Source organism: Rhinoraja longicauda, chromosome 23, assembly GCF_053455715.1.
Source record: "Rhinoraja longicauda isolate Sanriku21f chromosome 23, sRhiLon1.1, whole genome shotgun sequence".
Lineage (NCBI taxonomy): Eukaryota > Metazoa > Chordata > Chondrichthyes > Rajiformes > Arhynchobatidae > Rhinoraja > Rhinoraja longicauda.
In genome coordinates this window covers 23,843,868-23,988,046 of record NC_135975.1, presented here as the reverse complement: position 1 = coordinate 23,988,046, position 144,179 = coordinate 23,843,868, and the positions used below count along the sequence as shown (strand labels likewise).

Sequence of the window (144,179 nt, the reverse complement as noted above, 5' to 3'; positions counted from 1 at the left end):
ATCCTATTGGCATAGTAACTGCTCTATCCAAGACCACAAGAAATTGCAGAGTTGTGAGCTCAGCCCAGTTCATCACACAAATCCTTCTCCCTCTGCCACCCCCACCCCCATCCCATCGATCCATTTACATTTCACACTATCAAAAGCAGCCAACACAATCAAGGATACTCACACCATAGTCATTTTCCTCCCCTTTCTCATTGGGCAGAAGATACAAAGCGTGGAAGCGCGTACCACCAGATTCAAGAACAGCTCCTTCCCTGCTGTTATCAGATTTTTGAATGGACTTCTCATATGCTAAAGATGTAATCATGATCTTCCAATCTCCCCTTGCAGTCTGTACTTTAGTTTGTATCCGCTCTTCCCCTGTAGCTCCAACATGATATTCTGCCCTCTCTTTCCCTTCTCTTGTTGCACATTCCCTAGTTGCACTCATATGTGGTGTGATGGTAATCAGGTGTGGATGACCTACCTGCATAGCACACAAAGCATTTTTTGCACTGTATCTCAGTGCAAGTGACAATAATAAACCAACAATATTATAAATAATAATACCATCAGAAAGAAGGCACAGAAACCCAAGAATCATTACCTACTGTTCTTCCCATCACCCATCAGGTTCTCAAGCCACTCTCCACAGCCCCTACAATACAATACAATACAATATATCTTTATTGTCATTGTACAGGGGACAACGAGATTGGGAATGCGCCTCCCATACGATGCAATAAATTAATTAGCTAGTCAGTATTAATTTAAACAACCCAATGGAACAAATTAGAACAGTTTTAAAACAGAGTAAAGTGCAAGTAGATCTGTGCCGGTTCACTGTGCGATGTGACCATCCGGTTCATAGCAGCTATGGCCCTGGGGATGAAGCTGTTCCTGAGTCTGGAGGTGCGGGTGTAGAAGGCCTTTATATCGTCTGCCCGATGGTAGAAGTTCGAACAGACTGTTGCAGGGGTGTGGAGAGTCTTTGTGGATGCTGGTGGCTTTTCTGAGGCATCGTGTGTACCTCAGCATAAATACCACAACTGTACCTCAGCACCAGCCTACCCCTGACCTTGCACTACGATAGCTGCACGTGCCCTTGTTTACACTCTCAGAGTCTGGTTTATCTGGAATAACAGATAAGTCATTGTGTATTTATTTGTTGTGTTATTGCATTTAAATTGTCCGTAAAGCTGCAGCAAGTAAGAATTTCATTGTTGCTTTCTCAGAGCAGGTGCTAATTAAATAGTCTGACGTTAACGACTTGCAATCCAATGCACATGCTCAGCATGCTAGAGTTTTTAAAAGGGGAATATGGTCGGACATAATTACATAACAACACCTTACAGCAACATTCACCCCCACTCACAAGCTAGCTCTATAACCTCATGTACAAATTCTATTTTATATAAGTTAATATTCTGATGGGAAGTGGCCTACTCTTGACCTCATGGTTAGTCTATCAAATACTTTCACCACAGTATTTGCACATTGTGTCATCCTATCTTTAGTAGCGTTCAATCATATCCATAAAACTGAACTGAGAAAGTCTTATTTTATTTACAAAATATTGTCTTGTTGCCGTTTAGGAAAAACTACAACCGAGTCACCAACAAGTCTCCCGACAACAACCAAAGAGTCAACATCAATGAGTCTCCCTACAACAACAACTCTCCCTTCAACAACAACTCTCCCTACAACAACAACTCTCCCTACAAGTCTCCCTTCAATAATAACTCACCCCACAACAACCCACCCTATAACACCTCTCCCTACAACAACTCTCCCTTCAACAATAACTCACCCCACAACAACTCACTCTATAACAACTCTCCCAACAACAACTCTCCCTACAACAACTCCCCCTACAACAACAACTCTCCCTACAACAACTCTCCCAACAACAACAACTCTCCCTACAACAACAACTCTCCCTACAACTCTCCCAACAACAACAACTCTCCCAACAACAACTCTCCCAACAACAACAACTCTCCCTACAACAACAACTCTCCCTACAACTCTCCCAACAACAACAACTCTCCCAACAACAACTCTCCCAACAACAACAACTCTCCCTACAACAACTCTCCCTACAACAACAACTCTCCCTACAACAACTCTCTCTACAACAACAACTCTCCCTACAACAACTCTCTCTACAACAACAACTCTCCCTAAAACAACAACTCTCCCTACAACTCTCCCTACAACTCTCCCAACAACAACAACTCTCCCTACAGCAACTCTCCCGACAACAACAACTCTCTCTACAACAACTCTCCCAACAACAATCACTCTCCCTACAACAACTCTCTCTCCAACAACAACTCTCTCTACAACAACTCTCCCTACAACAACTCTCCCTACAACAACAACTCTCCCTACAACAACTCTCCCTACAACAACTCTCCCTACAACAACTCTCCCTACAACAATAACTCTCCCTACAACAACTCTCTCTACAACAACTCTCCCTAAAACAACAACTCTCTCTACAACAACTCTCCCTACAACAACACCCCCTTCAACAACAACTCTCCCTACAACAACTCTCTCTACAACAACTCTCCCTACAACAACAACTCTCCCTACAACAACTCTCCCGACAACAACAACTCTCTCTACAACAACAACTCTCCCAACAACAATCACTCTCCCTACAACAACTCTCTTTCCAACAACACTCTCTACAACAACTCTCCCTACAACAACTCTCCCTACAACAACAACTCTCCCTACAACAACTCTCCCTACAACAACAACTCTCCCAACAACAACAACTCTCCCAACAACAACAACTCTCCCAACAACAACAACTCTCCCTACAACAGCTCTCCCTACAACAATAACTCTCCCTACAACAACTCTCTCTACAACAACTCTCCCTACAACAACTCTCCCTTCAACAATAACTCACCCCACAACAACCCACCCTATAACAACTCTCCCTGCAACAACTCTCCCAGCAACAACTCCCCCTACAACAACAACTCTCCCTACAACAACTCTCCCAACAACAATAACTCTCCCTACAACAACTCTCCCAACAACAACAACTCTCCCTACAACAACTCTCCCTACAACAATAACTCTCCCTACAACAACTCTCTCTACAGCAACTCTCCCTACAACAACAACTCTCTCTACAACAACTCTCCCTACAACAACGCCCCCTACAACAACAACTCTCCCTACAACAACTCTCTCTACAACAACTCTCCCAACAACAACAACTCTCCCTACAACAACTCTCCCTACTACAACAACTCTCCCTACAACAACAACTCTCCCTACAACAACTCTCCCTACAACAACAACTCTCCCTACAACAACAACTCTCCCTACAACAACAACTCTCCCTACAACTCTCCCAACAACAACAACTCTCTCTACAACAACTCTCCCTACAACAATAACTCTCCCTACAACAACTCTCCCTACAACAACAACTCTCCCTACAACAACAACTCTCCCTACAACTCTCCCAACAACAACAACTCTCCCAACAACAACTCTCTCTACAACAACTCTCCCAACAACAACAACTCTCTCTACAACAACTCTCCCAACAACAACAACTCTCTCTACAACAACTCTCCCAACAACAACAACTCTCTCTACAACAACTCTCCCTACAACAACAACTCTCTCTACAACAACTCTCCCTACAACAACAACTCTCTCTACAACAACTCTCCCTCCAACAACTCTCCCTACAACAATAACTCTCCCTACAACAACTCTCTCTACAACAACAACTCTCCCTACAACAACTCTCTCTACAACAACAACTCTCCCTAAAACAACAACTCTCCCTACAACTCTCCCTACAACTCTCCCAACAACAACTCTCCCTACAACAACTCTCCCTACAACAACAACTCTCTCTACAACAACTCTCTCTACAACAACTCTCCCAACAACAATCACTCTCCCTACAACAACTCTCCCTACAACAACAACTCTCTCTACAACAACTCTCTCTACAACAACTCTCCCTACAACAACAACAACTCTCCCTACAACAACTCTCCCTTCAACAATAACTCACCCCACAACAACCCACCCTACAACAACTCTCCCTACAACAACTCTCCCTACAACAACAACTCTCCCTACAACAACAACTCTCCCTATAACTCTCCCAACAACAACAACTCTCCCAACAACAACAACTCTCTCTACAACAACTCTCCCTACAACAACTCTCCCTACAACAACAACTCTCCCTACAACAACTCTCTCTACAACAACAACTCTCCCTACAACAACTCTCTCTACAACATCAACTCTCCCTAAAACAACAACTCTCCCTACAACTCTCCCTACAACTCTCCCAACAACAACAACTCTCCCTACAACAACTCTCCCGACAACAACAACTCTCTCTACGACAACTCTCCCAACAACAATCACTCTCCCTACAACAACTCTCTCTCCAACAACAACTCTCTCTACAACAACTTTCCCTACAACAACTCTCCCTACAACAACAACTCTCCCTACAACAACTCTCCCTACAACAACAACTCTCCCTACATCCACCACATCCCTCCAGACTACATCCATCATCTCACACCTGACCACAGAAACCACCTCCCTCCCAACTACGTCCCTCCCAACCATACCGACCACATCCCACCCTACATCCAACACCTTGCACACTTCATCCACCACCTCCCACCCAACCACACTGACCACCTCCCATCCAACCACCTCCCTCCCGACCACCTCCCATCCGACCACCTCCCTCCCGACCACCTCCCATCCGACCACCTCCCATCCGACCACCTCCCTCCCGACCACCTCCCATCCGACCACCTCCCATCCGACCACCTCCCTCCCGACCACCTCCCATCCGACCACCTCCCTCCCGACCATCTCCCATCCGACCACCTCCCAACCGACCATCTCCCATCCGACCACCTCCCAACCGACCATCTCCCATCCGACCACCTCCCATCCGACTATCTCCCATTCAACCACCTCCCAACCGACCATCTCCCATCCGACCACCTCCCATCCGACCATCTCCCAACCGACCATCTCCCATCCGACCACCTCCCATCCGACCATCTCCCAACCGACCATCTCCCATCCGACCACCTACCTCCCGACCACCTCCCATCCGACCACCTCCCTCCCGACCACCTCACACCCGACCACCTCCCATCCATCCACAACCACCACCTCCCTCCCGACCACAACCACCAACTCCCTCCCATCCACAACCATCATCCCCCCGACATGTACACCAGATCCAAAACCTAAATGTCAGAAATCTTCACGCATTTACAATGCAGAAGGCTGTGGGAAGTGGAATTGTTTTTGTGAGTAACTTTTACCTTTTGGATTAATTACTTTTGAATTAAAATATTTTTTTTAATCATTAACTCGTCTTGTCAATAAAAATTATTTTGTTTTGCTTCCAGGTCAATGCCTAATTTGGGGAGATCCTCACTATCTCACATTTGGTGGTACACAGTACGATTTCTTTGAGAACTGTACTTATACTCTTGTAGAAGAACGGGTTCCAAAATACAATTTTACTGTACTAATTGATAATTACTATTGTTTTCCTGGCATTGCCCTGTCTTGTGCAAAGGGGTTAATCATCCTTTATAATGGAAGTACTGTAACCATCTCTACCAGTGTGGATAAGCATGTAAGTGAACTACAACCAAACAACAAATCAATGTTTTGCTCAACTGGTTAAATAAAATTGGTTCATGCTCATTGCAAATAGGCTAGTGATGAACCAGGAAAAAGTTGAAGATCAGAGGCTTGGTCAATGAGATAGATTTTCAGGAGACTTTTTAATAGACAAAGTATTAAGCGTTGGAAATAGTTAACAGGGAGATTATGCGAGATTCAGGCATGATGTTTAGGCTGAGCTACCAAATGGGGTGGTACACAAACAACATGAAGGTGTTGCAAGTGCATCATTTTCGTGAGGGGTGCTATTATTGGGACTTGCAGATGGTTGTGGAATGTAGAGATGAAACAAGCGACGTCAGTCTTTAAAGAAAATGTCCAATATTTTAGAGGCTAGAATCTTGAGTGTAGCACGAAGTGCTGGAAGAACTCAGCAAGTCAGGCAGCATCTGTGGAAGAAATGGACATCTTTGATGCAGTAGGAGAGAGAAAGCTTGAAGATTGGAGCAAAGGCCAGCAGGTAATAGGTGGATATAAGTGATGGGGGTTTGATTGGTGGATGTGAGGAATGTGACATCAAAAGGCTGGAGGTGAAAACGAGATAAAAATGTCAGATTAGGTGAGGAGAGTAGGAGTGAAATGCGAAGCCAGAGAGAGGGGTATGGGTGGACAGGGATAGGGGGGAGGGAAAAGAAGGGATATAAAAGGGAAAAAGGTGACAGGATGAGAGATGAGTGAACCAAGGAGGAGAACGCAGTGGGGTGACTGAGCTGGTGAGAGGTGGTGGGAAAAATCCCTGTGCATCATGGTTTGGGTGAGCAGAGGAAAGAGAGGAGGGGGAGGGAGAATTACTTGAAATTGGAGAATTCAATGTGCATACCATTGGGTTGTTAGCTACCCAAACAGAATACATCAGGATAGGCAAAAGAGAATCAGTGGATGGTGTTTACTTGGATTTTCAGAAGGCCTTTGATAAGGTGTTGCACGGGAGGCTGCTAAACAGGGTGGTAGCCCTTGGTATTAGAGGGAAGGTACTAGCATGGATAGAAGGCTGGCTGAATGGCCGAAGGCCAGGAGTGGCAATAAAGGGTTCTTTTTCTGTTGGCTGCCGGTGACTAGTGGTGTTCCGCAGGGATCAGTGTTGGGTTAGTTACTTTTCACGTTAAATATTGATGATTTGGCTGATGGAATTGATGGCTTTCTGGCAGGTTTGTGGAAGATACGAAGATAGGTAGAGGGGAAGGTAGTGTAGTGGAAGCAGGGAACCTGCATAAGCACTTGGACAGGTAGGGAAAATGGGCAAAAAATTGGCAGATGGAATATAGCGTAGAAAAAGTGTGCAGTCATGCACTTTGGTAGTAAGAACAAAGCCATGGACTATTTTTTAAATGGGGAGAGGATTCAGAAATCAGAGGTGCAAAGCGACTGGGGAGTGCTGGTGCAGGATACTTGCAGGTCGAATTGGTAATAAGCAAGGCAAATGCAATGTTAGCATTCATTTTGAGAGGACGAGAATATAAAGGCAGGGATGCAATGTTGAGGCTTTATAAGGCTCTGGTCAAACCATATTTGGAGTATTGTGAGCAATGTTGGGCCCCATATCTGAGGAAGGATGGGCTGCCGCTGGAGAGAGTCCAGAGAAAGTTTATGAGAATGATCCCAGGGATGATTGGATTAACATATGATGAGGATTTCACGGCTTTGGAGTTCAAAAGGTTGAGGGGAACTCATTGAAACTTACCGAATAGTGAAAGGCCTAGATAGAATGGATGTGGAGAGGATGTTTCCACTAGCAGGAGAGTCTAGGACCAGAGAGTACAGCTTCAGAATGAAAGGATGTACCTTTAGGAAGGAGATGAGGAGGAATTTCTTTAGCCAAGGAAATTCAGATCCACAAACAGCTGTGGAGGCCAAGTCCTTGACTTTTTTTAAAGCAAAGATTGATAGGTTCTTGATTAGTATGGGTGTCAAAGTTGATGCGGAGAAGGCAGAAGAATGAGGTTGAGAGACAAAGATATATCAGCCATGATTGAATAGCAGGGCAGACTTAATGGGCCAAATAGTCTAATTTTGTTCCTATGTCTTATGACCTTATGAGGTCCTGTTCCTCCAGCTTGTGGGTGGGCTCGCTCTGGCAATGGGGGAAGCCATAGACTGGAAAGTCAGTAAGGAAACGGGAACGGGAGTTAAAATAGTTAGCAAGTGTTTGCCAAAACAGTCGCCATGCTTGGGCTCGCCAATGTAAAGAAGGTCACATCGGGAGCACTGAATACAGTAGACAAGGTTTAAAGAGACAAGGTCAAATATTTAATATTGTAAAGATATACAATGAAGAGTGGGAAAGTAGAATCTGTAGAATCAAGTTAGCACCCATTCAACTGTTTAAGTACCAAAAGACATTACATACAATACATTGTGAAATTCATCAGATATTTAAGGATTCTTTTTAACACTGTTCATCTTTACAGATTTCTTTTGATGGCGAATTTGTGACTGCTCCCTACAGTTTGAATGGAATTGACATACATTCAGAGAACGAAAGAACATATATTTCTATTCCGGACATCCTTGCAAACATAATGACCTCTGGAGATACCTTTCAAATTACACTATCACATCAATACTTTCTGAATAATACCCAAGGACAATGTGGTAGGTCTAATTTACATTTTCAATCCTATTTACATAATAAACGCTAAATGCGATTTGAGTTTGTGAGAATGCTCATTATTAGTAAGGTGGTTCATACCATGCAATTCCTCTCAGTGATAAAACCATATCTTGTTGCCCAAAGGCTCCTGCGTAGAAAATGCAGTTGATGAATGCAGGCGAAGGGACGGGGAAGTAATGCCGGCAGACTGCTGCCATGCTACTGCAAATCACTGGAAGGTTTCTGATCCAAATAAACCCAATTGTGAATCTGCACCTAAAAATGTGCCTTGTACCAGCCCTCCAACGACCCCTCCACGCTGTCGAACTGAATCCACAATTTGCGACATACTTTTAAAAGAGTAAGTGAACTGCTTCCATCAGTTTTTATTTAATGGAAATCAGTAAAATGCATTGTACCTTTAGTGAATTTATCCACTAAAGGTTAATTTACAGATTATTCTTACAGCTGCTGTTATAGCAACTATCATATGTCTAATATCTCATGAATGGTTGCATTAAAGCAGAGAACTACTTCCAAACCACTGCTAGAAATGTTATATGGCAAAACGAAGACTGTTTTATGTTTGTGTAAAACGCAATGTACTGTAGGAACTCAGCAGGTCACATGGCATCTGGGGAGAGAATGGACAGGTGATGTATTAGGTCAGGACCCTTCTTCAGACCCTAATATTCATGTAACTTGATATTCTACTTATTTCAAGGGGATAATTGATTCTAATGCTGGACAATTAAGGTGCTTCAGTTTAAACTGATACTGCAAATGATCCTGGTTGCAGATTTCAGTTTGCATTAAACTCTCTTCTGCAGCTTCTAATAAATGTGGTGGAGCTCAGCTGAACCGTTCATGGTTCTAGATCATGTATCGTGTACCACAGCAAACGTGAGCACATATCAGCTGTAGATAACATCTGGCAGTAGGATCTCGACTGAACTGTTTCTGAATATTATTTTCCAATTCATTGACTTAATGTTTCCACTGTTTATTAGATGTGCCCTCTTTTAAGCTTTAGGGTACCTAATCTTTAGGGTACCTAAACTCCTAATCATATCAAGTTTGCCTATTTTAGTGAAAGCTTCCTTTATTTTAATATCTGGTACATTGTCAGATTTAAATAAATTAATGAACTGTTAACAATAGTTCAAAATATTTTGTAATTAGAGACATACATGATTTTAATTAACATAAATATATGAATTACATACCTCATTATCAAAGACTTTTTTAATAAGGTTTAGATAGGTTTGTAGCTTTCTAAGGCTTGGCCATTGAAGTACGTGTCTAGATGCTGCTGAAACATTGCGTGAGTATCCAACTCTGCCATCTCTTCAAGAAGCACAATCCAACCACCCTGTGCAACTAAAACAATGTATTCTAATCCCCTTGAAACTCTTACCACAAATCTTCAACCCATGCCGTCTTGATTTTGACACCTCACCATGGATACGAGTTTTTTACTCTTCCCCTCATTATTTCACATATCTCGGTCAGGTCACCCCTCAGTCTCCCTCACTCCACTCATATTCTGCTTGTCTCCCTTCATCACTGTAATGCTCCAGACTGAATAGCAATCTGGTGTATCTCCTCTGCATCCTTTACAGTACAACGTCATTCTTCCTAATAGCATGATGACCAGAAGATGACCAGAAGATGACCATAACACTCCACTTGTGGCCGAGCCAATATTTCATAAAGTTGTAACATGACATGCCAGCTCATATATTCTATGCCACCGACAATGAAGGCAAGCACTCTTCAACACCAGATCCACCTGTGCTGCCATTTTCGGGAATCTATGGACTTGGATTCCAAGGTCCCTCTATTCATCAACACTCCCTTGAGCCCAACCATTTAAGATATACCTCCTACCCTTGTTTTCCTTCCTTCTAATGGGCTGTCAGTAAAGCTCTTTTGTTTACCTACTGATTCCTTAATCACAAGGCCAGTCTAACTGGGGATCATGTCCTCTGTTAAATCAGAAGTGATCCCTTCACTATACCATGCAAGCACAAGGCGGAATTGCACTTTGCTGCGATGTGCCCACGTGTATCTGATTGTTCTTCAACCAGCCCATTAATTGAACTTTCTGTTCTTGAACCAGCCCATTAATTGAACTTTTTGTCCACACAATACCTATGGACATACTTTTGATAAACAAATGCTTGAATTAGGCCTCTCAACCATCAAGGCTGCTCTGCTATTTAATAAAGTCAATAGCCTTTTGTAATCTCAACTTCAAATCCCACAGCCAACGATGAGCACTTGATGGAGGCATTCTTGAATGCAGGACAAAAACTAGAAAAGTGAAATTGTGACTGGAGTCTTGTTTTTAGCAAAAAAAACTCCATATATCCAAACAGTATTTAACATTAGCACAAGATATACTCAGCAGTGTTTGAATCTCATCCCCATTCAATTGGCAGGAAGCTATTTTCTCCTTTATTATAAAATGTGTGATGATTTTATGCAGCAAAGCCTACCTGTTAGTTAAAGAAGTGCGCAGACAGTAGGTACCAGCATCCACATCAGATGGGCCATACAATTGCTAATTATATTTACCAATGACCACGTTAGGCATTTAAAATGATCACTCTAAGGAACAATTACTCTTATACCTCTTTTGTTTTCACATTATAGACCATTTGAAAAATGCAGAGATCATTTTCCCCTGGAGATTTACCGGTATTACAACGCTTGTATCTTTGACCTATGCCACACAAATGTCACTGCAATTGCCTGTTCCAGTTTGCAAACTTATGCCACACTTTGTGGAAGCATCGGCACATGTGTTGATTGGAGAAAGTTTACAAATGGCCACTGCAGTAAGTATGAAGTAACTGTAGTTCATAACCAGATAATAATTATCAGGAAAGTCAAATGTCCGGGGCATTTTACCCAGATGGGTTGATATGGGGGATATTTACCTGTGATGATATTAAAATGAAGCTTCAAAAGTAGCAAGGCCAGCAGCATAAGCAAGCACGAGTCGCACCATGGCCACTCCCTCTTCTCCCCCTGCCCCTTCAGGCAAAAGGTATAGAAGTGTGAAACGCAGAACCTCCAAATTCAGGAACAGTTTCATCCCAGCTTTTGTCAGGCAACTGAATCATCCTACCGCAATCAGAGAACTGTCCTGAACTACTATCTATCTCAATAGTGACCCTCGAACTATCCTTGATCGGACTTTGCTGACTTTACCTTGTATTAAACGTTATTCCCTTATCATGTATCTATACACGGCTGCAAATGGCTCGATTGTAATCATGTATAGTCTTTCCGCTGACTAGTTAGCAGGCAACAAAAACGTTTCACTGTTCTTCGGTACACATGACAGTAAATTAAACTGAACTAAACTAAGGACTCCCAGTGTTCATTAAACTGTAGAACATTAAGCAATTCCAATTTTCTTATATCTACTTTGCAAGTGAATCTGATGGCCTAATTTTGGAAAGGTAATTTTGTAAATTTGCCATCCACCATGAATCACTGCATCGTGGTGGCCGAGTGATGAACACTTCTAATTTGTATTTCAAGAGTTTGTTATTCCTGATAGCCTTCCTTAACGTTTGAGTGTGAGACACAGCAGATATGCTCACCTGCACGTTTAATACCATAGGACTGCACAATGAAATGCGAATCATTCAAATTGCAGTTATTCATTTCAATATGGGATTAATGTCAGGTCCTCATGCCCAAATTTGTGACATACATAGAACTGTGTGCCTCAACCATGGTTCCCCACTAAAGGTTGCAGACCTTAAAAATGTTGATGCACAGTAGAAGTTGCCTAGAATTATTTTTTTTATGATACATCACTGTTAAGTGTTTTAAAATAAAATCAAATGACAATGTAGGCACCAAGTGCTGGAGTGACTCAGCAGGTCAGTAACGGAATTAGAGACGCTTAATGCTCTACAGTGTCATGAACACTGGGAGTCCTTAGTTTAGTTTAGTCTAGTTTAATTTAGTTTATTGTCACGTGTACCAAGGCACAGTGAAAAGCTTTTGTTGCGTCAGGTCAGGTAGTATCTCTGGCGAACATGGATAGGTGACATTTCGGGTCAAACCTGTCTTCAGACTGACACCGTTCAGTTACTCCAGCATTTTGGTCTGTCTTTTTTGTCAACAAACATCTGCATTTTCTTGTATTCACATGACAAGAAAGGATGTTTTATGATTTATTACCATTCATACACTATTTAAAACCTTCAATTATAATTTAGAATTTATTTGCCTGAATTTTTAAATTATCACACATAGAAGAAAACCAATCAGCACATTGGGTTTTTGCTGGCTCCCAGCAGAACAAACCTATCAGTCATATTCCCTTTTCCTTTTCCTTGTTGCCTGTAGTCTTGCAACTTATTTTCTCTCATACCTACCCATCAACTCTCCTTTTTTTTTGCCTCTTATTTACAGCAGGGCACTTTTTAGTTAGTCAATTAACCTATCTTAAATACTTGAGTTGTAGGAGGAAGCCTTAGCAGCAGGTAGAAACCCACATAGTTACAGGGAAACTCCACACAGAGAGTATCCAGAGTCAGGATTAAAACCACATGCATGGAACTGTGAACCAGCACTATTAACGACACCATCTGCCGCATTACCATGTCATAACTGGCATTTATTTCTGAATTGCTTGTTAATATTTATTTGTTTGTTTAATGTTAACCATTTCACATCTCTATTTGCTTTTCAAGATTATCGCTGTCCCAAAGGGTTCGTTTACCACCCTTGTGTAAGTCAGGACTTTAATCAAAGGTAAGTTGTGTACATTATCAGATATGCATTGGGAACTGTATGATAAAGCCCAAATCAATATTTGTTGGCAGTCAGACATTATACAGATTCATTTTTTAATGAATTTTGATTGAGAAATGTTTTCTGAGCTACGTTGAACATATAACTAAATGTACTTTACACGACACCTCTGTTACCATGGTTATCAGTCTAGGATCCTCTAATAAGGAATTTAGAAACAAAACTATTTATCTGAAAAACCATTTACAAAACATTTTTCTATTTTTAACCTAGTATAACCAACTCCTGGAGAATAGTATAACCAACTCCTGGAGAATAGTCCAGATATAACCAACTCCTGGAGAATAGTCCAGATTTAGCTCACCAATCATTAAAAAAATCAATAGTGTGCAAAATTAAATTGTGACTTCACCGAAGTATGTTGAAGACAAGAAAATAAAACAGCCTGCTAGAACAAGCTAGCCAGAAATACAAAAGTCTGGAAACAATCAGCAGTCTGAAGGCAGAGAAACAGAATTATCATTTCATGTCAAAGAACCTTTGTCACCGCTGGGAAAATAGCAAAGACCAGTGGCTTTAGGCACCAAAAAAATGGAGAAATGCATATCTGCAGCGTGGAAACAGGCTCTTTAACATTGTTTCTGCCAATCAAGTTGGCATTCTGGGCGAGTCCCATTTGCTTGCATTTGGCCCATAGGCACCCTATATTTGGCCCACAGCCAAATATAGCGACTCTATACCTGTCCAAATGTATTTTAAAAGTTGTAACTGTGTCTGCTTCGGTAGCGTCTGCTGGCAGTTCATTTCAGATATGGATTACCCTCTGAATGAAAAAAATATCCCTGAGGTCCCTCTTAAATATCTCCCCTCTCACCTTAAGCTTATGCCCTCTACCCTAGGAAAAAACTATGAGCATTCATTTTATCCATACCCCTCATGAATTTGTACACCACGATAAGGTCACCCACTCAGCCTCCTTTGCTCCAAAGGAACAAGTCCCAACCTATCCAGCCTCTCCTTATAACTCAAGCCTGCAAACCCAAGTCACATTCCGGCGAATCTCTTCTGCACCTGTTCCAACTTAATGACATCTTTTCTATAGCTGGATGAACAGTATTGCACACAGTACCCCAAATGTGGTCTCACCAACGAATTATGTAGCAGCACCATGATGCACTTTTGAACTTAATACTCTTCCTAATGAAGGCAAGTGTACCTACGGCCAAACACCCTCTTTGACGCAGTGGAATGTAAGTGAGTGGCAATGGAGGGAAAGAATGGGATGTCACCTTAAAGTATGACAATTTTGTTAGGGCTTATTTAGGTTTATCCATGAGTTGCAGAGAAAAAGAATTACCCACTCAACCCGTTCTCAGGTTGGATAAATACATATTTATTTGATCAGTCTATCACCTTGAGGAAGAAGGAAGTGGTTTATTACCAGTGCTGTGTGCAGTCCTTCTCTGATTGCACAAAATATGGTGTTTTAATGCACATTTAGAACTCAGGTATAGCTTCTCCATAAACGCACAGATTTTCAGCATCACTGCTTGGCCAACTCAAGAGGAGAAGGTGACCAGTCAGCCACTTCTGACATCAACTTGCTTACACAATCATCTTGTATTTCCCGATCTCTGGTCAGGTAACCTCGGGCCTAAAACATGCTTTTAAGGTCTTGGGTTACCATGATGATGGTACTAGAGGCTGGTCTGTTACCTCCATGTACCACATTCTACTCTGGGCCCTTCTTAGCGCTGTGTAAGTGTGTCTGCTTCCGTAGAACACACAGTTCTCATCTCATGTTGCCAGTCAAGATCAGGTCAGATTTATTTGGTGGGTCACAACTAAATGTTTGACTCACTGAGCTTCTATAATATAATATGTAAGTTAACCCCACAGTCTATTATCCTCTGCCCATGTTATATATCACATCATATGACAGACACAATTATGTTATTTAAAACCATGGGACCACAAAGGCCTCACTGATCAGTTAGGACACTCAGCGAGCATCTTGTGTTGAACCAAGAAAGGCAAGGCAGTGGAGAATCTGTGTAATGAGTGCAGCAGCAGGTCCTACTGAACATATTCTGGACCATATCTTCCTTCAGAAGGTAAGGAGAATATACATTTTTCCTTGCCAGCAATCCAATGAGCATAAAACTTGACCTCAATGAGCCAGCATTGCCACCTCTCTCACCAATACATTACCCTGGGTGAAGCACATTGTCCTTAGAAACATAGAAAAATACGTGCAGGAGTAGGCCGTTCGGCCCTTTGAGCCAGCACCGCCATTCAATAAGATCATAGCTGATCATCTAAAATCAGTACCCCGTTCCTGCTTCTTCCCCATATCCCTTGATTCCTTTAGCCCTAAGAGCTAAATCTAACTCTCTCTTGAAAATTTCCAGTGAATTGGCCTCCACTGCCTTCTGTGACAGAGAGTTCCACAGATTCACAACTCTCTTCGTGAAGAAGTTTTTCCTCATCTCAGTCCTAAATGGCCTACCCCTTATTCTTATTCTGACCCATGGTTCTGGACTCCCCCAACATCGGGAATATGTTTCCTGCATCTAGCCTGTCCAATCCTTTAAGAATTTAATATGTTTCTATAAGATCCCCTCTCATGCTTCTAAATTCTAGTGAATACAAGTCCAGTCAACCCATTCTTTCATCATATGTCAGTCCCACCATCCCTTGACCCCAACTCAACAGCCCCCAATGTTAAATCAGTTGGTTTAATGGATATACTCTTTTCAATTCTTTCAAATAAACTTGTTTCTCAGCATGATTCACCGCCGCCGAGATGTAGACACAACATCCTCTCTGACAGAGGGCTGCATATGTCCACCAGGAACGATTCGTTCTGAAAACAGGACAAAATGCGAAAACACAAGTGAGTTGTTTAATTTTTTAAGTGAAATATGGTACAAACTACCTCGAGTCATAGAGCCATACAGCATGGAAACAGGCCCTTCAGCCCAACTTGCCCATGCCGACCAAGATGGCCCATTCACACTAGTCCCACCTGCCTGCATTTGGCCCATAACCCTCTAAACCTTTCCTATTCATGTACCTGTCCAAATGCCTTTTAAATCTTTTTATAGTACCAGCCTCGACTACCTCCTCTGGCTGCTAATTCCATTTACTCACCACCCTATGTGGAAAAAGTTGTCCCTCATGTTCCTATTAAATTTTGCCCTCTCACCTTAAACCTATGACCTCTGATTCTTGATTCCCCTACTCTGGGTAAAAGACTCTGTCCATTGTGCATTTACCCAATCTATTCCTCTCATGATCTTATACACCTCTATAAGTTCACCCCACATCCTTCTACATTCCAAGAAATAAATTCCAAGCCTGCCCATATAGCTCAGTCCCTTAAGTCCTGGCAACATCTCTGTAAATCTTTGCTGCACTCGTTTCAGCATGACAACATCCTTCCTATATCAGGGTGACCAAAATTGAACACAATACTCCAAATATGGCCTCGCCAACCTCTTGTACAACTGTAACATAACATCCCAACTTCTATACTCAATACCTTCACTGATGAAGGCAAACATACTGAAGCCCTTCTTGACCACCCTATCTAGGGAAGTGGTGTCACAGGTATATCAAGTGGTGCCACTACTTGATCATTAGTAAAACTTAATTAAATGTGTACTTAAAATTGTTCTCTACTTTATAGGTTGCACAGACAGTTCAGGAAATCTAAAATATGTAAGTGTTCATTCATTATATCAACACACAACTACAATACCTTTTTTTATAGTATTGCACTGAATTTAGGAGAATTGACTTTGCATCCAAAAGGCCTGTAAATTGGATTATGAGTAACATGTTATAATTGTTGCTATATCTGCTGTTCATATCCATGTGTCAGGCTATGAATCTCCATAATAACCTAACTTACCTTGCCTTGCATAATTTTTTTAAAAACATAACAAAAAATAACTTCTTCCATCTATGAATACATATATATTGAATTCTACAAATATAGTGAACAAATTTGTTATTTTACAAAGTGCATCATGTTTCAGCTTCAAAAACAACATTCTACCATGCACAATATCCAGAAGAAGTGTGGGGAGCAGATCATAATTTGAGAAATAATGTTAGTGGGAGGGAGTGGCTTGAAATAGTTTCGAGACCTGGGAGGAAAGTGGAGGCAGAATCAAATAGGGATGGAATTACAAGGAACTGCTGAAGCTGGAATCTTGAGCAAACAACAAAGTGCTGGAAGAACTTTGTTCAGGTCAGGTATCATCTGTGGAGGTTAATGGACAAATGGATACTTTGGGTTGGGACCCTTCTTCATTCAGAAATACCATATTTCCATTTCCCTGCACCGATGCTGCCTGACCTATTGAATTCCTCCAGCACTTTGTGTATTGCGCTAGGATCAAGTGCTGGGGGAAAAAAGTATTAAGTGTTGGGGGCAGAAGGGCTGCTGGGAAGGAGACCTGGAAGATGAGAAGAGTTGCAGAGAGAGAAATTACGACCTCAGGTGTGAATGGTGGAAATGAAAGAGGATTGCTACAAAAAGACAGAGCGAGATGTCAGAATGAGCACAGAGGCTTCAATGGTGCAGAAGTTTGAGGAGAAAGAGAAAGAAATGAGACATAGAGAGTGAATTCAGATCTAAGGTGGGGAAAGTTGTGTGAGGCCCACCGCAAATTGGAGGAACGGCATCTCATATTTCGCATGGGCAACTTACATCCCAGCGGTATGAACATTGATTTCTCTAACTTCAGATAGTTCCTCTGTCCCTCTCTTTCCCCTCCCCTTCCCAGTTCTCCCACTGTCTTCCTGTCTCCAACTACATCCTATCTTTGTCCCGCCCCCTCCCATGACATCAGTCTGAAGAAGGGTCTCGACCCGAAACGTCACCTATTCCTTCTCTCCTGAGATGCTGCCTGACCCGCTGAGTTACTCCAGCATCTTGTGATAACTTCTAAGGTGGGGGAAGTGACTCAGCGAAGGGATTAAGTGCAGTCAAGCAATGGGAGCATCAATGGGAAATTTGATACCTGGGGTTTTGGGAGAGGTATTGGTAAGAGAAAAGGCTTCGATCTGGTTATGGGGGCATGGCATACAAGAGTTCTGAGAGAGCATCAAAACCTGAGGATTGTAGATTCTAGATGGGTTCAAATAAACCATTCTCAGAAAACCTCCCATTTTTGGAAGGGTATATTTAAGCAATAAATGCAGGCCTATGTATAATCCAATTGTTAGAGTAAAAGTTAGTTGAGAAGCTTTCCATTTGAGTTCCTGTCATGGTTCAGATCCTATTCTTTAGGGTGTTATACTGGTCAAATACAAAAACAGCTACTCATGATCAAGAGTTTTTATTGAGGTCAGACAGGAAAGTTAGCACATCTTTATTCTATGACATGTTGCCACGGGGTTTTCTGGTGATGCAACCAGAAATCCTGGAGAACCTAGATATGGTGAATACATCAATCTAGCAGTTGCTTGTGAAGGAAGGTATTGATTTTTCATTATTCCCTACATCCAGGATATTTCTCAGTGCAGCCCAGTGATTTTTTTTCTGTGGCATTAACTTAACTGTATTTTGTTTGGGAAACAGCCCAATGACAGAGTTATATGACATAATTTTCTGCACATTTCATTCCCAGGATGGGGAAACATGGAGTGATTCTACTGATCAATGCATCTTGAACAAATGCATTAAATCTCAAGTTGGTATCACATTTTATTTAAACAAGTCTTATGTGTCATACGAGAATAATGAAAGGCATAGATAGAGTGGATGTTTCCACTCGTGGGAGAGTCTAGAACCAGAGGTCATAGCCTCAGAATTAAAGGGTGCTCGTTTAGAAAGGAGGTGAAGAGGAACTTCTTTAGTCTGAGGGTAGTTAATCTTTGGAATTCATTGCCACAGAGGGCTGTGGAGGCCAAGTCAGTGGATATTTTTAAGACAGAGATAGACAAATTGATTAAAACGGGTGTCAAGGATTATGGGGAGAAGGCAGGAAAATGGGATTAGGAGGCAACTATCAGCCATGATTGAATGGCATAGACTCGAAGGGCTGAGTGGCCTAATTCTCCTCCTATAACTTGTGAACTTGTGTGAAGACTGTCAACAACTGCACATCAATGGATTGATAAATCTATTTAAAATGAAATTATCAGGAATTATCAGGAATATTTTAATGAAATATCATTACTTGATGAATAAATGAGGCAGTACAGTGGCGGAGTGGTAGAATTGCTGCCTTACAGAGTCGTAGACCCTGGTTCGATCATGACTATGGGTGCTATCCGTATGGAGATTGCGTGTTCTCCCTGTGACTGCGTGGGATGTCTCAGAGTGCTTTGGTCTCCTCCCACATTCCAAGGACGTGCAAGTTTGCAGGTCAATTGGTTTCTGTAAATTGCCCCACGTGTGTAGAATGCGAAACTGGGATAATGGGTGATTGTTAGTCAGCGCAGACTCGGTGGGCTTTAGGGCCTATTTCCACGATGTATCTCTAAATTAAACTAAACTAAACATAATAATTTCAAGCATATAAATTGCAAAGGTGACCTAAGAATTATGGTGGCACAATTGTTCAGTAACCGACAATAAATGGGATCAAGACACAAGGAACTGCAGTGGCTGGTTTACAACAAAAAAAAACACGATGTACTGGAGCAACTCAGCGGGTCAGGCAGCATCGCTGGAATATATAAATAGGTAAAGTTTCTGGTCGGGACCTTTCTTCAGAGTAGCGGGGGGAGAAAGCTGAGAAAAGAGGTGGGAGCGGGACAAGGTCTGGCAATTGAGGGGTGAATACAGGTGATGCATTGCGGTTCAACTGTTGTGAGAAGCGGTAGATGGTGTAACCATGGAATCATCCCTGGTTCAATGAGTGTAAAAATGTATGCTAGATGCAACCAAGCACATCTAAAGATGACGAAGGTGCATCCTAGTGTAGTTGGAATACAGGACTACATGCCGGTCAAACAGCAAAATAAGCACACAATGGGTCCAGGTAGCTGAAGCTGACGCAGTTAAACTGAGACAAGATGATGTAGGGAGTTGCAATGGAACTGATTCTCAAAGTCACATGGTTTTGGTGGTGGGAGTTATGGGTGGGGTGGGGTGAAGTTCTGGACCATGTGACCATTTATAGTTTAAGGACAAGGATGATGATCTATAAAATTGTAGTTTATCTGAAAATTACATAACTGCACCTGATTGATGAGTGTTCTTGCAATTCGGTGTGGTTTTAGTGCTAATACTATTTCAATGGAATTTAAATCATCAACTAATCATAAGATTTTTGTGTGCTTAGATCAAAACTTTTCAGAATGAGGATCACTGCTGTACGTGTTCCTTGAAAACAGGTATGCATGTGACTTCTTTATTCCCATTCATATTTACTAAAAGTACAGGGCAGGTCTCACTTGTTTCAACTGGTCTAAGAGCAGAGGAGTGCCGTGAAGCACGAAGAAAATAATCGCCACCAACAGTCCAATGTTAGTAGTCTCCAGGATGAGTCTTTTTACATTTGGTTGCATTTGTCTTCATTTCTTCCACTGTTATTTTTCATAAGTTCTGCAGATTTCAACATCTGGCTTTTCGAACTCTAACAGAAATTTGCACTTTAAGGCCAAATCATTTATTTTGAATTAATGATAGAATGTTCCTTAATTTCACTTCAGAAAACAATCCAACGTTATCCCAATCACAGGTCATTTGACATAAGTAGGGTGGGCACAACATACAAGCCAATACAATGTTTCGATTGAACCAGCTAGCAACTAAGATTAAACCACTGGGATATCTCTCTGGTGACCCAGATACTGAGAACCCAACTAAAATCCTTAAAATCTTAATTTATCATACATTATTTTTTGTTCAGGGAATATAGTCCTTTGGTTGGTTATACAGTCATTCTTTCCTGATGAGCTTGCCAAGATCAAGGCTAACTAATTCAATCCCCCTTCTCCTCCATCCTCCCTCCACCTTCTAAATAGCCCCTGCTGGGATGCCAAATTATGCAAGTTTTCTGTTGCAAACAAAACATGTTGTATGTGTTGTTCCTAATATCTTCAGTGCCGAGTTGTCTTCATAGATGTTAGTGAGGGTCTAACTTTGTGGACACCCCATGAACTCCCTCAATCATACCCTTGGTGCAGTCGGGCGGCCTACTCAAATTCCTTCCATGTTCAAAAATAGCTCAGTGGAAATTAATAGTTCTGATGTGAATGCTCTGAGAGCCAGCATAGTGATTGACCCAAAGATCTCCTTCTATGTGTGAGAAATATAAAACAAAAACATAAAATATGAGATGAAAATTAGCTGTAAACCAAACCCCACCACTAGGTGAGCAATCCTCAGCATCTCCCGGTGCCAGACTGGAATCTTAGTGTTAACATGTCCAATGTACCTGAATAGGTTAATTGTGTAAAGCATTAACCAAATGTATCTGGTTGGCTCAATTACTGTACTCCATATCATAAACAGTTGTTTCCTTGGTGATTTATTTGGTTTTCGTTATTTGGACTTCCAGCTCAAAATATCCTCATCTGACCAAGACACTGATTGGTAGCACCACTGGGCTGAATTGGCACTCCAAACCTGGGGTCTTTCTATTCAGTAAAGCACGGTTTCAAATTATGCAAGGTTCAATTGTTTGGGGTATCTGAGGGTCTTAGTAGGAGATAAATTATTCATCGTTTAATTTAATTGTCCTTCCTCCTCTGTGAAATGACTGCAGCAATTACAAGACTTCATTTTAGTCATCCAATTCTGCTGTTCATTATCCTCCATCATATTTATCATTCCATAACATTTTATGGAGGATAATATGATATTTTATGTTTTCCCACCAAGTCCATGCTGACCATCAGTCACCCATTCCATGTTATCCCATTTTCCTATCCATCCCTATACACCAGGGACAATTTCACAGAGACCAATTAACCTATAAACCTGTGCATATTTGAGATTTGGGAGGAAACTGGAGCACCCGATAGAAACCCACATTCACAGGGAGAATGTGCAAACTCTACATCGACAGCATTGGTCAGGATCAACCTGGGTCCCTGGTGTTGTGAGGCAGCAGCTCTACCAGCTGCACAATTGTTCCACTCTCAAACAGTTTTGGTCAACTTTCCATGGTAATCACCCATGGCCATAATTAACCAACTAAATTGTTTCCACTCCCTCCCCCCACCTTCTAGTTAAGCTCTGCAGGGGACGATTCATGAGAATTCTATAATAGTGAATGGTCTGTGGCAAGTAGAAATTCTTTGTTTGTGTTTTCCTATGAATTTTAACACTTGTTTTCAATTATCTTTTCGTAGATGGTTGTCAGATATTGGCTTATTCCAAAACTGTCACACATGCAAATTCACGTTGTTCAGCAGAAATTAATATGACAAAGTGTCAAGGTAGCTGTCCTGGAAAGGTTGAGTAAGTATTTTGTTTGGATTTTTGTAGAACAAGGCTAAAGATTGTTGAGAGGAAATGCATGGGAGGATGTAATGGAGAGGCACACAAGATTGCCCAGCACTAAATCCTTCAACATGGAAGAACTGGAAGGGTAGAAAGATGGACCATTGATATTTTCCCCAAATTGCCCTTCTGACAATGTAATAGTCTGAGTAGAGGGCATAATGCAACATGAAACTAGATGGAGAACCTTAAAGGCCAGGGGTCATCAGTGGAGAACTAATTCAATCAGGCCAAGGATGTCAACCACAACTTCCAGCACTATTTGAAGTTAATTTGCAGAGAGACCAGACCATCTAGAGTTAAATTATTCTTCTGACATTTTTAGAGTTTTCTAGCCAAAAGAAAGAACATAACAAGTAAGAGTAGACTATGTGGCACTTGAGTCTGCCCTGTCACTGATTTGATCTTAACTTTAGTTTCACTTTTCTTCTTGTACCACATGAACTATAACTACCCTGTAAATTAAAAATCTATCTCAGTCTGGATTAAATGATTCACCATACAGGAGAGCAGGTTGAGTTAGATGCCTCTATCTGAATATAGGAAGGATAATTCCCTATGGTTCCCTATCAAATCCCAATTCCTGATCAAAATCTCTCACTCTTAAAGGCACATAGGATCCACAGTGACTTGGTAGATTTGATTCAAAATTAGCTTGGCCATGGAAGGTAGTGTTAGAGGAATGTTATTTTGACTGGAGGTCTGTGATCAATGGCATTGCACGGGTATCAGTGCCAGACCTCGTTTTTTTTGTGATATATGTAAACGATTTGGATGAAAATGTAGATGGGTTGATGAGCAGAGTTCTCAAGAAAGTTGACAAGGAAAGTTGTCAAAAGGTATATCAGTATAGACAATAGACGATAGGTGCAGGAAGAGGCCATTCGGCCCTTCGAGCCAGCACCGCCATTCAATGTGATCATGGCTGATCATTCTCAATCAGTACCCCGTTCCTGCCTTCTCCCCATACCCCCTGACTCCGCTATCATTAAGAGCTCTATCTAGCTCTCTCTTGAATGCATTCAGAGAATTGGCCTCCACTGCCCTCTGAGGCAGAGAATTCCACAGATTCACAACTCTCTGACTGAAAAAGGTTTTTCCTCATCGCAGTTCTAAATGGCCTACCCCTTATTCTTAAACTGTGGCCCCTTGTTCTGGACTCCCCCAACATTGGGAACATGTTTCCTGCCTCTAACGTGTCCAACCCCTTAATAATCTTATACGTTTCGATAAGATCTCCTCTCATCCTTCTAAATTCCAGTGTATATAGATCAATTAGAAGTATGGGTGAGGCAATGAGTGATGGTGTTTAATCCAGACAAGTGAGAAATGCTGCACTTTGGGAGGTCTAATAAAAGAGGTAAGTATACGATAAAATGCAGGACATAAAATACATAAAATGTGCAGAGGGAACTTGCCAATCAAGTCTGTAGCTCCCTATGTGGCAACACAAGAAGATAGGGTAAAAAGGTTTCGGGCAGACTTGCCTTTATCATTTGGAAATTTGATTATAAGGGTTGGCAGTTCATGTTGTAGCTGTATAAAACTTTAGTTCAGGCATATTGAGAGTATTGTGTGCAGTTCTAGTCACTACATTACAGGAAAGGTGTGGATACGTTGCTGAGGGTGCAGCTGAGGTTCCCCGGGATGTATCCTGGAGTAGAGCTGATTAGCTATAAGAATAAATTTGGATTGTTTTCTCTGGAGTATTGAAGGCTGGGTGGAGGATGTGGGTAGCTGATGAAGGTTTATAAACTCTGCCAGGACTGTGGGTCAAGTTAAGACTCTAACATATTGTAAAGGAAATTTGGACTTGAAGGGTACAGGATGTCGCCTAAAACGTGATGATTCTTGCGTCCAGATCAGTGCCTAATGAATAGTAGGATTGTCACTGAACTGTATGCAAAAAAAGAATTTCACTGCACTTAAGTACATGTGACAATAATAATAATAATAATAATAATAATAATAATAAACATTTATTTTTTATAGCGCTTTTCCAAATGCTCAAAGACGCTTTACAAAAACAGTCAAGACATAAAAACAAACAAACGAACTGTCCTGACGGAGAAGCGGCGAACAAATAGCGCCAGCATCCTCTCACGTCAGGGTCCGGCAGTAGACAATGAAGAACACAAGACACACAATTATAATTTTTAACACAAACAGCCATCACAGTGAAGTACCAAAACTTTATTGTAGAGGCATTCAGATAGGCACATGAACAGGCAGGAATGGAGGATATAGATCAAGTGTAGGCAGATGCGATTAGTTTAAATTAGCATTGTGGTCAGCACAGATATTGCAGGCTGAAGGGCCTGTTCCTGTGATAAACCATAAATGTTCTATGTTCAAAACAAAATACCCCATGTGATTTTACACAGCAATTACTAAAGTTATGTAAACTCATGTCAAACCTAAATCGGATTTCTGATATGCAGGTTGAGAGATGAAAGGAGGTATACAAATCCCAGTTATTTAGTCTCATTGTTTAATTATTCTGATTTCTCTGTGTATTGTTAAGATGTTTTTTGAGGTTCATCTGACATTCAATCAAAAATGAGATTCTTACCAATAATATGCGATCGCTGTTGATGTTTTTAATTTGAAATGATACAGTTTAACACTCTCTTATTTTCCAGATTTGACACTGTTACGAACAGCATGGTAAAAGAGTGTACCTGCTGCCAACCTACTAAGACTGAAAACATAACAGTGAATTTCGATTGTGGAAATGGAGACAGTGTGCCTTACAGCTATACGTACATAACATCCTGTCAATGCAATAGTAACAACTGTTACAATAATCAAGCACAATTCCTATTATCTGCTGATCCTGAATTATAAAATTATAACCAATTTTCAGATATCTTTTAATGATTTTCTTTATGAAGCATTCAGCTGGTTGGTCTCTTTAAAAATAAGGTTTTTTCATCTGATTTTTATAAATTGTGGGATCATTTGAGTTATTAAAATTAATAAATGCAATAAAAGACATATCCTGTGAATTTTATTATTCTTCAATTCAATAGACTTTCAGTTTATTTAGGCTTAGTCCTCGAAGACAGCAATGGCTGAAAATACTCAGCGGGTCAGGAGACATTTTTGGGAAGAGAAACTGGCCTGAAACAGTAGTTAGTTTCCATTGTTTTCCCACAGATAATATCAGTTTTTAAAATGTTGGCAGATTCCTGAGTCATAGCAGGTTAGAAGGATTTGGTTTATTGGCTGCACACAACTTTTCAAGACAAACTCTTCATGACTCACCACTGGTTTGCGATTATTACTGTCATGTGTACCAGGGTAGATTGAAAATCTTTGTTTTGCATGCTACATAATGGGATCAGATAATACTATACATAAATACAATCAACACAAGTACAACAGGGGAAGATAGAGAGTGCAGAATGTAATTCTCAGCATTGTAGCACATCAGTTCCACAGACAAAGTCTAATGCCCACAGTGGGGTAGAGGTGATCCTGTTTTATGGTACAAAGCGCATGGTACAAAAAAAGGTGCCATTAACTGCATAGATTCAAGTTGTTCAGGCAACAATCCAATAAATCCTCAGCTGGTGGAACTCAATACGGTAAAGCAGCATCAGTGGAGGGAGAGACTGTCGACATTTCAGGTCAAGATCCTGGATCAGAACTGAAATATATATGTAAAAGGATGGACCTCACAGTAAACATCCAGAAAATCAATATCTTTCATCTGCCCCTAAAACATAACTCTGCATCCAGACATCAAGAAGCCGTGGTCAATATTGCCTACTGCCCATGTCTCAGGAGCCATCACTTCACAAGTGCAGATATCAATGATGAAACCTTCCAATATGTCAGCAAGGCCAGTGAAGAGAATTCAATGAACAAAGTTCCCAATCCAGCACAAGGCAGCGGTGATTCCTGCCCACTTGTCGGTGTAACTACTGGTAGGAATCTTTAAAGCATTGGAGAAGATCACCTGAACCCCTCTGTCAGTGGATCATCAACTTCCTGACAGACAGGAAACAGCATGTGAGGCTGGGACAGCACATCCCGGACCCGCAGACCCTCAGCATAGGAGCACCGCAAGGCTGCGTACTCTCCCCTCTCCTTTACTCTCTCTACACCAATGACTGCACCTCCACAGACCCCTCTGTCAAGCTTCTCAAGTTTGCGGATGACACAACCCTGATTGGACTGATCCAGGATGGGGAGGAATCTGCCTACAGACAGGAAGTGGCACAGCTTGCATCCTGGTGCCATCGCAACAACCTGGAGCTCAATGCTCCTTAAGACAGTGGAATTGATTGTAGACTTTAGGAGAGCACCCCCTCCCCTCCCCCCACTCACCAACAACACCACAGTCACATCTGTGGAGTCATTTAAGTTCCTTGGAACCATCATCTCCAGGGACCTTAAATGGGGGCCACCATCGACTCCACAGTCAAAAAGGCTCTACAAGAGGATGTACTTCCTGCGGCAGCTGAGAAAACACAACATGCAACACAGGCAAAGATGGTCCAGTTTTATACTGCCATCATAAGAATCTGTCCTCACCTTCTCCATCATGGTCTGGTTTGGCTCAGCCACCAAGCATGACATCCGGAGGCTGCAGCGCATTGTTCGATCAGCCGAGAAGGTTTTGGCTGCAACCTTCCCTCCATCGACGAACTGTACACTGCAAGGCCCAGGAAGAAGGGTAAGATCATCTCTGACCCCTCTCACCCTTGCCACAAACTCTTTGAAGCACTTCCCTCTGGAAGGTGACTCCAGACTGTCAAAGCCACCACAGCCAGACATAAAAACCGCTTTTTTCCACAAGCAGTTGCTCTACTCAACAACCAAAAGTCTGTAGCCTCCTTTTGCTCTGGTATTTTATTTCATTCATCACATGTTTAAATTATAATGTTTTATTCTTAATTGTTTACTGCATATCGTGTTGTTACTTGCGAGCAAAGCACCAAGGCAAATTCCTTGTATGTATACATACTTGGCTAATAAAATTTATTCAATTCAATTCAATCCCAGTCCTGGCAATAAGACTCTAATCATCAACCATCTTCAAATAAAAGGCAGCACCACCTGTCATTAAACTCTCAAACCAAAAACTGCATTTTGATCTCAATCACAACAAACAATTATTGGGAGAACTTGTAAAATATCCTGAAATTGCCTTGATAAAATGAAACGTCCTCAACAATTTATACAAATTCCTTGCCCCGGCACTGTTCAGATTGGAGGAGAAGCATCCTGGATGGCATTTGGTACCTCATGTCTCTGACAATAGCATGAAGGCCAAGACGTGTCTGCGGAAATAGCATGCAACACCCGCTCCGAGCCCGATGAACTCAATCATGGCAAAGTCTGTACATCGGACTCAGTCACCTCTGAACCAACAGAACTATAGTGACAGCAAGTCATACTCAATCCAAAGATAAACACAAGATGCTGAAGTAACTCAGCGGGACAGGCAGCATCTCTGGAGAGAAGGAATGGGTGACGTTCCGGGTCGAGACTTCTTCAGACTGATGTCAGGGGAGAGGGAGATACATAGACAAGGAAGTGTACAGTGTGAAATAGGACATGGGGAATGGAGATCAATGAAAATGTAGAATAGATCATTGTTAGCTGGGAGAAGCTAACAACAAAGCAAACAGATAAAATGTAGACAGAGACAGTAAGACTGGGCGGAGAACCGGGAAGGGGGATAGATGGCGAGAGAGGGAAAGCAAGGGTTACTTGAAGTTAGAGAAGTACTCAATCCGAATGGACTATGTTATGCAAACATACTGGAGAATTGAAGTGAGCATATTTTGCCATATACTCAATGTGATTGAATATTGGTAACTTTTCAATTCTTTCAAAAATCGATTCATAATATAGGTCAGTTCCTTAGTTAGTGTAACATGTGGGATATTACATTTTTTCAATGTTGCCATTTCTGCAGAGCGAGTTAGATGTAGCTCTCCTTTTATATTATCTGCTGGCCTTACATTAAGAGAACTTTCTGTTTCCGGTGTTTCCTAATATTTTTGTATTCCAGTTTGCAGTAGATAGCTATTTTAAATGTATTAATTTTCAGGATCTGGGATCACTAATTCCTACTGAATTTAGCAACTTGCTCAACAATTTTAGTCAACCACATTGGCAGGTTCAGAGTCACGTAGATGGCACACCAAGTGTGGATGACAGATTTGCTCCCGTAAAGAACATTAATGAACTGAGAAGGATTTTACAACAATCAAATTTTTTTTTGGTCATCATTATGTTAATTCTGGATTATTAACATAATTTAGATCCCACAATCGGATTACTATTCCAGGATCTATATTATTTGCCTGGCATTTTAACTGCTGTGTCACCATTGCACCCTGGGTACAAATATAACCCAAGGTAGATTATTTTGGATAATTAAATATTTGTGGTGCATTAAAGATGTCAAGGTTGAGTAAATATCTAAGAGCACAGAAGCATACAGCAGTTACAGAGAATAATCACTGAAAATTTGAGGGGAAAAAGTACACTTTGAAAAGACTTTGAAACGAAAAGTTTCAGAGCAGTTCAGACAATAGGACTGTATCCAAAACCTTCAGCACAATTGTATTTAGCATAAGGGGCAGAGCTGAGAAACCAGAGCCTAAGACCAATATTCCAGAAAGATGGTGAGGTGAGGGTAGTGGGAATGGACCATGAGGAAGCCTGCTGAAAGATAAGATTTTAAATTTAATAATTCAGAAAGCCTTCGACAAGGTCCCACATAGGAGATTAGTGGGCAAAATTAGGGCACATGGTATTGGGGGTAGGGTACTGACATGGATAGAAAATTGGTTGACAGACAGAAAGCAAAGAGTGGGGATAAATGGGTCCCTTTCGGAATGGCAGGCAGTGACCAGTGGGGTACCGCAAGGTTCGGTGCTGGGACCCCAGCTATTTACGATATACATTAATGACTTAGACGAAGGGATTAAAAGTACCATTAGCAAATTTGCAGATGATACTAAGTTGGGGGGTAGTGTGAATGGTGAGGAAGATGCAATAAGGCTGCAGGGTGACTTGGACAGGTTGTGTGAGTGGGCGGATACATGGCAGATGCAGTTTAATGTAGATAAGTGTGAGGTTATTCACTTTGGAAGTAAGAATAGAAAGGCAGATTATTATCTGAATGGTGTCAAGTTAGGAGGAGGGGTAGTTCAACGAGATCTGGGTGTCCTAGTGCATCAGTCAATGAAAGGAAGCATGCAGGTACAGCAGGCAGTGAAGAAAGCCAATGGAATGTTGGCCTTCGTAACAAGAGGAGTTGAGTATAGGAGCAAAGAGGTCCTTCTACAGTTGTACCAGGCCCTGGTGAGACCGCACCTGGAGTACTGTGTGCAGTTTTGCTCTCCAAATTTGAGGAAGGATATTCTTGCTATGGAGGGCGTGCAGCGTAGGTTCACTAGGTTAATTCCCGGAATGGCGGGACTGTCGTATGTTGAAAGGCTGGAGCGATTGGGCTTGTATACACTGGAATTTAGAAGGATGAGGGGGGATCTTATTGAAACATATAAGATAATTAGGGGATTGGACACATTAGAGGCAGATAACATGTTCCCAATGTTGGGGGAGTCCAGAACAAGGGGCCACAGTTTAAGAATAAGGGGTAGGCCATTTAGAATGGAGATGAGGAAGAACCTTTTCAGTCAGAGGGTGGTGAAGGTGTGGAATTCTCTGCCTCAGAAGGCAGTGGAGGCCAGTTCGTTGGATGCTTTCAAGAGAGAGCTGGATAGAGCTCTTAAGGATAGCGGAGTGAGGGGGTATGGGGAGAAGGCAGGAACGGGGTACTGATTGAGAGTGATCAGCCATGATCGCATTGAATGGCGGTGCTGGCTCGAAGGGCTGAATGGCCTACTCCTGCACCTATTGTCTATTGTCTATTGTCTATAAGATGATGGACAAGAATCCATGACAGACTTGATGATGCCAATGAAAAGGTAGTTCAACTTCACATCTCGGCAACTGCACCATAGACCAGTTGGATTCTGCATCATATAGAGAATGAAGGTTCAATAGGAAAACATTCAACTGACTGAGTCTATGAAGGTGATAACAGTAAAGAGGGGGTGGGCATGGCTAATGGGGTTGAAAAAAAAGTAGAAAAACCAAGTCTTGATCATTATAAAAGTAATGTGCTTTAAGCATAGTTCACGATTTCAGAAGAAGGGTCTCGACCCGAAACGTCACCCATTCCTTCTCTCCAGAGTTGCTGCCTGTCCCACTAAGTTACTCCAGCATTTTGTGTCTACCTCAGGATTTCAATGTTTCACGCAGTTTTACTACATCCATGATAATGGACAGGGTGCGACGCTGAGCAAATAAACTAGTTATCTATCTGCAATAGTCTGTCTGGAATTATGACCTCGGAGAGGAAGCCAACTTGCACAAAAAATATTTGACCTCAGTGATGATGTTGACACAAAATGGAAAAGACAATATTTAATTACAGAAGTAAACAGGAGGACATTTTTGTGTTGTCTGCTCTTTACTGACAATCAGTAGGTGATCCTTAATGTAGATAATGTTGATGTGGGGGTTGCTGCTTAAATCTATTTTAATTCACTAGCCTGCCTCGGTACTGATTTGACCAGGCAAATACCAACAACGTGGTATTTCTGCAATTCAGTTGAGCCAGAGATATAATGTGGAAACACAGCTCTTTTAGTTCACCGAATCCATCACCACTCATTTACACTCATCCTATATTCATCACACATACCGATCAACTCTTCTCAGGTTCTACTGCTCACTTAGGCACAATCTACAGTGGGCAATTAACTTACCAGCCCGCACGTCTTCATGTTGTGGGATGAAACCAAACCATGTGGAGGAAACCCATGCAGTCATGTGAGAACTCCACAGAGACGGTACCCAAGGTCATGAGAGAATCCAGATCTCTGGTGCTGTGAGGAAGTGGCTCCACTAGTTTAGTTCAGTTTAATTTAGTTTAGTATAGTTTAATTAGTTTAGTTTAGTTTAAAGATACAGCTTGGAAACAGGCCCACTGAGAACGCTTCTCTCAACAATCATCCGTACACTGGTTCTATCTTACACACTAGGGACAATTTACAGAAATCAATTAACCTACAAACCTGCACATCTTTGGAATGTGGCAGGAAACCAGAGCACGGCGGCATGGTGGCGCAGCGGTAGAGTTGCTGCTTTACAGTGAATGCAGCGCCGGAGACTCAGGTTCAATCCTGACTAGGGGCGCCGTCTGTACGGAGTTTGTACGTTCTCCCCGTGACCTGCGTGGGTTTTCTCCGAGATCTTCGGTTTCTTCCCACACTCCAAAGACGTACAGGTATGTAGGTTAATTGACTGGGCAAATGTAAAAATTGTCCCTAGTGTGTAGGATAGTGTTAATGTGCGGGGATCACTGGGCAGCGCGGACTCGGTGGGCCGAAGTGCCTGTTTCCGCGCTGTATCTCTAAATCTAAAAATCTAAAAAAATCACCCCACCTCAGAGCACATTGGACATCCTCGGACTACAGGTGCTCCTCAACCTACGATGAGGTTACGTTCCGAGAAACCCATCGGAAACCGAAAATATCGTAAGTTAAAATACATTTAATACACCTGATCACGTGGCCGGAAGCGAGCTGCGGCTCGCTATGGGTCACTGCCGTTTGCACCATCGCAAAGTCGAAACATCGTAAGTCGAAGCATCGTAAGGCGGGGAGCATCTGTATCGTTAATTGGACTTTACTGGACTTTATCTTGCATTAAACGTTATTCACCTTAGCCTACATCTGTACACTGTGGATGGCTCGACTGTGATCATGTAGACTTTTTGCTGACTGGATAGCACTCAACAAAAAAGTTTTTCGTTGTCCCTTGGTACATGTAACAATAATAAACTAAAATAAGCTAAACTAAACAAGTCCATAGCTTTGTGAAAGTGGCAAAACAAGAAGTTAGAGAGGTAAAGAAGACATATTGTCTGTTTGCCCAAGATCATTCTGTACTTGCCAACAGTCTGTCTGTACCTTCCTTCTTTGTTGTTTTAAAAGTATGTGTTAAATGTATGTTTTCAATCTGTTTTATGTGGGGGGGGGGGGGGGGGAGGGTTGGGGGAAACTTTTTTTAAATCTCTTACCTTGACGGAGATGCGATTTTTTTCCGTATTGTATCTCCATCCACACTGCGGCCTAACATCGAGGAGTTGGTGGCCTTTGATTTGGCTGGAGATTGATTTGGGAGCTCCAACGACAGGAGGCTGCGGACTTACCATCGCGGAGCTCGCGATCCCTTTGCCGGGGATTGACCTTTGAATTCCAACCGCGGTAGTCTGCAGATTTTAACATTGTGGAGCTCGTGGTCTCTGGTTAGAGACCGACTTCGGGAGCTCCAAGCTGCAGGAGCTTTGACCGCCTCGACGTGGGAGCTTTGACCGCCCCGACGCGGGAACTTCGACCGCCCCGATGCGGGAGCTTCGACTGCCCCGACGCAGGAGCTTCAATCGCCCCGACGTGGGGGGTTCAACCACCGGCTGCAGGAGCTTCGATCGTCCCTATGGATCGTTCGACTGCCCTGGGAGAATAAAGAAGAAGAAGGTTGGGCTCTATTGCCTTCCATCACAGTGAAGAATGTGGAGAATCTGCTGTGGTGGATGTTGATGTTAACTTTTATGTAGTTGTGTGTCTTGTTATTTTTTTTAGTATGGCTGTATGGTAATTCGCATATCACTGTACCTGAATTGGTACACGTGACAATAAAAGACCTTTGCAACCTTAATATTCCTGCCATTAACTCTATTCTTTCCCCTTACATTCAACATTCTTGATATTTGCCTGGCCATATCATTACTGATAATGCCTATATAGCTCAATTAGATTCAATATATTTAATCTATGAAGTTATGAAGTTATTTACATTAAGGATTACCTAAAACCACAGTTCCATAGTGCTTATTTCTCTCAACGCTATTTAAATATTGTTTTTTAATTCTCGTGTCAATATCTTCACTGAGGTTAAACATTGTTTTTAAAGTTGGCTTGCTCTGTGAGGTCATAATTCCAGACTATTGCTGATGGGTAAACAGATTATTTGCTGAGCCACTATCTTGGGTTCAATAGATGTGCGTGCAACATGGTCATTCTGAACTATACCTGCTGAGTTACTCCAGCATTTTGGGTCTATACTTTAAGCACTTTACTTTAAAGGCTGTCAAGTAGGGTCATGTTTATTGTCATATGCATAAGTAGGTAGGGTAGAGGTACAATGAACATCGAGCATTCACTTGGAAAAACTATGCCAGGAGCTAGGAAAATGTGGTGTTCACATTAGCAATAAATTTTGTGACATTATAGCAGTTATTTTGTAACATTTGACAGAAATTGTTTTTTGGAGAAATGCCTAATCACACAAAAGTTGATTTAATTTTTAAAAAAATACTGATTAAACCAAAAATAACCATGTTGATAATTAGGGCAAAGACCATTGATAAAAGATGTTCAAAAACGTATCTCAAAGGAAGGACAGGCAGGGATCGGGAAGGATTATGATGAAAATGATGGGGTGCAGTGTGTTTATTTCAAGATAAGGAGTACCATGGGTCAAGCAAATGAATTTAGAGCTTGGATCAATGATGTTGTAGACATTACAAAGACTGACTTGCAAGAGGACTGGCAGCTCAACGTTACAAATATCAACATTTGGATATTTCAGATGTAATCGAGAGGGGAATAGATGTGGAGGAGTCGCTTTATTAATCAGGAGAATATCACAGCAGGTCAGAGAGGACCTACTGGATAGTTCGTTCATTGGGACCATATGGGAAGAGACCACAACTAAGAATGGGATTGTACTATAGACCTACCAAAACCAGCAGGAGAGAGAGAAATAGAGATGTGGACAGAAAACAGAAAGATGCAAAAGCAACAGGATTGTTGTAGGCGACTAACTTTCCCAATAGTGACTGGGACTTACTGGGACTGGGCAGAATTTATTAAAAGTATCCAAGGGAGATTCCCAAAACAGTATTGGATAGTCCAACTTCAGAAGGGACCATACTGGACCTTGTACTGAGATATCATATCATCATATCATATATATACAGCCGGAAACAGGCCTTTTCGGCCCTCCAAGTCCGTGCCGCCCAGTGATCCCCGTACATTAACACTATCCTACACCCACTAGGGACAATTTTTACATTTACCCAGCCAATTAACCTACATACCTGTACGTCTTTGGAGTGTGGGAGGAAACCGAAGATCTCGGCACGGCACGGTAGCGCAGCGGTAGAGTTGCTGCTTTACAGCGAATGCAGCGCCGGAGACTCAGGTTCGATCCTGACTACGGGTGCTGCACTGTAAGGAGTTTGTACGTTCTCCCCGTGACCTGCGTGGGTTTACTCCGAGATCTTCGGTTTCCTCCCACACTCCAAAGACGTACAGGTATATGTAGGTTAATTGGCTGGGTAAATGTAAAAATTGTCCCTAGTGGGTGTAGGATAGTGTTAATGTACGGGGATCACTGGGCGGCACGGACTTGGAGGGCCGAAAAGGCCTGTTTCCGGCTGTATGTATATGATATGATATGATGATATGATCTCGGAGAAAACCCACGCAGGTCACGGGGAGAACGTACAAACTCCTTACAGTGCAGCACCCGTAGTCAGGATCGAACCTGAGTCTCCAGCGCTGCATTCGCTGTAAAGCAGCAACTCTACCGCTGCGCTACCGTGCCGCCATGAGCCTGGCCTGGTGACTGATGTTTCAATTGAAGAGTATTTTGAGAACAATGATCACAACTCCATAGTTTTTAGATCGTTATGAAGAAGGATAAGTCTGGACCTTGGGAAATTATACTAAATTGGGGCAATAGAGATTACCACATTATTAATCAGAAGCTCGGGAGAGAAAATTGAGAGCAGTTGTTTTTGGGTAAGTACGCATCTGACACGTGGGAGTCAAGTTCATCAGAGTGCTAGAAGGGTATGTTCCAATAAGGATGGCAGGGCAATGAATCCTTAGATGACCAAAGAGGTTATAAATTTGGTGAAAAAGAAAGAGAAAGCTTATGTAATGTTTAGAAAGATGAAATCAGACAGGGCCTTTGTGGAATATACAGCAAGCAGGAAAGAACTCAAGCAGACAATTACAAGAGCCATGAAATGTCATTGGGAGTTCCAAATCACTTGGAATTTATATATGTATATTAAAGACACTATGGTAACTAGGGAGAATGTAGGACCGCTCAAGGACAAAGGAGGGAACTTATGCATGGAGTCAGACGAGGCAAGGTACTAAACAATCATTGTGCATCTGCATTCACCAAGAAGAAGGGCATGGAGATCAGCGTGGGGTTTATTAATATGCTAGGGCAGTTCGAAAACAAGGTGGTAGTGGTGGTAAGGCTCTTGAAGAGCATTAAGGTGAATAAATCCCACATTATTAAGAGAGGCAAGGGAAGAGATTGCATGGGCCTTGACGAAGACCTATGTATCTTCTCGAGCTACAGGCAAGGTTGTGGAGGAGAGAATTTTGTGGGAGACGATAGGCATTTGGAAGAGAATGGGCTAATTAGGGACAGTCGGCGTGGCTTTAATTCTATTTAAAAAGATGTGCCTGGAATTAGAGATTATTGGCTGGAAGGAGAGGAGTGACCTAGGCTCCATGAAGACCTGATAGAAGTATATAAAAGTATGAGAGGCATAGATAGAGTAAACAATTAGAACCATTCTCCCAGAGTGGTAACAGCAAAGACTTGAAGAAATAGCTTTACGGTGAGAAGGGCAAAATATAAAGGAAATGTGCAGGGCAAGTTTGGTTTTATACAGAGTTATGGATTGATGGAACACACTGCCAGGGGTGGTGGTGGAGGCAGATACGATAGTGGCATTTAATGAGGCTTTTAGGTAGGCATATGCAAGTAATGGAGGGAAATGAATCACATGCAAGCAGAGGAGATTAGTTTAACCTTCCTTTGTGTTCTGCATGGACTTTGTGGGTCGAAGGGCCTGTTCCTGTGATGTACTGTTCTATGTTCCATTTTAAATCTACTTAGCATTAATATCTCAAGAAATAATGAGTGATAATTTATGCAGGGTTTCATATTTAACATTGGCAGATTTGGTTAATGTAGAATTGTAGATCAATTCAGTCCTCATTTTGATCCACAGTCTTCTGTCTGTCTATCTATCTATCTATCTCTAAAACTCTGTTTGTTTGGGTTTATGTGTGTACCATGCCCTTTACACAGCCAAAACGGTACAGGATAGCGCCACAATTTTAGGCCCACTTTACTCACCATTGTCCTGGGGACCGTTTAAAACAACTTTCATTCAAATTGGTGTTATATTTTTAAAGTTCGAGAGATTTTAAAGTTTAAAAATGACCTTTTAAACTGATTTCGTTATGATCTTCAGCGTGTGACGTCACAATGGGACCCGCACGAGTGCGAGCCAATGAGGGTGGGGGGCCAGGGAGTCGTGGCCAATAAACTGACTTTAACAAATGCGCTCCCCCCCCCCCCCGCCCCCCGCACGCCTCACCTTCCCCCCGTGGCAAGAAGGCAAGGTGAGTCGCTCCCCCCCCCCCCCCCCCCCGCACGCCACGCGCCTCACCTTCCCCCCTGGCAAGAAGGCAAAGTGAGTCGCTCCCCCCCGCGCCTCATCTTCCCCCCTGGCAAGAAGGCAAAGTGAGTCGCTCCCTCTCCCCTTCCTTCTCCCCTCTCACCCGCACCCTGCCCCGGGGAACACTCCAATCCGCAGGCAGATGGTTGTCGTCCCCGTCCTCTCATCCTTCGCCCATGTCTCCAGCGCCCCCTTCAGCCGACGGTGTCGTCGAGTCCCCGCTCCCGCCCAGGCCCAGCCCCCCGCACCATCTCCGGAATATAACCCCCACCGGGCAGCTTCTTCTCCTCCTCCTCCCGCGTCTCCACCAGCGCTCCCTGCAACCGACAGCGTTGGCGACGACTGCACATAAATGGCGGCTGCTCTCCTTCTCCGCCTCCTCACGCTCCGCCGGGAGATGTAGTCCCAGCTCCCGCCGCTGCACTGCCCGCCGGGACGTATAGTCTCAGCTCCCGCCAGACCGCCACCGTCGCACAGCGCTGCACGCACGGGGCACTGGTAAGTGGCTTTCGCTGCCAACGTGTGCACGCATCGGTTGGCTTGCTGCCCCCGTCACGGTCCCGGGGGATGCTCCCCGCTCGCTAATGGCTGCACACATCGGTTGCATTGATGGGCCCGAGGGGGGGAGTGGTGGAGGGGGAGGTGGGGAATGGAGGGGGATAGGAGTGGGGGTAGGTGGGGTGGGGGGAGAGAGAGGGTATGGGAGTAGGGGAGGAGAGTAGGGGTGGGAGGGGAGCAAGGGAGTGGGTGAGGGGGATGGAGGGGTGAGGGGGGAAAGGAGTGGGTGAGGGGGGAAGGAGAGTGGGGAGTAGTGGAGGGGGAGGTGGGGAATGGAGGGGGATGATAGTGGGGGGTAGGTGGGGTGGGGGGAGGAGAGAGGGGGAGTGGCGGTGGGTGGTCGGAGGGGAGTGGGGGTTGGGGAGGGGGTTGGGGGAGAGTGGGTGAGGGGGTATTGAGGGGAGGAGTGGGGGAAGGAGGTGGTTGGAGTGGCTCATATAAGAATATAAAATATATTGTATCTCTTTCAATATATATTAATTTCTTGCAGGGGAGGGCGATGTGGGGGGTCTGACTGATGCCCGGGTTGAGGGATGGGATGGGGGTGGAGGGGGATGGGGGAGTGGAGTGGAGCGGGAGTGGGGTGGGGGGGAGTGGGGGTTGGGGGGAGTGGAGGTAGAGGGGAGGGGGATGGGGGGGAGTGGAGTCAGGGAGGGGGACGTGGGGGGGAGGGGGATGGGGGTGTGGGGTGGAGGAGAGTGGGTGGGTAGAGGGGTGGGGTTTGGGGGGAGTGGGGCTGGGGGGAGTGGAGAGTGGGGATAGAGGGGTGGGGGGGAGTGGTCAGGGGTGTGGGGGGGAGGAGGGACGTGGGGAGTGGGGGGAGTAGGGGTTGGATAGGGGGGGATGGAGTGGGTGAGTGTGGGGGAGGAGGGGGGATAAGGGGGATTGAATGGGTGGGGTCGCGGAATTAGACCAATACAAGAGAGGCTTAGGGTCCACGGCTCGCTCTGGCTGCAGCGCTGGCGCCACGGGGCCGAGGTGAGTGGCAACTTCTCCACTTCCCTGTCCCCCCTCTACGAGGAATGGGCCCAACAGGTCCACTTGGTCTAGTATATCATAAAACTGCACCACTCCTTTCAGAAGTTGTTTTTTTAAACTTCAGAGTGTCCCCACATTTATAATTGATGTGCATAGATTCTGGTAACAGCAATCCCACGCAAATAAAGTCAACATTTTAAAAAGCCTCTTTTATTGTTGTTTAATCATGGCACTGAACTAGATTCTTTCAACAGCAGGAATAAACAATAATCAAAATGAAAATTAAATATCATTATTATGTACAAAATTTCAAATGAAGTCTGTCAAATTTGTGTGCTATAATCACATTATTGAGCATATGTTGCACAAAAATGTACATGCTTGTATTTTTAGGTCTATGGCAGTTAGCAACACTTTCAGCTGCATAGATTTACAACAAACATTTTGCAGTGAAAAGTTAAACATGGTAGACTAAATTTACATGAATCATTAAATTAGCCACAAATATGTTTATCTTTTCTTGAGAAAAATAAGAATTTAGTTATTAGTACAGAGCACTAATTTAATTTCTGCATTTTGAATAACTAGTGATATCACATCAAATATAACTCATTTAAAAATATGACATGCTCTCTCTGGCTGACAAAAACAAATCCAAATAACCATTCACATTTTTGATTTTCATTTCTGAAACTTTAAGAGGCATGTAATGTGCATGGATTTTTCTTTGTAATTGAACAATGGTTTCTTATGAATCTTGACGAATTGGCAAACATTTTGCTTGTTTCAAAGTCACCATCCTCTTTGGTAGGCTGTTTGTTCAAATGTAACATCTCTATTAGTCCCACGAAGACTGCCAGAAGTGTCAATAATGTGCTGAAAATATATAGCTTGACTATTTTGGAATTCAGTCTGTGTCCTTTAATGCCTGCTTTGATCAATGTTAGCCAGACACCATTGTCATTTTCCACCATGTTCAAATGTAATTCAAGATCAATTCAATTCTTCAGATTGCACTATGAAGATCAACACATAATTTTGTTAATTAATCAATAATAGAGAAACCACAATACCAAACAATTATTTTTGTTAAACAACTGTCATAAACACCTTGGTTAAAACTTGGAGTGGAAGGAGGTAAAACCCAATTCTCATTGCACAATATTAATTGCTTTAATCTGGGATACCTTGGCCAAAAGCTGTTCATACATGAGGTTATTAACTCCACTGTTTATGCTTCAAATCCACTCTCAACCTGCCCAGCAACCTTCACTGTCAAATCTCTGTTCTTGTATCCCTTTCGGAATGCACCCATAAGCTAATACTATTACGCATTCTTCAAAAATAAATGTAACCTGCCATCAAACTACAGATCTCATCATGGACACGAAATGCTGGAGTAGCTCAGCGGGGTAGGCAGCATCTCTGGATAGAAGGAATGGGTGACGTTTCGGGTCGAGACCCTTTTTCAGTCCTTCCTACTACACATCTCATGAGTCTGTCTAAATTTCTTTGACGATCTTCAACACAGTCCACTCCACCTCCAACTATGTCAGTCATAGAGTGATACAGTGTGAAAACAGGCGCTTCGGCCCAACTTGCCCACACCTGCCAACATGTCCCAGCTATGTGAGTCCCACCTGCCCGCGTTTGATCCATATCCCTCCATACCTGTCCTATCCATGTACCTGTCCAACTGTTTCTTAAATGTTGGGATAATCCCTGCCTCAACTACCTCCCCTGGCAGCTTGCTCCATACACCCGCTACCCTTTATGTAAAAATGTTACCTCTCAGATTCCTATTAAATATTTTCCCCTTCACCTTAAGCTAATGTCCTCTAGTCCTCGATTCCTACTCTGGGCAAGAAACTCTGTGCATCTACCCGATCTAATCCTCTCATGATATTATACATGGTTTTATGTGTCACCCGCAAAAGTGGAACCAGTGCCTTCTACACTCAACTCCAGATCATTAAAATGTGAGGGGAAACCGGTGGTCCTGGGTGGGGCCAATGCCTGGAAAAATCCTCTTAATTTCCCTTTAGTTCAAAAGGGCTTCCACTGCTACTTAGCGTTTCATGTTACACATTCAATCTTCCAGCTCCATTTATCGTTACGGCAACGAGACAACCCGCCACTTGGAGTTTTCCAGATGACAGCCAAGATACTGCCAACGTTTACACTTCAATTCTCACTTTCCCAACTGTTACTTGGGACAGTAATTAGCAACCCTGGGAGCGACAACTCGCCGCCTACTCTGCACGGTGGGGATGGAAGGGCAGCGGCCGTCTAATGCCGGTCATTAACATCCCAGTCTCCGGCACATACATTTATACGGACGGCAGCTCATAACAACGAACGTCTCCCAGAGGGGCATAGTCTTGTTAAATGTGGAAACAAGGAACTGCAAGTGCTGGTTTGCCGAAAAAGACACAGGGTGCTGGAGTAACTCAGGGGGTCAGGCAGGGAAGGGAGAACATGGTGAGGATAGGTCGGGACCTACCTGTTCAATAGTCTGCGCGCTTTTGTATCAGAGTAACTGAGTCGGTGCCGATACAGAAGCTGTTCCCTGATGGTTCCCAGGGCGGGTGAATGAGCCGCCTGCAGACCCGCACGTCCACCCGCCCGGCTGCAACAATGCAACGTGCCCGCGCCGCGCGCTCCCGCGCATCCACACTGCCCACCGCGCGCTCCCGGCTCCACGCTCCCCGCCGCGCGCTCCCGGCTCCACGATCCCCGCCGCGCGCTCCCGCACAGCCGCACGCTCCCCGCCGCGCGCTCCCGTCTCCACACTCCCCGCCGCGCGCTCCCGCACAGCCGGTCCCGGGTCCACGCTCCCCACCCAATGCACGGCCTCCACTCTGTGATAGAGGACAGTCACAGCCCACTCCCCACACTCCGCCCTTGCAGAGCAAGCGGATCGTGCAATCAATATTATATCAACTCCCTTTATTCACAAAATGCCGGAGTAACTCAGCAGGTCAGGCAGCATCTCGGGAGAGAAGGAATGGGTGACGTTTCGGGTCGAGACCCTAGAGAGTGGCCTACTGAGTTACTCCAGCATTTTGTGAATAAATCTGCAGTTATTTTCTTATATCAACTCCCTCCTCTGGCAGCTTGATCCACACACCCACGTGAAAAGGTTGCCCCTCAGGTTCCTATTAAATCTTTCCCCTCTCACCTTAAACCTGTACCCTCTGGTGCTTGACTCCCTTACCCTGGGAAAAAGATCACATATTCATCCTGCTGTAAGACTATATGATTGAATTTGTTGTAACAAGTGGCATGTGTCTACCCTGAAAATGAGGAGCAGCACCTCGAGTTTCCATTGCATCCCAGTGGTGCCCGTTATGGCGAGTCTGGAAGCTCGTTCTTTGTTGAAGAAGTTTATTGCGACAGCAATATTCGATCACAAAGTTTACATAACGAGATTACAGACAACCATTAAAACTAACTGTTCTCTTCGAAGGAGTCTTTCAGCTGACTACTTTGGGCGCCAAAACAACACGTGACGGCGCTGTCCAATCAGCGGTCTCACTCCCTGGACCAATCCTTACGGTCGCACCCACACGTGACCTTGCTGGCCAATCTGAGGGTTCGACATCTAGGACCACTCTCTATCGTCGCTAAATGATCCCACCCAGAACCCGAGGTACGGAACCTAGCAGGGAGCCGGATTTCGCGACCAGAACGAGTAAGGAGAGGGGCAGCCGGAACCACAGGAGCGGGGGGTCCTGGACCGGGTGGAACTGCAGGAGCGGGGGGTCCTGGACTGGGTGGAACTGCAGGAGGGCAGCCTCGCCGAGGCGGTTGAACGACCAGGACAGGGCTGTCCGGATCCAAATGCGCAGGTTTAAGCCTGGACACCGAGACGAGCTCACTCCTGCCGCCCACGTCTAAGGTGAAGGTGACCGTCCCTTTACGCAAAACCAGGAACGGCCCTTCATAGACCCTCTGCAACGGGGAACGATGGGCATCTCTACGCAGAAATACAAACTCACAGTCCTTCAGGGCAGGCACCATGAGACACACATGACGCGAAGTCGGAACCGGAGCCCGGAGTGAAGCTAACACCGACGGAACTGACGGCAGCTGACCAGAGGACTCCGGCAGCAAATCTCTGGGTACTCGAAGTGTCGAGCCATATACTAGTTCCGCGGACGACGCACCGAGATCCTGCTTAGGAGCGGTCCGGATGCCCAAAAGGACCCAGGGAAGTTGGTCTACCCAGTCCGGGCCCTCCAGCCTCGCACTGAGGCACGCCTTGAGTTGTCGGTGGAACCTCTCCACGAGCCCATTAGCCTGAGGGTGGTACGCCGTGGTGTGTTGCAACCGGGAGCCGTACAGCTCTGCTAGCGTGGCCCAGAGGGTAGAGGTGAACTGTGGCCCCCTGTCGGTGGTGATAACAGACAGGACCCCGAAACGGGCCACCCAATGGAGGGCTAGGGCCCTGGCACAAGAGGCAGCGGAGGTATCAATGGGAAAGCCTCCGGCCACCGGGTGAACCGCTCCACTACCGTGAGTAGATGGGTATAGCCCCGGGAGGAAGGTAAAGGTCCGACTAAATCCACGTGAATATGGAAAAAGTGGACCGCTGGGACCGCAAACTCTTGAACTGGGGGCTGGACATGGCGTTGGACTTTAGCGGTCTGGCAGGGAACGCAGGAACGGGCCCAAACAGCTACCTGCTTTTGCAGGCCATGCCACACAAACCGAGCGGCTATTAAGGCAGAGGTGGAGCGGATGGACGGGTGTGCCAGCCCGTGAATGGCATCAAATACCCGGCGCTGAAGGGAGGGTGGCACCACCGGCCTAGGACGGGGGAGGGAAACATCACACCAGACTTTCGCACCCGCAGGCCCGCAGGCCCGCAGGCCCGCAGGCGACCTGAGCCAACTTCAACCCTGAAGTGGCGGACTGTTATGCCGAGGCGGTGCGCGCCAGGAGCTGTGCCTCCGCAAGCTCCTGGGGATCCACCTCGCAGTCTACCGCTGAAATGGGGGAAACAGCAGGTCGAGACAGGGCGTCAGCAACGGCATTAAGCTTACCCGCGACATGACGGACATCGGTGGTAAACTCAGAGATGGCAGTCAGGTGCCTCTGCTGGCGGGCCGACCATGGGTCGGACAATTTGGAAAAAGCAAAAGTTAGCGGTTTATGGTCCGTAAAGACCACAAACGGGCGGCCTTCTAGGAAATACCTAAAGTGACGGACAGATAAGTAGTGAGCCAGAAGCTCTCGGTCCAAGGCGCTATATTTCAGCTCAGCCGAACTCAGTTGCCGGCTGAAAAACGCCAAGGGCTGCCTAAGGCCACCGACCTGCTGTTCCAAAACCCCTCCCACCGCCTGGTCAGACGCATCAACCATCAGGGCCGTGGGGGCGGAGGGGCTCGGGTGGACCAGCATGGTGGCGTCTGCCAAAGCCGCCTTAGCTGCTGCAAAGGCCGACTCCGCGGCCGAGGACCATACCAACTCTACAGGTTTACCCGCGAGGCACTGGAAGAGCAGACGCATGACCCATGCTGCTGCCGGGACGAACCTATGGTAGAAGTTCACCATGCCCACGAACTCTTGCAGACCCTTCACTGTGGTGGGCCGCGGGAATGCACGGATAGCCTCCACCTTCTCGGGCAAAGGGGTGGCGCCGGCAGGGGTGATTCTGTGCCCTAAGAAATCGAGAGAAGGGAGGCCAAATTGACACATGGAGGGTTTGATAACGAGCCCGTGGTCTTGGAGCCGCTGGTATACAGTCCGCAAGTGGACCAGGTGTTCCTGCTCCGAGGGGCTGGCGACCAGGATATCATCTAAATAAATGAAAACAAAAGGCAAATCTCGACCAACACGGTCCATGAGTCGCTGGAAAGCCTGTGCCGCGTTCTTTAAACCGAAAGGCATGCGCAACCATTCGAACAACCCGAACGGAGTGATCGTGGCAGTTTTTGGTATGTCTTCCGGACGCACAGGGATCTGGTGGTAGCCCCGCACCAAATCGATCTTGGAGAACACCACGGCACCTTCCAGCCCAGACGAGGTCCTGGTGGTTCGGTATGGGGTAGCGGTCGGCCGTGGTGACGCATTGAGGCGCCGGTAATCGCCGCATGGTCTCCACCCCCCTGATGCTTTGGAGACCATATGCAACAGCAAGGCCCACGGGCTGTCGGACTGACGGACAATGCCCATTTCCTCCATCTTCCAGAATTCTGCCCGTGCCACCACCAGCTTGTTGGGCGGTAACCTCCGGGCCCGAGCGCAAACGGGGGGGGCCTCGGTGCGGATGTGGTGAACCACGCCGTGCCTGGCCGAAGGGGCGTCGAAGCATTGGACGAGCAGCTCTGGAAACTCCGCCAGGACCTCAGCATACGGGTCGGGGACCGCGACGACGGCCTGGACAGTTGGGCTGGGCGGGGTGTCGGCCGGCAGAGTGGCGGGCTCGTCGCTGCTGGCGGATGGTCGAAGGTCGTTACCGCGGATATTGGGGACTAGTGAAAAGGCCCAGAGGAAATCTGCGTCTAGGATTGCCTGGCTGACGTCCGCGATAATGAATGGCCATTCGTACGTGCGGATGCCTAAAGCCAGGGACATTGTCCGCGTACCATACGTGCGGATGGGGCTGCCATTAACCGCGATGAGGGTAGGACCTGTCTTACCCGATCTGGTCTCGAGGCCAGTCGGCGGAACGATACTGACTATGGCTCCTGTGTCAACCAAAAATTCTGTGTCCGTGAATTGGTCTCGGACGTAGAGGTGTCGGTTCTGGCCAATCGCAACCGCCTGTATGTACGATCGGCCGAGGCATTTCCCGAGAAGGTACATGGTGAGCGGCAGTTGCGGGATTCTCCACCCCATCGTAGATGGTAATAGCACCAGCCGCGCTTGTGCGGATCCTTTTGGCGGGCTTTTGGAGAATTGGCGGGAGACTCGGTGCCATCTTTACGCCGCTGTGGCGCGGCCGCTGATGTCGAGACCTTATTGATTGAACTGCTTCTTTTTGATTTGGACGCCATGAGCGCATCGGCTTTTTCTGCATATGCCACGGGGTCCTTAAAAGAACAATCCGTGAGCATGAGTTTGACATTTTTGGGAAGCTTCTCTCGGAATGCCTGCTCGAACATGAGGCAATCCTTGTGTTCACCTGCTAGCGCTAACATTTCAGCCATGAGAACGAACGGCAGCCGATCTCCGAGATCCGGTAGGTGCATAAGCCTCTTAGCTCGGTCATGCCTACTGAATCCGAAGGTTCGTAATAACAGTGCCTTCATGGCCTCGTATTTGTCTTCTGCGGGAGGGTTGACGATGAACCGCATCGCCCGTGCGGTCGTCTCCGGCGGTAGAGCGCTGACGAGGTAGTAGTATTTTGTCGCGTCTGCCGAGATGTTTCTTAAGTGAAACTGGGCTTCGGTATGGACAAACCAAGATTGTGGTTGATGTGCCCAAAACGACGGAAGGTGGACGCTGACCGCGCTTAGCTCCGGTGCGCCGGGCATAGAAGCCAAAAACGAGGCGTCTTGTTCACTCATGGTAAGTGATCGGCTGGATCACTTCGGGGTCACCAATATGGCGAGTCTGGAGGCTCGTTCTTTGTTGAAGAAGTTTATTGCGACAGCAATATTCGATCACAAAGTTTACATAACGAGATTACAGACAACCATTAAAACTAACTGTTCTCTTCGAAGGAGTCTCTCAACTGACTACTTTGGGCGCCAAAACAACACGTGACGGCGCTGTTCAATCAGCGGTCTCACTCCCTGCACCAATCCTTACGGTCGCACCCACACGTGACCTTGCTGGCCAATCTGAGGGTTCGACATCTAGGACCACTCTCTATGGTCGCTACACCGTATTTGTTTTTCCAAAAATAAGCGTTATTTTTAATAAGACATATGCTGCTCGGCATTAAGGGGCAGAGTCCGGTGAGGACACCCCTTAAACACGGGAAGGGGAATCACCCCAGGGGCCACATGAGTGACAAGGATATTTTGTTTAAAGACTGGGTACTGCACTGTATGTACGCAGAGAATGCATGCAGAGTTTCTGCACAATGTTTGTGTTGTATATATATTTTATTCTGAATAACGTTTGTCTTTGGAAAATCATACGGGCAGCACTGGGATGCAATGGAAACTCTAGGTGCAGCTCCTCATTTTCAGGGTAGACACATGCTAGCTGTACAACAAATTCAATCATATAGTCTTACAGCAGGATGAATATGTGATCTTTTTCCCAGGGTAGGGGAGTCAAGCACCAGAGGGCACAGGTTTAAGGTGAGAGGGGAATGATTTAATAGGAACCTGAGGGGCAACCTTTTCACGTGGGTATGTGGATCAAGCTGCCAGAGGAGGGAGTTGAGGCAGCTACAATAACACAATTTAAAAGGCATTTACACAGGTACATGGATGGATGAGGTTTAAAAGCATATGGGACAAACACAGACAAATGGAACTAGCTTAGATGGGACATCTTGGCCAGCATGATGAGATGGGCCAAATGGCCTATTTTCCAGCTATATGACTCTATTGCTTGTTGTGTTTGCATTTATTATTTTGTGACATTTGGTCATGTTTACATAAACTTTCAAAGCGTTCTGAGTTGTGCTGATCTGTGAGCTTTCTGTGATTTTCCCTATGCAAAACCATTCTTTTACGGATGTGAATTATTTACTTGAACCCATCATCACTTTGTCTGGCATCTTTTTAAAGTATTAATGAGGTGCCAAACTACTCCAAATACACCATAATTAAAACAAAATCTGGCACCAGCCACTTAGGGATATTTTACTGGCAAAGCATAAAACCTTGGTTGGAGGTGAGTATGAAGGATTATCTGACACAGGTGGCAAAGGGGGGCAGGAAGGTGGTGAGCTTCAGGGCAGAATTGCAGGCACTTTAAGATATAGAATGAAAGGCCGAGCGCTATTCTTAAGTGTTCTGAGGCATTGTGTAACCAGTGCAGCATATAGGTCAGCGTGCGTAGGGAAAGAAATTAGTTGTTGATTATTAATGTAAATAGGTTATTTTGTTTTAAGTATGGTTTGGGGCTAGCTATGATTTTTTCTGTGCCTTTTTATACCTCTAGTTTCCCTATCCTCGACTTTCAGTCTGAAGAAAGGTCTCGACCCAAAACGTCACCTATTCCTTTTCTCACCATGTCACTCATATGCCGCCGAGTTATTGTGTCTATCTGCAGTTCCATCCTGCATGTGAGATCTTGACCATTAAATAGAGTTCATTACAATTGATGCAGCTGGTAGAGCAGTTGACTTGGGTTCAATCCTGACCTCGGGTGCTGTCTCTGTGGAGGTTACAAGCTTTTACCACCATGGCGTAGATTTCCTCCAGGTGTTCAGCTTTCCTCTCACACCCCCTAGGCTTGTAGGTTAATTGACGCTGCAAATTATCCCTTGAGTGGAGGGTGTGGTTCAGAAAGTGGGATAACATAGAACTAGTGTGAACAGCTGAACAAATGTAAACGAGGTCTCGGTGGGTCAAAGAACACTTTTCCATGCTTTATCTTTCAATCAATCAATAGTTTGCTCACCACAGAATTTAACCAACAAGCCTACAATTACTTAATTTAATTATTTCTCCTTTTTTAAACAATGTATTAAAAAAGTTAGCAGTGTTCTAATTCTTTAGCATCACTCCTATAGGCAGGGGAGTTTGGAAAGTGATGGTTAGACTCTCCGCAATTTTCTATCTCTTTAATTTTCTGGATATATCTAATTCAAGTCCACTGATTTATTAACTTTACAAAATACTTTGATACTCCCACTTTTCCTATGTTGATTCCATCCAATGTTTCATGTTGTTTAACTACAACGTTAGCACCATCCTCCTCCTTCGTGAAGAGAATCACGAGTATCCATTAAATAGAGAATCACAAACATCCATTAAATAGAGAATCACAAGTATCCATTAAATAGAGAATCACGTATCCTCCTCGCCTCCACAAGGAGGATTAAGTTATTCCCAATAGGCCATTCTCTATTAAAAAACTGAAATATTCTTCTTGTGCTCTATTGTTAAGTTTATTGATTCTTTTTTCTGATCAAATAAATTGTAACAGGCACAACATCAGAACTGTAAATATTCCACCACTTCCCATCACCAAGAGCCTTGAACAGAAACAACATTTTAAGCTTTTTAAGAAACTATTATTACATTTGATTGAAGATAATAAATCTATCAAAATATAATCCAGATTATTTCCCAAATTTAGTTTTAATATTGCATTTAAAAGCTTTTCATACAAGATTTTGAAACATTAATCCTTGGTACAGTAGATGTACATGTACAGCAGCGATTTATTTATCTTTTCCCACAATTTTGGCATTTGCAGGACTTGATTGCGGTGTATTTGATTCTCTTGGTGCCTCCATTTTTACATCGTAATTTCAAACTCATCTTTTCAGTAAAGGCTGCTTTGCAGCACTCGCAAAAATTGTCCATGCGGTTTCTTTTGAAGTCATACCTTGAAAAATATTTGCATAAAGATGTAGGACAAGTCTGTTAATTAATTATGACAATGCTACATTAGCCTATTCTCGTAAAGTTTTTATGGCTGAATACTGCAGCCTGCATTCCTACATTATTACCTTCTGGTCTGTCAACTACTTAATTCTTGTCATCTTTGTTTTCTAATCCCTGCACGTTCACTCTCCACCCTGTATACATGTAGTTTTCTCCAGCCCTACAACTTTCAGATCTTGAGCCTCTTCCATCTGTGCAAGTGGCCTATTGAAGAACCTTGATCTTCATTACATCGTAAAGGCCATGATTTGCCTTGAACATTTTTAGTCTTAAAACTGCCATGCAAGTCATTACTGTTGCAGACCCATTATGGAATAGTTTAAATACACTATTTTAGTATTCCTGTTCCTTACCTTAATAAAATGCAAGTTATTTCCATCCCCTCAGCTGCTAACTCTATGTTTCTGTCAATGCAGCAGTCCAGAGATTGAACCAATGTTAAGTGTAAAGTTGCAGGAAGTTGCAGTGGCAGGGGTGGGAATGAAAATAGGAACATGACTGTTTCTTGTGGTCAGCAGTGGGGGATGCCCCCACTGCTGCTATCCTCCAAACTGAATTCACACTTACTTATTGCAATCTTCCCAATGGGCGTTTCTGGAAGCCTTTGAACTATCTTTAATCGGACTTTATCTTGCACCAAATAATATACCCTTTATCCTGTATCTGTACACTGTGGACGGCTCGATTGTAATCAAGTATATAGTCTTCGCAATGATTGGATACCACGCAACAAAAAACTTTTCACTGTACCTCGCTACACGTGACAATGAGCAACACTAAATTAGAACCAGCTGGACGGAATTCTGAACATCTGAATTCTATATTGGGGACCAAGCAAGACCTACTACTACATGCCAAAAACTATATAATAGACTTGCCTTCAACCTAGCTAGAAAAAATGTCAGTTATATGGGGCAATGACACCAGACTCCCAAATTTCTACTACTTTTTATCCATTTAACTGTCACAATTTCAGGATTATCTGGTATCAGGGCTAAGGGTAGGAAGGAAGGGTGGACGTGCTCCCAAGATAGTTTGAGATCATACAGAATAGATGGGGCGCAGAACAACCCAGAGGCTATTGGTCTGTACTCTGAAAATGTTAAACTATCATTTAAAATCAAACGCCCATGAGAATTGGAAACAGTCAAAAACAACAACGAAATGTGACAATTTAGCAGGATATAAAGCAAATGATCACAGATGGATCCGTTTTAAATTTCATCAAGAGAAATTATAGCCCAGGTTACATTTGAACTCCGAATGCTCATCATATAGCTTTCTAATGCTCTGTACTACTCTTTGTTTGCATACAAAAAAACATAACAAATCTCACTTACCGACTTGATGATGGACAATGTCCTTGACATTGGGTTGCTATTAAGGTTGCTTTACAATTTCCTTTTGTTATTGTTTCGTTGAATTTATTGATTGCGCAATAACCTTAGGAAGGGAAAAGTAAATCAGACCATGTGAGAAGTGTGGGTCTGGGCACCTCGACAAGTGTGTATATGTTTATTTGTCTTTGAATTCATAATTTTCAAACATCATTACATGTGTTAAGTTATAAAGTAGTTTGTTCTGTAAGTTAACAGTATATAGAGAGGTATGATATTGCATTTAATGCAATAAGGAGGCACTGAAATATGTCACAAAATAACCAAAATCAAAAGCATATACATCTCAAAAAGCCCCAGATGAAATCATAATTTTATGATCAGTAAATTACCAATTCAGCAGCAAAAATACATTGGTACTTTTAATGGTAAGGAATGTGAAGTGATCAGTTCATGGTAGAGAAACTACAGATGTTCGAGGGGCAGAGAATTATTGCTGGCTCTTGTAATGTTCCCTGTAGGTGTCAGGTGCCAACTTCACTGTTGTCCAGTAACCATATGAAATGTGTTGTGTAGATGTCTGATATGAAATTCCCTCACTTCAATAACATGCAAGGGAAGAGAGATCCAATGAGCACAAGCCCAGAAAGTAGATTATATCAGCAGTGAAAATGGAACTGAAAAAATATACAATTTTAACAAAAGCTGAGAACAGGATTGAATTGGATAAGAAAAAAAGGAACTTAAAAAAATGTACAACGGGAGCGTGGGTTTTTGAAACTGCATCTTGTAATTTCCTGTTTTTACCAAAGCACAGTCTGATTGAAATTATTTCTGAGAATTTCCTTTCAATCAATAGAAGTGTTGGTCCTTCTTTAGTTAGTCAGTGATTGTGTAGACATTTAACTGTTTCATTTTTGCAAGACAGTATTAACAGTTTTCAACAAATAATGGAACAAACTATCAATGTTTATGTAAGCTATTAAAAGGGTACCTTGCGCAATGCATATAAAACAGCAACGATTGACATAGGCTCTTTGAGACTGAAAATAACAAAATATTAACAGTTAATTTGGTAAATGTTGATCTTTATATATACAGCTTTCAATTAATTCAAAACTCTATAATCTCTATAGATCAAACCTCCTTGACTAACATACGTGTTGTTAATCATCAGTTCAGGTGCATCCCTAGCTACCAGAATAATGATATCATTAGAGGCCAAGCACCCATTCAGATCAATGAATTTGGGAAATCAGTAAACCGGGAAGGAGAAAATATAATTTTTAGCAAATTGTTTAAGTATTTCAGAGTGCAGAATAAAAATTAAAACCTATCCAAGATTAAGATAGAGCTGAAATATCATAAACAGCTTTTAATTTAAATTATTTTCATTCTATTCTGAAATATTTGTTTTGCGAAAATCTATCCAGGTACACTAAATCAACTTTTTAAGCCAATTGTTCAAAGACATCATCAATAATTAATTTACCACTTCTTGCACTGTATTCATGATGTGTTCATAAACACCTACAATGTCCATTGAATATACTTGATTATACTTAGCACAGCTGCAAAATAGTGCAGCTTTGAGGAATGCAATTTTGGGATTGAGATAGACTGCACCTGCACAGAAATTCCATTCCAAGCATGTTTCATTTACTTGCTTATGTTTAAATGGCCATAAAAGAAGGTTGTATGATTGCTTCACAGAGGATAAACAATTAAAATAAAAGAATAAATGAACAGTAGTATTAGTCTCCCTAAAATTTCATTTTAATCTACTCTGATCACAAGACCATAAAAGACACACAAAATCAATCCCATCAGATCTAAAGAGTATTTTATAAGATTCTGTACTTCTGAAGGATTTATAGAATGATTAATTCATTTGCCTTGATGAGATTGACATGCTTTTAATCAATACTGATTCTCACATACCTCAGGGCAGGTTTCATCGTGAATGCAAGACTGATTTCTGATTAAAACTCCATACAGAGTACATGAATATGAAATGCACGGATCTGTTGGATCTTCCCACGTCTCACCAATCTGTGAACAAAACCAGGAGGGCAAAATTACATGGCGGGCACTTCTTACCATTAAGAGTACATCACATCCAACAGAGTGTGTGTCTATGTAAATATTAATGAAAAAATTTAATTAGATTTCACAGTACAACCAAATTCCCGTTTTTTACACCAGCAAACTTACTGAACAAATGTATTTTATGCTTGATGGAAAATAAAAATGTTAAGGCCTTAATATTCTTCTCCCACCCTGGTCGAAGCCGAAGATAGCAAATTACTTCTTCACTTCACCAGGTTATTGTGTGCCTTGACAATCTTCAGCAGAGCTATATGGGTGCTAACTTTCAATCCATGAGCTATTTGTTTATTGGTTCACACAAAATATGTTTTAATCTCACTGGACGTGGAAGAATAGGTTGGTTTTGGACATCTGGTCATCAGGTTCCTAGGATTTCACTTCCAAGTCAGTGCCCCTCTGTTATTGTGGGAAAACAGGTCGAGGGTTATAAACAATCTTAGATAAACTTGGATCAAGTACATCTGCAGGGAAATTCATCCAGTATTGCATGTTGGAGATGCATTCTACAAGGGTGTCATGAATTCATTACATTGGGAACCACAGTTGAATAAGCAACGTGGAAATGCTACAGGAGCTGCATGGTGGGGCAGCTGGTAGAGCCGCTGCCTCACAGTAACAGAGACCCGGGTTCAATCCTGACTTTGGGTGCTATCTGTGTGGAGTTTTTCAAGTTTTCCCTATGACTGCTTTGGTTTCCTCTGGGTGCTCCTGTTTCCTCCCACATCCCAAAGACATGCGGGTTTGTTGTTAATTGGCCTCGAGTAAAATTGCCGCTAATGTGGAGGCATCGGGATAACATAGAACTAGTGTAGATGGACGATTGAAAGTTAGCATGGACTCAGTGGGCCTGTTTCCATGCTCTATGTCTAAAATAAACTATCATTTGAAGAATTACAATGCAGGATTTTGGACAATAAAGCACCCAAAAGAACACAGAACATAAAGATTTCAATGGGGATTCTTGTCCTGCAAGTCAGGAAGCAAAATGCTCTTGTGTAATTGCTTTTCTGATTTCATGTTCTGAATTGTTTCTTAGTAATTTTAATATATCAATGTGTCTGTAATCATTATTTGGACTTTTAAATATTTCTACTGATGGTTTCCAGACAATTTCGAATTAGAAACTGTTTTTGTACATCAGCATTCCTAATCTCTTTCCTCTAGCAATACCATTGCTGATTGGTTCAGGGAAAAAAACCCTCAACATTTGGGAGTAACTCAGAGAGGCATAAGTAGGGTATAGTCAGAACCGTCTTTACTCAAAGGTGGAAATGTCACCTTCCGTCACCATATCTGGCAGCACAATAATGGCATTTAAAAGGCTTTTAGATAGGCAGTGAATGGAGGGATATGGATCACATGCAGGCAGTGGAGAATATTTAACCTGGCATCATGTTTGGCAAGAACTTTGTGGGCCGAAAGACATGTTCATGTTGTATCGTTAAGCATTTTTGAACACTCACCTTTCTTGGCCGTCCTAAATAATCATGGCAACCTGCAATAAAACCAAAAGAATTGTTTATTAATAAATGTATAACTCAAGCAAACACAAAGTGCTGGAGGAACTCAGTGGGTCAGGAATTATTTGTGGAAAGAAAGGACAGTCAACATTTCAGATCAGGACCCTTCAGACAGAAACTGCCTGACCTCTTGAGTTCCTCCAGCATTTTGTTTTTTGCTCAAGATTTCTGCATCTGCAGCTTCTTGTGTCTACATATATAACATAACTGTTCTCTTCATAGTATTTTGCTGCAAATTTGTTTCATTACTACCTCCCAATGTGGTTTTCTTCAAGATGTCTTCACCAAATAGCAGCATCAAGACTATGGAAGATGAGAATGGCAGGAAGTGGTCGGCAGCATATTTTCCTGCTTCACATATGCTTTTCCATTTTGATTATTGTATCATTTCTTGAATAATCTTTTATAGCTACAGTATATGCAAACATTACCTATTCCTTCATCTCAAAGAATAGGTGGGTGATAATTAGAGAGATTGGCCCTTCTCAATAAGTCCACCTCTTCTCCTCCTCTACCAGCGGCACGCCTGGTAGAGCCGCTGCCTCACAGTGCTAGAGACCTGCGTTCAATCCTGACCTTGGGTGCTATCTGTGTGGTGTTTGCATGTTCTCCCTGTGACTGCATGTGTTTCCACCGGGTGTTCCGGTTTTCTCCCATATCCTAAATATATGTGGTTTTCTAGGTTAATTGACCTCTGTAAATTGCCCCTAGTGTAGAGGGAGTGGATTGTGAAAGTGGGATAACATACAACTCGTGTGAACAGGTGATTGATGGTCGGCTTGGACTCAGTGGGCTGAAGGGCTGTTTCCACGCTGTTTCTCTAAACCCAAAAAAACTATCCATTAGGCACGTCCCTCTAAACAATTGAACATTATGGGACATACACAATCACATCCCACTGGCAATTATGATAGCCCGCAGATATTCCGAATGTATACAACAAACAATTTCATAAACCTACTTTCACAAAAAGGAACACATTTGGATCTGTCTTCAGAAAAGACCAATCCATCTGGACAAAAGCAGCCTTCCTCAGCTGGGTTGAAAGTCTCTCCAGCTTTCACCACACTGGAAGAAGAGACAGAGGCTTTGATTTAATTTGACAATCAAAGACAAGGATTTAATTAAATAATATTATAGTTCATGACCGGATAACTGACATGGATATGAATTTTAAGTTGAAACATGTGAGCATTATACTTACTTATGTTCACAATAGTCACTGTTATTCCTCGCACATGGCTTGTATACCAAACCTTCATCGCAGGTATAAGCTTTGGAATTTATAAAAAGTGTATCAGTGCAAATATGGACAATATGTCTAAGTAAAAAAGGCATACAATTTAAATATATATCATCAAAAACGACTGTCATGTTAGCAAAAGTCTAGTATATCCAAATCTTCATCTGACACATACCTAGAATCCTACTTTCACCAAATAGGACATGAAACCTCTGATGAAGGTTTTATACATCCTACGCAAGGTTACAAAACAGATTTCCAGACATCCTGAATCCTCTCAATTAAGAATTGATAAGTAGGCTGAAGATATTAAGTCTCTGTGAGGTATAAAGCACTGTTTAGTGTGAAACACTCAAAGATGTAATGCTGAGGGTTTAAGGTGCAGGTGAGCTCACATTGGGAATATTGTGAGCAATTCTGGGCCCCATATCTGAGGAAGAATATGCTGGCATTAGAAAGGGTCTGGAGGTGGTTTACGAGAATGATCCCAGGGATGATTGGGTTAACATATGAAGAGTGTTTGATGGCTCAAGGCTTGTACTCATTGTAGTTCAGAAGGATGATGGGGGATATCATTGAAACATACCAGATAATGGAAGTCCCAGACAGAGTGGATGTGGAAAGAATATTGCCAGTAATGGGAGAGTCTAGAAACTTCAGAATAAGACAGAGTGGAGAATGAATTTGTTTAGCCAGAGAGTGGCGAATCAGTGGACTTTAAGCGGAGAAGATAGCTTCTTGATTAGTAAGGTTGTCAAAAGATATGGGGAGAAGGCAGAAGAATGGGGTTGAGAGGGAAAGATAGACCAACCATGACCGAATGGCCTAATTCTGCTCCTCTGTCTTATAGTCTTTGAACCATTGGTCCAAGAAGAGTATTCATTTTTGTCATTTTTGTTAGAAAAAACTGCTTTTTGTATCTTGTTATGTTTCCTCTGAACCTGAAAGTAAATATATCTGTTTTCTTAAGTACCTGATTATCATCCAGATTCGGGATACTTACTGCATTTTCCATTTGTGGAATTCCTCCAGTCCACACACACACCTACACTTGCACAGGCCAAGGCAGCAGCTTCCAAGCTGCTACAGTCAGCAGTGGAATTGAGAACACAGTGGTCATAGACACAACTCTTGACAAACCGCTCCAGGTCAATCTTGCTTCTGCATTCTCTAAATGGTCTGAATAAAGAAAAAAAATAAAAATTACAGGAGATAACTGATGAAAATAAAATAATTTGGCACAAACATTGTATCTTATCTATTCAACCTGAAAAACTAGCCAATTTAAAATTGAAGCTAACAGAAAATAATGTATTTAGTTGTTTTGATACAACTATGGTTTTAGTTTACTGGTCTTGAGTTTGCTCAGCCTACAAATTAAATTGAAACAGGTTTCTTGATTAGTCTCACATTTAAAATGCAACATATAATGCAAACAATTCTTGATGACTTCCACCAATCTGCCTCCTAATTTGTTCACACTTAATTCTACAGCTTTCTGAAGACTTGAATCACATATGACACCATGTGAGTTTTGCATACGTTGACCTCTTCATGTGGCTGTGGAATCCTAAGGGGCCCTGGGGCTGCACCCTCTGTTTCTAGACTCTCCCATTACCTACCGGGTCCGCGCCGACAAGCAATCCCCGCTTAACACTATCCTACAGAAACTATATTAACACTATCCTACAGAAACTATATTAACACTATCCTACAGAAACTATATTAACACTATCCCACAGAAACCATATTAACACTATCCCACAGAAACCATATTAACACTATCCCACAGAAACTATATTAACACTATCCCACAGAAACCATATTAACACTATCCTACAGAAACTATATTAACACTATCCTACAGAAACTATATTAACACTATCCCACAGAAACCATATTAACACTATCCCACAGAAACCATATTAACACTATCCCACAGAAACCATATTAACACTATCCTACAGAAACTATATTAACACTATCCCACAGAAACCATATTAACACTATCCCACAGAAACCATATTAACACTATCCTACAGAAACTATATTAACACTATCCTACAGAAACTATATTAACACTATCCCACAGAAACCATATTAACACTATCCTACAGAAACTATATTAACACTATCCTACAGAAACTATATTAACACTATCCTACAGAAACTATATTAACACTATCCTACAGAAACTAGGGACAATTTTTACATTTACCAAGCCAATTTACCTACATACCTGTATGTCTTTGGAGTGTGGGAGGAAACTGAAGATCTCAGAGAAAACCCACACAGGTCACGGGGAGAATGTACAAACTACATACAGACAGCACCCATAGTCGGGATCAAGCCCGACTCTCCAGCATTCTACTGCTACTTCTGAGATTAGTTCACTTATTCCAGGAATGAATTAATTTAGGGTTCAGTGAACTAATTTAGGGCAGCACAGTGTGATTAGTTCTCAGGAGATCTCAGGAAATAAAGCAAGATGGGAGGTAGCAGCTAGACTGTTAGAGGTGGTTATGCAATTGCCCTGGGCTGAGCAAGTACTACTGGCCTGGAGTAAAGCACTAAGCCAAAGCACTAAGCACTAACCACTAAGTACTAAGCCATAAGCAGTTGAATGTAGTGGAAGATATGTCAAGTGTGAGGCTTGCATTTTTGCTGCATCTTTTAAAGGTCATCTCAGTCAACATCCAATTTGACAAAGGGTATTAAGGACCCACTCTGCGTATGCAATAGGAAAAATGCCAGCTTGAAGCAAACTATAACAGCAACACCCTGCATTTATACCAACAATACAGTAAGCACATGTTGCAAGAATCTTAACATTTAAAATGATCCTGAACCATATGAGAAGATACTAGAAAAGGTGTCCAAAAACATCAAAACCATAAGTTTTAAAGAGTTTCTAAAAAGGGGGAGAGATCATAAGAAGCAGGGCTTTAGGTATTGAAGTCAGAGGCCTCAGGATCTAACATGTGAATTCATGGGTGCCATTTTCAGTGCGAGAAATGTCTTATCTGAAACTGCAACATTCCCTCAGTTCAGGACTGGATTGTCAAACTAGATATTGTGCTCACGTTTGTGATTTAGAGGTAAGAGTTATACTTAATGAGCCCTAGATAGGTAGAGAGAGGAGGAGATGGAATAAATGCAGATGGATGTGCAAATCATCACAATCAGTTATCCTGAAAGAAAATAAATGGCAAGAATGAGGTCACTTACTCTCCTCGAATGAGATCACAGATTGTTCTGACACTGGGGCATGTTGGTGGAGGAGGAGGGGGAATACAGGGAACATTAGTGGGAGCTGAATCGCAGTAAGGTTTACTGAGATCATCAACTTTCCAATCAAATGCAGTTTTGTGACAACAGTCAGAAGGCTCAACTTTGCCATTTTTTCTAGTGCATTGGTCTGTGGAGCAGGATCCTAAAAAAGGAAGAGATATCATGTTATGAATTAAATAAGGCACAAATTAGCAGCAAGATTTTGGAATGTATGAATTTACACAACTTTATGGAGTCTTAGAATTCATACCACATTGGCCTTGAGTGTTGTTAAAGAAGTATTTTTCAGGTATTCTGATCTTAAAGGCATGACGGAAAGCATCAATTACTGTTCGAATGTCAGGAATAAAAATACGTGTGCTGGAGCCTAATTTTGTAATGCTAAATCCTTTTGAATTGTAGGGAAGTTTCACTTTTATTCCATTGACCGTTAACTGTGAAAGGAAAAATATAATAATTGTGAAAATTAACACAAGATTCAAAAATCATGTTGTACAGTGTTTTGATCATGTCTATAGATGATGCACATTATAGAATTAATATGTATCATAAAGTAGTTTCTGGCAATAAAATAATTAAATTGTTCACTTCAAATAATTTGTCAAACAGCTCGAGAGTTAATGTGTTCAAAAATGAAAAGGTGCAGAACATAATTTAACATGGTTTGTTTAGTCATGTCATGAATTATTTTATTAGACAAGATCTTTGCCATATTATCAGAGAGTGAAATGAGACAAGAAATCAAGACCCTCACGATGATATCGGGGCAACACAGTTTTGCTTCATTTTTAAAGTTCACATCTTGGATGTGGGCGCAGTTGGTGATCCCAGTGTTTAATGTCCAGACTTGAATGCTTTCAAGAAGGTGGCAATGACCGTATTGAGCTGCTGCAGTTAATGTCGAAGGTTCCTTGGGGACATGCTGGGCACAGGTTTGGGATGGTTTTCACAGACTGTTTGGCAAGTTGCTGCCTTACATTTGCAAATGGTACACGTTGTTTGATGATATGAATATTGAGAGCAGTGCATGGGCTGCTATGTCCCGTTGTTTTTGCTTATTATTGTATCAAAATTAATCAGGGCAACAGAGTAGCCCTTCGCTGTCCTGACCTGTGCCTTGCAAATGGTGGAAAACCTATAAGGTGTCAGATTCAAGTAGATTCTTACTCACTTTAACCTCATCTTTTGAATCATCTGGGGACCCAAATTAATCATAAGTGAGCAACTTCATTGCAAAACTGGGGTGAGCTTTGCCAGTTTTGAGAGGAACTTCCTGTGTTGCCCACATCCAATGAAATGAATTGAAGAAGAGTACAAAGCCTTGGTTAGATATAAATCCCAGCAACGATTGAGCAATTTTATGTACCTTAGATTTAGAAAGACATATTGACTTTGGAGGCAGCACATTGTGAATCAAACTGATATTTGAACTAAATAATGAGGCAAGATTATATAAATTCTACAGATAGTCTTAGGCTGGGTGAAAAATCAAACCAAACTTTACTAGGATGCATTTAGCAAACTCGTCTGCACACACAATCTGGTAACAGTTTGGAATTTCTTGCAATTGGCAATTGATGTGAATACTTCTAGATAACAACTCTTAATACAAAGAATAGAATATTAGAATATTGGCAACAATATAAAGGAACTCACCATATATTCTTCCCCAGTTGAAATATGCACAACATTTCCATTGTAAGAGATAATTAGGCCTTTTGGGCACGAGTTCTTTATGAAGGGGATGCAAAAATAATTATCCACCAGAACTGAGAAATTGTACTTTGGGATTTTTTCTTCCACTAGTGTATATGTGCAGTTATCAAAGAAGTCGTACGACAGACCGCCAAATGTGTTATAATGAGGATCTCCCCATACTTCACATTCACCTAGAAATAAATAAGAATAAAATGTAAAAAAAGTCTCAGTGCCAATAGGGTGGATTTTCCACCTTTTGGTGGGGATGTAAAACAGACAAGATTGGATCAGCTGGTCTTTACGTAGTCAGTGCAGTGCATTGTAAATTCCAATAAATGGAAACAGCATAGGTGACCAACAAATTAACATTTTATGTTCCAACCAAAGGTGAAAACTCTTCCCTTGATTTAAAGTAACTTCAATTTAGCAGTAATTTGAATAAATCAGTGATACTAACAGTCACATTCCCACTGCTCACAACATCCGTTTTCAGTGCGAACTTTCACAGGCTCCATATTATTACCACATGTTGGTTTACCCAACTCTGGACAGACCACGGGATCTATTTTAAACAGATTTCCTTTCAGACAGGTAACAATTGTGCAGTTGTCCTGCCATGATTCCAGACACTAGAAAGAACATTATAAATAAAATAATTAAAACTTGACACACTTCACTAAAGCAACCGTTTGTGCAATTCTGGCAGTTTAAAAATAATTTACTGAGTAATTAAGTTCCTTGATTCTGCTAACTAAATTTTTCCAGAATTGCAGAATTGACAACCACATTTAAACTAAAGATCATTTCCAAATTTCTGTCAAAAGAACAGGAACAATGTTTTGTTGAAACAAGATGATGCCAGATAAACAATACAAAAATAGAACATGGTAACAATTGCATGGCATCCTATAGGTGACATGGGAACCCAAGTGTTACTAAGGCCTTTAATTTAAAGGCAGCTTTGTAAATGTTACTTTAATCAGAGACCAGCAGGTGGGGAAACATGCCCTTACATGCACTACAATTTCCCAGTGGTGCAGTGTACCTAAGAATGCACCACAACCTTTTGCAGGCAGTTCATGTCAATTCAGTGCAATGATAAAGCAGGTAAAGGCTACACTGTGACTGAGCATATGACTGAGTTTTTACATCAGTGGCATTTCCCTGTACTCGCCCCATATCCCTCATCCTCTTAATATCTAGATACAATCAAATGGCCTTCATGCCCAGCTAGTCATGACAACTAGTTAATTCCCAGCATTTAGGGCACGCCATACAGATTACATTTCAATCTCTATGAGTAAACAAAGGACAACAAATGAAGCAACAATCTGTGGACAACTGTGCAGCATGTTTATGATAAACAATGTCAAAAGGTGGAATATGACATATAATCAATCATTGTATTGATGATTCATTTGAAGCCACCAAACCTCTTGCAACTGGAGATGCAAGAAAATGCAGATGCTGGAATCTTGAGCAAAATAACAAAGTGCTGGAGAGCGAGGTTAGGGGGTAAACTTATGGATGAATTCAATGTTCATACCGTTAGGTTGTAAGCTACCCAGACGTGATTTTGAGCAGTGACCACCAGTTTCTACTGTCTTTTGAGTGTGTGCCTCAGATGGGGCACAGTGTCCACCCTCAGAAATAAAACAACTTTCCTCCTTTCCAATTCTTCCACTGAGCGCAGTGTCCCAAAACTTCAGAGCCTATTCTCTAGCATGTTGGGTCTATCTTCAGTACTTCCTTGGCCAACCTTCATTATAGGTCACCGGCCAGGGTCAGCTTCGCCAACAATGCACATCCCAGATAAGTGGTATGGAATTGGCAATGAATGGCTTTGTTTTGCTACAACAATTACACATATCTTTTGATACTAAACTGGAATGTTGTTGAGTGTATATTGGTTTCCAATATTAAGAATGAGGTAACCGCACAATCGCAGAGATGGAGGACAAGATGGAATGGGGCAGAATCTGCCAAGCACTCAAAGCACTTCTGCCAGGTTTCCCTTTAAATTCTACTGAGTAGAGTCATGGAATCATAGAGGAGTACAGGACAGGACAGGCCTTATTCATGCTGTCAAAGTTGACATATTGGGCTAGTCCCATTTGCCTGCATTTGGCCAAGAGCCCTCTAAACACTTCCTATTTATATATGTGTCCAAATGTCTTTTAAAAGTCAGAATTGTATCTACTTTTATAGCTTCCTCTGGCAGCTCATTCCAGATACTGACCAGGGAAAAGTCACCCCTGCTGTCTCTTTTAATACCTCCCCTCTCATGTTAAGCCTAAGCCCTCTAAATTTAGAATCATTTTTTGGGGAATAAAAGACTGTGACTGTGCACTTTATCCGTGCCCCTCATGATCTTATACACCTTAATAAGGTCACCCCTCACACTCCAAAGAAAAAGGTCCCAGTCTATCCAACCACAAAACCTTTCAAAATACCAACATGTTAACATTGAGTGAGTTTTGTGTAGGGTCTCTTCATAAATATTAAAATAATAATTTAATTGAGAAAATCCACAATATTTAGGAAAGCTCCCAACTAAATTGCAGTTGAAGTTGATGACCAACATGACTAGATTTCCTTAATTATGTTTAACGTCTCATATATAATCAATGTTCTAAGAATTGAATCAGATTTCCTTACCTTCCTTGGTGGGTTTGAATAGCAAAAACATGATTCCGGTGGAATGTATGTGACTTTCGTGATTGGGGGCTCATAGATTGTGGGAATTATTGTGGTTGTACTGTGCTTTCGCTCACAGCACACCCTAATTCTATAGTCCAGACACATGAGGCGATCTTTGGGACTCTGGTCAGTGTAATTGCAGATCAGCCCTTTCGTTCTATCACAAGTGACAATGTCCTCTGTTTTACTGATTGGTTGCTGTGGGAACTTGACAGCTTCGCAATTAATGTCGCTTATTTTATAGGGAAAGAAAGGACACAGGTGTGGGGGTAATTCTTCCAACAGTTCATAATCGCCTTTATCCTCAATAGATGGCGTGTTGTAATTAAACCAGTGTGACCATTCTCCATCGCAAAACAGTTCTGTGAAATAAAAGATGAGCCTATCAATATCGTCAAAGGCATACAAGCTTAGATGTTTGGCGGGTCATGGTGACGTGGAATCCTGGCCTTTTGGTCCAGAACCTGTTCTGAAGTTCATCTGTTTTGAGATGGTTATGCCCCCCTGGCTGCAAGGACGATATGTAAATTAACGTGGCCAGTCTCAACCCAATTTAATGAGTGCTTAAATTCACAGAACAAAATTGTACACGATTGAAAGGTCAGCATGGTTCCAATTACACTCAGCCGTGTCAAGAGAATGAAGGCTGCAAGCAGCAGAAATTTCAAATTGATTTTGAAGTTTGTCTTCTTCTGCAGAAATGGGATGGTGTTGGATTGGGATGGAGTCTAGTCTACCATGGCAAAGTGAGGTGCAAAGATTCTGAAGCTGTCCTTTCAATATTGACAGGTTTTAAATGGCTGAGCATTGAGGTGAGTTTGAAAACTCAACTGCTACTGCAGAAATGAGGCCCAGGCTAGTTTAGATGCCTGGCCTCATTGACATGCTTTGTTTGAAGGTAGAGTCTGACCTTTCCTCAGAATGGACTGCTCTGCTTAGACTTAACACTGTAGGGGTCAGCTACGTCATATAATTACTTGCATCATTTTCTGAAACTTTAATCTTGGTAGAGTGGTGTAGGCAGGGGAATGGGCAGGGATCAGTTTGAAAGCTGAAAGGTCAATGTCAAGGCAAGGAACATTGCCACTTAGTAATTAGATGCCAGATGGGAGAAAGACTCAACATCAACTTTCTTGGGCATCATTGAAACCTGAATGGAGCTGACTGAATCTCATTGGCCAAGTACTCAAATGACAGTGAAAGGCCTTACTGATACATGAAATATTGGTTGTTACCAGTAGTGGTGCTGTGAACAGGATAACTTGTAGCTGTTGTCACTGTTGGATGTCTTTCTAAATAAAACACAAAATAATCAATTAGTGGTAAGAAAGCAAAGTCAAACGTTTTGATGAAACTTCAACTAAAAACTTCATGGATACATCTTGAGTTGATTAAACGGATTGTTTTCTTACAGATGCTTGTGGACTTTAAGACATTCAAGCCTCATGCAACCTCCCCAGCTGCCTGCCTTTGAATTAACATTCTAAGCTGGTTGCTGACTAACCACATTAAAATCAAAACCCAAAACCAAACTGGACTGGTTCTTTCATTGCTTGATGTTGAGAAGGTCCCATCCCAGCCCGATCCCACCCCAAGTTCTATTTACTAGAGGTTAGAAGACTGAGCATGGATCTCACTGAAATGTGTAAAATCATGGTGGGACAGATTGTTAAAGGTGTTCCCAATGCAGGGGATGTCCACAGCCTGGAGTCACAGATAGAGTCTATGAATCGGACAATTGGGACTGAGGTAAAGAAAAATGTCTTAACCAGCATGGAATTCTCTATCACAGAAGGCAGTTAAGACATTCAAGAAGGAGGTTAGAAAAATTATGAATAACTCTAGAGCTCAAGGGAAATAGAGAGAAAACACAGAACACGGTACTGAATCTGAGCCTGCTCCATCTTCAATATGATCATGGCCGATCATCCAAAGGACAACATGGTTGATCCTAACTTCAGTATTTCAGTGATTGATCTCACTTCTCGTTGGTTTCTTGAGGCTTCCCAGCAGGTCTGCAGATAAATACTGATGAGGTAATGCATACATCTAGTTTTAATGGAATTTATTATTTTCCAATGTCTTTATCTTTATTTGTTTTCATTTATTTTTAATAGCTTCTAAATATTTGATTCAAGTTATTCAAATGTGATGAAAAGGTCACTTTACTGCATTAGCTGTCAGAAGGACACTAAGATAATCCCTGAACGAGTTCATAAGTTCATAAGCCATAGGTGCAGAAATAGGTCATCTGGCCCACTGAGTCAACTCCGCTATTCAATCATGGCTGATCTATCTATCCCTCTCAACTCCATCCTCCTCCCTTCACCCCATAACCTTTAACACCCTTACGAACCAAGGATCACATTGTAATGCCTGAGGCATAGTTTTGGCTTACAGCCCCCTCTATTTAATTGACTGCCCATGGCAGAGACATGCAAGTGCAGAGGTTTATTACAGCTGAAGAGTTAGTGCAGATGATGACCATGAAGTCTGGGCTTGATCCAGTGTTTCAGATCCATTATGTACATCCAAGGTTGAGATAATTAGATTTTTGGATAGCAGGAGAATCTAAGGGACGGGGGTTACTTCCTGTCTCTATTCATTGTGAACAGAATTGCTACACTTCTTGATAAGTGGTCACCAATGAGTTTGAGAAACAGGATGTGGTGAATATTTAACTTGATGACAATTCCAAATAACTTTGAGGGATACCTTATCAGTTATCACAGTCAACTAATACAATCACACCTCAATGCTGAAAAGAAAGTCAAGATGATGACATTTTGAAAGGGTTTTTTTCTTTGAATTATGTGCAAATAGTAGAAACAAAGAACTGCAGACGCTGATTTACACAAAAGATACAGAGCGCTGGAGTAGTTTAGTGTAGAGATATAGCATTGAAACAGGCCTTTCAGCCCACCAAGTCCACATCGACCAGTGATCCTACACATTATGGACAATTTATAGAATCCAATTAACCTATAAACCTATATGTCTTTGGAGTGTGGGAGGAAACCAGAGCACCTGGAGAAAACCCACGTGGTCACAGGGAGAATGTACAAACTCCATACAGACAGCTCCTGTAGTCAAGATCGAACCTGGGTCTCTGGCACGCAAGGTAGCAACTCTACTGCTGTACTACTGCGTCGCCCCTAAAGTAACGCAGCAGGTCAGGCTATCAGTCTGAAGAAGGATCCTGGATCCAAAACATCACCCATCCATGTTCTCTAGAGATGCTACCCCACCTGCTGAGTTACTCCAGCACTTTGTGTCCTTATGTGTAAACAGACTTCGTGCAATATACAAATGGCTGTTACTTACTAGATGTAGAGCTGATGGTTGTCGTGGTTGTTGCCATTGTTATTGTCGTGGTTGTTGGCGTCGTTGTCGTGGTTGTTGGCATTGTTGTCGTGGTTGTTGGCGTCGTTGTTGTTGTCGTGGTTGTTGTTGGCGTTGTTGTCGTGGTTGTTGTTGGCGTTGTTGTTGTCGTGGTTGTTGTTGGCATTGTTCTTGTCGTGGTTGTTGTTGGCGTTGTCATGGTTGTTGTTGTCGTGGTTGTTGTTGGCGTTGTCGTGGTTGTTGTTGGCGTCGTTGTCGTGGTTGTTGGCGTTGTCGTGGTTGTTGTTGGCGTCGTTGTCGTGGTTGTTGGCGTTGTTGTCGTGGTTGTTGGCGTCGTTGTTGTTGTCGTGGTTGTTGTTGGCGTTGTTGTCGTGGTTGTTGTTGGCGTTGTTGTTGTCGTGGTTGTTGTTGGCATTGTTCTTGTCGTGGTTGTTGTTGGCGTTGTCATGGTTGTTGTTGTCGTGGTTGTTGTTGGCGTTGTCGTGGTTGTTGTTGGCGTTGTCGTGGTTGTTGTTGGCGTTATCGTGGTTGTTGTTAGCCATGTTGTCGGCATTGTTGTCATTGTTGTTCTTGTTGTTGGCATTGTCGTTGTTTTCGTTGTTGTCGTTGTTGGCATTGTCGTTGTTTTCGTTGTTGTCGTTGTTGGCATTGTTGTTGGCGTTGTCATTGTTGTTGATGTTATTTCTACAGAGTAAGAAAATCATTTCAACTAATTGCATTGATTGTCATTGACTAAGTTTTACCATTCATAATTGTATTTTTAACACTGGTTGAATGCAAGTTCTCCGGTAATGTAGTCTCCTGTCAAAAAATACATTAAAAAGCAGAAGCAGAATAGTCCAGTTACCCTCTTTACCCAGTTACCCTGCTCCTCCATTCAATGTGATCATGGATGATCCATTCTTGGCCTTAACCTAATTTACCATGCTCGATTAAATAGATTACATATCTGGCAATCTTCACCTTGAATCCATTCAACAATTCTGTCTCCAAAGCACTCTTGAGATAGAGAATTCCAAGAGTTCGCAACACTTTGAGAGGAAATTTCTCCTCCATTCATCTGAAATGGATAACCCCCTCATTCTGAAATGACGTCCACTTCTTCCCGCTAACCCTACAAGGGGAAACATCCTCTCAACACCCACCTTGTCAAAGTTCCTCAGAATGTTACTTGTTTCTGAAAGGTAGACCCTCAATATTGTACATCCAATGAGCATAGAGCCAACCTGCTCAACCTATTTCATGTCATTCGCTAGGAAAGTAGGATGAAGAAATTAAGCTCTAAAAAGAAATACACTGTTCTGAGGCCACCTAACTCCAATAAACAAAAACACAACTGCTGTACTTGCATTTGGAGCAGTGAAAGATGGTCAATCAGATGAAATAACCGAACCAGGATGACCTGAGGAACACAGTTTTGATTCCATGATATTATTTTACATTCTTAGTGTTAATATTGAAGGGAGATCATTTTTAATAACTGAAGATGTGTTATTTATTAGGAATAACACCTCAATGCACCAATCTCACTCGGAGCTTCACAAATCAGAAATGTGATCATGAATATTCCTGATTTGGGATCCCATCCTGCTAAGGGTTAAATCAGCAGGAGAAATCCTAGAAGCAAATTACAAGGAAAAGATGTTTCGATAGAAGAATGAAAGGCTTACTTCACTAACTACTCAAAGACCAATCACAGCATTGCACAGTGGAAAGGGGCTTTGCATGATCCCAATTCACCGTCACTTACCAGGTACATAGCTGGTGGTTGATGTGGCTTTGGTCAATTTCTCTGTTGATGCTGTGGTTTCTACAGAGCATTTCAATCATTTCTGATGCATTGTGAGGTTTTATTTGTCTCCTTCAGTTTTTAGGACACTGTTGTATGATGCTGAGCAGAGAATTGCAAAACTGAGGCCTCTAACCCACCACCTTTGTAGTAAAATCACTTCAGTGGAGAATTGCTGAACCTTTGAGTATATTTGCTATTGACAATATTGAAGTTCCATTAGTTCATAATCCTTGCTGGTGCGCCACCAGAATAGATTACTATTACCTTGCACAGTTCCCCAGCATTAATTTACTTAAAGAATCCCACCCAATCTTCAGCACAAGTTCTGCAAGGCAGCAGAGCTTTCTGCAGCTGAGCTGGCACCTTGTGAGGAGAGCAACAAAGCAGTTCAACTCACAGGGCAGCTGCAATAACCTGCTCTGCCAGCTCAGCCAAATCTCAGCGATCAGAAATTTGGCAAGAATTAGGAAACCGTCAAAGACTTTACAAAAAATCTTGAATTTGTTTGAATTCAAATATCAAATATAAAATACATTTAAATTAAAAGAAATCCAACAAATAGTTTCACAGAGCATACAGCACAGAAAAAGGTTATTTGGCACATATGGTCCACACTGACCATCAAACATCCACCTCTGCAATAATCATACTCCAACCCATGTTGTTTATGCAGAACTACTATCAACTCCCCCCCCCCCCCCCCTCCAGATTCTACCATTCATTTACCCACTCGGGCAATTTACAAAGGCCAATTACCATACTGACCCACACTTCTTTGGCATGTGGGAAGAAATGGAGCACCCAGAGGAATCCTAGGTGGTCACGAGAAGAACTTGCAAATTTCACTCTGCCATGTTCAATATAAATCCTGGTTGACAGATTGAATCCAGTTTGCTCAAGATATGAGGCAGCATCTCGACCAGCTATACCAAACCACCCAACCACTGCTCAATTTAACATTAGCCATTACACGCCCCAACAATTTGTCAATCAGAATTGATACTGTTCGTCAACATGCCTCATCACACCCAGGCATCTTTCGCAATGTTGCAAACCTCAGATCTGACAATCTGCACCCACACAGAGCTATGCAGCAATGGCACTGCTTGCTGAGAACCTCCCTTGTCAGGAATGTAGGTGTTGAAGTGTTGAGATTATGTAAGCAACATTGTAAGAAACCTGCCTCATGGATTTACAACATAACATCCACGGTAAAAGCATCACCGAGTCGAACAATTACACAGAAATTGTTCAGGTGAACCATTGAAACTAACTTTCTGTTACCTGCACAATTTTATAAAATGATACAACTGTACTGACTGACCATTTGCAAGGTTTAAACCTGTTGTCACAAACTAAAATTGAGGATGGGATAGCAGAGCGCTCAATAGAGGAAAACATTTTTAAAGCAATAATTTGAAAGAAAAGTTTGAGATAGGGCAAAACTAGCTGGCATTTATTTCAATGCCAATTTACCTAGCGTTGAGGACATAGAACAACTAGAGAGCGATCCTGAGCTGCTACCTGCATTGGAGACCCTTGGACTATCTTTAATCAGACTTCACTGGTCTTTAGCTTGCGTTAAATGTTACCCTGTTTATATGTATCTTTACACTGTGGACAGTTCGATTATAATCATGTAGTATATCTGCTGACTGGTTAGCATACCACAAAAAACTTTTCACTGGCAAGCAATAAGTCAAACTCTTGGAACCTCCAACTGGAGGTGTTATTGTGTAAAATGCTTTCTGCATACAGAATCGACAGCAAAGCTATTGACCATAGTGTCATCTACTCCCAGCTACAGAGCAGACAGCCCAACAGGTCGATCGTTATCTATTTTAGTTTAGTTTAGTTTAGTTTATTGTCCTGCTACATCTGGCTAATCTCAAAAACATATGTTGATATAACTACCAGCAGGATTGGTTTGCACAGATCTCGTAACCCACACCCATTACTCCAGTTTTCTCCCTTTCCCTCCAAACAGCCTTCCTCACCGTTTTTTCCTTTGCAAGCTGCAAATCCACCATCCGCACTCCCTGATCTCCTTGGCAAATCTTGCCCTATCAAATGCTGACTGTCAATAGATCACCGAGCTTCTCCCATCACTACAGTATATTCTGACACATGTAGGAATGGTCCCTCTTATCCTTTAGTTTATGATAGATAATTACATTAATATTGTATCCTTTGCCTAAAGCAGGCTAACTGAATTTGGTAACTGAAGCTGAAGGTGACTGGGATCTGGTTAAGAACACAACCAGCAAAATCTTTTATAATCTCAAGATTGAAAAACAAGCGTGGCCAAACAGGTGTACAATAGAATATACAAATCCAGCTGAAACATTGATGAGGATATCAGCAGGGCTAGAGGGTTAGAATCGTGTGATAATAAAGAGATGGAAATAAATAAATGGCAAATGTGGTGCAAGGTTCAACAGCTGTCAACCACCTACTAGTTGTGGAGCTGTTGGTTGTTAAGGATATATGCGGCACCTTTACAGTTGAGGAGGGGTAGGAAAAAAACCTGCAGATGCTGGTTAAAATCGAAGGTAGATGCAAAATGCTGGAGTCATTCAGCGGATCAGGCAGCAGCTCAGGAGAGAAGGAATGGGTGACGTTTCGGGTCGAGACCCTTCTTCAGGCTGAAGGGAGGCACGGTGACACAGCGGTAGAGTTGCTGCCTTACAGCGAATGCAGCGCCGGAGACTCAGGTTCGATCCTGACTACAGGTGCTGTCTGTACGGAATTTGTACATTCTCCCTGTGACCTGTGTGGGTTTTCTCCGAGATCTTCGGTTTCCTCCCACACTCCAAAGATGTACAGGTATGTAGGTTAATTGGCTGGGCAAATGTAAAAATTGTCCGTAGTGGGTGTAGGATAGTGTTAGTGTGCGGGGATCGCTGGGCGGCGTGGACACGGTGGACCGAAGGGCCTGTTTATGCGCTGTATCTCTAAATCTAAAAATCTAAAATGACTCAAGCATTTTGCGTCTACCTTTACTGCTGATGTTGTTTCTATAAAACATAAAGGATGTCACAGTCGGTTATAATGCATACTGTTGCTCTATGACTTTGTATCAAGTTCAACTTGTTAATTTTAATTTTCAGGATACAGATGTCACCAGCAATACTGTACTGGCATTTATTGTCAATCCACAATTGCCCCCATATTGAGGAGACAAAGGCAAAATTTCCATGCCTAACAAGAGACATACCTGAAATAACATCTTTAAATCTCCATGACTGTGGTATCAAGAATTCTCTTGTTCTTGGCCAGATTGTACAATGGAAGCTAATGCCACTACTGGACTGCTACAGCCCCAGCTAAACTGCTCAGCTTAGATATATCTTACATCCTTAACTGGAAGTTGCATTGTAGCTGTGAGAGTGGATGGAGGGTGTGCTACAAGTTAAGCTGGCCTAAGAAATGATAGACTAGTATCACTGCTTTAATGGTATAGTCCTCTTCAGCAATGCAAAACCCTATCTCCCATTAAATCGTCACAGGTGTTGTCGATTCTGTATTGCAGAAAAACAATTCACAATAAACAATTGCATTAATGCTGTACACTTAGAATAAAACTGACTGGCTCAGATTGCTTACAGGATACAAAATGCCTGTAGAATTATCACTGAAACAGAATAAAATTCCTAATACCCCTTCCATTAAATACTTTATTGCACATGGCTGTCATATTTACCAGAAAATGTTGTTGATGTTGTACATGAAGTTGGTGTTGGTAGAGGCTCACAGCAAAATCGAATTTGATAGTCAAGACATAACTTGACTTCCTTCAAAGGCTCTTTGGTGACTCTGCAGACCAGTCCTATGTCTGGGTCACAGGTCACATTGTCTGGTGATTCACTTATTGGCCACTCAGGGAAATCGCTAAATTGGCACTCGACTTTATAAATTTTATAGTAAATGGAAGGACACACATCTTGCCGTATGGATTCCAGTAATTCAGTATCGTCTGGGCTTTCTGGAGATGGTGTGTGGTCATTATACCATGCAGACCAGCCACCATAACATGTTCCCTCTGGAAAAGGAGAAACCAAAGATCAGTTCATCTTCGTTTAAATGTTAATTAATCAAAAGTACCGAATAAAATAGCAAAATAACTTTTCCCCATTTGATGGTATTCCTCAGTACTGGCAAACTTTATAGCTGACAAGACCTCTAACCAGACATTGAAAATAGAACAGCACATCACAGAGATTTCCCTTTGGCTCAAGGTTTTTTCTACCGAACATGATGCCTGTTAACCTGATTTTATCCGTCTGTACATGATCCATATCCCTTTATTCTATGCACTTCCACGTGCTTATCCAAAAGCCTCTTAAAGTCAAGTATTGTATCTGCTTCCACCATCAACACTGACAGAGCGTTCCAGGCCCCCACCACATTCTGTGCAAAAAATTGCCCCACACATTTCCATTAAACTTTTCCCCTCTCACCTTATAACTAACTATACCCATCTAGTGTTAGACATTTCCACCCTGGGAAATAGCTTTTAACTCCCTACCATATCTGTGCCTCTCATAATTTTATATACTTCTATCAAGTCTCGTCTCAAACTATGATATTCCAGAGCAAACAATCCAAGTTTATCCAACCTCTTCCTCTAGCTGAAACCTTCTAATCCAGGTGACGTTCTGGTAAAAAACCTCTGCACCCTCTTCAAAGCCACCACATAATTCCTGTAAGGGGGCGACCAGAAATGCACGCGATATTCCAAACGTGGCCTGAGCAAAGTCCTATAGAGCCATACAATGTCTTCTATGTCTCTGACAAAGAAAGCTGTTGGTGTGGCGCATGTGGTGCCCCTGGCTGGCAGCACTTCAGGCCACTGCCAATGACAAGATGGGATCAATCACAGAGGGGCTCCCTCCCTTTGCACCAGCTCCACCACCGCCAACTACTCCTTTCCCTGTGGCTTTGCCACTTCACTGCCACCTCCTCCTCCTTCTCCCCTGCAGTCCCTGACATCATCCAAAGTGGATTATGTCGCCGACTCCAGGGGAGATGGATGTAGAGGGGGCAGGGAAATAGCCGAGTGGACAGAGCGACGGGGGATAGAGGAGGAGGAAGCGGTTGAGAGGCCAAAGCAACGGCTGGCATTTAGAAGTGGAGGCTGGCAAGAGGGGATGGAACGCCAAAGTGACCAAGCACATCCTGTCATTGGCAAAGGCCCTAAGAAAGTGCTGGCCCCATGGGGCTACAACGTGAGCCACAACTGCAGCCGCCTCAACCAGACCGTGCGGTAGGTGAAGAAGGGCTCTCTGGTGCACGTTGACAGCTGGGAGTGGCGTGAGAAGCTGGGGCCGGAAGCAGAGGGGAGGTGGCATGTGCTGGGAGTTGCATTGGCTGTCAGTCAGCTATAACCGAAACTCGTTATAAAGTGGTCTGTTAAAACGAGGGTTTACTGTATTGTGATCTTCCATAATACAAAACCTTAATGCCCTCAGAATCTCCACCACTTCCCTCCCTGTTATTAGCCCATGGCATCTAATTTCACCTCATCCTAATCCTGTACATGGTGCATCCTTTAGTTTCTCTTCAGTCTTCTTTCGTGACTTCTAAAGCTCATCCTGTCTACCTCCCCTCCACCTCTCTTCCCAAACTGGCTGCCAAACAACATCCCTTCGAAGTCTTCCATTGTAACAGCAACAAGGTCCATGAGAATTTATTTTGGAGGTCAATGCAAAAGCAATAAGGAAATTAACATAAATCTGTTGTGGATGGTTGACAAGGTGTGAAAGGGAGGTAAAGGTTCCTCATTGGGAAAAGAGAACGAAGAGGACGTTTGCTGCTTTCTCAATAGCCCACTCAGAGTCCTGTGCACAAACATTTAATACAAGGATAAACAGCTGTCAATCCCTTACCAGTTGTGTAGGTGCTGGTTGATGTAGTTGTAGGCAGTACCTTTGTTGTTGTTGTTGTTGTTGGTGTTTCTATAAAATACAAAAGATGTCACAGCAAGTTACAACGCACACTGTGGCTTGATGACTTGGTATCAGGTCCAACTTTTCACTTTTCAATTTCAGGACGTAGGTGGCATTTATTGTCAATCGCCAATTTATTCCATATTGAGGAGACAAAGGCAAAACTTTCCATGCCTAGCAAGAGACATAACTGACATACCATCTTTAAATCTCCATGACTATGGTATCAAGAATTCTCCTGTTCTTGTCCAGATTGTACAATGGAAGCTAATGCCACTACTGGACTGCTACAGCCCCAGCTAAACTGCTCTGCTTAGATATATCTTACATCCTTAACTGGAAGTTGCATTGTAGCTGTGAGAGTGGATGGAGGGTGTGCTACAAGTTAAGCTGGCCTAAGAAATGATAGACTAGTTTCACTGCTTTAATGGTATAGTCCTCTTCAGCAATGCAAAACCCTATCTCCCATTAAATCGTCACAGGTGTTGTCGATTCTGTATTGCAGAAAAACAATTCACAATAAACAATTGCATTAATGCTGTACACTTAGAATAAAACTGACTGGCTCAGATTTCTTACAGGATGCTGAAGGGTGAAGGATGACTGGGATCTGCTTGAGAGCACGATAGGGAAATCAAAATAAATCTGTAGTGAGGAACAATTAAGGTGTGCCAGAGAGTTAAAGGTTCTTCATTGGGATAAGGGATCGAAGGAGAATGTTAGAGTGTTTGAGTAGATTGGAGGCTGTAGAATTGCATCTGGGACAGAGACAGAGGGAAGTAGGATGGGAGAGTGTAAGGACGGCAGCAGAGGGAAGTCATCAGCGAGGGATAGAACTTGAAAGAAACTGAGAAGTAGCATGGCCACATGAAGAGGCAGGGATAATGGAGAGATTATGGGCTGGATAGTTTGTACGAAGAGTGGGAAGGTGATGGATTAAAATGCCTGTAGAATTATCACTGAAACAGAATAAAATTCCAAATACCCCTTCAATTAAATACTTTATTGCACATGGCTGTCATATTTACCAGAAAATGTTGTTGATGTTGTACATGAAGTTGGTGTTGGTAGAGGCTCACAGCAAAATCGAATTTGATAGTCAAAACATAAGTTGACTTCCTTCAAAGGCTCTTTGGTGACTCTGCAGACCAGTCCTATGTCTGGGTCACAGGTCACATTGTCTGGTGATTCACTTATTGGCCACTCAGGGAAATCGCTAAATTGGCACTCAACTTTATAAATTTTATAGTAAATGGAAGGACACACATATTGCCGTATGGATTCCAGTAATTCAGTATCGTCTGGGCTTTCTGGAGATGGTGTGTGGTCATTATACCATGCAGACCAGACACCATAACATGTTCCCTCTGGAAAAGGAGAAGCCAAAGTTCAGTTCATCTTCGTTTAAATGTTAATTAATCAAAAGTACAGAATAAAATAGCAAAATAACTTTTCCCCATTTGATGGTATTCCTCAGTACTGGCAAATTTTATAGCTGACAAGATCTCTGCCCAGACATTGAAAATAGAACAGCACATCACAGAGATTGCCCTTTGGGTCAATTTTTTTTTAACCGAACATGATGCCTGTTAACCTGATCTTATCCGTCTGTACATGACCCATATCCCTTTATTCTATGCACTTCCACGTGATTATCCAAAATCCTCTTAAAGTCAAGTATTGTATCTGCTTCCACCATCACCACTGACAGAGCGTTCCAGGCCCCCACCACATTCTGTGTAAAAAATTGCCCCACACATTTCCATTAAACTTTTCCCCTCTCACCTTATAACTAACTATACCCATCTAGTGTTAGACATTTCCACCCTGGGAAATAGGTTTTGACTCCCTACCATATATGCGCATCTCATAATTTTATATACTTCTATCAAGTCTCCTCTCAACCTCCGATGTTCCAGAGAAAATAATCCATGTTTATCCAACCTCTTCCTCTAGCTGAAACCTTCTAATCTAGGTGACGTTCTGGTAAAACTCCTCTGCACCCTCTCCAAAGCCACCACATAATTCCTGTAAAGGGGCATGTGCTGGGAGTTGCATTGGCTGTCAGTCAGCTATAACCGAAACTCGTTATAAAGTGGTCTGTTAAAACGAGGGTTTACTGTATTGTGATCTTCCATAATACAAATCCTTAATGCCTTTAGAATCTCCACCACTTCCCTCCCTGTTATTAGCCCATGGCATCTAATTTCACCTCATCCTAATCCTGTACATGGTGCATCCTTTAGTTTCTCTTCAGTCCCTGTGAAAGGGAGGTAAAGGTTCCTCATTGGGAAAAGAGATCGAAGGGGACGTTTGCTGCTTTCTCAATAGTCCACTCAGAGTCCTGTGCAGAAACATTTGGTACAAGGATAAACAGCTGTCAATCCCTTACCAGTTGTGTAGGTGCTGGTTGATGTAGTTGTAGGCTGTAACTTTGTTGTTGTTGTTGTTGTTGTTTCTATAAAATACAAAAGATGTCACAGCAAGTTACAACGCACACTGTGGCTCGATGACTTGGTATCAGGTCCAACTTTTCACTTTTCAATTTCAGGATGTAGGTGCCACCAGCAATGCTGGCATTTATTGTCACTCGACAATTTATTCCATATTGAGGAGACAAAGGCTAAACCTTTTACACCTAACAATAAACATTGAACATAATTCTGCAAAAGATAGCCCTTTAAGTTGCAACATCATTCCAATGAACACAATATCCAAATGACTCAATTAGAGGCATCTGAGACAGAATCAGGGTGTTATTTTCTTCCTGTTCACTGGCAGAAGTAATAAATCGGACTCCTTTGGAGACCCACTGTTACCTACCTGGTTTGTAGCTGGGCGTGGTAGTGGTCTGTTTTGTTGTTGGTAAAGTTGTTTCTAGAGAGTAATAAAAAAGCATTTAAATTTCACACTGAGATTCTATGAATGTGCATTGTTCAAGTGCTTGCTTCCTGCTGCATGGTTCCAAGTAGAAAGAAAACCTTGGCTAATGTGTCGACACCACATGGAAAATAAGAGGGAGTATTGGCCATTTAGCACTTTAAACCAACATGATTATAGTTGGTCATCTATCTCTCCCCATCTACCTTGAGGACTCTTTTGAACTTCTACAGATGAAAAAATAGAGAGCATATTGACTGGTTGCATCACGGCCCGGTTCGGCAACTTGAATGCCCAGGAGCGAAGAAGACTGCACGAAGTGGTGAGCATGGCCCGGTCCAACACGGGTTCCAATCTCCCCACCATTGAAGGGATTTACAGGAGTCACTGGCTCAAAAAGCCAGCCAGCATAATCAGAGACCCACACCACCCAGGCCATACATTCATTTCACCCTTGCCATCGGAAAGAAGGCACAGGAGCCTGAAAATTGTAACATCGAGGTTCACAAACAGCCATCAGGCTATTAAATACTACAACCTCCAAATAAGCTCTGAACTACATAGACCTGGGGCATTGGGTTTGGCTTTTTGCACAATTGTTGTTTGTTTGTGGAAAATAAGAGGGGGAATTAACCATTTAGCGCTTTAAACCAAAATGGTGATGGTTGGTCATCTATCTCTCCCCATTCCCCTTGAGACCTTTTGAGCCTGGAAGTTTGTCCACCTCCTTAAATATATTCAGTGACTTGGATTCGTAAGCCTTCTTAGGTGGCAAACTCCATTAGGGTCATCACCCTTTGAGTGCAGATATTATTGCTCATCGCAGTCCTTAATCTCTTGCCCAATAATATGAAACTGTGACCCTCATAGTCTAGTCTCGACAGGATGGGGACCCTGTCCTGTTCTGCCGGGATGTTTAAAGTTTCTATGAGCTTTGTTGTTCGATTGTTAGGTGAAAATCCACCTCCCGCTCTATTCTAAGTTATCACAAAATGCTGGAGTAACTCAGCAGATCAGGCAGCATCTGGGAGAGAGGGAATGGGTGACATTTTGGGTCAAAACCCTTCTTCAGACTGATGAAATGTCACCCACTCCCTCTCTCCTAGATGCTGCCTGACCTGCTGAGCTACTCCAGCATTTTGTGATACCTTCGATTTGTACCAGCATCTGCAGTTATTTTCCTACACAATTTCCTGCTCTATTCTAAATGATCTCCCAGGCAAATCTTGCCCAATCATGTGTTGTTTCTGTCAGTGCATCATCTAATGCCACCTAGATTTACTTCCATCACTCCAGAATATTCTGTCATTTGGGGTAACGGTCCCTTTCATCGTGTGGTTGAACATAGGCAATTACATTAACGCTGTATCCTTTATGTAAATTAGACTGACCCAGATTTCTTAACTGAAGCAGAAGGATGAATGGTGACTGGTACAGAACACAATCAGCAGAACTTTTTATAATCTGAAGACTGAATAGTGAGAGCTAGAGGGTTAGAATTATGCGATATCACAGAGATGGATATCTCAGTAATCCATCCTCAGTAATGGAATAGATAAATGGGCCAAAGCCTGGGATTCAACATGATCTCAAGATTGTGATTTGCCAGTTACTGGATAGGAGATGATGACAAATCTAATTTTTAAAGGCAGTCTGAGGCCAAAGACTTTGTTCTATATGGTATTTATTTTGAGGCAAAGTTCTGGCCATTGAGTACCGGATGTTGGGTAATCATCCTGAAAATGTAGTGGCAGCAGACAGAGAAGAAATTGGAGTGGAACATCAGAGACAACGTGGGAGTGGGAAGAGAAGAATCTCCACCATCACTCTTCCTGTCACTCACTGAATGGAGTATATTTCACCTCATCCTAATCCTGAACATGGGACTTTCTTTAGTTCCTCTCCCATCTTCTATTGTGACTGAGAGCTTATCATATCCACCTCCACTTGCTCTCCCTTTGTGCTACCCCATCCAAACTGTCTACTCCACAATATACATTCAGGGCCTCTCAATTTAATGACAACAAGGTCCATGTGAATTTTCTGAAGGTAAAAGTAAAAGCGATAAGATAATCAAGATAAATTTGTAGTGGAGAACAGATAAGGTGTGAGAGAGGGTTAAAGGAGGGAAGAGTAAGAGTTCCTCATTGGGAAAAGGAACAAAGATGGATGATAGGCCATGTTTGAGTAGATTGGTGAACGTAGAATTGCTGCTGGAAACAGAGACAGAGGGAAGGAGCATGGGAACGTGTGTGGATGGCAGCAGATAAAGCCATCAGTGATGGATAGAATTTGAAAGAGATAATGTGGATTTGCATGGCACATGAAGAGCTCAGAAGAAGGGAAACGTGATGGATTGATATGCATGTAGACATCTCACTGAAACAGAATAAAATTCCAAATGTCCCTCCAATTAAATACAGTTTCCTTGCGTGTAACTTTTACCGGAAATCGTTGTTGTGGATGTTGTACTTAGAGTTGGTGTTGGTTGAGGCTCACAGCAAAATCGAATTCTATAGTCAAGACAGAAATTGACTTCCTTCAAAGACTGAGTGGTGACTCTGCAGATCAGTCCTACGTCTGGGTCACAGGTCACATTGTCTGGTGATTCACTTATTGGCCACTCAGGAAAATCGGCAAAATGGCACTCGACTTTATAAATTGTATAGTCAATGGAAGGACACACAGCTTGCCGTATGGATTCCAGTAATTCAGTATCGCCTGGACTTTCTGGAGATGGTGTGTGGTCATTATACCATGCAGACCAGACACCATTACATGTCCCCGCTCGAAAAGGAGAAGCTATGGTTCCGTTCATCTTCCTTCAAGTGTTCATTAACCAAAAGTACAGGATAAAATAGCAAAATATTTATTCCCTCATTTGATGGTATTCCTCAGTACTGGCCCGGTTTATCGTTGTGAAGATGTGCAGCACCTACTCCCAAATCCCTGAAACATTTTGCCTTCTCTTGAATCACAGTATTTTTGGATGACAAGATATGTTTAATCCAAATAAACTGTGGAATACCCATTTCCATTTCACATTCTGGAGGCACAGCATCATGAGCCTATTTTTGCCAACTATGCATATCACTAAATAATGGATCAACTGGTGTTGAATTCTTGATCAGCACAGTCTCATGGGAAAATTCACTGAAACACAGTCCTCTGAAGGTTGTCTATAATTTACAACAACAAAGTCAACAGCTACAATTAATTCAAAAGCAAGTGATTAGAAAATACATTATCAGAGAAAGCTCAGTGAAAGTTGTACTTTGCTGCTTTCTTCATGGCTCACCGAGATTCCTTGTGCAGGCAAACCTGGTGCAAGGATAAACAACCGTCAATTACTTACCAGTTGTGTAGCTGCTGGTCGATGTCGTTGTGGGTGGTACGTTTGTTGTTGTTGTTGTTTCTATAAAACATAAAAGATGTCACAGCAAGTTATAATGCACACTGTGGCTCGATGACTTGGTATCAGGTCCAACTTTTCATTTTCAATTTCAGGATGTCGGTTCCACTAGCAATGCAGGCAATTATTGTCAATTCAAAATTGCTCCATGTTAAGGAGGCAAGGGCTCAATCTTCCATCAGTCAATCAGTTTAGGTCCATTACAATTGCAGGCAGCAGACCAGGTTTGTGCTGGCTGCTAATTTTTCTCATTTCGACTTTAATTATGTGCAAACTGCACGGAGTAATGGCTCATGGATCAGTTGGGATCCAATGCTGAATGAAGCTAATTTCATTTAAAGATAAATTGCACCGATTCAAGATTAACTATTCTTCTGCGATGGAAAATGTGTAAAGGCTGGGTTTCTGCAGCTGAAGGCTTTCCTAGAAATCAGTGGTGATGAATGGGCTCCAGGATGTTGTGCTGGGGCTGGATGCATCAGGGATCATTGAGAAGAGATACCTTGTTGCACTGGAAACTGTAGATGCTGGATACAAGTCCAGATGCAGCATTGATGAGGATATTTGCAGAGCTAGAGGGTTGAAATTGAATGATATTACAGAGATGGAGATTACCATCCTCAGTATTGGAATGGATAAATAGGCCAAAGATTATCTTGGGATTCAATATGTTCTCAGGATTATGAATTGCCAGTTGTTGTATTGGATGCTGGAATCTATGATGACAAATCTGATTTTTAAATGCAGCCTGAGGACAAAGGCTTTGTTCTTCACCACTTCTCTTCCTGACACTGACCCAGTGGGACACACATCATCTCAACCCAATCCTGAGCATGGGTCTTCCTTTAGTTCCACTCTCATTTTCTTTTGTGATTGCTGGAGCTCATCTTATCAATCTCGCCTCCCCTCTCTGCCTTTGAGCTACTCCTTCCAAACCGCCTAGCACTCAACATCCATTCAAGGCCTCTCAATTTAACGACAACAAGACCTATCAGGATTTTTTGGAGGTGAATGGAAAGGCGATCGGGTAATCAAAATAAATCTGTCGTGGAAAACAGATAATGGGCGAGAGAAAGTTTCTCATAGCGATAATGGATACACTGTGCTTGAGTAGATTGGTGGCTGTAGAATTGCTGCTGGAAACAGAGGCAGAGGGAAGGAGGATGGGAAGGCAGCAGAGGGAAGTCATCGGTGAGGGATAGAATTTGAAAGAAACAATGAGAAGTAGCATGGCCACATGAAGAGGCAGGGATAATGGAGAGAATATGGGCTGGATAGTTTGTACAGAGAAGGGAATCATGATGGATTGAAATGCATGTAGAATTCTCACAGAAACAGAATAAAATTCCAAATGTCCCTTCAATTAAATACCGTTTCCTTCAACATAACAGTCATATTTACCAGAAAACGTTGTTGTCGGCGTTGTACCTGGAGTTGGTGTTGGTCGAGGTTCACAGCAAAATCGAATTTTATAGTCAAGACATAACTTCTTGGGTTCATATGGCTCTTGGGTGACTCTGCAGACAAGTCCTATGTCTGGGTCACAGGTCACGTTGTCTGGTGATTCACTTATTGGCCACTGAGGGTAATTGGCAAATTGGCACTCGACTTTATTAATTGTATAGTAAATGGAAGGACACAGATCTTGCCCTATGGACTCCAGTAATTCAGTATCGCCTGGACTGTCTGGAGATGGTGTGTGGCCATTAAACCATGCAGACCAGCCACCAATACAAGTCCCCTCTGGAAAAGGAGAAGCCAAGGTTCAATTAATTTTCCTTTAAATGTTCAATAACCAAAATGACAGAATAAAAATGCAAAACAATTGCTTTCGCATTTGATGATATTCCTCAGTACTGGCATGGTTTATAGTTGTGAAGGTGTGCAGCATCTACTCCCAAAGCCCTAAGACTTCTCGCCATCTCTTGAATGACAGCAGTTTCTGATGACAACAAATGTTTAATCAAAATAATCTGTAGAATACTCATTCCCATTTCACTTTATGGGGGCACATAAACATGAGCCTATTTTGGCCAATCAAGTACATCACCAAATAATATGTAAAATGGGATTCCAGTAATTCAGTATCGCCTGGACTTTCTGGAGATGGTGTGTGGTCATTATACCATGCAGACCAGACACCATTACATGTCCCCGCTCGAAAAGGAGAAGCTATGGTTCCGTTCATCTTCCTTCAAGTGTTCATTAACCAAAAGTACAGGATAAAATAGCAAAATATTTATTCCCTCATTTGATGGTATTCCTCAGTACTGGCCCGGTTTATCGTTGTGAAGATGTGCAGCACCTATTCCCAAATCCCTGAAACATTTTGCCTTCTCTTGAATCACAGTATTTTTGGATGACAAGATATGTTTAATCCAAATAAACTGTGGAATACCCATTTCCATTTCACATTCTGGAGGCACAGCATCATGAGCCTATTTTTGCCAACTATGCATATCACTAAATAATGGATCAACTGGTGTTGAATTCTTGATCAGCACAGTCTCATGGGAAAATTCACTGAAACACAGTCCTCTGAAGGTTGTCTATAATTTACAACAACAAAGTCAACAGCTACAATTAATTCAAAAGCAAGTGATTAGAAAATACATTATCAGAGAAAGCTCAGTGAAAGTTGTACTTTGCTGCTTTCTTCATGGCTCACCGAGATTCCTTGTGCAGGCAAACCTGGTGCAAGGATAAACAACCGTCAATTACTTACCAGTTGTGTAGCTGCTGGTCGATGTCGTTGTGGGTGGTACGTTTGTTGTTGTTGTTGTTTCTATAAAACATAAAAGATGTCACAGCAAGTTATAATGCACACTGTGGCTCGATGACTTGGTATCAGGTCCAACTTTTCATTTTCAATTTCAGGATGTCGGTTCCACTAGCAATGCAGGCAATTATTGTCAATTCAAAATTGCTCCATGTTAAGGAGGCAAGGGCTCAATCTTCCATCAGTCAATCAGTTTAGGTCCATTACAATTGCAGGCAGCAGACCAGGTTTGTGCTGGCTGCTAATTTTTCTCATTTCGACTTTAATTATGTGCAAACTGCACGGAGTAATGGCTCATGGATCAGTTGGGATCCAATGCTGAATGAAGCTAATTTCATTTAAAGATAAATTGCACCGATTCAAGATTAACTATTCTTCTGCGATGGAAAATGTGTAAAGGCTGGGTTTCTGCAGCTGAAGGCTTTCCTAGAAATCAGTGGTGATGAATGGGCTCCAGGATGTTGTGCTGGGGCTGGATGCATCAGGGATCATTGAGAAGAGATACCTTGTTGCACTGGAAACTGTAGATGCTGGATACAAGTCCAGATGCAGCATTGATGAGGATATTTGCAGAGCTAGAGGGTTGAAATTGAATGATATTACAGAGATGGAGATTACCATCCTCAGTATTGGAATGGATAAATAGGCCAAAGATTATCTTGGGATTCAATATGTTCTCAGGATTATGAATTGCCAGTTGTTGTATTGGATGCTGGAATCTATGATGACAAATCTGATTTTTAAATGCAGCCTGAGGACAAAGGCTTTGTTCTTCACCACTTCTCTTCCTGACACTGACCCAGTGGGACACACATCATCTCAACCCAATCCTGAGCATGGGTCTTCCTTTAGTTCCACTCTCATTTTCTTTTGTGATTGCTGGAGCTCATCTTATCAATCTCGCCTCCCCTCTCTGCCTTTGAGCTACTCCTTCCAAACCGCCTAGCACTCAACATCCATTCAAGGCCTCTCAATTTAACGACAACAAGACCTATCAGGATTTTTTGGAGGTGAATGGAAAGGCGATCGGGTAATCAAAATAAATCTGTCGTGGAAAACAGATAATGGGCGAGAGAAAGTTTCTCATAGCGATAATGGATACACTGTGCTTGAGTAGATTGGTGGCTGTAGAATTGCTGCTGGAAACAGAGGCAGAGGGAAGGAGGATGGGAAGGCAGCAGAGGGAAGTCATCGGTGAGGGATAGAATTTGAAAGAAACAATGAGAAGTAGCATGGCCACATGAAGAGGCAGGGATAATGGAGAGAATATGGGCTGGATAGTTTGTACAGAGAAGGGAATCATGATGGATTGAAATGCATGTAGAATTCTCACAGAAACAGAATAAAATTCCAAATGTCCCTTCAATTAAATACCGTTTCCTTCAACATAACAGTCATATTTACCAGAAAACGTTGTTGTCGGCGTTGTACCTGGAGTTGGTGTTGGTCGAGGTTCACAGCAAAATCGAATTTTATAGTCAAGACATAACTTCTTGGGTTCATATGGCTCTTGGGTGACTCTGCAGACAAGTCCTATGTCTGGGTCACAGGTCACGTTGTCTGGTGATTCACTTATTGGCCACTGAGGGTAATTGGCAAATTGGCACTCGACTTTATTAATTGTATAGTAAATGGAAGGACACAGATCTTGCCCTATGGACTCCAGTAATTCAGTATCGCCTGGACTGTCTGGAGATGGTGTGTGGCCATTAAACCATGCAGACCAGCCACCAATACAAGTCCCCTCTGGAAAAGGAGAAGCCAAGGTTCAATTAATTTTCCTTTAAATGTTCAATAACCAAAATGACAGAATAAAAATGCAAAACAATTGCTTTCGCATTTGATGATATTCCTCAGTACTGGCATGGTTTATAGTTGTGAAGGTGTGCAGCATCTACTCCCAAAGCCCTAAGACTTCTCGCCATCTCTTGAATGACAGCAGTTTCTGATGACAACAAATGTTTAATCAAAATAATCTGTAGAATACTCATTCCCATTTCACTTTATGGGGGCACATAAACATGAGCCTATTTTGGCCAATCAAGTACATCACCAAATAATATGTAAAATGGGATTCCAGTAATTCAGTATCGCCTGGACTTTCTGGAGATGGTGTGTGGTCATTATACCATGCAGACCAGACACCATTACATGTCCCCGCTCGAAAAGGAGAAGCTATGGTTCCGTTCATCTTCCTTCAAGTGTTCATTAACCAAAAGTACAGGATAAAATAGCAAAATATTTATTCCCTCATTTGATGGTATTCCTCAGTACTGGCCCGGTTTATCGTTGTGAAGATGTGCAGCACCTACTCCCAAATCCCTGAAACATTTTGCCTTCTCTTGAATCACAGTATTTTTGGATGACAAGATATGTTTAATCCAAATAAACTGTGGAATACCCATTTCCATTTCACATTCTGGAGGCACAGCATCATGAGCCTATTTTTGCCAATTATGCATATCACTAAATAATGGATCAACTGGTGTTGAATTCTTGATCAGCACAGTCTCATGGGAAAATTCACTGAAACACAGTCCTCTGAAGGTTGTCTATAATTTACAACAACAAAGTCAACAGCTACAATTAATTCAAAAGCAAGTGATTAGAAAATACATTATCAGAGAAAGCTCAGTGAAAGTTGTACTTTGCTGCTTTCTTCATGGCTCACCGAGATTCCTTGTGCAGGCAAACCTGGTGCAAGGATAAACAACCGTCAATTACTTACCAGTTGTGTAGCTGCTGGTCGATGTCGTTGTGGGTGGTACGTTTGTTGTTGTTGTTGTTTCTATAAAACATAAAAGATGTCACAGCAAGTTATAATGCACACTGTGGCTCGATGACTTGGTATCAGGTCCAACTTTTCATTTTCAATTTCAGGATGTCGGTTCCACTAGCAATGCAGGCAATTATTGTCAATTCAAAATTGCTCCATGTTAAGGAGGCAAGGGCTCAATCTTCCATCAGTCAATCAGTTTAGGTCCATTACAATTGCAGGCAGCAGACCAGGTTTGTGCTGGCTGCTAATTTTTCTCATTTCGACTTTAATTATGTGCAAACTGCACGGAGTAATGGCTCATGGATCAGTTGGGATCCAATGCTGAATGAAGCTAATTTCATTTAAAGATAAATTGCACCGATTCAAGATTAACTATTCTTCTGCGATGGAAAATGTGTAAAGGCTGGGTTTCTGCAGCTGAAGGCTTTCCTAGAAATCAGTGGTGATGAATGGGCTCCAGGATGTTGTGCTGGGGCTGGATGCATCAGGGATCATTGAGAAGAGATACCTTGTTGCACTGGAAACTGTAGATGCTGGATACAAGTCCAGATGCAGCATTGATGAGGATATTTGCAGAGCTAGAGGGTTGAAATTGAATGATATTACAGAGATGGAGATTACCATCCTCAGTATTGGAATGGATAAATAGGCCAAAGATTATCTTGGGATTCAATATGTTCTCAGGATTATGAATTGCCAGTTGTTGTATTGGATGCTGGAATCTATGATGACAAATCTGATTTTTAAATGCAGCCTGAGGACAAAGGCTTTGTTCTTCACCACTTCTCTTCCTGACACTGACCCAGTGGGACACACATCATCTCAACCCAATCCTGAGCATGGGTCTTCCTTTAGTTCCACTCTCATTTTCTTTTGTGATTGCTGGAGCTCATCTTATCAATCTCGCCTCCCCTCTCTGCCTTTGAGCTACTCCTTCCAAACCGCCTAGCACTCAACATCCATTCAAGGCCTCTCAATTTAACGACAACAAGACCTATCAGGATTTTTTGGAGGTGAATGGAAAGGCGATCGGGTAATCAAAATAAATCTGTCGTGGAAAACAGATAATGGGCGAGAGAAAGTTTCTCATAGCGATAATGGATACACTGTGCTTGAGTAGATTGGTGGCTGTAGAATTGCTGCTGGAAACAGAGGCAGAGGGAAGGAGGATGGGAAGGCAGCAGAGGGAAGTCATCGGTGAGGGATAGAATTTGAAAGAAACAATGAGAAGTAGCATGGCCACATGAAGAGGCAGGGATAATGGAGAGAATATGGGCTGGATAGTTTGTACAGAGAAGGGAATCATGATGGATTGAAATGCATGTAGAATTCTCACAGAAACAGAATAAAATTCCAAATGTCCCTTCAATTAAATACCGTTTCCTTCAACATAACAGTCATATTTACCAGAAAACGTTGTTGTCGGCGTTGTACCTGGAGTTGGTGTTGGTCGAGGTTCACAGCAAAATCGAATTTTATAGTCAAGACATAACTTCTTGGGTTCATATGGCTCTTGGGTGACTCTGCAGACAAGTCCTATGTCTGGGTCACAGGTCACATTGTCTGGTGATTCACTTATTGGCCACTGAGGGTAATTGGCAAATTGGCACTCGACTTTATTAATTGTATAGTAAATGGAAGGACACAGATCTTGCCCTATGGACTCCAGTAATTCAGTATCGCCTGGACTGTCTGGAGATGGTGTGTGGCCATTAAACCATGCAGACCAGCCACCAATACAAGTCCCCTCTGGAAAAGGAGAAGCCAAGGTTCAATTAATTTTCCTTTAAATGTTCAATAACCAAAATGACAGAATAAAAATGCAAAACAATTGCTTTCGCATTTGATGATATTCCTCAGTACTGGCATAGTTTATAGTTGTGAAGGTGTGCAGCATCTACTCCCAAAGCCCTAAGACTTCTCGCCATCTCTTGAATGACAGCAGTTTCTGATGACAACAAATGTTTAATCAAAATAATCTGTAGAATACTCATTCCCATTTCACTTTATGGGGGCACATAAACATGAGCCTATTTTGGCCAATCAAGTACATCACCAAATAATATGTAAAATGGGATTCCAGTAATTCAGTATCGCCTGGACTTTCTGGAGATGGTGTGTGGTCATTATACCATGCAGACCAGACACCATTACATGTCCCCGCTCGAAAAGGAGAAGCTATGGTTCCGTTCATCTTCCTTCAAATGTTCATTAACCAAAAGTACAGGATAAAATAGCAAAATATTTATTCCCTCATTTGATGGTATTCCTCAGTACTGGCCCGGTTTATCGTTGTGAAGATGTGCAGCACCTATTCCCAAATCCCTGAAACATTTTGCCTTCTCTTGAATCACAGTATTTTTGGATGACAAGATATGTTTAATCCAAATAAACTGTGGAATACCCATTTCCATTTCACATTCTGGAGGCACAGCATCATGAGCCTATTTTTGCCAATTATGCATATCACTAAATAATGGATCAACTGGTGTTGAATTCTTGATCAGCACAGTCTCATGGGAAAATTCACTGAAACACAGTCCTCTGAAGGTTGTCTATAATTTACAACAACAAAGTCAACAGCTACAATTAATTCAAAAGCAAGTGATTAGAAAATACATTATCAGAGAAAGCTCAGTGAAAGTTGTACTTTGCTGCTTTCTTCATGGCTCACCGAGATTCCTTGTGCAGGCAAACCTGGTGCAAGGATAAACAACCGTCAATTACTTACCAGTTGTGTAGCTGCTGGTCGATGTCGTTGTGGGTGGTACGTTTGTTGTTGTTGTTGTTTCTATAAAACATAAAAGATGTCACAGCAAGTTATAATGCACACTGTGGCTCGATGACTTGGTATCAGGTCCAACTTTTCATTTTCAATTTCAGGATGTCGGTTCCACTAGCAATGCAGGCAATTATTGTCAATTCAAAATTGCTCCATGTTAAGGAGGCAAGGGCTCAATCTTCCATCAGTCAATCAGTTTAGGTCCATTACAATTGCAGGCAGCAGACCAGGTTTGTGCTGGCTGCTAATTTTTCTCATTTCGACTTTAATTATGTGCAAACTGCACGGAGTAATGGCTCATGGATCAGTTGGGATCCAATGCTGAATGAAGCTAATTTCATTTAAAGATAAATTGCACCGATTCAAGATTAACTATTCTTCTGCGATGGAAAATGTGTAAAGGCTGGGTTTCTGCAGCTGAAGGCTTTCCTAGAAATCAGTGGTGATGAATGGGCTCCAGGATGTTGTGCTGGGGCTGGATGCATCAGGGATCATTGAGAAGAGATACCTTGTTGCACTGGAAACTGTAGATGCTGGATACAAGTCCAGATGCAGCATTGATGAGGATATTTGCAGAGCTAGAGGGTTGAAATTGAATGATATTACAGAGATGGAGATTACCATCCTCAGTATTGGAATGGATAAATAGGCCAAAGATTATCTTGGGATTCAATATGTTCTCAGGATTATGAATTGCCAGTTGTTGTATTGGATGCTGGAATCTATGATGACAAATCTGATTTTTAAATGCAGCCTGAGGACAAAGGCTTTGTTCTTCACCACTTCTCTTCCTGACACTGACCCAGTGGGACACACATCATCTCAACCCAATCCTGAGCATGGGTCTTCCTTTAGTTCCACTCTCATTTTCTTTTGTGATTGCTGGAGCTCATCTTATCAATCTCGCCTCCCCTCTCTGCCTTTGAGCTACTCCTTCCAAACCGCCTAGCACTCAACATCCATTCAAGGCCTCTCAATTTAACGACAACAAGACCTATCAGGATTTTTTGGAGGTGAATGGAAAGGCGATCGGGTAATCAAAATAAATCTGTCGTGGAAAACAGATAATGGGCGAGAGAAAGTTTCTCATAGCGATAATGGATACACTGTGCTTGAGTAGATTGGTAGCTGTAGAATTGCTGCTGGAAACAGAGGCAGAGGGAAGGAGGATGGGAAGGCAGCAGAGGGAAGTCATCGGTGAGGGATAGAATTTGAAAGAAACAATGAGAAGTAGCATGGCCACATGAAGAGGCAGGGATAATGGAGAGAATATGGGCTGGATAGTTTGTACAGAGAAGGGAATCATGATGGATTGAAATGCATGTAGAATTCTCACAGAAACAGAATAAAATTCCAAATGTCCCTTCAATTAAATACCGTTTCCTTCAACATAACAGTCATATTTACCAGAAAACGTTGTTGTCGGCGTTGTACCTGGAGTTGGTGTTGGTCGAGGTTCACAGCAAAATCGAATTTTATAGTCAAGACATAACTTCTTGGGTTCATATGGCTCTTGGGTGACTCTGCAGACAAGTCCTATGTCTGGGTCACAGGTCACGTTGTCTGGTGATTCACTTATTGGCCACTGAGGGTAATTGGCAAATTGGCACTCGACTTTATTAATTGTATAGTAAATGGAAGGACACAGATCTTGCCCTATGGACTCCAGTAATTCAGTATCGCCTGGACTGTCTGGAGATGGTGTGTGGCCATTAAACCATGCAGACCAGCCACCAATACAAGTCCCCTCTGGAAAAGGAGAAGCCAAGGTTCAATTAATTTTCCTTTAAATGTTCAATAACCAAAATGACAAAATAAAAATGCAAAACAATTGCTTTCGCATTTGATGATATTCCTCAGTACTGGCATGGTTTATAGTTGTGAAGGTGTGCAGCATCTACTCCCAAAGCCCTAAGACTTCTCGCCATCTCTTGAATGACAGCCGTTTCTGATGACAACAAATGTTTAATCAAAATAATCTGTAGAATACTCATTCCCATTTCACTTTATGGGGGCACATAAACATGAGCCTATTTTGGCCAATCAAGTACATCACCAAATAATATGTAAAATGGGATTCCAGTAATTCAGTATCGCCTGGACTTTCTGGAGATGGTGTGTGGTCATTATACCATGCAGACCAGACACCATTACATGTCCCCGCTCGAAAAGGAGAAGCTATGGTTCCGTTCATCTTCCTTCAAGTGTTCATTAACCAAAAGTACAGGATAAAATAGCAAAATATTTATTCCCTCATTTGATGGTATTCCTCAGTACTGGCCCGGTTTATCGTTGTGAAGATGTGCAGCACCTATTCCCAAATCCCTGAAACATTTTGCCTTCTCTTGAATCACAGTATTTTTGGATGACAAGATATGTTTAATCCAAATAAACTGTGGAATACCCATTTCCATTTCACATTCTGGAGGCACAGCATCATGAGCCTATTTTTGCCAACTATGCATATCACTAAATAATGGATCAACTGGTGTTGAATTCTTGATCAGCACAGTCTCATGGGAAAATTCACTGAAACACAGTCCTCTGAAGGTTGTCTATAATTTACAACAACAAAGTCAACAGCTACAATTAATTCAAAAGCAAGTGATTAGAAAATACATTATCAGAGAAAGCTCAGTGAAAGTTGTACTTTGCTGCTTTCTTCATGGCTCACCGAGATTCCTTGTGCAGGCAAACCTGGTGCAAGGATAAACAACCGTCAATTACTTACCAGTTGTGTAGCTGCTGGTCGATGTCGTTGTGGGTGGTACGTTTGTTGTTGTTGTTGTTTCTATAAAACATAAAAGATGTCACAGCAAGTTATAATGCACACTGTGGCTCGATGACTTGGTATCAGGTCCAACTTTTCATTTTCAATTTCAGGATGTCGGTTCCACTAGCAATGCAGGCAATTATTGTCAATTCAAAATTGCTCCATGTTAAGGAGGCAAGGGCTCAATCTTCCATCAGTCAATCAGTTTAGGTCCATTACAATTGCAGGCAGCAGACCAGGTTTGTGCTGGCTGCTAATTTTTCTCATTTCGACTTTAATTATGTGCAAACTGCACGGAGTAATGGCTCATGGATCAGTTGGGATCCAATGCTGAATGAAGCTAATTTCATTTAAAGATAAATTGCACCGATTCAAGATTAACTATTCTTCTGCGATGGAAAATGTGTAAAGGCTGGGTTTCTGCAGCTGAAGGCTTTCCTAGAAATCAGTGGTGATGAATGGGCTCCAGGATGTTGTGCTGGGGCTGGATGCATCAGGGATCATTGAGAAGAGATACCTTGTTGCACTGGAAACTGTAGATGCTGGATACAAGTCCAGATGCAGCATTGATGAGGATATTTGCAGAGCTAGAGGGTTGAAATTGAATGATATTACAGAGATGGAGATTACCATCCTCAGTATTGGAATGGATAAATAGGCCAAAGATTATCTTGGGATTCAATATGTTCTCAGGATTATGAATTGCCAGTTGTTGTATTGGATGCTGGAATCTATGATGACAAATCTGATTTTTAAATGCAGCCTGAGGACAAAGGCTTTGTTCTTCACCACTTCTCTTCCTGACACTGACCCAGTGGGACACACATCATCTCAACCCAATCCTGAGCATGGGTCTTCCTTTAGTTCCACTCTCATTTTCTTTTGTGATTGCTGGAGCTCATCTTATCAATCTCGCCTCCCCTCTCTGCCTTTGAGCTACTCCTTCCAAACCGCCTAGCACTCAACATCCATTCAAGGCCTCTCAATTTAACGACAACAAGACCTATCAGGATTTTTTGGAGGTGAATGGAAAGGCGATCGGGTAATCAAAATAAATCTGTCGTGGAAAACAGATAATGGGCGAGAGAAAGTTTCTCATAGCGATAATGGATACACTGTGCTTGAGTAGATTGGTGGCTGTAGAATTGCTGCTGGAAACAGAGGCAGAGGGAAGGAGGATGGGAAGGCAGCAGAGGGAAGTCATCGGTGAGGGATAGAATTTGAAAGAAACAATGAGAAGTAGCATGGCCACATGAAGAGGCAGGGATAATGGAGAGAATATGGGCTGGATAGTTTGTACAGAGAAGGGAATCATGATGGATTGAAATGCATGTAGAATTCTCACAGAAACAGAATAAAATTCCAAATGTCCCTTCAATTAAATACCGTTTCCTTCAACATAACAGTCATATTTACCAGAAAACGTTGTTGTCGGCGTTGTACCTGGAGTTGGTGTTGGTCGAGGTTCACAGCAAAATCGAATTTTATAGTCAAGACATAACTTCTTGGGTTCATATGGCTCTTGGGTGACTCTGCAGACAAGTCCTATGTCTGGGTCACAGGTCACGTTGTCTGGTGATTCACTTATTGGCCACTGAGGGTAATTGGCAAATTGGCACTCGACTTTATTAATTGTATAGTAAATGGAAGGACACAGATCTTGCCCTATGGACTCCAGTAATTCAGTATCGCCTGGACTGTCTGGAGATGGTGTGTGGCCATTAAACCATGCAGACCAGCCACCAATACAAGTCCCCTCTGGAAAAGGAGAAGCCAAGGTTCAATTAATTTTCCTTTAAATGTTCAATAACCAAAATGACAGAATAAAAATGCAAAACAATTGCTTTCGCATTTGATGATATTCCTCAGTACTGGCATGGTTTATAGTTGTGAAGGTGTGCAGCATCTACTCCCAAAGCCCTAAGACTTCTCGCCATCTCTTGAATGACAGCAGTTTCTGATGACAACAAATGTTTAATCAAAATAATCTGTAGAATACTCATTCCCATTTCACTTTATGGGGGCACATAAACATGAGCCTATTTTGGCCAATCAAGTACATCACCAAATAATATGTAAAATGGGATTCCAGTAATTCAGTATCGCCTGGACTTTCTGGAGATGGTGTGTGGTCATTACACCATGCAGACCAGACACCATTACATGTCCCCGCTCGAAAAGGAGAAGCTATGGTTCCGTTCATCTTCCTTCAAGTGTTCATTAACCAAAAGTACAGGATAAAATAGCAAAATATTTATTCCCTCATTTGATGGTATTCCTCAGTACTGGCCCGGTTTATCGTTGTGAAGATGTGCAGCACCTACTCCCAAATCCCTGAAACATTTTGCCTTCTCTTGAATCACAGTATTTTTGGATGACAAGATATGTTTAATCCAAATAAACTGTGGAATACCCATTTCCATTTCACATTCTGGAGGCACAGCATCATGAGCCTATTTTTGCCAACTATGCATATCACTAAATAATGGATCAACTGGTGTTGAATTCTTGATCAGCACAGTCTCATGGGAAAATTCACTGAAACACAGTCCTCTGAAGGTTGTCTATAATTTACAACAACAAAGTCAACAGCTACAATTAATTCAAAAGCAAGTGATTAGAAAATACATTATCAGAGAAAGCTCAGTGAAAGTTGTACTTTGCTGCTTTCTTCATGGCTCACCGAGATTCCTTGTGCAGGCAAACCTGGTGCAAGGATAAACAACCGTCAATTACTTACCAGTTGTGTAGCTGCTGGTCGATGTCGTTGTGGGTGGTACGTTTGTTGTTGTTGTTGTTTCTATAAAACATAAAAGATGTCACAGCAAGTTATAATGCACACTGTGGCTCGATGACTTGGTATCAGGTCCAACTTTTCATTTTCAATTTCAGGATGTCGGTTCCACTAGCAATGCAGGCAATTATTGTCAATTCAAAATTGCTCCATGTTAAGGAGGCAAGGACTCAATCTTCCATCAGTCAATCAGTTTAGGTCCATTACAATTGCAGGCAGCAGACCAGGTTTGTGCTGGCTGCTAATTTTTCTCATTTCGACTTTAATTATGTGCAAACTGCACGGAGTAATGGCTCATGGATCAGTTGGGATCCAATGCTGAATGAAGCTAATTTCATTTAAAGATAAATTGCACCGATTCAAGATTAACTATTCTTCTGCGATGGAAAATGTGTAAAGGCTGGGTTTCTGCAGCTGAAGGCTTTCCTAGAAATCAGTGGTGATGAATGGGCTCCAGGATGTTGTGCTGGGGCTGGATGCATCAGGGATCATTGAGAAGAGATACCTTGTTGCACTGGAAACTGTAGATGCTGGATACAAGTCCAGATGCAGCATTGATGAGGATATTTGCAGAGCTAGAGGGTTGAAATTGAATGATATTACAGAGATGGAGATTACCATCCTCAGTATTGGAATGGATAAATAGGCCAAAGATTATCTTGGGATTCAATATGTTCTCAGGATTATGAATTGCCAGTTGTTGTATTGGATGCTGGAATCTATGATGACAAATCTGATTTTTAAATGCAGCCTGAGGACAAAGGCTTTGTTCTTCACCACTTCTCTTCCTGACACTGACCCAGTGGGACACACATCATCTCAACCCAATCCTGAGCATGGGTCTTCCTTTAGTTCCACTCTCATTTTCTTTTGTGATTGCTGGAGCTCATCTTATCAATCTCGCCTCCCCTCTCTGCCTTTGAGCTACTCCTTCCAAACCGCCTAGCACTCAACATCCATTCAAGGCCTCTCAATTTAACGACAACAAGACCTATCAGGATTTTTTGGAGGTGAATGGAAAGGCGATCGGGTAATCAAAATAAATCTGTCATGGAAAACAGATAATGGGCGAGAGAAAGTTTCTCATAGCGATAATGGATACACTGTGCTTGAGTAGATTGGTGGCTGTAGAATTGCTGCTGGAAACAGAGGCAGAGGGAAGGAGGATGGGAAGGCAGCAGAGGGAAGTCATCGGTGAGGGATAGAATTTGAAAGAAACAATGAGAAGTAGCATGGCCACATGAAGAGGCAGGGATAATGGAGAGAATATGGGCTGGATAGTTTGTACAGAGAAGGGAATCATGATGGATTGAAATGCATGTAGAATTCTCACAGAAACAGAATAAAATTCCAAATGTCCCTTCAATTAAATACCGTTTCCTTCAACATAACAGTCATATTTACCAGAAAACGTTGTTGTCGGCGTTGTACCTGGAGTTGGTGTTGGTCGAGGTTCACAGCAAAATCGAATTTTATAGTCAAGACATAACTTCTTGGGTTCATATGGCTCTTGGGTGACTCTGCAGACAAGTCCTATGTCTGGGTCACAGGTCACGTTGTCTGGTGATTCACTTATTGGCCACTGAGGGTAATTGGCAAATTGGCACTCGACTTTATTAATTGTATAGTAAATGGAAGGACACAGATCTTGCCCTATGGACTCCAGTAATTCAGTATCGCCTGGACTGTCTGGAGATGGTGTGTGGCCATTAAACCATGCAGACCAGCCACCAATACAAGTCCCCTCTGGAAAAGGAGAAGCCAAGGTTCAATTAATTTTCCTTTAAATGTTCAATAACCAAAATGACAGAATAAAAATGCAAAACAATTGCTTTCGCATTTGATGATATTCCTCAGTACTGGCATGGTTTATAGTTGTGAAGGTGTGCAGCATCTACTCCCAAAGCCCTAAGACTTCTCGCCATCTCTTGAATGACAGCAGTTTCTGATGACAACAAATGTTTAATCAAAATAATCTGTAGAATACTCATTCCCATTTCACTTTATGGGGGCACATAAACATGAGCCTATTTTGGCCAATCAAGTACATCACCAAATATTATGTAAAATGGGGTTCAATTCTTGATTAGCACTGTCTTTTCTCAAAATTTACAGAAATACAATCCCCTGAAGGTTGTACATAATTTACAACACAAAAGTCCACAGAGACAATTGATTCTGAAGCAAATCAATAGAAAATGGCAAATAAGAGAAAGATGAGTGGAAGTTGTACTTTGCTGCTTTCTGAATGGCACACCCAGGGTCCCTGTGCAGTCAAATCTGGTGCAGGAAGATACAGCAGTCAATGACTTACCAGTTGTGGATTTGATGGTTGATGAAGTTGTAGGCGGTACTTTTGTTGTTGTTGTTGTTGTTGTAGGTGGTACTTTTGTTGTTGTTGTTGTTGTTGTTTCTATAAAACACAAAAGATATCACACTGATATTCTGGGTATCATTTCTATCAGAAAAGCATTTGCTCGTATTGCCTGGTGGATATGCGTGTGCTGTTCATAAAAATATTTGCAAGGCTTACAAAAGAAAGATCCTTCTGACAGATAAACCATGCCATTTGAAAAATGTTGGTTCCATTAGAAAAGGAACCTGGTAGCATTCCTAACTAACTACACATGTGCCATTTTTCTCAGCCTTCGGGGGCTGAACTGCATTAAAGTATCGAGGGTTGATGAGAGATCCTGTCAGTTAAATATTTACTGCCTTGTTTACATCATACATTTTATAACTAGCAAATGAGAATGAAGATTAAACTGATATCTTTCCTTTGTTAAATAATCACTTTCAATCTTAAGTATGTTTCGAAGCAAGAGCATAGATAATTACGTTAGATAATACAGATCAGATACTACTCACAGAGCATGATAACAAGTCCTTCAGCCCAACTTGTCCATGCTGAACAAGTTGCCCCATCTAAGCTGGTTCCATTTGCCCATGTTTGGCCCATATTCCTTTCAACATTTCCTATCCATTTACCTGTCCAAGTGTCTTTTAAATGCTGTTATGGTACCTGCCTCGTCTACCTCCTCTGGCAATGTGTCTCATATACCCACCATCATCTGAGTGAAAACGTCACCTCTTTGGTTCCTATTAAACTATTCCTCTCTCATCTTAATCGTATGTTGAAAGACTGGAGCGACTGGGCTTGTATACTCTGGAATTTAGAAGGATGAGAGGGGATCTTATTGAAACATATAAGATTATTAAGGGATTGGACACGCTAGAGGCAGGAAACATGTTCCCAATGTTGGGGGAGTCCCGAACCAGGGGCCACAGTTTAAGAATGAGGGGTAGGCCATTTAGAATGGAGATGAATGGCCTATTCCTGCACCTATTGTCTATTGTCTAAACCTGGGTCCTCTGGTTCTTGATTCCCCACCCCTGGGAACAAGACTCTGAGCAATCACCCTATCTATTCCTCACATGATTTTACACACCTCTATAAGATCATCCTCGGCTTCTGGCACTCCAAAGAATAAAGCCCCTGCCTGCCCAACCCAACCCTTGAGTCCTGGCAACATCCTCATAAATACATATAGTGCAAATATTAAGGCATCACAATATTTGACCGTATGACTGATCCAGCATCAGTTTGGGTTGGAATATGCTGAGTGTGATGGATGTGACCAGCACTGCTGGTGCAATTCCTCGTGCAGTCCACTAGATGTATCCTATCTTGTTAGAGTTTCCAAGCACGTAATTCATTTCGACACATTGGTTGCAATGGGTGGTAGTAGGGCAAAGGGGCTTTTAAACTTTTTGTTTTACCTGAATGCTTTTAATTCCTTTTACATGTTTTAATGAGGTTTTAGATCATTTTACTTTCTTTACTTTGGTTCCACTTGGTACCACAGGCTACTGATGCATTGACACTGGACATTAACAACATAAAAGTTTGGAGGGCACAATTTATCATGGATGGGACTTTGCGATGCAAATTCATCTGGGCTTGCAGTTGTCAACAGGTGTCTTCAGACAAGGAAGACCATATGCCATTGCAAGGCATTTCTATAACAACAAAAATAATCCATCTTCTAACTATATTTAATAAAAGGTTTAATCAAGTTTCATTCACAATTATTCAAAGCTTATGTCACTTGATAAGTTATCAGAATTGTGAAGCAAATGTGTATGGTGTCTCATATGAGTGTTCCCACAGATTCTCCATCAGCAATGTTAGTCTTTGCTATAATGCAGAGAGAACAGTTGCCAAACAATGCACAACAAATTCCCACAAACACAAATGTGAAAATGACCAGAAAATGTGGCAGGTTAACATGACGAGAAAAAGAAGCCTCGGAACACGCAAGTGTCTTTCAGCAAGCATCCTATGGCAGGTGGTGCTGCATGAAGCAAGGTGGTGACTGCTAGTGAGGGGCTACATAATCCCTTTCCTCAAAATTATGGACCCAGCTACAAGTCATTTTTCCTGAATGAGATAAATGTTTGTATCTTGATCCCCCAGCAGAAGGTGGGGGTATTCCTACATCTGATCAGTCATTTGCAAAACGGTGCCCCAAGTGGTTTAATGGCATCATTAAGTGTTGTAATAGGAAGTGTTAGAAGCCATGGCAATCCCATGACAGTTGCAACTGAGACAGGAAATTGCTTTACTGACCAATGTTTTTCTTTTTGACTTTTGGCTCTCCATTTTGATTATGCACAAGCTAGCAAGAGGTAAGTTTAATATATGCTCTTACATAAAGTTAAAAAGCACACCTATCAACGAATGTTTAAGATGCATGTACCAAGCAGTTATACATGCAGTACAACAGAATTTCTGGGCCAGGATATCCAAAATAGCTGATGACCCTCTGCTTGTGATCTTTCGTAGCAGCAGCACACGTGATCATATTAATGTTTTGTAGAATCCTCTTCTTAGAATTCTATTTACCCCCACATCCCATGGTCATTACAAGTGCTTTCCTGCCTCCCAGTGACAGGTCTCAGTTACAAATGAACTCTATTTAAGAATTGACATACCTATAAATTCCTAAAATTAAAGCCATTGCCTTTTTATTTTAAAAAAGTTTGATAAATAGCAAGTGCACAGTGAGTATTCTACTATTGCTACCATAATAAAGCATAATTATGGCAAATGATTTGTCAAAGGCTTGTTTCACTGGACAAAGGAGTCATAATTTATTGCAGGTTGTATCAATAATGGGTGTTGTCACTTCAGAAGGAACTATACAGCACAAATAAATTAATCATGAAAATTTGGTAAGCTTCAGTAGTGAGACTCATTGCATGCAATTTCCTGAGGTCACAGACGTGTATTTGTAATTGGATTTGTCAAATTATGATCAGGAACTGAATTGTCTGCCCAGCTTTTCTTCCCTTGCCCATGAAACCTCAGTTGTTGAATTCCTTACATTTACCCCATTGACGTTGGCTAACAATGAATGTTTCAAAGATGCTCTCTGACCCGTTGAGTTCTTCCAGCACTTTTCAAAAAACACTTTACTTTCGCTATCTAATTTTGAACATTCCATTTGTTTAGCACCTTTCACAATATGCCAAAGCATTTTTTAATCCTACAAGGCACTTTTTAAGTCTGATCATTCTTAGAATGCAGAAAAATGAAAAGCCAATTGGCACACACCAAGTTTCCATAGAAAGTAAAGGAATAATGGCCAGGTAATCTACCTCTTAGTAATGTTGTCTAAGAATAAATATTACCCCATATACTAAAAATTTATATTACTTCATACACAATATACCCTGCCCCAGTTTAACAAAGCATCTGGACTCCTTTGCATCCCCCTGAGAGAGTTGGTTGAGCATCTCATCTGCAAGATAGTATCCCCAATTGTGTAGCTCTTCCCAGAGACTGCACTGTGCTGTCATTAAAGTGTTTCCTTATTAGTTTGTAACATCATTCATGTTTCTTTTTGCGTTCAAAGCTGTCTAATCATCTTCTCATTCTAAGTAGTTAATTCCATAATGGCTCAGCTACTCGCTCCAAGTTGCTCCAGCACCTATAGCAAGGGCGCTCTATATTCAATTGCATGTTGAGAATTATTCATTCAAGGAATGCATTAAAGCTTATTCCAAAACATTTACATGAGTCCAGTTTTATTATTCAAAAAAGTCAAAAAAAGTTTACTCCACATCTTCTCAACATGATTTCTAAACAGCAGACACACGCAAACATAATGAATAAATCTTTCACTATTGCTGAAAATAACTCCAAAATTATATCTTTAAATCCAATATAAGTCACCAGTATGAATACTTCCACGCAGGATAGCATAGTATTATAAAATGAGACTAGTCCATTGAAATATGTTGCATATCTTTTTAAATAGGCACAAGAGGAAACCATTACCTATGGTGGTTGCTGCAACTGTTGGTGTACTTAATGTTGAACTTATAATTTCTGTGGTTGTAGTTAATGCTGATGAAGAAAAAGATGAAGAGGTCATAACACAGCTTTCAATGATAATAATATAAAATTAATAGCATTTTGAAAATAATTTTCCGTTTTTCAGCTTAATTGGCAACTCTGACAAATCTTAAATGCAGAAGTCAAAAATTCATAGTCTTTTGGATGCACATCCCCAAAACACCCCATAAAGCCTCATTGGGATCCTGTCTTTGAGTTCCTCTTAGCAAAGCAAAGCAGGGATGAGCTTGTGTGAAATAGGTGGCGTGACTCAAATAATTTGAATGAGAATGATTCGAAGTTTTCATATTGTTTGTTTCTGGACCAGTTAAAATAGTTTAAAAAGTATATGGATAGGACAGGTTTAAAACAGTAAAAATAATACACACCTCTGCATATCACTTTCCCATTCTTGCACACACTGCAAATGATTAAAAATAATTTAGGTTAATGAGAGATAGGATAATATGGTTTTTGCTATTTTACCACACTAATTATTTTGCGTAGGCAGCTTGCTACTTTCTTGGCAATGGCTGTTGTCATGAAAACTAACTTTAATACAGCTGCATTAGAAATTTCATGAAATAATTAAGTCTCTAACCTCTAGAAATAAATGAAACAGTTCAAACAAAAAGTTAATCATCTTCCATTTCTTATTAGCTTCAGATGGAAGCTATATATGCAGAATTGTACCTCATCTGCAAACTCACAAACGCATCCACCAAAAAACTATCCCAACTCACTCCTGCAATATTCCCATCACTATTTAACTTCCTTTGGAAATGGCAGACAGTGCCAACCATTTCGTTGAGTTACCAAAAACATGAGGTCTGTGGCCTCATAAAATTCACTTTTCTCATTATTCTAACAGGAAAGGAATATAAACATTTTACTGAATGTATGCCTCGTTGTCACCTTCCCCTCAGCTAACAATGATTCATTCTACATTTTCCTTGAGCAGCGTCCCATTTGATGTCTCGTTTTCACACCTTGCCCTTCCACACCTCTGTCTCTCAGTCTGAAAAAAGGTCTCGACCCAAAATGTCTCCCATTCCTTCTCTCCAGAGATGCTGCCTGTTCCGCTGAGTTACACCAGCATTTTGTGTCTATCTTCAATATAACTCTTGAAATAGATTTCTGTCCTCCAGTCTTCCAAAATGGTTTTATAGTGATAATAACTGTGCATGTACACAATATTATGAAATAGCTATACATAAGTAAATATTTTTGTTAAAGAAAGTAAAGCATTTATAGATACCATTCTTCACAATCATTCATTGTTCTATTGCCTGGCAGCAATATTTTCCCATTATAATAGCAAGTACAATTAGGTAAGTTAACACATTTCATTTTATTTTCGTCCAGATACGGAGTATTCTCAGGGCATCTTGCGTAACAACCTGAAGTAAATAGAAAGTGATAATGAGGACAGGGCATTGGTCACATGGGTTAGTGACTTAGATTAATAAACACTTCAACAGGTTCATATTATTCCAAACTGGTTTTAATTTTTAAAGGATCACAAATACCCACCATTCAATTAAATAAAAATGCTGTTGTGTGCACAGAACATTTGTAAAAACTATATAGATACTTAGTCAGGGATATTACCATTTACAAAAACGATCTTATAATACACAGGGTGAATAAAGAATCAAAAATACGTGAGGTTTTCAAGCACAACCTTCAAGAACTGCAGAATATTTTTTCCCGATGTGATGGTCGGAGCATGTTCGTGTTTTTATTGTTCCACAAGGATGATAGTGCCAGCTGCACTCACCGGGAGTGTTATAATAGTCACAGTACACAGCTGCAATGTAAAACAGAAACAGTTCTCCATTATGACCTGCAGTTTGCTTCTGGTTTTATAAATCTCTGATTTGTTACACATGATTGGTGGTATTCCTTTCCTGTTACTAATGATCAGACAAATGCTTAATCCACTGAACTTCATACCAAGAATAATGGTAGGAGCATTAATTACAGATTGTTGTTGTTAAAAACTAATCAGATTGCAAATAACAACAGTCATGTCTCCCCATAGGTCAGAGTGGGACTGGGATGGAGAATGAAGGTGGCAGACCAAGTACGCAAGTGTAGAGGAGACGTTATGTTTGTTTGTTGCCTCCTACATTGTTATGAGGTCCAATGTAATCTTATGGAACAGCACCTCATTTTATGTCTGAGCCCATTGCAGTTCCTGGACTCAGTATTGAACTCTACAACTTCAAGTAACTTGATTTCTCTGTTCATGTTATTCATCCATCTGTGACATTAGCTTCAGGTGTTTTTTTACTGTCCTTTTTATCCCTGGGAGTGGTGAGCATGTGGAATTTGACTCACTGGGCCTGTCTTACGGCTCCGCATTCCACACACCCCACATTCTTTTATCCGTTTTCACTCTCTAATTGCTCCCATTTACTCATTGACCAGTTAACCTTGTCCACAACGAACACAAAGTGCCAGTGGAGCTCAATGAGTCAGGTAGCATCTGTGGAAGGAATGGACAGACCGCATTTCAGATCGGTCCCCTTCTTCAGAGAAGGAAGGGTCCTAACTCAAAACGTCATCTGTCTATTCCCTGAGTTCTTCCGGTACTTTGTATTCTGCTCAAGATTACAGTATGTACAGTCTCATGTCTCCATGTAACCTTGTTTACAGTTTATTGCCATGGTCAGCCTGGTTTTACTCAGTTATAGACATCTTCCTTCCTCCACGCTCCCTGCAGCTTAACAAGCTTCTATTGTGTCCTTACCACCTCTGGCGAAAGGTCTTTAACCTGAAACATTAACTGTTTCTCTTCTTAAGGGTATGGTTGTTGTTTTCCATTCGATAGTCACTAAAGTCAACAGGAATTGCACTTGTGCAGTGAAAGCTGGTACAGGAAGTGAGCTTTTATTTGGAATCCAACCCAACCAAGGTTTTAATTTCAGCTGGAGATTTAAAATTTACTCTAATTTTTAAACTTTGTGTTCAGACTCTTTTATTTCATAGTTCCTTCATTTGTCTATGATATTTGTCCAGGATTTTACATAGTTTTATCCTCTGCATTTAGGTTAGGCTCATGTGTGGCCATTCTTTAAAGGCAGAAACAAAATGCTGGAGTAACTCAACGGGTCAGGCAACATCTCTGGAGAAAAGGAACTGGTGGCTTTTCGGATCAAACCCCTTCTTCAGGCAAATCATGAGTCTGATTGCTTACAGACTCACGATACCCTGCACCTGTTCACTCAGATCCTAGAGTACCTTTGAACAGCTGTAATATCATCAAGTCACGGAGCAATGTCCCGGAGAATTTCCCAGGGCAAATGCAAATGTAATGCTGCTCTTTCGCATCTGCTAACTACAAAGCCAAAGGCATCGTTTACATTATCTGATGTACCCGAGGGAACCCAGTGGGGCAGAGGTCCATGTTTTTGTGGTAACTGGAGGAATATTTATTTTTCCTTCAGACTCCCACTTACATACTAAAGTACCCACCTAGCACCAAGTCTTTGGGGAGAAAGTGCCAGCTGCAACATTAATCGGAAAAAGGGGAGCATGTCACTGAAGTAAATACTAAATAAATTCCCTTTGTTATTCTTCACATTATCAACCATTCTCAAAGAAATTCAAGAACATCATTTATTTGAGAATTGCTTGCATTGATCAAATAAGTTTAATAATATCTCTCGCTTAATACTTACGACACAAGTCCGGTGTTCTCCAATTAATACAAACTCCAGCTTTATTACAAGCTTCTGCATACACAGCTACAGCAGTGCAGAAGCCCAGATATTTCCCTTCCATGTCACAGGCACAGGCTTCTTCAACACAAGCATCAAAATATGGGACTGGGTCTACCTGATACAGCGCATGATCATAATGTTAGAAAGAAGGTTTTACATACAGATCAACTTTGATTTAATTTATTTAGTTCAAAATAAACTATCTCACCTTTTTATGGCAATTTTGAAACACAACATCCTTCAATATGCTGCATCTCCTCTGAGCCCATGCTAAACAGTATGGGTTTCTATCGCAAGGAAACGTTTGATTCAATATATCTGAACAAGTCAATGAAGATTTCCAGCTGTTTCCAAATTTTACAGCATTGGTCACCAAAGAATTTCCTTTTGTTTTTAGATCATCTGCAACATCGTCATTGAAATTTCCACACAGTCCACATACTTCGTTCTGTAAGTGAAAATACATTATTACAATGTTTTGACCGAGAAATTCCATTGGGCTATTCCAATCTGCAGTTCTAAACCTGAGGCAAAGCCAAAAATTAAGTGCAAATGATAGAGGCTGGACTCTCCCCCAATGACCCACTGAACTTCAGAGATGGAGGCCTGCAGAGCTCGGTTGGAATTTTAATGCCCTAAACAAGTGACCAAAAAAAAATCTGATTTCATGTTATCATATCTTTTTATAATAAATTCCTCTCCCAATTATGATGGTCTTGAATCAATACAGTTTCACACTTCCCAACTCCTTAGCCTCTATTGCAAATAATCTCTTAACAATTCTATTTCTGAGCTTCTTAAATTCTGTAACTTTGGCTATTTAAACAAAAATAAAAATATAACTGTTTCCCAGAATCCCCCTTGTATTAAATCGGCATTGAAGTTAAAAATCTGCTGGCCCGACCAGAAAGTTGAAAATAAACATTAAAAATGCACTAAATACTCAGCAGGTCAGGCAGCATCTGAAGAGGGCAAAAACAGTTAACATTTCACCTTATGGTCATTCATCAGCATCATTCCAGCAACTATATTTTTAATTTTGTTTTTCTATGATGGACTCAAATGCATTTTCGCTGCAATTTTCAACAATGTACAATAATACAGAGAACATGCTTAATTAAGATTACCTGATATACTGTATATTTATATGGTACATGTTTACTTAAGATTATTGTAAATAATATGCCGAACGCTGGAATGAAACCTATTGCAACATGCAATGTATATTTATTTCTGCAAGAGATTAAGGTCTTGATATATATTTATTTATTGTTAACCACATTAAAAAATGCAAGCATTAATATCTAATCTCTAAACAGTACTTACTTTCCATCTTGGGTCCAATGTTATCGAAAACCTTGTGTGTCTATCCCATATCGCAATGATCCCATTTGAAAATGAAAGGATTAAATAGAGTCCGACCGTGTGAAATGAATAAGAATTATCTCGGCACTGGGCTTGACGAGATTTATCAGTCCTTACCACTCTTCCATCCGTAAGAAGGAATTCTACCTCCTAAAGATAAGAAGTCACAATGAGCTCTGAATGTGTTCATAATGATGTGCAAATTCAGATAATCCTCATAAAATCTTTTAATATTTAATATTTTAAAAGTACACAGTGACAAAATTTATAAAAAATACAGATCTCCCCCCCCCTTCACTCCAGTAATACATGCTATTCCAATCTGTTTTGTTTGCTCTCACGTGAAACCTTTGTATGCATTTGCAAGTAGTTATCATGTCTACTTTGTTTTCATTTTCATGTGTGTTTTTTAAGCTCCATCCTCTGAGCTTCTCTCAACTATGAAATCACAATGAAAGCACATATATTATTGATGTATTCAAGAGAGAGTTAGAGAAAGCTCTTAGGGCTAACAGAATCAAGGGATATTGGGAGAAAGCAGGAATGCGGGACTGATTTTGGATGATCAGCCTTGATCATATTGGATGTCGGTGCTGGCTACTCCTGCACCTATTTTCTATGTTCCTTCTCTCCTGAGATGCTGCCTGACCTGCTGAGTTACTCCAGCATTTTGTGAATAAATACCTTCTATGTTTCTATGATCGATGTTTCTATGAAATGTTGTAGCTTGTACTTCTTGTCAAATTCTAGCCCTTGTAGCCACTATGCCAGAGCGAGTTGCAGATCATGTAGCCAGCTGGAGAGAGCTGTCATTGAACCTGTATGAAGCACATGGATGTGAGAGGGCCACACAAGGTCAGCCCAGCAGGAGGAGGAGGAGGAGGAGGAGGAGGAGGAGGACTGGAGTTAAGATACAGTGAGGAATTCACCAGGAAAGATGTTTCTTTACTTAACCAGGCGTGGATTGTGAAAGGGTGATTTTGCTGCAATGAATTGAATAAAAAATAGATGCTTTCACTTCTGAAATGTGCAGCATGAATTGGGCATATTTTTAAAAAATCATAACTGAAGTTCAGGATATTTGTCAGATTGGCAACACTCTGGCCATACACAGCAGGCAACAGTTTTTGTTCAGGAGCACTGCGCCATGACTAGAACAATATTGCTGCTTTAACCTGGGATTCAAGGACTTCTAATTCACCAGAATTCACGGTGTTAAGAGGCATCATAAACTTGGTGTTGCCTCAAAAATGCAATGGAGGCTATTCTAAATTAAGGAGGCTTGGTTTACTTTTTTTCTGAGAGTTTATTATATTATTTACTGTGTGGTAAATGTGTCTTTTGGGGATTGAAGAAAACATTGACTGGTTTAGGAAACAACATGCTGCTAAATTAATTTTGGGGGTGATAGGATTGAATTGAGTGGCGGGATTGCATTATTTTCCCAGAGTGAAACCTTTTCATCTTTTAAAATGGAGGGGCTTCTTTTTAACTTCAGATGGGTGACAGTTATACAGATGTAATGTGGTAAAAAAGTAAATGTGATAAATTAGTAAAGAGCTTCTGTAACATTTGCACCCAACTTGAATACCCCACTGATCTACTCACATCAATTTCCTCACTCCCCATGATTACATAGATACAAATTAAATAGATACAAACTAAGAAATCAAAGTCGAAATTAAAGATACAGACCGCAAACAAAATTTTGATGTTTCTTGAGCAGGTCACTCCATTTTCGCAACATGGAACACTTTCTATCAATATTTGGAATGTCCCTTCTCTTTGATTGCAGTGGTCCTAAATAGAAAGATACAAACAAATATGGCTTAAGACTGAAGAAAGGCTTTCACACCTGCTTGGTGTGTGCCCATGAGACTGAACCTTCTGCTTCCGAAGTTGATGCTTTTTCAATTCCGAATTAACTCCCTAATATTTCACAAGCAAAAATGGCAGAGAAGTGAGTTGCTCAGGACCAATCAGATTGATTGGAATGGGCGCTGAAAGATGGAGAGAACGTTGCCCCTCACGAGAATTTGCCCAAAGCTAGAGAGAGAATTGATGGATTCAGATGATCACAACTGGTATTGTTCTTATTTTGTTGTATCATAGCAAAATTATAGATGACATGTAATTTACAAAATTTAACTGCTAAAAGATTTATGCATTGTTTTAGTATTTCTTGATCTTGTTATTTTAACCAATGGTGTTCACCCGTCATTTGAGTCCTGGTAGCTACCACTATTTTCTTAGCTAACAACTTCACTAATCTTGCTTAGAAATTATGCAGAATTACCCAGGTGTGGCCACAAACGATAAATACAACAATTCTAATTCCTCTTTGCAAAATTTATCATTTTTTCACAACATACAAACATTAGTGGTTGTGGGCCCAAAACATGACTATTCACTCTCTACCCTAAACTCTGCCATGTGCTCATTCACTTTGAACTCTCTGCTCATTCACTTCTTCAAACTCTCTGCCAACTCTCCAATTATATATATATATATTTAAGGGGGGGAAATTGCACAAATGCAAGTTCTCAGCAAGCACTCTGGGAGGCAACAATTCCAGCCAATAGCACTGGAATCAGATGCAGAATTGAAGCCTGTTCAATCTGTTAAATCACAGAAAGCAGAAAGGGGACAATGGATTGTAGGAAAAGAGACAAATACCAGAGAGACAGAAGAAATATGCCATAGAAAGCATAAAGACTGGACTGTTAAAAGACTGGAGCGACTAGGCTTGTATACACTGGAATTTAGGAATTTAGAAGGATGAGAGGGGATCTTATTGAAACATATAAGATTATTAAGGGGTTGGACACGTTAGAGGCAGGAAACATGTTCCCAATGTTGGGGGAGTCCAGAACCAGGGGCCACAGTTTGAGAATAAGGGGTAGGCCATTTAGAACAGAGATGAGGAAAAACTTTTTCAGTCAGAGAGTTGTAAATCTGTGGAATTGTCTGCCTCAGAAGGCAGTGGAGGCCAGTTCTCTGAATGCTTTCAAGAGAGAGCTAGATAGAGCTCTTAAGGATAGAGGAGTCAGGGGGTATGGGGAGCAGGCAGGGACGGGGTACTGATGGAGAATGATCAGCCATGATCACATTGAATGGTAGTGCTGGCTCGAAGGGCCGAATAGTCTACTCCTGCACCTATTGTCTATTGTCTATTGCACAAAAGAGTTAAGCAAAGGGGTAACGAAATACAGCCACATAAGAACATGGGACAAAACTGATAGCAAGATGAGAAATGGATGGTGTTGAGAGGAAAGAATGGGTGGCAGAACAAGAGAAGGCTGTCGATTCTAGTGAGGGAAAAAGAGGGAGTAAGGAATGAGAGATGGAAAGTTAAATCAATGTCAAAGAAAGGATGTAAATGGATCGCAGCAGTAGGAAGTAGTAGGAAATTGACTGCTCATGAGAAGAGGGATGGGGTAGATGTAGAGAATAATACATTGCTGGGAAAGACAGAAGGAGCCAAGCACATATGAAAAGCCATCAAATATTAATTCCTTTTATTACTACTACAGTGTCATTTATTGTAGTTTACTCCAGTATGACACGGTTGCCTTTTCACATTGCTCTTGTAAAGAACCTGTGAACAGAATGTGCAGCAAACTTAATCAATTTGTCCTAATTTCATGGATGTATCTTCACATCCCAAACTTGAAAAGGAATAGGGTTACTTGATTTCTATGAAATACATGCTGAGAAATGAATGAAACGATGTGAAGAAATACAAATTAAAAATTTGTTGCCACTGGGTTTAGAAGCAGAATGGTATTCATTTATATATTTAATATATTACTCTGCAGTAATGCATATCAACCAATATATAATCTTATTTGAAATCTATTTCAACAGCTCAGGAGAAGTATTTAAATACAGTCTTAACAGCTTTATTTGAACAGCATGTTGGGTCACTTTTATTCTTATTTACCTCAACCAAAATATATTCACAGTTGCCATCAAACATGTATCTTTTTCCATCAAAGGTTATGTACTGGCCATCTCCATGCACATGGCAGGTCTTTGGACATGAATTTGTAGTGCATTTCCATATTCCGGCATTGCAGGTACTGTGGCAGAATGAACACAATAAAATAATATTTTGATGGAAAAAATTGAATTGTAATCTTGCCTGCTGTAAACATTGAAAATATTTCTGTCAGTTAATGGTAGCCAGTTTCCAGTTAACCTTCTGAAACTATTACATAACACCACCCATTTGCGATATACTTAAGGTATAATATTGCCTCATCACACAGAGAGTGGTGAGTCTGTGGAATTCTCTGCCACAGAAGGTAGTTGAGGCCAGTTCATTGGCTATATTTAAGAGGGAGTTAGATGTGGCCCTTGTGGCTAAAGGGATCAGGGGGTATGGAGAGAAGGTTACTGAGCTGGATGATCAGCCATGATCATATTGAATGGCGGTGCAGGTTCGAAGGGCCGAATGGCCTACTCCTGCACCTATTTTCTATGTTTCTATGTTTCTATCACAATGGAGCAGATCTTTTGAGCATTCTGAAAATTCCATTGTGAATCATCAATTTTAAACCTAGCTAAGAAGGCTGTGGAGGCCAAGTCAATGGATATTTTTAAGGCAGAGAAAGATTTTTGATCAGTAGGGGCGTAGGGGAGAAGGCAGGAGAATGGGGTTAAGCAGAAAGGGCAGATCAGCCATGATTGAATGATGGAGTCGACCTGGTGGGTTGAAAGGGCTAATTTTGCTCCTATCACATGAACTTATGAATTATGAAGAACATATAACATGTTTTTTTTCTGATATCATTCTATTTTCAAGGAATGTATTATCAAGGAATGGTGACAGAAATAATAAAATAATGGGAGAAATTAAGTTTATATGAGGAGGGTTGAAGCATCAAACTAAACTACTTTATGTTAATATATTAATGTAATGCTCAATGCAAATATTAATGTTTTTATTCTAATGTCAGTCACTCTCATTTCACTGCCCATGACATTGTATAACATCTCTGTTACACTAAGGTTTTAGTCCAGTCACGAACAGTCCCAAATGCCAGCATCCTGAACAAAAGATGTGTCTGATCTATCCTTCAGCTAGCTATATCCAATTTTTAAATTCCCTTTTGTTAATGTTGTCCCTTTCCCCCATGTTGCGCCTTCCTTAGATCCTGGACACATCCTGGATAGCTCCAGCCACCTAGCTCAAGCCACACTTCTCATTCTGCTTCTCTCAACCGAGCTCATCCCCAGCCTGTGGCCTATCTGGCTTTGAACCTCATCCATGATTGCTGCGAAGAAGCCTTGCACAAACCTTGCCTGCACGTCCTGCCCAGTTTGTCAACATTTTGGGCACTGCAGAATTTCTCAGCCAGCCTGTTTCTTCCACAAGCAGAATGGATACAGATCCGTATCATTGCTCCTTGGTCAATCCCAAACTAGCAGTGCATCCTTCCCTATAAATGTTGAATAACATTGCCTCACCATTGATTGCAGTCTCGCTGGATTGTTTTTCCAGGAGGATGCTGTTCTCCTCCAAACACACAAGGACATTGCTCAGGACGGATGCATCTTCCACTGTCATCTTCCACAAGATTATCAGGACAGACACAGCCAGGAATACACAGACTAAACACCTTTAAAATAAAACACCCTAATCAGGTTCCCATACACTTAGGGTTCATTGAGAAGCAAGCAATTAATGTATTTGAATTTACGGAACAAATCAAAAAGTTGTGTGCTAAATTGGATTTCTATATTTCTGATGTTATTTCAGTCATTGTAGGGTCAGAGGAGATAGAACTCTGCCCAGACACACGGAACCTGCCACTTAACATTGGGAGAGTCTAGCTACAAAACTTAGAAAGTTCATAATACTTCCTGAAAACAGTTTTATTAGTGTCACACCTATTGCAAATCTCAAGCAATTTGACAGCATATGGCAATGTTTAAGAAACGTTTAGACAGGTACATGGATAGAATAGGTTTAGAGATATATGGTCCAAATGTACATGGGTAGATCGGACATGTTGGCCGATGTGGGTAAGTGGCAAATCAAGGCCATAAGGTAGTTTAAAACTTCAAAGATTACAAAAGCAAATGAATCATTTGTAGCAATTATTCAGTTCTAATTGTTGAAAATTATAGACCGCAATACAACAAAGGAGTAAATACAGAACGATTACTCACTTGGGGAATATTTCGATTTCTGCATGACTGTTTATTTACAGACGTTTTGAAGCAATCATTATATACTTTTCCGTTCTGACATTCTATGAAAGAAATTTTATTTTAAAAAGAGCAACAATTTTAATTGTTCATTTTAGCGGCACAGGATTAAATCGAAGCAGCTGCTCACCTCTGTCGGGTGTAGGCACGACCGGACAATGAAGTTTCCCATTTTCACACTGACTGCATGAAGAAAGAGCGTTACATTTTGGCACGTATTTAAGCATTTCGTTAAATGTTTGTAGAATACGCTAAAGGACACTTACCAGTTTCTCCCATTCAGTGTAATACTCTGCCCTTTATTGACAACCATGTCACCAATGTAACACGGGCAGTCCAACTTATCAACACAAGCTCCAGTGCCATCCATGTACTTTCCCTCAGGACAGCCACAGCCAAAAACAGGAGCATCCTTGACTTCACAAGTGTAATCGTACACTGCGAGTGATCTACAAGTACGGTTACAGGCTCTCATGTCATTGTCAAAGACGTGACTGGTGGTGCATGGTTGATCTGGAAAGAAAACCAACGTTTTCATTAGGATTGCATGTTGTGATAAATTTCTAGCAGATGGGTTTCATTTTCTCGCTGAGTGTTGGAGAGTCTTGTGCACAAAAGTGAACAGAGTTAATGGTAAGTCAAGGGACAAGAGGTTCGAGGTATTTAATTTGTGACGCTTTGCCGCGACCAAGGAGGAATAATGGAACAGCTCCGGGTTTGCAATACTGAAGGAGAGATTGAGCAAAAAACAAGCTGCTGGAAGAACTCAGTAGCTTAGGCAACATCTGTGGAGGGAAATGGCCAGACGACATTTCAGGCGAATGAATGGCTTTCTTGAAGACTGGAGTAGAGGGTAGATAGCCGGTAGAAAGAAGTGAGGGGAAGGGTTGGGCCAAGAGCTGGAAAATGATGGATGGATCAAGATAAGAGGGTGGGGGGGGCAGGGGGGTTATTGCCAGATGACTCAGGTGGGGGACAGTAGTGATCCAAAGTAGTGGTCAAAATATCATAGAGCAGGGGAGAGAAATTGACAATTGACACTCATCAGACCTATCATCTAGAGACACAAGGGACTGCAGAAGCTGGAATCAGGAAAAATATACACAATTTGCTGGAAGAATTCAGCCGGTCAGACAGTGCCTGCATCAGGTCTGGATTCTTGACTGTGGGTGAGGCAGTTTTCAATGTAAGATAAAGTTATTTGTAGCTGATGCATTGCCGATGTGACCTAAATTAGCACTGACTAGCTATGAGTGTTGGAGAGCAATTATCCCAATGGACAGGCAGAAGTAAACAAGACAATTGATCCTCTGTACACACTTGGCATGATATTCAGTTCCACTGATTACAGGAGTATTGTACAACTGATCCTAAAGAAATATCCACTTACTTACATAGAATTAGTACAGCACTGGAATGGGCCCTTTGGCCCACAATGTTCATGCCAAACATGATGCTAAGTTAAACTGATCTCATTTGCATGTACATGATCCATATCCCTCTATTCCCTGCACTTCCATGTACTTATCTAGAAAGCCACAAGCGCCACTATTTTATCTGCCTCCACCATCACCCCTGGCAATGCTTTCCAGGCCCCCCCACCACACTCTGTGTAAAAACACTTGCCCCACACATATCCATTAAACTTTCCCCCTCTCACCATATAGCTATGCCCCCTAGTGTTGGACATTTCCATGCTGGCAAAAAGGTTCTGACTGTCAACCTTTTCTATGACTCTCATAATTTTATATACTTGGCAAGTCGATTTCAAACCTTCCCCGATAACTATTCCATATTTTAATTTATTTCCCTAAAACCAACAAATGGCAACTTACTGCAAATGTTTTCCGTCCATTTTCTCACGATGACACCATTAGCAGCACAATCATGGACGTATGTTCCCAAGGCAGCACACAGGCAGTCATTGATGTTCTCACAGGCACAGGTAGCTGCCACGCACATCTAAATAAATGTTCATAGTTACAACAGCTGGACATCTTTGAAAATTTTTAGTGCAATATAATTCTTTACTTCCACAGTATGAGATCCAAGATGGCGGCCAACCTAGGCGACTCTTTGTGTGGTAGTCACAGAAGTGGATCTACAATCACGCATTACAATCACTCCACTCTTTTAATTCTCTATTCCCACAGCAACATTTCACTAAACATTAGTATATCATTCCCTTTATAATATGGATGGCTCAATTGTAATCACATATTGTCTTTCCACTGAATGGTTAGCATGCAATAAAAAGCTTTTCACGGTATCTCGATACATTTGACAATAAACTAAACACAAACTCAAGCTCACATTTATTTAACCAAATTTTATAATGTACAAAACTAAATCGAAAACATAATTTTAAAAACAAATGGTTATACTGCAGGTTTATAAGCTGTGAATTGATATTGTCTTTGATGACAAGCTATTCATTATTCTTGATCATTTCATTCCTCAGCCAAGAAGATGCCAGACATATTGTACAATAGATTTATTCTATTACACCACAAATTAAATAGCAGGTTTAGAAACTTAATTTTCCGTCACGAACAAAGACTGCCACAACTTGAGGCAATGTTTTGATCTGAGGTTTGAAAGCTGAGTGTTTATGGCCTTAGGGCATGACAAATCACTTTTAATTTATTTAAGTACTCCTGAAGTGTTGCAATGTAGGAAATGTACCAGCCAAATGTGAACACTAAACTCCCACAAAAACTATGATAAATGACCAGGTTGTTTGGGTGTCATTTGTTTTATTCAATGCATTGGCTTGGGTAATAAGGACTCTTTTGGCTTCATCAAGAGGGTAGGTGGGGCTAAGATTTTGCACAATCTTCAACATTGCAGTACTCCCTCAGTACCACAGTGATTTATTAAGATGAATGATAGGCTCAGCTTCTGGAACTGGATTTGAATTCACAACTTTCAAACTCGGGTAAAGAGCTACAGCGGGATTAAAGAAAGACAATTAATAATGTTTGCTCTGAATATTTACGTGATAATATTTCAGGTAATCCACAGTGGAATGGCAGACGGAGAAAACACTTGCTGGATCTTTCAATTGGGAGCAATATAGCTTGGCATAGTTTTCTGTAATAAAATTTTAAGGCATGATCAGCTGAATCCAAACATGACACTTCTAGGAATACTGATCGGCATATTAAAAGACATGGAATAAAATCTACTACTTTTGACATTTCTATGAGAGGAACAACAATATGAAATTTACCAGTTATCAATAAAACTAAATTAATTGCACGGTTGTCGACTATACTAAGCAAAAGTGAAATTATGTTTTTATTAAAAAGTGTTAGAAATAAATTCATAGACAGATTAAATATTGATTTTTATCTGATAGTTTCTACAGTAGTCAAAATGGAAAGATTAATTCCACAACATAAATAACTAAAACAGTGAAGCAAATTGAAGACAAGAAACAGCAAGGGTACTTTTAAGGTCAAATAACATTCAGGAAGTCAAGTGGGGGTACTGTGAAAGCATTCACACGAGGGATTCTTGTACAAGGAACATAAGCAATCAATTTACCAATTGGTTCTACAAAGTTTCTGTGGCGCAACTGTCCACTGAAGTAAAATATTCACTGGTGTAATAACAATAAGGTGCTGATAAACTCAGTTCGTCACCATCAAAACTATATTTTCTGTGAAAATTGACAAAAAGGACTAATTGCAAAATCAGGCAATGCATGCACTTCAATATTTATTTGTACCCTGACAGTATCATTAAGAGGGAGTCATTCATGTCATTCAATCATGTGATTTTTGTGCTGCAAAACAAAATAGATGTTTGGGGCTAACCTTTGCCAACGAGCAAAGAAATTGATTATTCACGAACATATGGGAGTAAAACCCTTTGAGTGATTTCTGCAGTGAACAGGGTTCACAGATGGAATTAGGTGTGAGCTGAAGTTGCATTTATAATCGAGGTAAAACTGCAAAGTCACAGTACAAAAGTCTGCATGATATTTCTTAACACAACACAGGAAGCCATTCGGCCCATGAGGTCTGTGACAGCTCCCAACAGAGCATCCCATCAGCAACATTCTTCCTCTCACTCAGCAACCCTGCACTTTGTTCTCTCTCACAAGCTCATCAAACCTGCTTTGATTGTTTTGCCACTAACCTACACAAATGGGTCATTTAGAGTAGCTAATCAATATACAGGCTTATGTTTGTGATGTGGGAATGAACTGGCGAACTTGCAGAAACTAAACAGTCACTGGGAGTGTGTACAAACTCCATGCAGACTGCTCCTGGGGGTCAGAAATGTACCTGGGTCATGTAAGCTAAAATTTTGTGGAGTGTTATAGTGTTTTTTTTGTGGTTTCTTTCAATATGCTGTTATATTATTTATAGTTGTTGCATATAATATATCTGTAAACATTTAATAGTTTTAAGCAGTTTTAGGAATAATTCCACTTCTGCTTCTGTGGAAGTGACCCACAACATTCATGGGTCAAAGATGCCCAAATTAATTTTGGACAGTTGACATTGAAAGATGTGTTGTGGACTGCTTGACATCACCACACCTGGTCAGGACCATGGTGGGGCAGTATGTTATACTCAGAGAGGCTGGAACTGTCATGTACGCTGCGTAGCCCATGCAGAAAAGGCTTTGTTATGACCAGTAATTGAGCGCGAGATTAAATTCCTTCTCGTTGCCAAGTAAAATATTCCTCTTTACAAAAGATAATTGCAGCAAGTTCTGGGTGGTACAGCCAGCAGTTTGGCAATTTCATTCACACTGAAGGGAGATTTCTTTCTCTACAAGAGGTTGTATCAGTTGCAGACTGTCAAACCATGACTTTAACTTGGCTTTTGAAGTAAAATGAATCTTGGAAACTTTTAACAATACTAAGTTCATTCATCAATTTTAAATACTTCCAAGAAGATTAGATGTGGCATTTATTCCATTACAATCAGCATAGCAATCAAGAGAACTTTTATCCTGATGCTGATTATTAACACAAACAATGGAAGGATTGCTTTATAGAGATAGATTGTTTCCTTAGTGCTTTGATGAGAGGAAATATACTGTGCTTACTTAAGTGCTGCAGAAAAATGCAACTGAATTCAAAGAGCAGAAAGCTCAGGAAGTCAGACTTATACAGGCTGTTTGACCCAACTCAACCAAATTGCCTGAGCTAGTCCCATTTCCTGCGTTTGTCCCACGTTCCTCTAAACCGTCCCAACCCATGTAACTGTCCAAATGCCAAATGTCTTTTAAATGTTGCCATCATACCTGCCTCTGGCACTTCCTCTAGCAATAAAAGTAACCCCTCTGTGTGTTAAAGTTACCCCTCTGGTCCCTGTTTAAAACTTTACCCTTTACGTTAAATCTATGTCCTCTAGATTTAGAGATCCCAAGCCTGGGAAAAGGCTGTGACCATTCAGTATATTCACTTGGGCTCACTATGAATAAAGACTGTGAAATGAGTTGCAAAAATAAAGTGTTGAGCTAGTATAAAAACAGGCAGAGCTAGTTTGCAAAGTTGCAGATCAAATAGCAAACTCGCAATAGGTAATGACTAAATGGATAAGATGCAACTTCAATACATTCCAGATCGATGAGACCAATGAATAAAACATGGTTAATGTAGGTGATGTGCAGACCAAAGAAAGAGATGTAAAAATGTCAATGGCATCGAGAAAGATAAAAACAGCAGGGAAATGTTTATGAAAATTGTGCTAAACTGCAACTGAAAGGAGTGTCAAAGAAAATACAATGTATGGGAGTGAAAAACCTTTGGAGATGGTTGTTAATAGGTGACTTCAATTTTTAGAGAATCATTAAAGCATTACTTCAAGTCCAGAAGGGTCTTTAACTTTTGATTTTGAAATAAAAAAACACCTACACAGCTGTTTTACCATCTGTGGAGCAACTGAAATGAAAAATTTAGAACAGAGCATTTGTTCTAAATATCTTTTGAAACGTTCTTATTTGTTACATTGCAAAGGTTTATTCCCTTACCAAGGCCCCATAGTACTCCTTCTGGCCTCACCCAACCTATATAACATATCACAGGAACATCCATACTAATTATCACAGTTTCTCCAGCCCCTGCCTTTAAATCCACTGAATTCTTGCCTATCTCCATCGCCATCCCCTCCCCCATCCGCCATCTCCCCTCCGCCATCTCCATCGCCATCCCCTCCCCCACCCCAACATGCATACCCAACTAGTCTTTGTTTTGAAAAAGTAATAGAGCCAAATGTCACATTGACCTCCACTGCAGATCATGGTGGAATGTTAGTGTCCTTTAATTTGGTTTGCTATTTATCCAAATCTATTTCATTGAACAGAGATCAGCCCTGTTTTGCTGCATTCTTGTGCTAAACTATGCCGTATCTTAATTACTTTGTCCATGAAACACTCTAAATAAATGTCTCTATAAATGCAATTAGTAATAATCTCAAATTCATCCATTCTTGCTATGAGTAACCTCTTGCAGCCTTTCTTTCTCCTGTTTTGATCCCAGTTCAGAGTGCTCCCAGTACAAAACCAAGTTGAGCACATTAGTCATTGTCTTTGCTGATACTGCTGACCATTAGACAAGAAATAAAATATCGTGGGCAGCTTTGCACTTTGTACCTTACAGGAATTGCAAGACTTGAAACGAGAGAACTCGCAGAGAAGCCTGCACAAAGGCCTTTAATGCCACGCTGCTCTTTTGTGCAGGATGCCTTAGTTCTCCAATTTCAAGTTTTGCAATTCCTGAAAGGTACAAAGTGCAAAGCTACCCACAGTTCACACTGGATTGTGTCTTCACAGGCAAAAAGGCAAGCTAAAGAACACCGCATGAAGATTTTTGTCCTGGATTTATAATGATTCATTTTAATAACTTAGGAAATAAAAGCACATCGCAAAGCAAAGTTGTGGTATTTAGAAGAAACGTTTTTACCATTTTCTGAACTGACACAAGGGACTGGTATTTTTGGTTCAGGACAGCTGCCATCAGTCTTCCAGGAATCAGCAAATGTAATAGGACAGCTCTCCAAAATGCCTTGCTCAGATAGAAAGTCATCTTCTGCTTCACCATTGAAAGTGCCACATAAACCTATGGGTAAAGAATCACAACAGAAGGAAGATTACTCTGCTTGTACACTCAGTGCTTTAAAGGATAGCAATAACTAGATTCAAACTTGCTCCAACTGTATGTGTTTTTAAGCTCTTCTCTCTCAATATGTGTGTGCTTATATTAATTAAAAAGGTAATCGGATTATACATGGTCTAATAAATTAACTTCCTTCTCTTTATACAGTGCATTCTGGGGTCACAAATGGGTTCTGTTTTACAAATACCAATTTTGTCTAAGTTGGAAAATAAACTAAATCACTCTATCCAGTAACAATGTTTCCACAGCATTGTTATGAATGGTGTTGATGAGGGCCTAGTTATAATTGTATAGAATCAATGGTGGGTTTCAAAGGGCTTGAGGTATCAGTGGTTGTTACAAGTAGCGATAGAAGGTTGCTGGTCAATTTCCAAAATAATCTCTTGAGTGACCTCCCGCAGTGAAATTGGCAACCTGTGGCCTTAAGAAACAATGGTGTCTGGTTACTGCAGAGAGGTGACATGGAAACAGGTTTTTATTTTACAAAACTGGTTCTCATTTTAATGTAGTAACATTAATGGGAGCTTGTTCATATATATGGAGTGTCCATAAGTCAGGAGTTTGTTTCCTCAGAGGGCCTGTACACTATGTCTCAATGTGTTCATGAAATCAATCTTACAAGATTTTAAAATAGTGGCATCATGAAATGTTGAGGATATTCATTTGTTTATGCCATCCTTGAGTGATTTTATTGATATTAATGTTTCATAAATATAAAACTAACAACTACACTTTCTATGCTCCATTAGTAACAAAGATTTTGTAAATTTGCATGGTGGCACAGCGGTAGAGTTGATGCCTTACAGCGCCAGGGACCCGGGTTTGGACCTGACCACAAGTGCTGTCTGTTCGGAATTTGTACGTTCTCCCCATGACCTGTGTGGGTTTTCTCCGGGTGTTCCAGTTTCTTCCCACACTACAAAGACGTACAGATTTGTAGGTTAATTGGCTTGGTATAATTGTAAATTGTCCCTAATATGTGGTAGATAGTGTTGGTGTGGGGATCGCTGGTCGGTACTGACTTGGTGGGCCGAAAGGCCTATTTCTAAGTGAAGCCTCTTCAGGAAACTATATACTTGTACTCCTTGATTCCTCTCCTCCACAACACTCTCACAGTGAACATCCTGCTCTGGTTTGTTTGATTTCCCAAGATGCAAAATCTCACACTTATCTGCATTAAACTCCATTTGCCATTCTGCATTCCACTTGCTCAGGTGATCAAGGTCCCCCCTGTAATTCTTGATAACCTATCTTGGTGGCATCTGCAAACTTACTAATCATGTCTTGTACATTCTCAACCAAAGTCAATATAGATGACAAACAGGAAACACAAACTGACAGAAGGATAACAGAAACTTGTAGCTTGGGGTACAGGGACAAGTCACAGTTTGCAAACAGAAAGTTCCAAGTTTGTCTAAAGACTTAGACAAGAACAAAGAGTCTGGATAATTTGAAACTTTATCTTTTATCACCCAATACCTTAAGTTTAGAACTGCAAAAGGAATCCTGCCAGATGAGAATCAATCTGCTTTTAGTTTCTATGTGAAGTGCCTCTCGTGCAGAGTGGACAGAAAGACAATTACATTGACTGCAAATGGAATCATGTCAAAACCAAGATGTGCTGTGAAAAGGTGGTTTTGCCCAGTTGACTTCATTTTTAATCATACCTTTTGTGGTTCCTTTTGCATACACAGGCAGTGAAATATAAAGCTGCATAACTGGTGCTGTCTGCACTTGCATCTTCAGTCCAAATGTTGTTGCGACTTGAATGAACATAGAGGACTTCTGAAATATTATTATTTCGCCTGTTTAAAGAGAAAAACCAATGCTTCAGCTCAACTATTTACTCAGCACTGAGCCACGGTGTAGCACAACATTCAACATATAGCAAGACATTCTTTACCTGTTTTAACTGGAATTCCAATTGCCTGTCCGTTCGAATACACCTTGCCATCATTGCTGAACACATAAGTTGTCTGTAAGAAAATTGGGATGTGTGTCATTGCAGAGAGCTCGTGGATAGAACTAAAATACTCAAGAAAACGAATGGTTTTCCAAATTCTCACCTGATTTGTAGTGAGGATAACTCGCTGCAAACAAGACTGTTGAAAAACTGTTTGACACTGTCGAATATCGACCTTAATGGTCCAGCTGTTTGTCTGTTTGCGGGTGAGGAACAAAGTTAACAAACTGGAAATTTTAACATTAAGAATTCCGACAGCAATGTGACTGTGCTTAGCATTACGAGGTTACAAACTTATTTCAAGACAGTTAAGGGTAGAGAATCTCACGTACAACCACCGCATAGTATGAACAATCTCCAATTATACTGTAGTAATTGTTGTCGAACGTTGTAAAATAAGTTGCTTCTTCGATCGTGCATGTGCCAGGACAGCTGGGAAGGGAGCATGACCAGCTCCCATGTTTGCAAGTGCTGTCAAGAGACAAAAGGATCAACAACATAATACACCAAAAAAAAGGAAAATACACCAGTAGGAAAATCTACAATGGTTAATTCATACCATGACTGGCAGGGTGTGTTTCTGATATCTCCCGAGTTATAAAACTGCCCGCCATATTCACAAGGACATTCATTTTTGCTGACGCATTTTTTGGAACCTCTTATGTTATCCAGAAGATGGCCTTAAGTGTTGAGAAAAATATTTAAATGCATTAATTCACAGTACATGCTTTTTATTTAAAGCGACAGAGCATTATGATGTCCCTGCTCCTGCTTTATTTTAACAAAGATTATTTTAACATCGATCAGGAAATATCGGCACGGTGGCGCAGCGGTAGAGTTGCTGCATTACAGCATATGCAGCACCGGAGACTCAGGTTCGATCCTGACTGCGGGCGCCGTCTGTACGGAGTTTGTACGTTCTCCCCGTGACCTGCGTGGGTTTTCTCTGAGATCTTCGGTTTCCTCCCACACTCCAAAGACGTACAGGTATGTAGGTTAATTGACTGGGTAAATGTTAAAAAAAATTGTTCCTAGTGTGTGTAGGATAGTGTTAATGTGTGGGGATCGCTGGGCGGCGCGGACTCGGTGGGCCAAAGGGCCTGTTTCTGCGCTGTATCTCTAAATCTAAAAAATTGTCTTCAAGTTCTTTGTAGAGTAAAGAATCATAATGAAGTCCATTCCCTGCCTATCAGATAAGGTAGTGCATGGTGTCAAAGGTAAATGTCATCAAAAATGTATACGCGTCCAACAAAACATTTTTTTTACTCTATCTTGGTACACATGACAATAATAAACCAATACCAATACTAATACACATTCTGGTACGACATATAGAGTCAATGGCAAGAAACCTAGGAGCACCGGTGTGCAGAGACACCCTGAGGTGCAAGTCCATGTCTCCCTAAAGGTGACACAGGTGGATAAGGTAATTTAGTTTGCATGCTGCATAGGCTGGGACATTGACTATCAGGTTTAAGATGTCCTAATGCAGCTCTCCAAACATTATTTCAACTGCACCTAATACTTGATAGTACTCTAGTATGTATTTCCATACTACTTCAGCAAGTATTATCCCAGCATGCCTGAAATCTTCTTATTTCTATGATACATTCTTTATAAACAAAGAGCAAACACTTGGGAGTGGAGACCTAAGTTTCTATTGGAGGTATTTATTCACAAAATGCTGGAGTAACTCAGCGGGTCAGGCAGCATCTCAGGAGAGAAGGAATGGGTGACGTTTCGGGTCGAGACCCTTCTATTGGAATCGCAACACAAAACCTGTGGGATATCAGCACTGACATTTCGGATCACTTATTGGAGACTTGTTCCCAAATTCATCATTGAAATAATCAGATGGGGACGACAATTTATTAGTTCAGCACAGAGCAAAGGAATGAGCATCTGAGCAGAAGAAAGATAATTACACTTTTCTCCCCAATGTTGTGAGATGTAACCTTGGGTTCTTTTTGTAGTAATCCATGTCCTGCTACTGCAGGACGATCAGTTCTTTGGCATTGGTTCCATAGTGATTACTGCCCCAAGGACCTGCCAGCGCAAAATTCCAATGGTTTGCCACTACAATGTCAAAGAGTAGCTTGGAAAGTTTATATGGCCTAAGGACTCCACCAACATAAAATTATAGAATCCCACATCACGGTAACGGGTCCTTTGAGCCGATCTCGTCCAGGCCGACTATAATGCCTAGCAATGCTAATCACATTTAACAGCAATAAGACTTAATAAGATTGCCCTGCAACCCCAGCTCTAACGTGGGCTGAGTTGGATAGGCATGCGATAACTTGCATCATTTTTTTCTGATAAACTTGCAAAGTAACCATAGCTGGCCAGGACAGCATTAAGCGCGCATCCCCAATTGCCTTGCCTAAGGCAGTTAAAAGATAACACATTGTCTTTCACATTGTCTAGGATCATATTGTGGCCACATCAGACAAGGGCAGCAAATTTCCTTCCTTGAAGGACATTAGCAAAACCAATTTGAATGTTATATGTCTGTTCGACAATCACAATTACTAATACTTGTATCTAAGATTTTTATTAGGAATTTAATTTTCCCAACTGCAAGGATGAGATTTGAATTTACATCTCCAGATTAATAAACTCAGACTTGTAAATTAAAGACCAATAACTGAGATACTGAGTCACCTTATTCTCTAACCAACTTATAATGATGTACCTTCCACAAAATCCGCAAACACCATTTAGACATCTTCTCAATATATAAATTGCAGTGTGATCTGAAGAGTTTCCAAACATTAGTAATTACTTTTCTTCCAATCTTTATATCTTTGGATTTATAGATTTGGGCCTTGAACTAAAAATATTTATGTCCACATCCTCAATTCCTTGTACTGTTCTTTGTGCTGTTCCTCCAATCTAAACCTTCTTTAGGTATGTTAAGAGAAAAAGATTAGTAAAGGCAAATGTGGGTCCCTTGAAAGCAGAAACAGATGAAATTATTATGGGGAACAAGGAAATGGCAGAAGAATTGAACAGGTACTTTGGTTCTGTCTTCACTAAGGAAGACACAAATAATCTCCTGGGTGTACTAGAAGACAGAGGATCCAGGGAGACAGAGGAAATGAAAGAAATTTGCATTAGGCGAGAAATAGTATTGGGTAGACTGATGGGACTGAAGGCTGATAAATCCACAGGGCCTGGCGGTCTGCATCCGAGGGTACTCAAGGAGGTGGCTCTAGAAATCGTGGATGCTTTGGTGATCATTTTCCAATGTGCTATAGATTCAGGATCAGTTCCTGTGAATTGGAGGGTAGCTAATGTTATCCCACTTTTCAAGAAAGGAGAGAGAGAGAAAACGGGGAATTATAGACCAGTTATCCTGACGTCGGTTCTGGAGAAGATGCTGGAGTCAATTATTAAAGAAGTAATAACGGCACATTTGGATAGCAGTAAAAGGATTGCTCCAAGTCAGCATGGATTTATGACGGGGAAATCCTGCTTGACTAATCTTCTGGAATTTTTTGAGAATGTGATAACTAAAATGGATGAAGGAGAGCCAGTGGATGTAGTGTATCTGGACTTTCAGAAAGCCTTTGATAAGGTCCCACACAGGAGATTAGTAGGCAAAATTAGAGCACATGGTATTGGGGGTAGGGTCTTGACATGGATAGAGAATTGGTTGGCAGACAGGAAACAAAGAAAAGGAATAAACGGGTCCCTGCCAGAATGGCAGGCAGTGGCGAGTGGAGTGCCGCAAGGCTCGGTGCTGGGACCACAACTATTTACAATATATATTAATGATTTGGATGATGGAATTAAAAGTAACACAAGCAAATTTGCAGATGACACAAAGTTGGGTGGCAGTGTGAACTGCGAAGAGGATGCTAGGAGTTTGGAGGATGATTTGGACAGGTTGAGTGAGTGGGCAGATGCATGGCAAATGCAGTATAATGTAGATAAAAATGTGAAGTTATCCACTTTGGCAGCAAGAACAAGGGGGCAGATTATCTCAATGGTGTCAGATTGGGAAAAAAGGAAATCCAACGAGACCTGGGTGTCCTTGTGCACCAGTCACTGAAAGTAAACATGCAGGGACAGCGGGCAGTGAAGAAAGCTAATGGCATGTTGGCCTTCATAACGAGAGGATTTGAGTACAGGAGTAAAGAGGTCGTTCTGCAGTTGTACAGAGTCCTGGTGAGACCACATCTGGACTATTGTGTGCAGTTTTGGTCTCCTAATTTGAGGAAGGGACATTCTTGCTATTGAGACAATGCAGCGTAGGTTCAAGAGGTTACTCCCCAGGATGGAGAAACTGTCATATGAGGAAAGATTGGAAAGACTGGGCTTGTATTCACTGGAATTTAGAAGGATGAGAGGGGATCTTATTGAAACGTATAAAATTATAAAAGGACTGGAAAAGCTCGATGTAGGAAAAATGTTCCCAATGTTAGGGGACTCCAGAACCTGGGGCCACAGTCTAAGAATAAAGGGGAGGCCATTTAAAACTGAGAAGAGGAAAAGTTTTTTCATCCAGAGAGTTGTGAATTTGTGGCATTCTCTGCCGCAGAAGGCAGTAGAGGCCAATTCACTGGATGAATTTAAAAGAGAGTTAGATAGAGCTCTAGGGGCTAGCGGAATCAAGAGATACGGGGAGAAGGCAGGCACTGGTTACTGATTGTGGATGATCAACCATGATCACAATGAATGGCGGTGCTGGCTCGAAGGGCCAAAGGGCCTCCTCCTGCACCTATTTTCTATGTTTCTATGTAAACAAGTTCACATTTCTTATATTTTTCTGCAAAGAAATATGGGCAGCTCTGTGGTGCAGCAGTAAAGTTGATGCTTTGTAGTGCCAGAGACCCGGGTTCGAGCCTGACTACAGGTGCTGACTGCATGGAGTTTGTACATTCTCCCTGTGACCGTGTGGTTTTCTCCAGGTGCTCTGGTTTTCTCCCACATTCCAAAGACGTGCATGTCTGTAGGTTAATTGGCTTGTAAAAAATTGTAAATCGCTCCTAGTCTGTAAGATAGTGCTTATGTGCAGAGTGATCGTAGACTTAATCGGTCGATGGCCCTGTACCTCTAAACTCACGTTGTATCCTAAAGTCTAAAAAAACAGGTAAAATAAATAGGCGATAAAGAACCAAAAAGAAAAAGAACTGGCAATCTCTTACCTTCTGGACAGACGCATGTACTCACACATTGATCACACTGCAGGTGAGGGTTTGGATCAGTACAGGTTGGAATAAAGGCAGAACCACATTCCTTATAAACCTGATTTCTTGGGCAAGTGGGCGGTGCTGAGAAAGAAAAGTTGCTACATTTATCTCTTTCACCATACAAAATGTATTTGAATAACAAAATATAACCACATCCACTGGATCCGCTGGATAAAAACTACCTACCACAGCCCGCCTCAGTTCTCCAGTTTTTCCACATGTTATTTCTTCCTCCATTACACCGCCGTGCCATTTCTTCGAAAAAAGCACATTCGCACCTTGATGTTTTACAGTTGCAGACATCTTCCTGACACAGACTCCAGTATTTGGTCGTCACACGGGTCTCATAACATGAGAGGAACAATGAAGAAATCAGTTGGCATTTCTGAGGATGACAAAAATCAGAAGGAGAGAAACACTGTCAATAAACCAAAATCCAACTCATTTGGTAGGATCCAAAAAGATGTGTAACTAACTGCTCTGGATATTGAGTAATGTGAAATAAAGAATTCGTTTTCACAGGATTATTCAGTCAAAGTAGAATTAAATCAGAAAACTCTTACTGGAAGGATGTTGGTGATTTCAGGTGAAGTGCGGTGTGGGGACTCACTGCAATTTCATCAGATTTTGGGATGAAAATGTGAAAGGAAAGGTTTTGAACTCTTGGAATCACAATCACACACGATAGAGTTCTGTCTGTCTCAGAAACCACATGCCAGCATGGAAAGGGAGCTTGGCAACTCCAACAAATCTGTACTAACGCAGAGCAGACATGCCCCAAGTTCTAGTTGCCTTCATCACACTAACAAAACAAGGTCCTGCTGAATGATAATGCAAACTCATTCACAGGCGTAGCTGGACAAAGTTCCACTACCTATATGCCTATGTTCCACTACCTATGTACCTCCGTTCCACTACCGATGTATGCTGTGATCACTGACCATGGAAATGTGTTGATAAATATTTTCTTTGCACAGGTGCGTAGAAAATAGAGAATTTTAACAGTGAACTCAAGTAGTTAGCAAAAAACATAAATTGGAGAACACTGCAATAACACATAAACTTTATCTCACACTCTGCTCCAATTGTCTGCATTAATGTCAGAGGTAGCAGAAGACACCATCTTTGAATGAGAAGATCTCTTGAGACTGACTGTGGCAGGTAAAAGTTAATAGCAACAAGTTATTATTACATGGAATTGGCATTGGGGAAACATGCAAAGTGCTATATAATTATTTATGTATCAATTTGTCCTGAAATAACTTAATTTTGTTTATCCTTTGCAGCACTGGTTTCGAAATGGTCACAGTTCTGCAAAGAATTGCCAGCATTTCACCAAGTAAGTGGCACTGAGCTCAGCATTTAGTCATAAATGCATGCAAGTTTCAAATAAGCTGGCCACTCTTGGAAGACGGTTCCCCACTCTGGGCTTCTCATTAATTCAGCAGAAGAGCTATGGTTGCAGCCATTCCAGACCCCGCCTGCTGAATTCATTTCAGGGTCGAGGGTGGTCTGCAAGGGGCTCTAAATGTGAAATTATTCTTATACTTTAAATTAATTTAATTTTAATTTCAATTAAATGCAATTTTTTTTTAAATTGCTTGATTGATTGCAATAATTTTGTAATATGCATGTCTGAATGACAGTTTATAACAGATTTAACAATCTGCTTAACCAGTCTATGTGACTGCCAGACTTGCCAGAGTGCCAGATGGTTCAGAGATCAGTGGGCAGATTGGATGGATCAGGAGGAGATAGAAGCCACTGCTTGGAGCGTGAATCATGGTCATTGTTATTGTCAAAATAATGTCCTCGTAACATTTAAAATAGTTCAAAATGCATCAATTTTTCATCCATGCTTGGATGACAATGAGCTTTCATTGTGTTTTAATGTATACTGTCAGGAGTTTTGTTCCTTAATGTCGGCCTCAAATCTTCCTAATTTAATTTAAAATCTGAGTCAGAAAGCGAAAAGCTTTGGGCCATAGAAAGAAGTACTGAAAGACCAAAAGTCACCATATCACTGAATAATTAATTGTGCTGCATATTTGATCAATTCTGATCACATGTGGAAATCAAGCGAGAACATCTGACAGAATAAAAATATAAGAAAGCAAATTCATTCTGAAAGCATGCTGCTACATTAACACCATTTCAGATTTTTTTTCAGAACTGGCATATAAAGATTATGGAGCAGTGTTACTAATTTGACCCCATTCTCACAACTCGGTCAATGTTATGTTGCTCTCAAGAAATTAAAGGCCAATTAAGAAAACAGAAGGGCCAGTTTGTACGCAACAAAACAGATTGTAACGGGAATCAATCCATTAACGAACACAGATTTCCTTGGTGTATTTATAAAATATGGAGCTGTGGAGTTGGGTATATTGCCCCGATTGTAATCATGTATTGTCTTTCTGCTGACAGGATAGCACGCAACAAAAGCTTTTCACTGTACCTCAGTACATGTGACAATAAACTAAACTAAACTAAACAAAACATGCTGGATCCTTTCTGCATGTATGTGTGTGACATGGCAAAATGATACCATTGGTAAACTAAATTGCATCCAATAAGAAAGGTAGATAGCGTGGACCAAGAGAAAAATGAGAGATGTATTGGTAACAGTGAAATGTTTATGTGACCAGCAGATATGATGTTTATCCCAAGTTACCAGCTATAAACTTACAGTGATCGCACTACATGTTGACTCTGAAGATGGGTTGCTGTAACACGTGTGGCCCAGAACATCCAGTTTATTTGCGTCAAGAAAGGTCGCATCTAGATATTTAATAAAACAGCCTGTCAGCAATTCCATTGAGATTGTTAAATTACATATTTACCAAAAACCATTCTAGCAAAAAAAAGTAGCCAGTGTTACGGATTTTACCATAAACAGTGCTGCTGTATTCGACAAATTCCCCACATAGGCCACACAGTTGTCCTTGATATATATCATCAATATGTACCTACAAATAAAACAAATTCACATTGTTAGCCAGGTGTGTGAGGGAGCGTGGGGCTTGACATTTCCCAAAGTGTGAAAACTATTGGCTTCCATCTCAGAAGTTCTTGTTTCTATCAGGTTGACAATCTGAGTCAAAGATGACTGATAAGGTAACCAGAAAACACAATACGTTATCAGACCTGTGAAGTTCAATTGATACAGTTAGGGCTCTGGTCTCCAGTTTGCCCATCTTAGTTCTGATCTAGGAATACTTAATAGTCATCATCAATGCACAAAATATAATTTTGTTCTGCTTCCCAGGTCAGAAACAAAAACACTTTAGTTTCAAGTTTTTAGTTCCAGATATATAGCGTGGGAAATGGCCATTCGGCCAACCGAGTCTGCGCTGACCAATGATCACCCGTACACTAGTTCTATCCCACACACTAGGAACAATTTACAGAGGCCGATTAACCTACAAATCTTTGGAATGTGGGGGAAAACCAGAGCACCAGGGGAAAACCCATGCAGTCACAGGAAGAAAGTACAAACTCTGTATAGACAGCACCCATAGGATTGAACGCGGTCTCTGGCACTGCAAGGCGCGCTGTAATGCAATCCCTTTAGAAAGTAGCATAACCTACATTCACAACATTACTCGGCTAATAACAGGCAATGAAGTCAGGATCAGTGACATATACAATAATAAGAACAACACTGAATTCATAGCTATATCAACCACATGAAAGAATTTAGACATAATCCATCCAGTATTTTGTTCCTTAAGAAAGGCCAGTCTTCCCAAAATAGTGGCTCGCCTACATCTGGATGAAGCCAGAAACCTGGCCAACAAATGTGTTCAGTATATCTGTTATTTAATTAAAAAATATGACCAGAATCAACCTATGAACTTCAATGAAGACATATTTGAGTTAAATATTTGCAATTGTTAATATTTTAATATATGCTTGATATAAAATGTAAATATATCTATTTCTTATCAAAAGTAAGTACAGGCACTTCGTGTTTCACGCAAGTTCTATTTATGCATTTTTGAAATGACAGGCTTGATTGTAGAACACCAAAGCTTGATTTACGTGCTTGTATATTTGGAATCATGCGCTCAAATTTACACCTCGCGAATATGTTCAATTTATGTGTTTTAAAATTTTGTGCTGTTTTCCAGAATGTAAGTCCCGCATAAAATGCGAGGTGCCAGCAATTATTGCCCTATTGAAGAAGATTACCATAACAATGTTTTCATCTCCGGGTTAATACATTTAATGGAAGAATAACTTGAAAATGGAAGTGAAAGTATCAAATAAAGGTAACCTACCCATAAAGCATCATTACTATTCCAGTTCACTGAAATAGTATGTTTCCTGTTTGAAAGTCTGGTGTTAACTCCATGTTTATAGATGCCAAGTACCTTGTTGTTATGTGGCAGACTCACTCTATAAAATAAAAGAAATCCTGAATAAAATTGTCCATTAAAGCCAAAAGAGAAAGAAACAAATCCCAACTTTTATTTTTGGATGAGTGAAGATGTCTTCAAGTTGTTTGCACAGCAGCACAACTCCACACCTTTTCATGGGATGTTAGTTTCGCTTGCTGGTCACCTGTCGAGGGCCATTAACATTACCTTGATTGCCATGTCATCAAATATATGTCCTGATCAGGTAAAAAGCAGCAAATCTCCGTCTCTAAAGAATACCAGCTAACCTGATGAAGTTTAAAGATGGAAAATATTTATTCAAAGTTGATTTAATCAACTGACTAGCTTTAGGTTTGTGAAGGAAGGAACTGCGGATGCCGGTTTATGCAGAAGATAGACACAAATTGCTGCAGTAACTCAGCGGGTCAGGCAGCATCTCTGGAGAGAAGGAATAGGTGAGTTTTTGGGTCAGAACCGTTCTTCCAAAGGAAGTTTCTCTGCTACTATGGTATGATTTGAACTAATTTCACCCTAATCCTGTCCTCCGGTTTACTAGTCCAGAAACATAATTACCAATAACAGAGGAGGGTGAATGTGTAGAACACACTGATGGAGGAGGAATCAGATACAATCACGTTAATGTCATATCATAAAAATACATTTAAATTTGTAAGGGGCTTCAAGGAGATATAATGAGAGTTATATTAGGTTTAAGAGACATTTAGAGCAAGATATGGAAAGATATGGCCCTATGATTAGGGTAGATAGGCAAAATGATTTGCAAGGACATGGTGGGTTGACGAACCCGTTCCTGTGCTATATCTCTCAATGATTCTCATCTATCGTACTCATACAATGAAGCCTTCCTGGAGACTAAAAGCTATATCCTCACGTACACTGTCGGGTGGCACACCTTTATAAATACCTCAGGTGAAAATGATGGTCATCTTGAAATTTGAAAATTTGAGGAACCAGGCCCAGTAATATTGTATCTTTACTTTTATATAATTGTGAAGTTTTCTGTTGTGTGAGGTGTATTTTCCCCTTCTTGGAAAATAATTCTTGGCTGCTGAGTGGGACTGGCTATTTCAGGCCTTTCCCACCAGCATCCTCCCATCACACTGGTTCTCCACACAGTTTCATTCAGAACTCAGCTGAGAAAACAATGTGAATATCTGCAGCGTGTAGTATTAATATCTGTATGTAGTCATGTTTGATTGCTTGCCCAATGAATATGCACAAATTAAGGGAATGTAATATGAAGAACCATATAAAGGTTCTTAATACAGTTTGCAAGCAAAGCAATCCTTGCAGATAAATATGAATAAAAAATTGCATACAATTTTTTTTAATCTCTGAGATGCACTTAGATAAACGTGCAACTACTTAGTTGCCTCAGGTGGCCATAGACAATCATCACTAATTTGTTGTTACAACTTGAAGCCACTTACAAAATTAGTTGTGCTCTATGATATATTATCCTAACGATGCCTATTTTAGATGAGAATTTGAATCTCAATAGAATTCTTGCACCTTGTCCATTATGTGTGTCACAAATGGTTAGTTTCAAAATTAAGTTTAAAACAATTTTTTAAAAAGATGACAATAGACAAGTCTGAAATAAATCTAAAGAAAAACACAATAAGAGGGCAAAGAGCATTAATGAAAATGGATTTGTGAGCAACATGAATGGAAACTTGAAAGTCTATCAAAAACATACAAATAGTAAAACAGTTATTGAACGGTTGGTAAAGCACCTAAAATACATAATTGTATAAGCATAGGGCATGGTTGGGGGGATAATAAGGGTACTTTTGCATTTGGCTTTAACCAACAAAGAGGATATACCATGAAGCAGTAAGCAAGGGCAGTACTTATAGTGGATTGGATAAAAAGTGACGGAAAGCATGCACTTAAAAATAGCAGTGCTCAAAGTAAAGTCATCCAGGCCAGATATTTGCAACCTCTATTACTAAGGAAGGCAAGGGTGGGAGTTGTTGAGGGTTGGCCACATTCTTCTAATTCTCCTTTGATACAAGAATTATGGTTAAGGTGTGGAGAATTGCAAATATGATACTCCTGTTCACAAAAGCGAAGAGTTACATGCCTGCCATAACTGCAGGCCAGTCAACTTAAAGGCAAAGGTCCTGATTTTTAGTGTTCCCAGAAATTTGGTTTAGAGCTAGTCTTTCATTTGTACAAATTAACGGAGAAATAGAAAGACGCAGAGCAGATACAATTTAATGCATTAATGGTGTGGTGCATTTTAGTGGGGAAAATACAAAGGCAACATAAGTTAAATGGTACAATGTTAAAGGGATGAAAATATACAGAAACACTGGGATATATGTACACAAATCTGAAGCCTACTGAATAAATTGGAGGAAGATTTTTGAAATAGGTGGAGTCCTTGGTTTTATTAATAGCATTAAATACAATAGAGTGGAGGATATCAAGAAATGTTGAAACTCATAAATGATTTTAATAATGTAGAAAAAAATATTTCCACGCAGAAAGTCACAGATATTGTGTCATAGAATCATGAATCAATCAGTGCAGAAATGGGCCCTTTTAGCTCATGTCACCCAAGTAACTGTAACGCTTAACAACACTAATCCTGTTCACCCGCATTAAGCCCCCATCCCTCCATGTCTTTCCTATTCAAGTACCTGTCCAAACACCTTTTAAACATTGTCCTTGTATTGATATCCACCATCTCGTCCGGCAGCTCATTCCAGATTTGCACCAGCCTCAATGTGCAAAACTTAGCTCTGAGATCTCCTTTACATTTTTCCCCTTTCACCTTAAACCTCGTTCGAGACTCCCCTGCCCTCAGAGAAAGATCCTGTCCAAGTCCCTCATCATTTTTTAAACCTCTGCAAGGTCACCTCTCAGTCTCCGTTGTTCCAGTGTGAGTAAAGCTCAGTCTATCCAATCTCTCTTTATAACTACAGCCCTCTTTTCCAGGTAACATCCTGGTGAATAACTTCTGCACCATTTCTACTGCAACCACATCCTTCCTGTAGTGTGATGACCAGCAATGTGCACAATACTCCAAGTGCAGTCTAGCTAATATTCTGTATGACCACAATATGATGTCCCAACTCTTATGCGCAACGCCTTTGGTTAAGAGGGCATGCGTACCAAAGTCTTCTTCGCTATCCTATCCTTTATGGATTTGCACCCCAAAATCTCTCTGTGCATCAACACACCCAAGGTCCTTGCATTGTATTCTATATGTCCTATCAGAATATGACTTCCTAAAGTGCATTCCCTCACACTTATCTGGATTATGTTCCATCTGCCACCGCTCCACCCAAATCTCCAGCTGATTTCTGTCCCATAGTATCCTTAGAATACCTTCTTCACTATCTGCGACTTCACTAAATTTCGTGCTGCCTGTAAATTTATGAATTGTACCCCAAGTCATATGATGGGGATGAGAGTGTAGGCAGTATAATTAGTTGATATATTAGTAATATATATTCCAAACTTAATTATCACAAAATTAAGGTGAGAGGCAGAAGATGGGACGGCGAGAGAGAACGTTTCTCACTGTTGATTGTGAACTGGAATATACTGAGAAGTGTTTGAGGCAGATTTAGCAGCAGCAGGATAGAAAAGAGCATTCAATAAACATTCCAAGTAAGTGTGCACAGATCTATAGAGAAAGAGCAGGGGAATGGTATTAATTGAATAGCTTTGCCAAAGAGAAGATGGACAGAAGGCCACATTCTGTTTTATTAAGTTAATGATTCTATTTCCTCTGAAAGCAGATTTAGCACCAAAAACGAATGTAGAAATGGTCAGAGTCATGTTGGTAACTGCGATGAGAAACAACAAAACAGAATAATTGAAAATAGATTAAGGTAAAACTTACAATACATCTTGCACAGTGATTGTCCCGTTCACTATGAGAACCTTAACACCTTCTATTTGGATGAATACATGTTCCAAATTGCCATCTGGGCCTCGGCGGATTTGAATGTTAAAGTCTTCTGTGCCACCTCTACAGTGGCGACTCAGAATGTAGTTGCAGGTTGACGTGAAATGATAGAACACGTTATCAAATGTCCTGAAGGCTCCATTTCCCCAGGTGCTGCACAACCCTGAAAGAATGATGAAACAGCAAGAGACAATGATAGAGGGAAGTGGTGTTTCGTGGATTTATAATCCAAATGTAGAGGTACATGTTACTTCCTTGCTGAGAGAGTATAGTACCATGGTACTGCATTGGAGGAAAGAATTGCTAAGTCTGAAGTATTTGTGAATGATTTTGCTAATGGGCACACCAGATGATACCTCTGGCACTTCACCCGATTAATCTTTTACGTTTTTAGACCAATGGCACCACCAAATAAATCTTCCCCTCCCCACACCGTTTCACGGGTACTGTTCCCTCTGCATCTCTTGCTTTACTCTTCTATCTCCATCAAATTCCACTCCCCTTCTTGGGGCACCTTTCTGTTCCAACGTAAAAGTAACACGGAGACACAGGTTCGCCCTTACTCCTCTACCCTTCCAATCACCAAGGAAATTGGGGGGGGGGGGGGGGGGGGGGAGAGGAGGGGCGGCACCCAACAATCATGTTTATTGAACATTCCCAATTTATGGTAACTTGCAATATAAAAGATTGGGGAAAGCTGGTGAAAAAGAACATAATAAACAAGGAATGGTAGGCATGCAGATACGATCATGGCATTTCAGGAACCTTTGGACATAGATATGCATGGGAATGGAGGGATATGGATTATGCACAGGCGGATAAGAGTTGGTCCAAGCATCATGTTCGGCACAGACATTGTGGGCTGAAGGGCCTGTTCCTGCGCTCAACTGTTCTATATTCTAAGCACTAAATTAACAGATAATAGTTGCATTTAATTGTCAAGAAAGATAGGATAATATATTTTGGGAGAATATGGAAACTTGGCAATATTAGTGAATGAACAGAATAGCTACAGACCAAATACTAATCAGAGATTAATAAAGTAGCTGTAGAGATTGGATTTCATCCAGTGAGATGTACGGATTAAGGTGAAATAATCTTAAAACAATTAAAGATAGGCTTTTCAAGAGAAAATATAGGCCGTTTTTCCACAACAGAATCACTGGAAATCTCTCCCATATGGCTATGTCAACTAATCAATTGAAATTGAGAAGACTGGTATCCAGAGATTAGATCTAAGCAAGGACGTCATGTAAAACCAGTCAAAGAGTGTGAAAGAAGTTGAGGAGTAGATCAGCTCCGGTCCGACTAAACGGCCAGGCAGATTTGAGAGCTGAAGTATCCTTTTATAATTCTGAAGCTTTCACATTCATGATTGACTGAAGCTTCAAGTGGAAATTGTTAAAGCCGCAACAAAGACCAATGAGATTTGGGATTACTGGTGATGGAATGGTTTGGGGGGTTTGAAGAATCACCTGCAAAGATTAAATTCTACATTGTGCTCTGGTGTATTTTATTGGCATTGCAGGAATTTGACAATTTGCTGTGTTATGTTATTCCTGGGAGGTTTAGATGCACAAATTGGTTGCCCGGTGAGGAAAACCTTTGGTAGCCTCTCTCTCTCCCCTATATATTTTCAATAACTCACACTGATGAATGTGCACACATTTCTGAGATGACCAAAGTGTACTTACCTCTGCCTCTGGCTATTGATGTTTCCTCCAAAGAGCTGAATGGTCCTGAAGTTCCCTCTAAACCTGGTTCAGAAATTACAATTACATTTCTCTTCGATTAAGAATCATAGATTTGTACAGCTCAGAAACAGATCGGTCAACCCCCCATATCCTTGCCAATCTTCTGCCCATCTACATGAATCCCATTTACCCACATTAGGAACACATTATCTCTTCAATCGTCTGTCTAAATGCCTCTCAAACCATAAAAATGTATCTGATTCCACAAAGTCCTTTGGCACCACACTCCGAATTTCAACAACTCTCTGTAAAGAATTTACCTTTTGGCTCCCCTTTAAAATTCCTACCTCCCACATTAAACCAGTACCTTCTTGTTTTTAATACACCAACCTCCAAAGTTTTTGACTATCTACCCTATACATGCTACTCATGAACTTGTATCATGTCAATAACTTATCTTGCATTGGTCTAGGGAAAACAATAGACAATAGACAATAGACAATATGTGCAGGAGTAGGCCATTCGGCCCTTCGAGCCAGCACTGCCATTCAATGTGATCATGGCTGATCATTCTCAATCAGTACCCCGTTCCTGCTTTCTCCCCATACCCCCTGACTCCGCTATCCTTAAGAGCTCTATCTAGTTCTCTCTTGAATGTATTCAGAGAATTGGCCTCCACTGCCCTCTGAGGCAGAGAATTCCACAGATTCACAACTCTCTGACTAAAAATGTTTTTCCCCATCTCTGTTCTAAATGGCCTACCCCTTATTCTTAAACTGTGGCCCCTGGTTCTGGACTCCCCCAACATTGGGAACATGTTTCCTGCCTCTAACATGTCCAACCCCTTAATAATCTTATACGTTTCGATAAGATCCCCTCTCATCCTTCTAACTCGCCCTATCTAATTTCTCCCTATAACTAAAGTCCTCCAACGCAGGACTATAACATCCTGATAAATTCCATCTGCACTCTCCAGCAGAACTACATCCTTCTTACAGTGATGACTAGGGAGGTGTCCTTTCAGAAGTTGCAACTTACCACATAGATTCAGCAGATGTACTGCAGAGCTCATAGAAGGACAAGCTTTCAGTCACCATGACTGCACATTTCAGCAATAATTGGGTGTCAGAAAAAGGGAATATTAACTTTGTATTAATGTGCACCTCTATGCTAATGTGGTAGAAAGGTTTCTGATGAAGGGACTGGACTGTAACATTTGTTTTTCCCTTTCCACAAAGACCTGCTGAAAATTTCCAACATTTACTATTTTATTTTTCAATTAATTATTTAGGCCAACGTCAAGCATTTTCTCTCCACAGAAGCTGCCAGACATGTTGAGTATTGCAATATTTTCTGTTTTGTTTCAGATTTCCTGCACATTCAGCATTTGGAATTATTATTTGATACTTATACCACTTCATTTGTCCATATCTTGTAAATCCTTGCTGGTTTCTGTTTCTTTTTTGGCTTTTAGTAAGATGCCTTTCCCTGTTGCCGACTCATCACACCCCTTGCAGCTGATAGTTTTCTAGATCATTAATCCTGATGGCCAGAGCTCTCATCTGGCACTGCCTATCCTTCACCTGTCCATTTCCTATTGTGAAACCATAACTATACATTGCTGGAAAAAAATTGCAAGGCATAATTTATTCACCCACTTCAATGGACAACCTCAACGCAGTAGAACAAAAATGTTCATGGAAGTACTTATATGAACGTTCTGCCCCATTTAATAATCTCCAATAACTTTATCGATTTTAATTTTTATTGAATACTTTAATGTTGCTGGATGTGAAACAGAAGCAAGAAGGGAGTACATTTTATTGAGATATTTCTACAACTTAGGCAATTATTTCCCTCAAAGCTACCTTAGGAAAATAAATAACCCATTCCTTCTCTCCCGAGATGCTGCCTGACCTGCTGAGTTACTCCAGCATTTTGTGAATAAATCGATTTGTACCAGCATCTGCAGTTATTTTCTTATAATAATGTTCCTCGTAGTGAGTTGTACAATCCCATCTAGCTGATTGCCATTTTCATGCTATATGCTTCCTTTAGACCTCATTTGGGACTAAAGAATATTCTGTGGCATTCAGCCATGGCCAAAAAGAAAATCCAGAAACATTTCCCAAACATAGACATTTTATAGGCATGGGGACGTGCTTTTGCATTCTGAATTTGCATTTTGTCCGAGTGAAGAAATAAATAATCCTTACATCCCTGGTTTACAACTTTGAAGATACAGTCTTCATCCGAGGCTCTTTAACTCTGATCACCGCACACCTCTGGTTTCATTCCCTGACCTTTACCACCCACGTCATCAACCGCCCAAATCATTCTCTCCATCTTTCTCCTCTCCTTTACACCTGTCTCTTTGACCAACCCCTCAGGCACTGATCCTAATATTTGTTTATGTGGCTCCTTCATGATTTTTTACTTGATGATTTCCTGTGAAAAGCTTTATAACGTACTATTATGTTAAAGGCACTACATAAAAGCTTTAATATACTATTATGTTAAAGACACTACATAAAAACCAGTCATTTTTGCTGCGGATATCTGGAAATGTAGCACTCGTGATACAAAGCTCTTGGAGTATCCCAGGCACCAGGTTTATTGATATTCTATTGACTAGTGTGTGAAATCACCGTCCGGCGCGGCCTGAAATAGGCTGTGCTCGGCGGGGGCTACAATGTCGGGAGCCCCGACCGCCCCGACGTGCAGCAGCAGCAGCGTCCTCGCCCGCACCGGACCGCTGGGGTCGGCCCGCTGCGGACCTTTCACCGTCCGGCGTGGCCTGGAACGTGGCAACTACAACAGCCTGACCGCGGGAGAAGACGGCAGGGGAAGAGAAAAGACATTCTGGCTTTCCATCACAGTGAGGAGGGGACTGGAGGAGACTCACTGTGATGGATGTTTCTTTTTTTTTGTGTGTTTTGTGTTGGTTGGGGTTGTGTAATTTGCTTATTTTATTGCTCTTATTGTTGGACTGTGGGTGACGAAATCTCGTCCAAAAGACTTGTTTTTTGAATGACAAATAAAGATATCCTAAATCCTGAATCCTGAATCACGTATTTGGTTTATCCTTCAAGCTTTGAAGAGCTTCACTTTGTCCTTTATCAGCACACAAGGAAAAGGTGGAGAGAGGCAATGGTTGATTGTGGAGTAGAAATGATGGGAGATGGAGCTTCAGGTATTAACCATCAGGTGATAGGCAGCGAAATGAAAGGGGCAGTCTGGAAACAGGCTCTCCCTTCAGAAAATGCAAGTGACACGTACTGTCAACGCATATATCACAGGGTGAAACCTATCTGACAAGGAAGTTTCACTGAATGGTGAAATCTACATTCCTCAGACACTGTTGCAAAATTATGGTTAAAACCTGGTGCTGGTTAAAACACCATTCTGGCAAAATCACAGCAGATGATTTTTGATTGATATTCCTGCAGTTGTTTCAACGTGCCTGCTTAGTTGTCGAATTGGAGATGCAGCTTTCAGTGTAATCATGTATCCTTGCGATAAATGTACCCTTCAAACAGCAGCACAGCACCAAATCTCTCAGACCTGACAACCCCTTGCTCCCTACTTTCTAATATTCCAATAACACACTGGCGGATATAATATAAAAATGACCTTGTGTTTGAAATTAAAACTGAGCAGTGTATTTATTTACTCTTAAATGTAGGCTATGTTCAGCCTTGAGAAATCTTATTACTTCAGGCCATTTTACCTTTGAGAAAGGTCAAGTTTTCTTCATTAGAACAAGTTAAAATTTAATTTTTCATAAAGTTTTTGATTTTCCACATGAATAAAAACACGAGAATGATGAGAGAGGAGGAGAAATGTAAGCGTTTAGGATAATTAGATCCTGGGATGCTTTCCCGTAGAGAGTGGTGGAAGCAAAATACCTTCCACATTTTAGCCTGAAACTGGATAACTATTCGTAGCAAAGGAATGTACTTTTTGCACAAACCTGGTGGTAGAATTATTCTGTAATTATTCTAGCAAAGAATAAGCAAAGGCATAATATACTGAAACGTCAATATCCATAATTGTAAAATATCCATATTGCATGCTGCCAACATCATGAGAAATTTGATTAATTTTGTTAATTATAACTTTTCGCTCTTATTAATCTCAGGTGAAACAATTGTTAAATCCAAGGGAATGTTAACCCTGAGAAAAAAATGAATATCCACAAAATAAGCACAGTGTAAATAACCATAGTGATCAAAGCTACTCACGTTTAATGAATGTACGAAGTTGCAAGGGAAGCAAGGGAGTAAACAAATAAAAAGGTGGTGTGGAATAACAATAGGAGCTTGAAATGCATGTCCACAGGTCATTGAGGATAGCAGGATGAATCAAATGAGTTTAATGCAATACAAATGCTCGGACTGGACGATCTTAGTTTAGGGGAGAAAGACCACATAAATTGAAAAGGAGGAAGCATAATTAAGCCCGAGACAGAGAGGGCAGATTTCCTTTAGTGAAGGATTAAAATTCAGATGGCATAAATATATAGTTTAAAGAGGCCATGAGAAACCAACAAGGTTAAAAAGAAAGTTTTGGAAGGTGGGATTTGGTTGGAGATCTGAGGGATATTTTTTCCCAAACAGAGGGTGATGAAAATCTGGATCGCGCTGTCAGAGGAGTTAGTGGATTCAGATATAGTTACAACACTTAAAATGTGTTTGGACAAGCACTTGGAAAAGAAAGGCACAGAAGAGGCATGTGTTCAATACGAGAAATTGGGATTAGCATTGCCATTGCCGTCGGTATGAACGAAAAGATCCATAAAGGGGATCTTTATGGATTTCTGTGCAGTGTGCAGTGTGTTTCTGTGCAGTGTGTTTCTGCAGTGTGTTTTGTGTGATAACTCTGTGCAGTGTGTTTCTGTGATAACTCTTCTTCGTTTGGCACACACACAGGCATACATACAATGGCCAGAATAGCATCCAACTGTTATAGTTTCCATGATCTTTTACTATTGCAAAGTAACAATTTGAAATGTTCCCCCATTTTCAGCAAAAGCCATCGGTTTAAAGAGCAATGTATCATTAAATTGTTTTCAGTTCAGTGTGCAGAGATCCATCACCCACTCACATTAAAGAAAATCGATTAGTTGTAAAATTTAGTTTCTAAAAAGCAAATCTAAATGCCAGCTTTGGATGTTATAAAGGTCATTAGGTTCTAAGAGAAAATGCAGCTGGTGAACTGTCTTGGTTGCTTATCTTGTCGTGCAACATTTTTGAGTACTATGCAGTTCACTTTTAATGAAAAATCATTTGCAAAATAAAATTGTGGACATCTGGAGTTCCATTCGGTCTGTAATTTTTCTTCTAGGTCTACTATGTACCTCAGTGCGGCACGGTGGCGCAGCGGTAGAGTTGCTGCCTTACAGCGAATGCAGCGCCGGCGACTCGGGTTCGATCCTGACTACGGGCGCCGTCTGTACAGAGTTTGTACGTTCTCCCCGTGCCTTGCGTGGGTTTGCTCCGAGATCTTCGGTTTCCTCCCACACTCCAAAGACGTACAGGTTTGCAGGTTAATTGACTGGGTAAATGTAAAAATTGTCCCTAGTATGTGTAGGATAGTGTAAATGTGCGGGGATCGCTGGATGGCGTGGACTCGGTGGACCGAAGGGCCTGTTTCCGCGCTGTATCTCTAAATCTAAATCTAAAATCATGGTGTAACACAGAGAGAACCCTCATATGTGTAATGGCATCCACTGCATGCCAGTTACTGGTCCTGGATTTTATTTGATTTATAAGCCAGGAGACAATGTGTGCTGTTCTTGCAGAAGCATAGCTTTGCAATGCTGGAGAGACCTACTTCAAACTGATGGCCTGAGCAGTTCCCACACCACAGTATCTGAGGTTGGCCTCCACTAAATAGTACACATACCCAACTTCCCTATCAGTCCTGCACACCATGTCCTGACTATCCACCTACTCACGAGCCTTCCATCCACCAGTCGTGTCTCCTGCCATGCTCCAACAATCTGACTTTCATTAACACCCCCCAAACACTGACCTCCTGTCCAACCCTCCCATGGACTCCTGATAAACCCGTTAGATCATTAATCTAGGTGACCCTATACTGCAACCCTACCCTCCCACAAACAATCCCATCCATCCCAGAATATGTAACTCGACAAACCTGATTTTTAAAAAAATATGCACAGCAATGAACTCAATGAAGAACTTGATGGGCCAAAGGATATGTTCCCATGTTGTATCACGAAGCTAAACTACAAAAAGGAATTATCTCCTGTGGCCCATCTGGACTTGCACCTATTTCTCCCCTCCCCCTGGACAGTCCTTCCTCTAACTTCACAATTCACAAATCTTCAATCCTTTTGTCTCACATCTTATGCCATTTAATCTCTGACCTTTGTTCACTACCTGCCTTTTAAAGTCCCCCCTCACCTGTATCAACCTATTACCTTCAAGGCCTTGTCCTGACCTTCCTCTCTTCCAGCTTTCCTCCCATCCCCTACTCAGAAGGATCCTGACCAGAAACATCACCTGTCTATGTTCTCCAGATGCTGCCTTACCCTCTGAGTTACTCCAGCACTTTGTGCCTTTTTCTGCACGAAGAAGCTGCCTGTTCAGTGGTGTATGCCACCATAAAGCTCATGGATCACTGAATCCTGCTGCAGCAGACCATAGAAAAAGACTTACCACTGGCCCCCTGCACACCATCCACCTGTGGTTCAGCAGTCCGCTGGTAAATTTACACCTACATCTTTCCACACCTTTATTGACATAGTTCAATCTCCAATGTTATTTCTAGAGTATTTGAATAGCAGATAGATTCTACAGTAGAAATGGGGATGAAACCCAGTGATGTTGTCAATTAAAACCTGGTGTCTCATGCAGGGGTCAAGTCCGGCTCCTCGTACATTTTAGAGATAGGAGTGGCGGAGTTGGGAATCGTTCCCCAAAAAGTTCATAGATGTTGCCCCAAGTGAATTTCATCCTCACCAATGCAACTGACACAAGTTTGAGTATTTTATTATAGAAATACCGTTGTATTTCATATCACATATTAAAAGCCAACACAATCTAAAATCGCACACATAAAGCTCAACATTTTCAATAGCTCACTGTGTAAAACTTACTTACCTCTGCAGAAGTATAGTGCCCAGAGGACAACTAACGCAAACTTCCTCATGGTATTACTTTGGAACTGGGGAGGACACTTCGGTCATGCCAGAGAACTGATTTGACCAGTGGAGAGAGTCTTACACCCATTTATATAGCTCCTCGCCTAAGGCTTATTTGAATAAAATAAGGAAGTTGGAACAGGTTGTTTGCTGAACCTTCTCACCTTTATGTTGTACTTAACCCTTTGGGTTCCAAAACATTTCAACCTCTGAATCATGCATGACCCATTCTTGCAAAGAAAAACTACATAGATACCTTGAAAAGTTAAATAACAAAGGCATAAATTAATTGTGTTTTTCACATGGCCATATGGAACCAGATATTATCCACATTTATTGCTGCCATGTACAAGTGGGTGCCTGAATTAACCCTTCCAACCTGCACCCAGGGCCACATCCACTGATTACCATACGAGCAATAAATAAGAGACAAGGACAGGATAAAGACTCTATGATGAGTCATAGTCATAGAGTGATACAGTGTGGAAACAGGCCCTTCAGCCCAACTTGCCTACACCGGCCAACTTGTCCCAGCTACACTAGTCCCACCTGTCTGTGTTTGGTCAATATCCCTCCAAACGTGTCCTA

The 144,179-nt window shown here is 41.4% G+C and overlaps 2 protein-coding genes across 2 annotated transcripts in view; one reads left to right on the top strand and one right to left on the bottom strand.

Moving 5' to 3' along the window:
- The window catches only part of LOC144604788 (uncharacterized), a 54,643-nt gene extending 29,241 nt beyond the window's left edge, over positions 1 to 25,402 (top strand). Inside the window, exons 28-39 of the mRNA XM_078419446.1 lie at positions 1,581 to 5,324; positions 5,427 to 5,659; positions 8,118 to 8,301; positions 8,444 to 8,660; positions 10,958 to 11,142; positions 13,021 to 13,081; positions 15,868 to 15,977; positions 16,773 to 16,804; positions 18,724 to 18,786; positions 20,386 to 20,437; positions 22,403 to 22,511; positions 25,196 to 25,402. Of these exons, the coding sequence (XP_078275572.1) occupies positions 1,581 to 5,324; positions 5,427 to 5,659; positions 8,118 to 8,301; positions 8,444 to 8,660; positions 10,958 to 11,142; positions 13,021 to 13,081; positions 15,868 to 15,977; positions 16,773 to 16,804; positions 18,724 to 18,786; positions 20,386 to 20,437; positions 22,403 to 22,511; positions 25,196 to 25,400 (5,195 nt within the window). The 3' untranslated portion in view covers positions 25,401 to 25,402. The remainder of the gene's footprint in view (positions 1 to 1,580; positions 5,325 to 5,426; positions 5,660 to 8,117; positions 8,302 to 8,443; positions 8,661 to 10,957; positions 11,143 to 13,020; positions 13,082 to 15,867; positions 15,978 to 16,772; positions 16,805 to 18,723; positions 18,787 to 20,385; positions 20,438 to 22,402; positions 22,512 to 25,195) is intronic.
- A 23,299-nt stretch (positions 25,403 to 48,701) lies between these two features.
- On the bottom strand, positions 48,702 to 143,623 carry LOC144604787 (mucin-5AC-like). The gene is made up of 61 exons (XM_078419445.1): positions 143,551 to 143,623; positions 136,421 to 136,483; positions 134,661 to 134,889; positions 130,682 to 130,799; positions 129,289 to 129,367; positions 129,088 to 129,179; positions 126,585 to 126,783; positions 126,354 to 126,479; positions 121,760 to 121,880; positions 121,533 to 121,671; positions 121,304 to 121,396; positions 121,141 to 121,213; positions 120,905 to 121,042; positions 119,025 to 119,180; positions 115,098 to 115,192; positions 113,935 to 114,061; positions 112,366 to 112,612; positions 112,230 to 112,282; positions 112,061 to 112,143; positions 111,356 to 111,507; positions 109,827 to 109,965; positions 107,579 to 107,683; positions 105,845 to 106,033; positions 104,727 to 104,966; positions 104,477 to 104,633; positions 102,475 to 102,600; positions 102,049 to 102,190; positions 100,734 to 100,837; positions 96,705 to 96,803; positions 95,795 to 96,136; positions 94,337 to 94,396; positions 93,013 to 93,354; positions 91,555 to 91,614; positions 90,231 to 90,572; positions 88,773 to 88,832; positions 87,449 to 87,790; positions 85,991 to 86,050; positions 84,667 to 85,008; positions 83,209 to 83,268; positions 81,885 to 82,226; positions 80,427 to 80,486; positions 77,015 to 77,068; positions 76,584 to 76,649; positions 75,220 to 75,558; positions 74,132 to 74,200; positions 71,947 to 72,285; positions 66,434 to 67,135; positions 64,345 to 64,401; positions 63,068 to 63,471; positions 60,867 to 61,038; positions 60,368 to 60,600; positions 58,962 to 59,145; positions 58,649 to 58,853; positions 56,424 to 56,599; positions 55,382 to 55,451; positions 55,139 to 55,245; positions 54,121 to 54,152; positions 52,490 to 52,600; positions 51,543 to 51,591; positions 50,552 to 50,654; positions 48,702 to 49,152 (listed from the first exon to the last, which is right to left on the bottom strand). Exons 1-61 carry the CDS (start codon positions 143,597 to 143,599, stop codon positions 48,990 to 48,992), a joined length of 9,780 nt encoding a protein of 3,259 aa, XP_078275571.1. The 5' UTR covers positions 143,600 to 143,623; the 3' UTR covers positions 48,702 to 48,989.
- Between the last annotated feature and the right edge of the window lie 556 nt (positions 143,624 to 144,179).

Excerpts from the sequence above, each read along its gene's own strand:
- LOC144604787 (XM_078419445.1), bottom strand. The coding sequence starts at position 143,599 with ATGAGGAAGTTTGCGTTAGTTGTCCTCTGGGCACTATACTTCTGCAGA. Across the intron at positions 126,480-126,584 it reads GAGAACTGAGGCGGGCTGTG|CACCGCCCACTTGCCCAAGA; the intron begins GTAGGTAGTTTT and ends TTTCTTTCTCAG. Across the intron at positions 59,146-60,367 it reads CAACTGGGGAAGAATATATG|TTAACGGTCAATGGAATAAA; the intron begins GTGAGTTCCTTT and ends TTCCTTTCACAG.